The sequence below is a fragment of the Acomys russatus genome, chromosome 18 (genome assembly GCF_903995435.1).
Source record: "Acomys russatus chromosome 18, mAcoRus1.1, whole genome shotgun sequence".
Lineage (NCBI taxonomy): Eukaryota > Metazoa > Chordata > Mammalia > Rodentia > Muridae > Acomys > Acomys russatus.
The window spans coordinates 9445736-9589914 of NC_067154.1; the positions used below are offsets into that span (position 1 = coordinate 9445736).

At 44.7% G+C, this 144179-nt stretch overlaps 1 protein-coding gene and 1 pseudogene across 1 annotated transcript; both read left to right on the forward strand.

Annotated features, from left to right (window-relative positions):
* Positions 1–10029: 10029 nt before the first annotated feature.
* Positions 10030–92634, forward strand: Adra1a (adrenoceptor alpha 1A). Its single transcript, XM_051160747.1, has 2 exons — positions 10030–11868; positions 91556–92634. Exons 1-2 carry the CDS (start codon positions 10947–10949, stop codon positions 92071–92073), a joined length of 1440 nt encoding a protein of 479 aa, XP_051016704.1. The 5' UTR covers positions 10030–10946; the 3' UTR covers positions 92074–92634.
* A 47476-nt stretch (positions 92635–140110) lies between these two features.
* On the forward strand, positions 140111–140219 carry LOC127202417 (uncharacterized; annotated as a pseudogene).
* Positions 140220–144179: the final 3960 nt, after the last annotated feature.

The window sequence follows — 144179 nt, forward strand, 5'->3', positions numbered from 1 at the left end:
AACAAATAAATAAATGCAAACATTCAAAAATAAGTTAGAGGATCATGTTTTACTCATGAAGTATTGTTTATTAACTCCTGCAAGGTGTCAAGTTAGCAGCCAGGAGATGGTATTATTCTGTCCTTCGGATGATGCATGCAACACGGTATGACTTTAATTTTATTTTGTGCATTTTCATATTGAAAAGAGCTATTGGTTTAGTCTTGAAAAGCCTGTCTGTCCAGCTGTGTGATTCAACCCTCAGCTGACCTGCTTTCTCTAAGCTTAAGCTATCTTGTCTTAATCACTTTAAAATTTATTTTTATCTTATGCGTGAGTGTTTTGCCTGCATGTAGGTATGTGGGCCACCTGCATGCAATGCCCTAGAGATGAGGAGAAGGTGCTGGATCCTTCAGAACTGGAGTTGCAGCTGGTTGTGAGCTGCCATGTAAGTATTGGGAGTGGAACCCTGGTCCTCTGCAAGAGCAGCCAGTGCTCTTACCCACTGAGCTAGCTCTCCAGCTCCCAGTTACCTTGCCTTTAAAGTTTTTTTTTGAAACTTTATTATTTTTAAAACGCAAATAAATAAAATTAACCAGACCCGAAGTCTATAACACTCAGTGAATGTCTATATAGTTAGAATTATCTTAAAGCCCTGGTCCTTTGCCTTAAAGAAGGAATGTAAAAATTCCTTACAAACCCAAAGTTGTACTTAAACCCTTGCTGTGGGGCTCTGAATGTCATTGAACTCCAAGAAGACATTAATTCTCAGAAGACATCATGGATTAGTTTGTGTGGATATGGTTCCAGTGATAGAGTGTGGGAAAATCCTAGGGAAATATCAGTTTGAACATAAATTATTAAGAAGCTATGAGCTTTTCTTAGAAACTGCTATTTTGTTTACATGGGAAGCTACTTTTGTGGCGGGAAAAATTGTGGTTTCTTGACTTTCCACATTCATGTATTAAATACCACAAAAAATTATTTTTGCAAAAAATATTTTGAGAAGTCAATTATAAACGTCAAGGATTTTTCCCTCCTGAAATTAAAGTGACTGAGGACTCACTTCTAGAGAAAAATTTAGACTTTGCTGATAATTAGCACAACAAACCTCAGTAAAGAAAAAAAATTATATGCAAATGAATAATAATTATAACCATGGTGCTTCCTTGTCTAATACATTTATGAATTAAGCAGCATTAGATATCACTGAACTGTGGCCACCAACAAAAACTGACTCTACAGTCTTTTCACAACCCTCTAAAGGTGTACTGATGACAATATTAGACCATTTATAAAATATGTATTAGAATCCATTTCTAATTCTACACTTTGTCTTTTTTATCTTCAATACACTTTATCATTATTTATATGTAACATTTAACATCCATAGCTTTAGAGAAAACACTTGACATTTTAAAACTTGACTCTTCTCATTCCTTTACTCCCTGGGTCTTCTGTGTGCCACAAAGACATGAGAACTCTCCAGGCTGTTTTAATGTCCCCAAAAATTCTCCTCATTAAGAGTGAAAAACCACACATGCACTTCTGAGCGTACAAACACACACACACGCACACACACACACACACATACACCCAACAATCTAATGACCAGAGCTGCAGTAAGCAACCTGCCAGGCAAGATGCACCCACTGGTGTAATACTGGTGTGCCTTAAAAGGATATGAGAGAGAATAGAAAAGATAGTGGAGGAAGGGATTAGGTCCAGATACATTATACGTATACATACGGAATTGTGAAAGAATAAATAATAAAGGCAAACTAAACATACAGATGCAAGACGCTGAAAAAGAACCACTGCAAAACCGCAGGTGCATCCCAGCCAGGCAGATAAAGTTCAAAGAAATTGCTAATGCCAGACGAGAGGCGAAGTCATCTGCCTTCAAGAAGACAGCGATGGACATCGGTGTCACAAGACAGTCGTGTCCAGAAAGCAAGAGAATACACATGTTCCAAAAATAATCTTGTTTGTTAACTATTTCAAATATTTTCCTCTCCCAATTAAAACTGTAAATCAACACCACTGCTTTCTTCCTTTTGTTGTAATGAAATGTTGGATATTGGTGCAGCTCAGATCTCTGGTTTTTTTTTTTTTTAACAAGTTCTGGGTTTTTATGGTTATTTGTTGTGTGTGTGTCATGTGTGCCTGTGTGTGGAGATCAGAGGGCAAATTTCAGGAGTCGGTTTTCTCCTTCTTTGTTTGTTCCACGGATCAAACTCCGGTTATCAGGCTTGGCAGCAGGTTCCTTCACTGCTGAACCAGATCACAAGGTCTGGTTTTGATGTAGTGTTAAAAATCTATTTTCCTAATCCCAATTTTCCAAAACCTCAAGTGTGGCCAATAGGCCTTTCACCAACCTTGTCCAGTGAAGCCCTTCTGAGTCCAATCTACTCCCAGATGGTATCCGGACCCACACTGAAATGGCCAGCTGACTGAACTCACCATTTATATAATCAAGGTCAACGTCATTTTGGACACTTTAGAATCTCACATGCTGACTCATTATAATCAATAACTTGATTAGCCATCCATCTTGCCGCTCTCACTGTAGACCACTGCTAGCTGCAGAAATTTTGGAGATGGGACAAAGAGACAAATTTTATAGGAGAAGAGATTAGAATCTAACCTTGAAGCTGGCTTTTAAAGATAAATGGGTTATTTTAACTTAAGTTTTGCGTCTCTGACGTGGTCATCTCTACGATGAATATCAGCCCCAAACATGTTAGTCTGAAATACTGTTTAACTTACTTCGTTAGAAATCGACTCTTCTTAATAGTTTAGAAACACACGTGTCGCTGAAAACAGCAAATAGATACTGAGGGTTATCTGTTTTCAGGATGTCATTTTATTTTGTTTTTCTCGGCTGATTAGGTAACTCACTGCCTTGGTGATTTTTCTATCACTGTGATAAGATAGCAACAAAGGCAGCTACAGAAGAAAGAGTGCATTCAGGCTTACAGTAGCCATAGATTTGGGGGTGGGGGGCTTCCTCATTACAGTTTATGCAAAAATCAGATCAGCCTGACGTTTAAACTTCTCTGTCCTATTCTTCCTCCCTCTTAAGCTTATTAAAGTCCTCTCTCCGTTGAGGTCATTGACTGTTCTCACTGAGTGCAATATTGATAGAGACAGACAGTTTCAGAACTTTTTTTTTTTTAAGCAGCAAAATTTGTTGTCTTGATTTTTGCTGATATGAGGAACAAGACCATCCTACCAATTTATGCCTCAGGACTTCTAGAAGGTAAATGCGCTGCATCATTGGCAGTTAAATTAACAAGACTGGATAGAAGTCTGGGGTATTGATCCAGAGTGTGCGCTTAGCCTTCAATAAAAAGAATAAAAAGCCTCCCCCTGTTTCAAGTCTTCAAATGATGTCATGTTTTGTGCTGAAGTGAAGATAGAAGAAACTAAGGATCTGTCCCCACCCGCTGTCCCTGAGGCCCCTCATTTCAGAAAGACTTCCAAAAAGTTTTAAGACTTATGTGTGCTCTTATACCAATGTGTGTGCATGCTCTTATGTGACTATGTATATGCATGTGTTTGTGGAGGTCAGAGGTCAATGAACCTCACATGGCCCTCAGTCACTGTCCACCATGTTTGCTGAGAAGGGGTCTCTCACTGGCCTGGAGCTTGCTGGCTAACTGGCCACCTATCTCTGGGCAGAGGCTCCTGTCTCTGCCTCTCCTATGAAGGGATTACAAGTGCGAGCCACCATGCCCAGTTTCTCCACATAGGTCCTGGGAGTTAAACTCAAATCTTCATGCTTGCATAGAAAGCACTTTACTGACTGAACTCTCTCCCCTGTCTCTCAGAGACCCTTTAAAATCAGTGGCATTCCTCATCTGGCTCACATGACTTAATTTCAGTCCTGAAATAAATCCTAAACACGGAAGGGGACCTCAGCATCAAGAAGATGAGGTAGGTTCTTCCATGAGGTCACCCTTCCTCATCACAGAGGGAAAGTCTTATAAAGTCCTGTAACATGTGCACAAAATACAAGCAGATGCAGTTCTTTGTATGTCTAGTAACCTAGACATACATGTGACACTTCATGATGGTTATGAGATAACAAACATGTAAACAAATTATGACATGTTTCTTTAAATGTCTGTGACAAGAAGAAATGAGACATCTCACAGATGCCCAGTGAAGCAGACGAGAGCGCAGTATTAGGCATAGAGGTATCTTACTGAAGAAATATCTGCAGCAGGAAAAGAGAAATGAGAAGTTAGGAAGAGCCAAGCCACGAAGTGGAAGGGAGTGAAGCGAGGGCGGTTGATGGAGCATCAGACATGCTCAGTTTCAGCAGGTTTGAGGTACTGTTTGATCAAGGGACCAAGAGCACTTGATTGACACGACTCTAGTCAAATGTCCTGTACAAGGGCAAAGTTGCCTGAGCAGCTAAGGGCTGACTGGACTCCATCCTCCTACTGTGCCAGTCTATGGGGTGAGGATCTCAGGTGGACTCACATTGTTTGCAGTAGGTTATTTTCCCAGGTTGCTGTAGTTTGGGGCAATTGATGGCAAAGACAGAATTATGATCTTGAGAAGCTTCCTCCCGCAGTGTCGGTGCACTGTGCGGTTTTCATGGGTTATCAAAGGATTGGAACAGAATGCCCCTTTGGGGAATTGTGATTTGTTACTTCATCCACAGCCTTCTGAGCGATGGTTTTTCATTTTCCTCTTGCTTTAACTTCCTAAGCCTCAAGAGAACTGATGGATAATGCCAGGTCACTGTGGTGGGTGCTAACATTAAACCATCTGCTCTTCCACTCAAATCATAAATCCCAGAAAACAGTCCTAATTTCATTGTGCATTGTTTTAAGAAGCTGACTGATAGATGGCCTCTTTGTTTAATCTCCAAATCTTGCTCTCTAACTTTCTCACTAATCATTAGCTCAATCCTGAGGCAAAGGTCTCAGATGTGTGATGATTGGCCAGTCCTCCAATCAAACTGCCTCTTCCAATCTTATTGAAGGCTTGGACACACACACACACACACACACACACACACACACACACACACACACACCTCTTGTGACTCGGCTCTATCCAGCTGCTTTTCTCATTTCTATCTATCAACCGGAATCTGGTTTATCCTTCAATCATTGAGCCAAGAAGTGTTATGCATGAGCTTTCTCAGATCCTCACCATCCACTGCCTTTCTTCACGTCCCCCACACCTGGTCACACAACACTTTAGAATGAAGCAAAGGGGGCCTCTCCTCGGATATCTGGGTTTAGTTCATGCAGCTCTTGAGTCCCAGTAGCCACAGACTTCTCCTCAGTATAAAGGGTCCATGGGACTAAGGCCTCGTTTCTGATGGGAGCCTGAACCCTGAGTTTCTCCTTTCTCCATCCTCTCTGGACAAATATCATGGTTTTGTACTTGTAAAGGCATACTGCCAACAGGTGGCTCTCAAAATGCCTGGGCTAAGAGGCTCACACACATTTGCATGGCCCCTGCAGACATAGGGAGAAAAGAGCAGCCACTGTCCTGGGTCAGCTTTTCCCAGTGTGACCTGTTGGCTCCTTCTGCCATCACCATTTTCCCATGTAAAACTTCAAGTTCAGCATCCTTGGCCTATGTTAGGTTAGATGCATATTTCAACTTCAAGTAAACCAAAATGTGCAGGAAGGAAATAAACTCACAAGATTCATTCAGGGACTAGACAAGGCTGCCCACTCTCTGTATCCCTTCAATATCGTACTTGAGGTTCTAGCGAGAGCAATCAGGCAACTAAAGGAGATCAAGGGGACACAAATTGGAAAGGAAAAAGACAAAGTATCACTATTCACTGATGATATTATACATAAGTGACCCCAAGAATTCTAACAAGGAACTCCTACAGCTGATGAACACCTTCAGCAAAGTGGCTGGATACAAAATCAACTCAAGAGCAATCAGTAGCCCTCTTGTATAAAAAGACACAGGCTGAGAATGAAATTAGGGAAACAACACCCTTCACAATAGCCACAACAAAAACAAAATATCTTGGTGTAACTCTAACCAATCAAGTCAAAGACTTGTATGAAAAAAAGCTTCAAGATTCTGAAGAAAGAAATTGAAGAAGATATGAAAAGATGGAAAAATCCTCCCTACTAATGGATCAGTAGGATTAACATAGTAAAAATGGCGATCTTACCAAAAGCAATTCCCATCAAAATGCCAACACAATTCTTTACAGACTTTGAAAGAACAATTCTCAACTTCATATGAAAAAACACAAAAAACCCAGATAGCTAAGACAATCCTATAGAATAAAAGATCTTCTGGAGGTATCTTCATCCTTTATCTCAAACTATACCCTAGAGAAACATTAATAAAAACTGCTTAGTACTGGCATAGAAACAGACTGGTGTACCAATGGAATCAAATCAAAGACACAAAAATAAATCCACATACCTACGGACCCTTGATCTTTGACAAAGAAGCTAAAACCATACAATGGAAAAAAGACAGCATCTTCAACAAATGGTGCAGGACTAACTGGATGTCTACATGCAGAAAAGTGCAAATAGATCCATATTTATCACCCTGCACAAAACTCAGATCCAAGTGGATTAAAGACCTCAACATAAAACCAGACACACTAAATCAATTAGAAGAAAAAGTGGGGAAGAGCCTCGAGCTCACTGGCACAGGAGACAACTTCCTGAACAGAACACCAACAGCCCAGGTTCTAAGATCAACAATTAATAAATGGGACCTCATGGAACTGAAAAGCCTCTGTAAGGCAAAGGACACTGTCAACAGAACAAAACGACAGACAGCCTACAGACTGGGAAAAGAGAATGAATGTTCATGATGTAGGCCAAGAGAACACAAAACTAAGCAATGGCTTTCCCTCTAGGGGGCGAGATTCCCAAAGAAGAATCCTGAATAAGGGCGAAAGTCCTGGGGGTGTAGAGCAGCCTCTTCCAAATGGGGAGGGATCTCAGAGAGCATGTGACTTGGTCTCTAGGGGGCTAGGGTTAAAAGAGCCAAATTTCTTGTCTGTGCATCCAGTAGGCTTCTTCTAGACTCCAAGATTCAGTTTTTGAAGAAGCAAGCCATATATGCATATACTCTTGAAATGCTACTGAAGTCAAAACAAATCGAATGTGATAAATGTGAGCATTATATCTCTAAGCATATGGGTGGGGAGATATTATGTACAAAGGAGAAAGATATCCAAGTTCCAGTCTTCAGTGTTATTGGCCCCCTGATCTCACGTAGTTGCATCTCTGCACTCTGTGGCATACTGCTATTTTTTTTTTAAAGTCCCTAAATATCTTTTTGGGGGGAGGTGTGAATAATATTAACACAATTTTGCTTAGGAGAGGGAACAAAAATAGAGGGCTTGAGTGATCCAATCTGGGGTCTCAGGCATGCAAGCAAAGAGTGTACCTACCACATGCAGCTGCAGCGCTGCGCTGTGCTCCTAAAGTTACTTTGTATCACCAGTCTTAAGGGATTCTAGGAAGTGCTTTTAAAAAGTGCGAGTTCCGGGCCAGCTTGGTCTACAAAGAGAGTCCAGACCAACCAAGGCTACACAGAGAAGCCCTGTCTCAAAAACAAAACAAAACAAAACAAAAAAATCCAAAAAAAAAAAAAAAAAAAAGTGTGTTGTGTCTGAGTCAATAGCAATGAGAGGCATAGGAAATGAGAGCCGTGCCGGGAAAATTCTGGTTTGTTCTTAATATTCTGAAATGCTTTTGGCTTAGCTTAGTCTTAAGTTAAGCAGAGCATAAAATTTGTCAGGAAGAGATAAATAAATAAAATTGATTGTGTGAGCTCTCCACCAAACTATTAAAAAACAGAAGAGAGGAAACTCTCCTCCCCGAATACATTTTCTTTTGAGAACTGGAAACAAATGCTCTTGGAGACACTACATTGTGGGAGAGACTGCCTTAAGACTTTTTTTTTTTAAGACAGGGTTTCTCTGTGTAGCCTTAGTTGTCTTGGACTCCCTTTGCTCCCTTTGTAGACCAGGCTGGCCTCAAACTCACAAAGATCTGCCTGTCTCTGCCTCCCTGAGTACTAGGATTAAAAGCATGTGCCACCAGGTGAGACCATATAAAATTTAAAACTCTGTGTAACCAAAAGAAAAGTGGATCATATTTTAAAAGATTTTTTTCCCTGGAACTACTGCAATCAAATCTAAGGAATCTTATCGGGGTTTGTGTACTTCTTAAACATCTGTAAACAATGCCAGGCACCTCTTGCACATTTGCCACCACCAGACACACACACACACACACACACACACACACACACACACACACACACACACACATTCTAGACTTAAACAAACCCGGCCAGGAGTTGAACTAAATTTCTCAAAGTAACTTTTGGGAATTTTCTGAGAACACATTATCTATTCAGTAAAGACTTGGAAAGGCGTTAGTTTGTTTGTTTGTTTTTAAATGTATATGTTAGCCTATTGACAGGTGGAGACCTAGGGAAGGGAAAGAAAGAGGGGGAGGGATTGAGAGTGGAGGGAGGGAGGGAGGGGAGAAAGGGGGAAGGGAAAGAGACGGAGGAGAGCCAGAAGACAGACAGAGGGAGGGAGAGGGGGGAAATGAGCAGGCTTTCTAGGCAGGGAGATGGATAGCAACCCCGAGTTTTACGAGATTGTGCGAGTTGCTGCAGAGGAATACGGTAACAGCTGGAGATTACGGTACTGGCCGGGCTACTGCCTGTACTACGTCAATCCAAGCCGCAAAGTTCCTAGCCTCTCTTTTCTGGTGTCCAGGAACTGAATATCAAACCGATGATCTTGGAGTTATTGGCTCGCTGTATTTGTCTTTTTTTTTCCCTCTCTCTCTGTTTTCAATCGTTATTTTTAAAGATCCAGGAGAAGCAGACGCGAGCCCGGAGTTTAAGTTGCTCCGCAGTGGTGGGGTGAGTCAGCGGGTGCGAAGGACCGAGACTCGGTCTTTGGAAACTGCCCCTTCTCCCTGCAGAGAAGGAGCTAAGGCTGCAACGATCTTGGGTCCGCTTCTCCTGGTGCCGGGGCCTCCGCATCCGCGCAGCAGGTGAGTAGCGCTGCGGTGGCCAGTGCCGACATCACTCAGGGCCAGGTGGGGAGTGGGCCCGGTGCGTTGGACCTCCACTTAGCCCTGCCTCTCTTGCTTTGGGATCGGCTTTGATAGCGGCACCGCAAACACCTTTCCCTGATTTGCCATGGGGATCACCTTCTAGTTAACAAGTTACCTTCTAGTTAACAAGTGTCATTTTAATCCCTATCTAGACCCCCCAGGTGGGAGAAAGCTGGTTCCGCAGTGGTGGCGTGGTTTGGGTAACACCTGTGAGGGCTTGAACTTGTCATTTTCACAGCAACCTTCTTCCTGCCTTGGGGCTCAACCCAAAAGACAAAAGTGTGCACAGTCTCAAATCCCGTACCCCTGTCCCACAACTCCTGGTACTTTTGCAGTTGTAGAAATAGTATTATTTAGGTAGATCGTGACCTCTAACCCAGAAAATCCCAGGCATCTCGACTGCTGGCACGCGGCTTGATTTTTTTTTTTTTTTTAATTAAAGTCCCTTAGGCAAAGCCTGGTCCGAGGAGTGGCCGAGCTCCCACCCAGGTCCCCAGAAGCCCGGGTGTGGCTCAAGGCTAGAATCCCCAGGGCGGGCGCCCCTTGGAGATCCTGCTTGAATCCACCAGCGCCCTGTTTAGCCGTAGGGATCGGCTGTGCTGGGAACCTGGCTCTTTCTGGAGGGTGGCTTGGCTGATGGACAACGCGCGCTCTGCTCCCACGAGCGAGCGCCAATTCCGCGGGAGTGAGCGTGCGCGTGGCCCTGCGGTTCCGTGCTCTCTGAGGTTCGCTCTCTCAGGCCGCCCTCTCCAGGTGACTGTGGTGCAACCTGTTCAAAGGCGACCGGGTGGATTTTCCAGATTCCACCGGCTTGCCCCCGCGCTACAACCCACTGCCTCAGTGGAGCATGTGGAGCTAGTGTGGTGGTGCAGGAAAGGGGAGGTGTTTGGGGGGGGGCGTTGTGTTTCTCCATTCTGTCTCTGGAAATGCAGCTTCCAGCTACTGCAGCTTGGGGTTTGGGTGTCATTATTTGAGGAGGGGAGGTTGTTTTCATATTTTGCTTGGTTTTGCTTTGGATGTTGAGCTTAGCCAAGGCGAGGTGAAGCACGAAAAGGTAGCTTCCCAGGGGACTAGGGAGGACTGCGAAGGGGACAGAGCATAAGGTCCCCTCCCTTGTCCCGTGTTGCCTACGTCAGGGCCCGCACAAAGCCACTCTCGGACTGCAGAGCTGCGGGCTCCCAGTAGGAGTCTGGTTATTGGGCGAGCTCAGCAGGGCCTGGCTGCCTAAGGCGCCTGGCTCACGATCTGATCCGCCTTTTTCTTTGCGCTTTTTCTTTTCAGTTGGATTCGGATAAACGAAGCTCCGGGGGCCACTTCGGTCTCAGCAAATATTTCTGACTCATGTCACCTCGTCTGAACGCCTAGAAGCTGAAGCTAGCAGCGACCCATAGTTGGGTGGCCAAGCTGAGAGCAACTGCCAGCCAGCTGCAGCGCCCAGATATCCAGGGTCCCTGCCATGAGCTTCCACAGCTGAGCCACACTTAGCTACCATTTCAGCAAAGACTGACCATAGACTTGCGAATTTCGAATTTACATATGGATGCACAGGATGGATCAGACCGAACAGAAGAGCAGATTTTTGTAATTTCTGGTTGTTTTCCCAGCATGCCCCTTTGAACCTCGCTGCAAGCTCTGGTAGGGAAGGTGCCCTCAGAAGCCCAGAACGCCCCTGGCCATGTCACCTTCAATGCCCTGTGCCTTAGTGCAGCCCTCCGAGGGTTCCCAGGGCTGCCCAGGGTGGTTTCCAACAGGTGTGCTCACTCCCTCCCCCAGCCCAACCCAGCTGGCAGGATTCTCCCAAGCTGAAATTTTTTGACTTGGCTTCCTCACTCCTGCTTCCGCACCCCCCACCAAAGGGTAGCCATGCAAAGCCGGACCTTGGCCACCCCACTCCCTGAGACCATGGTGCTTCTCTCTGAAAATGCTTCCGAAGGCTCCAACTGCACCCACCCACCAGCACCAGTGAACATTTCTAAGGCCATTCTGCTTGGGGTGATCTTGGGGGGCCTCATCATTTTTGGAGTGCTGGGGAACATCTTAGTGATCCTTTCAGTGGCCTGTCATCGGCATCTGCACTCGGTGACTCACTACTACATTGTCAACCTGGCTGTAGCAGACCTCCTCCTAACTTCCACCGTGCTGCCCTTCTCTGCCATCTTTGAGATACTAGGCTACTGGGCTTTTGGCAGGGTTTTCTGCAACATCTGGGCAGCGGTGGACGTCCTATGCTGCACAGCGTCCATCATGGGCCTCTGCATCATCTCCATTGACCGATACATTGGTGTGAGCTACCCACTGCGCTACCCCACCATTGTCACCCAGAGGAGGGGCGTCAGGGCTCTGCTCTGTGTCTGGGCGCTTTCCTTGGTCATCTCCATCGGACCCTTGTTCGGCTGGAGGCAGCCGCCTCCTGAGGATGAGACCGTCTGCCAGATCAACGAGGAGCCGGGTTATGTGCTGTTCTCCGCGCTGGGCTCTTTCTACGTGCCACTGACCATCATCCTGGTTATGTACTGCCGAGTCTATGTGGTAGCCAAGAGGGAAAGCCGAGGCCTCAAGTCAGGCCTCAAGACCGACAAGTCAGACTCGGAGCAAGTGACGCTCCGTATCCACCGGAAAAACGTCCCAGCAGAAGGCAGCGGGGTGAGCAGTGCCAAGAATAAGACTCACTTCTCCGTTCGGCTGCTCAAGTTTTCCCGGGAGAAGAAAGCCGCCAAGACTCTAGGCATCGTGGTGGGTTGCTTTGTCCTTTGCTGGCTGCCCTTCTTCCTAGTGATGCCCATTGGTGAGTGTTCTCAGCACCACAGCTTAACATTTATGGAGTGGGGAGTCTTCACTGGGAGATCCTCCGTCTGGGGTGGAAGAGGGGTCTGCAATTCAAAGCGCACAGGAAAGACTCCCTGGTGGGAAGGAGAGCTTCCCCCTCTTTCTATCCCAGTTTCCTTTGCGTTGGGTCCTAGGGCACTTCTTTGTCAGCTGCAGTAAGGAAGGTTCCTGGCTGCTACAGATTAATTGGTGTCTTTAAGGAGAATGTCAACTTTTCTTAAATCCTTTAAGCCTGTTTAATTTAGATCCACTCACTCTCTTAAGAGTGAGCAGACTGCTGTTTGTGTTTTGCTGTGGGTGGTGAAGAAAGACCCTTTAGTTTGGCAATACCCACTATTATTATTCTGGGCAAAGGTGGGACAGTATAGGATTGCATTAGCCGGCTCACTCTGTTGTGTTATAGTGTCTGCTTTGGCTCTGTCTGTGCTCATTTCGTTTGTTGGATTCAATATGGAAGAGAATATGTTAAAACGCTCACAACAGGAGTAGTTATTTCTGTCCAAACCAAATAAAAACCTTAAAGAACCTACCATTAACAATCCCAGTAAGCAAATACTCTGTCCCTGTGGTGGTGTACAGTTTGAAAACAGCCACCACTCCTATCCAAAATCATCCTGGAAGTTGTGCGTGACAGCTTGAAAACAGCACAGTAAGGTCGCAAATGCAATTTCTTACAGATGCAGAATTAGCTGTTGTCAAAATTAATTAGCTCACTATAAGTATCAACAAGCCAGGCCACTGGGAGCAGTCCCTGGTCTCCGAGAGGCCTGCGATGTGATACTCAAGCACTGCTTTGCTATTTTTGGTTTGTAAACTAAAATATTGACTTGCATGCTGGTTGCCGCTAACATAAAATCATCGAAAACGATAATCACACAGTCTCTCTAAAGATCCTTTGACCCCAGTATCAATTATAACACCACACTTTGCAACTCTGTGTCAGAATACTAGGTCTAGTTCTTGAGTGCCAACTGGGCCCCAGATGCTGGCCAGACTTTCCAGCAACTGTCATCAAGTTCTAACGATATAGCCACTCACCACATGCAGATGTTTAAATGTGAATTAAAATTCAATTATACCCAAGTTCCATCTCTCAGTCCCACTAACCACTTTTCAAGTGCTCAGTGACCAGCTGTGACCAGGAGCTACATTTGGAGACAGTAGGCGGACAGATGATGGCTACTGGTGCAGAGTTTCTATGGAACAGGGCTGCTGGGGGTGCTGACCCACCACAGCATTCTTTGTGCCTGCCTGTCCCTGCTCTTAACTCTCTTCCTGGAAGGATGTTGGAGCTTTGAGTTTTCGGAAGCAGCCAACACTCTTTACCTTCTCTGCTTACTTCCCTTCCCACAATCCTCCTCTCTCTGCTTCCTGGAAGGTACACTGCTATAGCTGCACCTGCTCGCGCGCCCCACAAGTGCTTGCTGAACCCTTGTCTTAGCCACTAAGAATGAACAAGGCAGAAAAATCCTCCCCCATGAAATAAACATGTGCCAATACGCACCCTTTTAAAAGTTTAAGGATTAATAAGAGCTATTGAAAAAAATCAGCAGAGAGGACATTAAGGGCACAGAACTGATGGTCTGGGAGGTTCTGTGCAGTGTAGGGAGTATTAGAGCAAATGCCTGGCTGATCTAAGCTTGTAGAATCCTGAGGGAAGAACAGGTTGGCAGAGGGGAACAGTGGATGCAGAGGTGAGAGAGCCTGGCCTGCTTAAGCAAGGGCGAGAGGCAGAGGCAAAAGGAGGCTGAGGGCAGATGAGGTCATGTCATGTGAGGTCTTTTTGGTCTGAGTAAAATTTGCATACTTGGTATTGAAAGCCACTGGAGGAGTTTTAGCAATTGAGCGGCTCTTTAAATTTTGTAATGATTCTTGTGGGAGCTCAGTGGGGGAATGGCCTATGACAAGCAAGAGGGGAAACGGGGAGCCCTTCCTTCGAAGGCAGACCTGATAACTTAGGACATAGGGAAGAGAAATCAAGGATAATTTCTAGCTTCAGAACCTGAATAAATGGGTGATTCGTGACATATTTGAAAGAGACTGAAAAAAAAATAGAGAGTGAGACAGCTGGGAAGGGCTGAAGAAAGTGGGGTACTGGAGTGCTGTTTTCCCCTTTGCTGCGAATGTCTATGGACATGCGAGTGGCTGCCACGTGGGCAGAAGGTGTGTGAAGTTGGAGCTTTGAGAAGGCATGGGCTAAGAGTGATGCACCAATGTGTACAGGGAGAGGCACAGGAAGGTCTGCCAGAGAGAAGGCATCCAGAGAGAAGACAGAGAAGAACCAAGCCTCAGAGGTGTCAGGCAGGGAGAAAATCCGACAACAGAAGAGAGAAGGAATGTGACCCAGGAGGTAGGAGTAAAATTAGGAAACAATGGTGTCCCTTAGGCAGGAGGGGAAAAAAGGTTAACACAGAACAAAACGAAGAACAAAAACAAGAATAGTCAATTGTGTCACACACGGTTCCCAAGTACAGCAAGAGGAGGACTGGATACCAGCAGTGGCCTTGGTGACGAGGTAGTCCTTAGTGATGGACAGTGGTCAGGTGAGGCTGATAGCATCTGTGGAGTGCTGGGCACAAAAGCCCAACTGTGCACCTTCGAGGAAGAATGCAAGATGAAGTGGGATGAGGAATAGACAAGTTTTAGGAAGAGTCTTGCTGAGAGGGGCTGGGAAAGCATGCTGCTTGAGAGATCCAGAGGCAATTCTCAAAACTGGAAGATTGGCCATGATGTTTATATTCTGATGGGAAAGAGGAAATAGAGCAGGAACAGTTCATGTCATAGCAATGGTGGAGTGGCAGAGCCTCTTTCTGGTTTCCAGTGGAGACTTTTGAAAGTCAGGTTCTCTCATAGCCCAGGCTCTTCTCCAACTCACTGTGGTTTTAGTGGAGTGGAGTGGAGGGTGACCTTGAACTCTTTCTTGGTCTGCCTGCCACCACTTGTCAAGAGCTGAGATTTCAGGTGTGGTCAGAAACTTCTGGAGATGAAATGGAATCCTGTGGCATAGGAAAGAGCAGAGAGGTGTGTCCAAGGGGAGGAAAATGACAGGGAAGACATGGCATGTGAGTGCCATAGCAAGAAGGAGTGAAGGAGAGCATTAGAGCTCTCTTTGGAATACTTCAATGTCTCCAGAGGACTAAGAGGCTGAGAGGGGGAAGGAACAAGATATGTGTGCATTGAGAAACAAAGCAAAGATATGAGCTATCTTAGGAATGAGAGTCTGTATATTATGAAAATTTAGTCACTGCGGTGTCCCAAGGGACTACTTGGAATTTATGGTCATGAATATGAAACAGAACAGGAAAGGTGCCCTTCCAAAGCTAAGCGGCTGAGGGTCGCGGGGGGGGGGTGTGTGGCTGAGGATGGATGGATGGGAGCTCTAGAGAGCAGGCTAAGGAGTGAGCAACTGGGAGAATGGGATGGTCAGGGTCAGATCAGGGCCTCCAGAGCAGGGCCTCCAGAGCAGGGCCTCCAGAGCAGGCGGTGGAAAGAGTCAGAGATGTTGGATACCTGGGGCCTCAGGGTTATGATGGTGACTGGGGCTCTGAAAGAAATGGGGTGTGATTATCCAGGCCATGGTGTCCTGAAGGGCAGGTGGATACCCTACACTTGGTAGAGTCTTCTCCTGGGCTCTGCACTCTCAAGGAGTTGATAATGCCGGGGTAAAGATAGTATAACAGAGGAACTTGTGATTTTACAGACAGACAGACAGACACAGAGTCAAGAGGCAAAATGAAAACCTACAATTAACAGTGTTTCAGAAGGCTGCTTAGTGGGGCAGGGGACCCCTAAACTCACCAATGTGTGGTTGGCAATTTCTTCTGAACACCAAAGGAATTTGAAGGTATTTCTCCCAGGAGATTTGGACAGGTGATAAGTCCTAGATACCAAAGCAGAAAGAATGGAAAGATGTGCACAGTGAGCCTTTGCTTTCCAGGGCCTGACAAGCTAGTTAGAGACAAAGTGAGTAGTTGACGTGGGCCTGAAAGACTAATGCTCAAACAGTATTAGTACCATGTGCTGGGGAATAGAGCAGTTCTATTCACTGCGGAAGCTTCGCTGATGGAGCAGGTTAAGACAATCAGTGGCATGTTATTTGTTTTAATTAGCAACCTTAAGTGCTTTTTTTCACACAAGGCATGAAGAGAAAAATAAATATGCCATTATGTTATCAATCCCTCGAGAGAAAAGGCATAAAATCTGCACTAGGCGACTCAAGAGTGAAAAGATTAGAATTAAAAGAGGCTGGAAAGAAGAGGGTGTCCCAAGCTGGGAACTAAAGCACCCAAATGCAGGCTGTCTAAGGAAAATCAAATGAGCAGATTCCATTTTACCAGTAAAAGCTCCTCACCACTGAGGTGTGATGGCTCACACCGGTAATCTCAGCACTTGACAGGAGGTAGTAGGAAGATCAAGAGTTCAAGGTCACCCTCCACTATATAACACTCACCACAGTGAGTAGGAGAACAGCCTGGGCTATGAAAGACCCTGTCTTTCAAAAGCCCCCCACTGGAGACCAGGAGGAGGCTCTGTCACTCTGCCATTACCATGACATGCCCCTTTCTTTCAAGCTTTTCCCCCACTAAGCCTGGGGTGCATGCTGGGTTAAGCAGTGTGTCCAAGGTGAGACTCTAACTATGTCTTGCTTGTCCTGTTTCCCTTTTGCAAGTCAAATGCTTGGTTGAAAGTCAGAAGCCACTGAGCTGAGAGAGGTCACACTGGAGACTGCCATCAGACATTCTGATGGTGCAGAGACAGCTTGTAACTGTGAGTGTTGATGGCAGGGGATGAGTGGAGAGACTAGGAAAGCTCAGCCTTCAACTGAGGAAAGAAAAAAGAGTGGAGACTGTCCCCTAGGGACAGGCCAGCAGCTGCATGACATCATCTTTGGTACTTGACCCTTCGTCTGCTGCCTACTACTTCCTGAGGCCTGAGATTTAGACCTCAGCTCTGCTTTTCATACAACAGAGGAGAGCATACAAACCAGGCTTCCCTGTAGTGCCTAGCTCACAGCACATGGCAAGCACTGATCTATCAGAATTTATATGAGCTACAAATCATTACGGATGTGTTGACATATAGCTGTTGCCATGGGGGTATGGGCATTGCCATGGCACGGGTAGGGATGTCCCTGGGGGTATAAGAGAGAGAAAGCAGGGAAAAACAAGAAGTGAAGAAGACAACATTCGTCAAACATATAGTTATGTGTCTGAATTCTGCGTATGGTACCCTAGTTTGATACAATGCTTGGCATTACTGTTGGACCTACACCATTGGACTTCTGCACCAACAGAGGCAATAAATTAGGTTGGAATTTGACTTATAAGGGCAGAGAAAGAACACTAGAGAATTGTGCTTCCCAGAAGATGGGAGGCATGGACTGGCAGCGAGGGAGAATGCGTTCTAGGCTGGGAGGCTCAGGTGAAGGAAGAGCTGGCGAGATGCTTTCCAGATGGGAGCAGAGAAAATGACTTGTTTATTCAATAAAATTTCATAGACTACCTGTTATGCTTTAGGTGGTTAGAGAACCACTGGAGATAATGACAGCCCAAACCCTGGAAGTCGGAACAGTTAAATACGTGGCAAAGCTTCAGACAGGGATGAGTGAAAATACAGCAAGGAGAAAGCCCTGATGTGTGGAATGGCTTTTAAATGTCCTGTAATGACTGGTTCCTCCATAAGTGCCCAGATAGCAGGTGTCAATCATTACTTCCCAGCAGGTACCTTGGGACCAGGCCCCTGATTACTTCAGAAAGGGTTAAAGTCTTAGAGACAGCAGTGTAAAGGCAATCTAACAGTGAGTAGGGTTTAAGATAAAGGACCAATATTTCAGGTGCTCCTGCTACATCACAAACTACCGCCAAATAGCGGCAAAAGGCAGCATCCATTTTTACCCGCATGTGAGTCTGTGGACATAAGTCAGAACTCTGCTTGGCTAGTGATCAGAACTGGCTGGCCTTCATGGTGGCCTCTCCTCCTCCAATGCTCGAAATCGATTTTCTCATAGCAGGACTGTTGTCTCTACGAAAGAGCATTAGCTGCTAGGCCTCTGTGGATTGACCTGCATCCACCTCTGGCCCAGCATCACTGCTCTCTTTTTCTCCATCAAAGCAAGACCTGCCTGAGTCCACTGGAAAGAGAAGCAGACCGGTATCTTGGTACAGGAGGAATAAATACATACAGGCACGGGGGAACTGTTGACATCTACTTGCAAAGTACTGGTCCTGAATGTGTCAAAGAGGCTCTGTCTTTTATATATCACCTACATTGAGAATTTCCCACGAGCCGGCCTTTGCACAAAAGTCAAGGTCCTTTTTTTTCTCTTCCTTCAGCTTTTCAATTCCCAGAGTGAGACAGATGCACAAACAACCTCAAACTGTATAAAATGCTAGAAAGTAGGTCTAGATGGCATCTTTAAAACCCATAAGTGGATGAAGTTGGTCCTAGGTAGTAAGAGCTGAAATTCTCTCACAGAATGACCTAACCTTTGAGCCAAGGTCTCTATAACTGGTTGATTGTTTGCAGTTACAAGTGAATGGGGGATCTGGGTATGCAGCTGCATTCATAGAGTGCTTACCCAGCATGCACGAAGCCCTGGGTTCCATCCCTGGCACTGAGTAAACCAAGCATAGTTGTGCACACCTGGAACTGCAGCACTCTGAGGTAGAGGCTGGAGGTTCAGCAGTTCGAGATCATTACCCACTATATAGTGAGTTCAAGGGCCAGCCTTGGCTACATGACACCTTATCTCATTTAAAAAAAAAAAAAAAAGGAGCAGAATGCGCAAAGAATGCAGCAGGGATGTCACAGGGATTTTCCAGACGGTCATTGTAGCCAGAGTTAATCGGTGTGAGGTGAAGCTGCAGAGAGGTGCCAGATGAGGCAAGGTTTGAGAGCCATTTTACCAGTTGTTTTAAATCCAATGGCTACCAGGGCACAGAGATGACAAGTTCATATTTCAACATCTCAAAGACTTGATGAGCTTAAGGTTGTCGATAGACCAATTGGGAGACCTTTGTGTTGGACAGGCTGAGCTATCTTCTGCTAGGTAAGATCTGTATCACGTGTTCTTTCCCGGAAAAAAGAGGGGCGGTGGGCATCAGGGTTCTGTGCGCCTCTGGGGTTGCTCTTTGGTCAGCACCTTCTGAACTCTAATTTACAAGACAACCTGTCGCATCATCACAAATAATATATCCTCAGTTGGCTTTAAATTAACTTCGGTTCCCACCACAAGACTGGTTTGTCTTGAAGATATACAGTCTTATTCAGAAGGATGTACTGCGCCTTGGAAGCTATTGGCCTTGGCTCCTGCAGGGCTTTGAACAACAGCTGACTCTGTAGGCTGAGGAAGCCTGACTCTAAAGGCACCACATAAGGAACATACTGCCTTACCTCAGAGCTTCAAGGTGGGGAAGAGAACATCTTCCCACCCTACTATTTAGCTTGCCAGTCTGACACTTGTTTAGCAGCCTTCCATTTTTAATAGCAGATTTCTCCACCGTTTGAACATTTCCTTCTACATTTGTATTAGTCATTTTTTTCCTTTGATGAAATTGCTTGTCTGTGCTTTGAGGGCATTTTTCTGCTTCTTTTTTTGTCTTTCATCCACAGAAGACGATAATCACTCATAAATACTGGCTTGTCTGCCTTCTGCAGAACTCAGATGGGCTGAGAAGATGTAACTACGTTATTTTCCAAAGAAACAATTGATCTTTCAGATGTCCACAGCAACACACACACACACGCGCGCGCGCGCGCGCGCGCGCGCGCACACACGCACACACATGCAGAGAGAGAGAGAGAGAGAGAGAGAGAGAGAGAGAGAGAGAGAGAGAGAGCCACTCTCATACTTAATAGCATCTCGAATTAGCTCCCTCAGATCTGATCATTTCTCTATAATCCTACCTGCCTTGATTCTTTCACCTGACTCAGTGCCTTGCTTCACTATGCTGCCATTGTACACCAGGTTATTTCTAAACAACCGAAACCTATTAACCACAGCTCTGAAGCTGGTAGGTCCAATATCAAGGCACTAGCACACTGGGTTTGTAGTGAGGCCCTATGTTCTGGCTCATACATTGTTCTAGCTCTCACGGTGGAAGAATGGAGCTTTGGGGGCCTTTTTTTCTCATCCCATACCAAAGCCCTTACCTCCTGATCCCATTCCACTGAAGGTTGAGATGTCAACATATGCAGTTGGGAGGACATGAGCCCTCAGAGCAGAGCACTTGGCCTTCCAGAAATTTCCTCGAAAATACTTGCTACACCAGATTCTTGTGGAACTCCAGGGTTGTTGGAGACAGGAAATAAGAGATTGTGTTAGCCAGCTCTCCATCACTATAATAGAATGTCTGAGTCAATTAACTTATAAAGAGAAAAAAGGGTTTATTTGGTGCATGGGTCAGTGGGTTGCAGTCCAAGGTCTAGTGGCTTCATTGCTTTGGGCTTCAGATAAAGACAGAACACCATGATGGGCAGTGTGGCAGAGCATGTACTGGACTCTAGGAACCAGCAAATCAACCAGGAAATGAGAGAACAGGAATCCCCTAGATCCTTTGGAGCTCACCCTCAGTGATGTTAGGACCTTCCTTAAATCCGCACCTCTTGGAGGTCCCCAGTGTGCTGTCTAGGGAGCAAGCCTTTATGGACCCCATTACAGGATGTGTCAGTATACAGACTATGGCCCTAAATTTATTTGTCCTATTAGATTGTCGTTTTTTGTTTGGTGTGTGTGTGTGTGTGTCCTGTAAGGAGAGGTTGGTTAGTTATCCCAGTGCTTGGCCCTCATTTATCTAGTCTCTGATTCTCACACCCGAGGAACCTCAGGCTGTATACCCACAGAGCACTGCTCACCTAGTGACCCAGCCATATCGTGTCCTCACCACTGGCCCCTGGCTAGGGTCGACTTGCTCTATTACCATTGGGCAGGGGTCACTCTGTCCCAAGAGCCCCCTCACCCACCTTTGATAATCTCCCAGGTCAAATTCTCAGTAATGTTTTCTTCATTCCGGCCTCAGTAAAGAGAAGCCTACGGGTTCCTTACACACGCGTGCTACCCAAGGCTCACTTTCTGTCCCTGTTCAGCTGCGTGGCCTCAGCGATAGACCGCCTTCCCCACACACTGGGAATGAGAGTTCAAGAAACTTCCCCTGCCCTCTCTTGTCTTCAGACAATTTTAATGGTTGTTCCATCTGTGCTGAGGCTGGAGCTCGGGACAAGTGAGCACCGGCCTTTTCCCACCATCTCCTTCCCTTCTCTACATAGTAGACAGGGATGAGGCCTCTCCCTGTGGCAAATAAATGGAACTTAGCTTTGAATCTTGCCTCCTACTTCCTAGGGTGGCACCCAGATTCTGTAGAATAACCATGGCTACTGGCCTGCTGAAAGACAAAAGCAGGCTTAACAGAAGAATGGAGATGTATTTGTATAACCCTTATACTCAGCGACCATTTTTATTTGCATTTTATGGGGCTTGTATTTTTGTTTTGTTTTTTGTTTTTTTTTTCAATCATGTAGACATAGAACACAGTTATGCGGCCAAATATTTTAATCTGTTTCTTCATGGAACATGTCCTTCCGGGGATACTTAGAGACACTTCCCAGTGTGAGTCAGATAGCCTATTTCTTTTAAAGCATTGTGTATATTCTATCTGGAAGTTGTTTTGTTCATATTTTGGTAGATGACACATAACTGTATTAATTTTAAAATGGTTTGAGATCTGTCTCCACAGATTTATTGAATAATCCATCAGATCTTCTCATGCTTTGAAAATGCAGTTTGTCGTAGTAAAGGGGATCTTGAATCTATTTTATTTCTCTCTCATGCCTCTGTCTCTCCAGTGTTGATGACACATTAACTATGCCTCTGTGATACTTTCTTTTCATTTATTCCTTCACAGTCCCCTTACATATTTGTAAGGACTTAGATCAGTTTCAGACCTTTTGGCTTAAGATTCCAGGGTGTATATTCCTTTTCAAATTTATGCCACACACTTTTGGATGCCCAGTTTCCCCAGGAACCTCGAGGCTGTTAGCGTTGCTGGCTTCTGGGCTCACCTTTGACCTGTTGCTGTCACTCTAATTCCATCATACATCTCCCAAACCCCCTTTGTGACAGTGACATGAAAAGCTACTTTGATTAAAAAAAAAAAAAAAAACACAGACCTGTGATGCTGGCTATTGGTGGTGGATCAATACACTTCATCAAATCAAGGGAGGATCTTTCTGTAGTTTATAGAACTCTCAGGGCCCAGCTTTAAAATGCATTTTAATTTATTTCCATTTCTGAATGCTGACTCATCAGAGCTGGATCTATAGCTTCATCAAACATGGATTTTTAAATCTTTTTTTGGGGGGTGGGGAGCAGGACATTGACATAATCAATTTTATTTTATCCCAGTGTCCTATCTTACATCCTCGGATTAGGTGCTGTTTGACTAGGAAGCTGCGCCACTAAGTATCCACTTCTGATTTGTGTTTCTGCTTCCTCCTGGAGTCAGTCTATCATCTTTACCGCTTTTGGGTACCAGCTTTTTTAAAAATATAGTTATTAATTTATTCATAATACATCTCAATTGTTATCCCATCCCTTGTATTCTCCCATTCCTCCCTCCCTCCCATTTTCCCCTTACTCCCTTCCCCTATGACTGTGACTGAGGGGGACCTCTTCCCCCTGTATAGGCTCATAGGGTATCAAGTCTCTTCTTGGGTACCAGCTTTATAAAACAAATTGTGACACTTTGAATTTTTTTTGACCATCAGTAACAGTTGAACTGGTGTAAGAATTATGTGTACCCTGAAGCTTCGGAAGATTTGCCCTGTAAAACCCTTGGGCTCCACTCCTTTTATGGCTGTGACTCTTTGAGTCTCATTTCTGTTCCTTCCACGGGTCCTGATCTACTCTGATTGTCAGGTGTGATCATTTTTATTTTATTTCTCATTTTCCTTCCCCTTGCAGTTGAACACTTCAGCTGGGATGTATGTATGACAGTCTATAATATGTCCTCCTCTCAAGGACGTTGTTTAAGTCTCCCTCGCTAGACACTGCAACCTCTTCCTGTGTTTACTGTGACAAACTGGAAGATTGTTGATTTTTATCAAGGTCTTTTTTTGTTTGTTTGTTCCCTTTCAACAAACTCAGGTTCTGGGTTTATTATTTTCATCTGTTCTCCAATTAATTAATTTAGTCTCTAGAAATTTCTCTCATTTTTTTTTCTAGTCACAGCTTTGTTTTTCAGTATTAGCTAGGCCACAGTGCTTATGTAGTTTGGTTCTTTCTACTGAAGATTAGAAGTAATCAGAGCTATTCATCTTCCTCTAAGCAAATTCTCATTTCTTCCCCTAATGTCTTACTCTCTAGTTTTCTCATCTGCTTGGTCTGTATTTCTAATTTTTTTTTCTTTTGTTCTGTGTAGACATCAAAGGAGTCCTTGCGGTAGTGGTTAATTTGAAAATGATTGGTATTTTATTGCCTAGTTTCTTAAAATTAATCCCAATTTACTCCATTCTAGTCAGAAGATGTAAACTCAGTAATTTTTAGCTTTAGACATAATTGAGGCTTTTAGAATTAGTAGATGATCAATAAAGTCACATGCTAGATGGAGTTAGTGTGTAATAGGCGTATGCCGACGGTTCATTTCTCTCATTTTCACCTTTACCCATTATCTAGTTTGTCAAATGTTCCGAGGGCTGGTGACCTCCCTCTGCTTCTGAGTTGCTTGTGGGTACTTCTATGTAGTAGTACAGGAAGTTGTCTTTGTCAGCCTGGGGCTGCTATAACAGAGCGGCATGGATTAGTGGCTTAAATCGCTGTGAGGACTCCCGGTTTTGGCTCAGGCTGGCAGGGAGGGGGGAGGTGGAGGGGACGCTCAGGGGGGGCTGTAGAGATTGGGGGGATGGGAGTAAGGGGGGGGTTCTGATCAGCTTCCAGACTCACAGTCCCCTTCCCTGTGTCTTCACTTGGCAAAAGGAGACTTAGCCCCTTTTTTCCTTATAAGGACACCAGTGCCCTCATGAATCTCTGACCTCATCCGAATTCTAATTACTTCCCACTTGCCCAAACTCCACCACACTGAAGACTGGGGCTTCCACACACCAGTGGGGAACATGAGCACCGTGTGGTGTGTGCGTGTCACTTAACAGCATCAGTTCAGTTCTTAGACTGCAGGACAAAAGCTACAACACTGGGAGACAGCGCCTTCTTGTTGGCCCTATGTAGCTGCCTTCCCAGAGTTGGTGCCAAGGGCATCAGCTCCCAAGCCAAGCCCTAGGCTCTCACCCACAAGACACTGCCCATCTTCTGCATCCTGCATCCTGCTTTCTTATCCGAGGGAGGAAGGGTTTGTATTAGGCTGGTAGCTTTCAAATCATGTTTCAGAATTCTGTGCAACTCGTATCCAAGTTATAAACTGGATATAAGTGGTGCCTTGCTGGTGACAGAGGACTGGAAGCCAAAGTCCTGAGAACTAAGCAACACCCTACCCCCCCTTTCCTGCTGGCAGCCCCCTCAAGAGGACCACAACACAGCTTGCTCTTCTCCAAAGGTGTCGAATTTCAGACTCAGTCTGTGGCCCTGAGTGGAGGACTGCCACAGGGAAAGCAGGGGGAAGGAGGCAAAGCTGACCTGGGCTCACGGGCTGGGCTGCCCTTATTCTGGAATGCCCTCAGAGCAGAGCAGTAGCCTTTGCCCAAAAAGGGTTTGAGAAGGGAACAGTTTGCACACTCACTTTTTTTTTAATGTGTCATTCACATTTAGCTTACTGCCAGGCATCCAGTTGCAAGTTAGAAACCTGCTATTCACAAACTGGCCACGTAGATCTGTCCCTTGTCATGAGAACCGTTTTAGAAGTAACCCTGCGGTCCACAATGGCGTCGTCTTCTCTTTTCTTATCATTTCACTATCACTGACCAATTACTAAAAGGTGATCTTAGGAATAGAAAAACTGTGAACCGTACTTCATGCTCCCCCAGGCTGGCCGTCACCTCCTTGTGAGAAGAATCACCTTGAACTTCTGATCCTCCTGTTCCCATTTCCCAAATGTGAGGGTGATGGGCGTGTGCCACCATGGCCTAATGTGTATCCCACAACTCAAATGATGATTCCTGGAGGTTCTTAAAAAGTCTTTTCATCAAGCCGGGTGTGGTGGCACATGCCTGTAATCCCAATACTAAGGGAGGCAGAGGCAGGCGGATCTCTGTGAGTTTGAAACCAGCCTGGTCTACAGAGTGAGTCCAGGACAGCCAAGGTTATGCATGTCTCAAAAAGAAAACAACCAACCAAACAAACAAACAAAAATGCTTTTCATCATTGTGTGTGTGTGTGTGTGTGTGTTAAATTGTGGCCATTCACGTGGTGCAGCTGTTTTAACCATTTTAAAGTGTCAATTCAGCAGCTTTTGAGATATGCTGCCAGTGTTAGGCAGCCATCACCACTAAGTAGCTCTTCTCCACCTCCCCCACTAGCAGTGATTCCTCCCTTCCCCTCCGCAGTCATCCATCTTTCTTCATCTATAAGATGACCCTGTCATTAGTACTGCATCCATAAGGAATCACACAATGTGTGGCTTTTCATATGCCTCCCCCCCACCCCTGCCAGCCTGCTCTTCTGAAAGTCACCCATGTTGTGACACGTGTCATTTGTGACAGGCTAATAATATTCCAATGTGTGGATATGCTGCATTTGACTTATCTGCCCATCCACTGACAGGCAGTTGTATGGTTTCTACCTCTAGGCTAGTTTTGAATATTTGCCATGTGCCAGTCTTTGAATGTCTGTTGCAGTTTGCTTGGATATGTAACTGGAAGTGGAATTGCTGAGTCATCTGAGACTTCTATGTTTAGTTTACAGAGGGTCTGCCAACCCGGTTCCCACAGCAGCTGCCCCAGTTTCTGTAGCCACCAGAGGCGCAAGGGCCCCAGTTTCCCCAACACAGCCACCACTTCTTATTTCCTTGCCTGTAATCCTTACACCCGTTGACACTGAGTATACAGTAGTCCTCAGTTGCTCAGCATTTCCTAACAGCCCGCGATGTCTGGAGGCTTCTGGAGGCTTCTCCTGTGCTTAGAGTGCATTTGTTTATCTGCTCCGGAGTAACATCTGTATGTGCCACCCGCCGCTGAGGCTCAGGAGATACTTTGTGTCAGTTACTACAGTATTTTTCAGACCATAAGGCTCACTTCCCCCGCCCCCAAAGTGGGAAGGAATTAAGGTGCGCCTTGTGGTCCAATTGCTGTTTTACTGTTTTTCTTGTTTTAAGGCTCTGAAAACCGGGTGGGTCTTAAGGTCAGGTGCTTCTTATAGTCCGGAAAATACGGTAGAGCTTTATCAGTTTTGGGAGTTCTCAGATGCTTTTATTCTTTTTGTTTTGTCCTTCCTCTCCTTTCCTCCTTCATCTCTTTTTTCCTTCCTTCTTTCTTTCTTTCTTTCTTTCTTTCTTTTTTTTTTTTCTTTCTTTCTTTCTTTCTTTCTTTTTTTTTTTAGATAGTCTCTATACATAGCCTGTGCTGATATCAAACTCGCTATTGTTCTGCCTCAGCATGCCTATTGCTAGTGTTTCAGGCATGTACTGCTCAGTGCCATTTTCTTCATAATGTCCTTTGATGCATGTCTGTCTTTAGTTTTCATGCGATGCAATTCGTCTGCCTTTTCTTGTGTTGTTTGTGTTAGGTTGCCATATTTCGGAAGCACTGCCTACTCCAAGATGAGAAAGATGTATTTCTATGTTTACTTCTAAGAATTTCATAGCTTCAGCTCTCACAGTTAGGTCACTGATGGGCTGTGAAGTAATTTTTGTATTGGGTGTGAGGCAAGACTCCACCTCACTCTTCAGTATGGAGAAATCCAGTTGTTTCAGCACCATTGCCAAAGCGACTGCTCCCTCCCAACTGCACAGCGATGGTGTGTGAACAGACTATTAATATGCACACTGCTTTCCACCATACTCTCTCAGTCTCACTAACCTCACATCTCACCCCTTTGTTTAGGCCAGATGGCAGTGAGTGTCAGGGCTGTGTCTGCCTCAGCCCGCCAGCACTGTTTACAGACATGAGGCACCACTCCCAGCTTTCTTTTCCTTTTTGTTAACATCAGTGACTGAGACCAGAACTCAGGTCCTCAGGCTTGTTTGTCGGGCACTTTACTGACTGAGCCATCTCCTGGCTCCTATCCACTCTGTGGAACCCATTCTGTATCCCACAGTGTGCTATCTTTACACTAAGAACACACTGTTTTGACTCTTGTACTTTTGTGATAAGTTTTGAAATTGCTACCTTCGATTTTTTTAAGATTTTACATATTTATTGTATATGAGTGCTATATTTGCATGAACACCTCTATGTCAGAAGAGGGCATCGTATCATATTATAGATGATTGTGAGCCACCATGTGGTTGCCGGAATTGAACTCAGGACCTCTGTAAGAGCAGACAGTGTTCTTAACTGCTGACCCATCTCTCCAGCTTCCTAATTCTTTTTACATCTCTGGATGCTAAAGGGAGCTTTCAACATTACTCTTTATACAAAATTGTATAATGTAGTATGAAAAAACACTTTCTTTGGAATGTCTGATTTCAGAACCTACCAAGACAGAGAGTTCAATATTAATAAGTTGTAATGCTGAAAATTATTTTTAAATGTTCTAAGAGATGAAAATGTTAACTTTCCTGATATGATTACTTGGTGCCTATACATTCTAAGTTATTAAGAGGCACCTTCTATATAGATATAATTAAAATAATAATGAGGGCCGTAGCCTGATCTGATGAGAAATCACTTGGCAGAGAATCTAGTCTGAACTCATAGATCTGTTTGTAGGTTTTAAACTGATATTTTTCATGGGTGTTCATATTTTATTTGAGCATATATGCCACTAAAAATATTATATAATATATAGGATGTAACTCCTTACCTTTATAAAAATCTAAGTTCCAAAATTAATTTAACTCCAAAGATTTGGAGAAAGGAGTCATGGGTAGTTTCGCTCAGTGCTCAGAAAACTGATGGTTTCCAGGCTCCAACTGTAAAAACATCAAGAGAATTAATAGTCATGCTTGTTTTATGCAACTTAACATTGACAGCATCACAGAGCTCTGTGGGCCAAGGTGTCAGGCACATTTGTGCCACTCCGGGATCCACTGCGTTTCCAGACAGTTCTCCTGCTTAGCTTACAGTGTCCAAATTTCTTCCTTAACCAGTTTCTTTGACTGAGCTTTGCCCTTCCGGATTTTCCCTTCAGTTCAAAACTCCCAGGCCATCCCTGAGGTGAGTATGCACTGCCTCGGCCATAACTAGTCCATTATCATAGCTTATTTTGCTAGCTCTATAATTTACCAAGAAGACTTGAGGGCAGAATTTTTCATCATGTTTTCTGCTCCTATAAACAGAGGCTTGTAGAGGATAAATAATTTCCCTGATGTTACCATGCTATCACACTACAGCTCTGTCACTGTTTTTCTTCTATATCCTGTCCACTTTCTTTGGCAAATGAAGTATTTACTGTGACCGTCACTTGAAGAAAAAACATAAATCTACACTTTCTACTGCACCCTTGTCCTGAGTAGCTCCTATTGCCCCCTGCATGAAGTGAAGGACACAAATGAGTTTAAGCTGGAGAAAGCCATGAGGAGCAGGGCATTGGGGGAGCAGAGAGCAAATGATTAACTCTGTGGTCTAATGTCCACTGAGTTCTCCAATGTTTTCGTGACCAGCACTAACCCAGAACTCACTGATTAATCAGGAAGTGTTGATGAAGCACTGGGCATTTCCTGTGCCCTCGGGCCTGAGCTGAGTCTCGTGAGGGACTTGGAAGAAGACTTGCTGCCCACTTTGAAGGATGGATTGTACAAACCAAGCACCAGTCACCATGACAGAGTCACGTTTATTAGGAATGGTCTAGAAGTTCAGACATAAGATATATAGCAGGGAGGGAGGGCTACCCCGTGGAAGCAAGAAGTTTGCAATGGGGGCTTGGAAAAGGTGGCTGAAATGCCAAGGCAGGAGGAAGAAATGCGTGATCACGGCCTAGAGAGATAATCAGTGGTGTGCGCGCGCATGCACGTGTGTGTGTGTGTGTGTGTGTGTGAGAGAGAGAGAGAGTGAGAGAGAGTGAGAGAGAGAGAGAGAGACAGACAGACAGACAGACAGACAGACAGACAGACAGACAGAAAGACAGAGAAATTTCATAGACTGAAGAAATCAAGGTGTAAGATCTGATTTGGTGAGTCATTGTCCTTAATTTCTTTTTGAAAAACTGATGAGGATTTGAGTCTTGAACTAAGAAGAAGTGAAGAGCTTCTGGGAGTTCGGAGACAGCTAAGTAGCACAGTGAAACAGGGTTAGAGTGAGTTCAGAAGCATATGCAGAGCTGGGGGTGGTGGTGCACACCTGTTATCCCAGCACTCAGGAGGCAGAGGCAGGTGGATCTCTGTGACTTCAGGCCAGCCTAATATACATGGTGAGTCCAGGACAGCCAGGGCTACACAGAGCAATACTGTCTTAAAAAACCAAAGCCAGAACAAACAGAAAAGAAACAAAAACAAAACAAAAAGCAGAATCATGTGCGGAGATGAGAGGTTTGGGCTGGCTCATTAGATTTTAATGACGGGTGTGCGACAGGGAGACACAGAAGGTGGGGAGGAGGGTGGAGACACTTGAAGGCAGGTCAGTGGGAGCCAGAGGCCACACACATGGGAGAATTGGGGTGGAATTCATAAACAATTAAATGTGGAAGGCTCTGTGGAGCGCCATGTAGGTAGAGGTGATGGGCAAGCAGGTGGCCCCAGAAGGCCTTGAGTTTCGATAATATTCAACTTGATATTATGGTATAGAAGTGAAATTCTTTGCAATTGTGCTGCCCTATAAGATGGTCCCCAGACACAGGGTGCAAGTTAAATTAGAATTAGATAAAGTTAAAAGTCAGAGTCACCAGATTTCAAGTCTTCCATCTCTACACGGAGCTAGCGGCTCACGTATTGGACAACACAGAGAGAAAAGAGTCCACCTCCCACAAGTGTTCTCTTGAGTAAGACTGGTTTAGAGCTCAAGAGCCAGCATGGCGATGCTCTTGATGCAAGTGGGGAAACCATGAATATAAGATACTGGGCATTTCTCAAGGAGGGCTGAGAGGTGAATTTTAGGACATGGATGCAACTGGAAAGAAAACACATAAATTATCCGAGGTTGAAGGGAAATAGGACACTTAGGATAGCATAAAATCCTGACAAGAAAAAGAAGAGACAATAGTCAAATTTGGCAACAAAACCAGGAGAAAAAAGAAAACCATAGAAGCACTGTGTCAGTAACCTGAGGTTATTTGTAACCTACCGGACCCCGTGCAGAATGGGGGAAAAGTTCTGCCTGGCAGGAAAGCCCCACTTCTCAGGCAGTGTAGCATTCAGGGCCTGGAAAGAGTTTTGCTATTGGGAAAATGTCTCTGAAAGATTGGCCTATAGGCAAGACTGTTGGCTATTGTCTTGATTAATGATTGATGAAGGAGGGTCTAGCTCACTGTGGACAGTGCAGCTCCTGGAAGGGTCCTTGATTCTTTTAGAAAGTGGGCTGAACAAGCAATGAGGAGGAACCCAGGAACAGAGTTCCTCCATGGCTCTGCTTCTATCCCTGCCTCCATGTTCCTGCCCTGACTTCCTGCCCTGCTTCCATGTTCCTAACTTGACTTCTTGCCCTGCCTCTTCTCCATGGTGGCCGAAGACGTAGAAGATGAAACAAACCCTCTCTTCCCCAAAGTGCTTTTGGTTGTGCTGCTTTATCATAAGACAGCAGCTTAAGGAAAGAAGGGATTTCCTTTGGCTAACAGTTTGAGGTCACAGGCTATCATAATGGAGAAGCCATGGTGGCAGGAACACACCATACTGCTCCCAGGAAGCAGAGAGAGACCAACATTCATATTTGCTTTCTCCTTTTCATTCACTCCAGGACCCCAATTCCTTGGAATAGACACACACATACACACACACACACACACACACACACACACACACACACACACACACACACACAATGTGGATCTTTTGGCCTTGGTTATCCAAATCTAGAAACTCCCTCACAGATGCACATGTGCACTCCTAGGTAGTGTCAGGATGACATAATCAGTATGACACAGTAGCCACAGAAATGACTACCTTTACATTTGGATGGATGAGAGGGTGGGGGCCCGAGAAGAGGATGGAGCTTGGGATCGCAGATGAAGGGAGCCTCAGGTGGAATGGAAGATTAAAAAAAAAAAAATCTCAGCGCATCAGGTCACTCTTGCTGCCCTGGATTCTCCCTTTTGATCGGTGTGCTCTTATGCCTGAGTTAACTGCCGTGTGATGCACGATGCTCTGGGTGTATTCACTCGCGTAACCCTTGAAGACATTTAGAGCAATGGGCATCTCGATTCTCATTTCAAGAAAGAAAGTGTGGCACTGTGTGACGAAGTAACGCAGTCAGGGTCACGCAACAAGCGTGCGGCAGAGAAAGAACTGGAGTCTGGATCTCTCAGTGCCAAATTTCATGCCCTTAATGCACTCTGTGCCCTCCTGACCAGCATGCTGGAGAGGCCGGTCTGCTCCTGCCGCGGTGAGTGGCGTGTCCATAGCTGTGCCCATGCCCACATAAGGATCCTTTTGCTCTCTTCAGCCATAATTCTTCCTTGTTACTGAAAGGCAGAAAAAATGAGTGCGGGGGGAATAACACAAGTAACACCTCCCAGTGTCAACCCGGCCTCCACGGGGGACAAGAGTGCTTTAGCAACTCTTCCAAAATAACCAAAGCAAAGCTTGACCTTTGAGCAGTTTCTCCATTTAAAGTTAAATTTGTCTTCAAACAAATATAGTTTGAATAAATCAAGACCTCCTGTTTCAGCTATGTAACTGGGAAGGTGATATTCCTAATCTGATTTAAAAGTTTTCTTTTGCCAAATTCCTCAGGGCAGCATATTAAAAAGAAAGAGAGAGTGCCAATGTTCAGAATAAGAAAGAAATGCCCCCCGCCCCCGGGGCCCCTGATGCCAAGAAGTGCATTTTAGAAACCATCCCTGTGTTCATCGTAAATATTCAAACCCAAGTCCGGGTGTTCATGGTAACTGTCTTATCCAAGCCAATTTAAATCATGGTGTTTGTGTAGAAGCCATTGGCAAGAACTGAGTGTGGGTCAAAGGTCAAAGGTCAGGTGTCAATATCAAATGGGTCTTCTGGGACACACACCAGAAAGAACACATCGGTGCACAATACTTTCTCCCACCCAGTCACCACCTTCCCACACTTGGCCACTGTTCTTGGTGCTACGCATAATCACTGTCCTCTCAAGTCAGCCTAACATCTGCATCTGAGCTGGGAACATCTCTACAGTCCAACTGTGTCCCTTGGAAGGGAATTATAGCCAACGGGCTCTTAGTTTGCTAACGTTGACCCCCTCTGAGTGTTCTTGGGTAACAGTGTTTCACAAGGGTCAGGATGGAGATTGGACAGCACAAGCCAAACACAAACTTGAGAAACTTCATGTTGCCTTCCTGTGATTCACCGGGGGCCTCACAGACAGAAGTGAGGGCCAAGGTCAGCAGGCAGCTCCATGCAAAGCTGTCTCATATGGAGAACACATGGTATGAGGTCGTGCCAAGGGGGCCTGTTCTCTCTCTCTTGACCTTGGCCAGCTTAGCATACCTGAAGTCATGAGATCAGCTTGTGTTTTCTTCTCAACCCCATGACCTTCTATCCATCCCTAGGCCTTCCCTACTTTTAATTTCTAGTCTCTGGGAAGGACTGAGAAAAATGCATTGCCCCTTTTACCATACCAGGTCCATCTCTTAAAATGAACCCTAATGCACCTCTTTTGAGAAGCCACCCCAGACTGGACTAGGGGTCTTTAAGAAACACATTGAACCCCTGGAGAATGCCAGACTCTTAAAGACTCTGCCTTCACAGTTGACCTGTGTCCAAGCTCTGCAGAGGCCTCTCTCTGATGGTCACACAGGTATAGTAAAAAGAGGTCAGAATGTCACTCTAGGCTCACAACCTGTCACCTTCTAGGACAATTTAGCAGGGTGTGTGTGTGTGTGTGTGTGTGTGTGTGTGTGTGTGTGTGTGTGTGTGTGTGTGTAGTTGTTGAGAGAAGAGGTTGATGTTGGGTGTCTTGTCTGTGTTTATTTTTTAAGATTTATTTATTTATGCATTTATTTATTTATCATGTATACAGTGCTCTGTCTGCATGTACACCTGCAGGCCAGAAGAGGGCACCAGATCACATTATAGATGGTGTGAGCCACCAAGTGGTTGCTGGGAATTGAACTCAGGACCTCTGGAAGAGCAGTCAGTGCTCTTAACTGCTGAGCCATCTCTCTAGCCTCCTTTTAAAAAGTTTTTTGTTTGTGGCTTTTTTTGTTGTTGTTTGTTTTGTTTGTTTTGTTTTTTGGGGTTTTTTTTTATGTTGGGTGTTTTAATTGCTCTCCACCTTGTGTTTGTGAGACAGAGTCCCTCACTGGTCCTGGGACCCTCTGATTCAGCTAGACAAGCTGGCCAACAAGCCCCATGGAGCCTCTTGTCATTGCCTCTTTAGCACTTAGATTAAAAGCACAGGTCACCACATGAAGATCTCTAGGAGGGTCCTGGGAATCCAGACTCAGGTCTTATTGTTTGTGTGGTAACTGTTTTGTCAACTGAGCTGTCTCCCAGACCCATATGCTTATTTTATGTGCTTGGTGGGCGGTACAGACATGGCTGTGTGGGCCTATGGAAGCCAGAAGTCAACCTCCTGGTGTTTCTCAGGTGCTGGTCACCTTGTGTTTTGACACAGGGTCTTCTCTAGCCTGAAATTCACCAAGTAGGTTAAGCTGGCTGACCACTGAGTCCTTGGGATCTGCCTGGCTCTGCCTTCTGAACATTGGTACTATGCTTACCAACACATCTGGCTTTAAAAAAAAAAAAACATAGAAACATAGATTCTGAGAGTCAAACTCAGGTCCTTGTACATATGTGTCACATACTTTATTGACTGAGCCATCTCCCCAGCCTTATATCACATGCTTTAGATACCTGTGTTCATATGTGATTGGACTTGACCTGTCCTTTAATGATAACAGCTCTTTATTAGTTTGATTTTAATATCTAACTGACCCTGAGTAGAGCTACGAATCATAATGCTCTGAGGAGATCAGTTGGAGGATACATAGGCAGCTTAGGACAGAGAGGAGGTAGCCCTTTGATATGTGGAGATGTGTGTCCAGAGGGGGAGTCGATGGTTTCCTGAGCCCAAGGGCTATAGAAGAGCACCTTGTGCTAGTATTTTATCTGCCATTTTGTTTGTTTGTTTGTTTGTTTGTTTGTGGTTATGTAGTCCACAGTGGTCATGAGTTCAAACATTTAAACTACCTGGACTTTCTCATGCTCTACCCTTGGGAATCTTCCTGGTCTCCAGGCTTCCGTGCTACATCAGCAGAAACACTGGGCTGGCTTAGGCCCTCAGCACTTAAGCCCTGGAGGATATTCTACTGGCCTAACCTGGATTTTTCTTAATCATGTTTGAATTCTCAAGGCCTACTAGGCATCAGTAGTAAGTGCTGGATAAATATTTATTGAATTAAATCAAAGAGAATCAAAGTCTTGTTGTATTTCATCAGAGAGCACCTGGCCAGCTGTGGTTTATTTAATATGAGCAGCTTGAGTTTTCTGCCTGTCACCTAGACTCCAACGGTGGCCTTAGTAGTAGGTCTAAGTTGTTGTCTTAGGATGTAGATTCAGACAAGTCCTGCATTTGGCCCATATGTTGTTGAATATGTGAATACACACTGGAACAAGGAGCTGGTTTTCCAAGGTGCTTATGTGTGGTCCTTTAAACTTAAGAAGTATCCTAGCAGCTTTTTGATGTTTAAGGGAAGAAAACCAACCATGGTGTGCAGCATCTGTATGATTAACTGCCTGTCCTGATTTGTACTCAATTACTTGGCTTAACTATACACAGCTTGGAGAAGCAAGAGTCTTGTGATTGGTGTAGACAGCCAACTGGAACAACTCAAGCCAAAGGGTGTGTGGGGCCAATCTGAACAGTCCTGACTGTGTGTCCCACTCACAACAAATTGACGGAGCCTATTCCCTTGCCTTCTGCGGTACTTCAGTAAAAACTAAAGTAATGCAGAAAGGCAGATGTCAAGGTCACTAAAGGTCCCAGGGGAGAAGGCTCAGTTGGCAAAAATGTGTGCCCTTACGATTGTGAGGGCCTCAGTTAGTCATGTTAAAAAAAAAATCTCATCACTGAGGAGGCAAAGACCAATGTCCTTGGGGCTTCCTGGACAGACAGAAGAGACTATTTGGTGCCCCCTCCTGCTCTCCCAACACACAAAGTACAGTACTATACAGAGAGAGAGAGAGAGAGAGAGAGAGAGAGAGAGAGAGAGAGAGAGAGAGAGAGAGAGAGACCCATGCACAGTGTGGGAGGAGCCACTGAAGCTGCGAGCCTTCTGAATCACATGTCCAGCCACAGCGCCTGCTGCAAACATGCTAGCTTACCAGTGCAGGTCAACAGCCCGCACAAAGCAGTCTCCTCCATTCAAGCTGGTTTTGTTGGGTGGTACCACAGCTCCAGTAGACATCAGATCATCTCCTCCAATGCCTGTTAGAGCCCTTAATATTAACCTTCTTGCTTCTCCTTTCATCTCTTTGTGGGTGATGTTTTTACATATAAAATCTGTCCTCCTGAAGCTGTTTTCATCCCACATCGGACAAAGCTCATAGGGGCAAAAGTAACTTGGGGCCAAGGTATGTAAGCAGAGAAAGATGAAGTCGATGACATTAGTTTTATTATAATTTTCATGGCCAACTGTTTCTCAGTGCCTCTGTGTCAGTCAAATTCATTTTCTCATCCTTTACTAATAATATTTTTTTGGCACAGCAGGTACAGGCTCATGAGTTAGGAAGTTGTTGGGCCGGGATTCTAACCAGGACCTCCAGAGTCTAAAGTCAGAGCCCTTCCCAGCTGTGTGGCTCTCCCAGTATGCTATGGGCCTCTGTTTTCTCCTCTGCCCTTTGGAACTTCATCTAACTGTGCACGGCCCGGTGTGACTTTAACACTAACCCTGACTCACCACACACACAAACACTACTGCTGGCCTCTGATGCAGGACACATGGGGAGCACTCCTTCTGAAGAACCACTGGGGTTTTGCTTGAAAGCTCTGGGATCTATTTGTGGCTTGCAGCTTGGCATGGGAGAGCTGCTGGCTTGTTCTCACTTGCGCTCTTGTAAATACTAAATCTGCAAAACTTGCTTTGGTTATAGCTCTCTCTCTCTCTCTCTCTCTCTCTCTCTCTCTCTCTCTCTCTCTCTCTCTCTCTCTCTCTCTCTCTCTCTCTCTCCTCTCTCTCTCTCTCCCTCTCCCTCCCTCCCTCCCTCCCCCTCTGTGTGTGTGTGTGTCTGTCTGTCTGTCTCTGTGTGTGTGTGTCTGTCTGTCTGTCTCTCTCTGTGTGCCTCTGTCTGTCTCTCTGTATATGTGTGTGTGTGTCTGTCTGTCTCTGTGTGTCTCTGTCTCTGTCTCTCTCTGTGTCTGTGTCTGTGTCTCTGTCTCTCTCTCTCTCTCTCTCTCTCTCTCTCTCTGTGTGTGTGTGTGTGTGTGTGTGTGTGTGTGTGTGTGTGTGTCTGTCTCTCTCTCTCTCCTTGTTTTTATTGAAAAAAGGCCCTATTATAGCCCAGGCTACTCTTAAACTCTTGATCCATCTCTTTTAGCCTTCCAAGCCCTAGGATTGTCGGCATGCAACACCATACCCTGCCACCTCTGTATTCTTAGCATTCAATAAGTCTTTAGTGACTTAGCAATAATGTCATATATTCTGCTGTTTCTGAAACACACATACTTTCTGTCTGGTAGGTCATTTGTCACTTCCTCTTACACAGTGATGCCCTGTGGGACCCTCAGCATTGGCCCCAGAAAAGGGGCTTTGTAATACTGATGTCTATGACCATGTGCCCAGCATAGCAGCCAGTTCTGCTCACTGCTCTGAGGTCAGAGGACCCAGTCTGTCGCCACACACTTGACTCTATTAAGGAGCAGGTATAACATGGGGCCATGAAGGAGAGTATGACAGAACACATTCCAGTTTTGACACTGCCCATTCAGGGTACACCATGAAGTGTCTCACTAAGGACCCACAAGTGGGGTTTGTAACAAGTTCCTCATGGGGCTCAGAGTTGAATTATTGGGGACCCCCAAAAGAGAAGTCACTTGTATGCCATAAACGCGGGGGGGATTATGAAAGTTTAAGACAGTGTTGCATAGACCATGCGCACAAAGGTTCATCCACTCCAAAGGAAGCTAGGCTTTCTCTGATGGGCTACACAACAGTCAGCAAGGGCCGCCTAAGAAAGCTGTGTGTTTGCAGACATTGATAGCAACAGGAGACAAACGTTCTGTCAGCTGCTGAACATAATAAAACCAGCAGCTGCTTTTTTGTTGTTGTTGTTTCTCCTCTTTTTTTTTTTTTTTTTTTTTTTTTTTTTTTTTTTTTTTTCTCTTCACTTCATTTTTGCAATGATTTCTCTTACATTTACAATGAGCGCCTGATGGATTTGAAAATTCTGGCTTTCCACATAAAAGATGTGACCATTACCATCATGTGAGGCACCAAAAGTCTGGGAGACACATTAAAAATTAAAACTGGGGTCTGCGCCTTTCACCTATATAGCACGAAAGCCACAGGAAGTGGGAGACATCCAGCGTTCCATCTGGACGGGTTGCTCCTCTGCCAGATGTTTGTTGTCACGGAGACCCAGCCACAGGATGTACACTGAGCTCCAGACACTCTCAGTGTCATCCATAGACACTGGTCTAAATTGTAAGGTTGCACTGCTTTATCTAAGACAATGCCCAGGGAGTTCAGGCACGGAGCTTTCCTGGGCTGGTGCCCCTGTACAAAATAATGTCCATGTCAACCCACAGTTGCCTGAGGAGTGAGTGAGTGCTGATTCCTGTGCCCAGAAACGTTGGCTAGCCTGACCTGCATTTTATCACCAATGTTTATACATGTACACAACTTCATTTTATGTGTGTGTGTGTCTGTGTGTGTGTGTGTGTGTGTGTGTGTGTGTGTGTGTGTGTGTACAATGTGCAAATGGGCATGCATGCCATGGGGTGTATATGGAGGTCAGAGGCCATTTTTTTCTTGATCTTGTTTTCTTCTTTCACCTTGGGTGCTCTGGGATCAAACACATCTCGTCAGTGTCCGCAGCCAGCGTTTGTATCCACGGAACCATCTGGCATGCCCATATGCAACTTTAAGATACATTCTAAAATCTAACCAGGCAGCATTCATTCCCTGCTTCATCTCCCTTTGTCTTTTCACCCATACTCATCCCTCCAGGCGAAATTAAGAATGCTTTTGCCTGGTGTTCAATAAACTATAGTTTGGAATTCCATTCACTAATACGGTCAAACAGGTAAAACTGGTATATTCACAGTATAGCCATGTCCCTTTGAAGAATGGGATCATCTCCTGTGAGTCGGTCCATTTGTGTGGCTTTCCTTGTTACTCATTCTCTGTGTCTCTGCTAAGTGTATCCCTAGGTGTTTTATGTCTTTACTACTAAAGTGAATGGAATCTTGTCCTCTATTTGTATTACTAAATAAAGCCACAAGGTTTCAGGCATTTATTGTTTAGCCAGGTATGTGTGTTCCTGCTTTCTTACTACACTGTTAATTACTTCCAGCTAATCGTTGTAGGTCCTCCAAGTATATAAATGCTGTCCTAGTATATGAGCCGTCTCTCTCCTTTCCAGTACTCATAACTGGACTTTCTCTTGAGGGGCTGCATTGGCTGTTACTTCCAGAATAGCTCTGTCTTAATTTCTTTCCCTGTTGCTGTGATAAAATACTCTAACAAAGGCAGCTTAAGGGAGAAAGGACCTGTTTCTGGCTCATGGCTCTGGGTACAATCCATCATGATAGGGGAGTCAGGGCAGCAGGAGCTTAAAGCATGCTGGCCATGATACACCCACAGCCAGGAAACTGTGGAGTGCAATGAATGTTTGTTAGTGCTCAGCTTGCTTTCTCTATTTTATGCTGTCCAGCATCCCCTGCCAGGGAATGGTGCCACCCACGGTGGCTGGGTCTTACTACCTATTTAGACAACATCTCCCGGGCATGCGCTGAAGCTCCTCTCCTGTGTGGTTCTAGATTCTATCAAGGTGACACTACCACAACCACCAGACTAGATGAAAATACCCAGTGGGAATATGACAATCTTCTGAACTGTTTTCCTTCCATGTCAAAAGCAACAGGTTATTTTGAAGTTCTGAAAGAGCCTCCTCTTCACCTTCATCTTTCCCCCCAGCACTTGCTAATAAAAATAGAATTTTGCACTGAACAGAAATCTTGCTGGGGTGGGGGGGGGGGGGGGGGCGCGGGAAGACTCACAGGTTGAATGTATTGTTTCTATTTGCTTTGATGATACAGTTGGGAGAGAAAGTGTCTAGCGATGAGGCCCTTCCATTTTTATAGCATCTTAATTAGTCTCAAGAGGAAAGCCTGAGTCACACTGGGCTGCTTGTTTAGGGCAGAGGCAGAGCAAGTACCTTCATTTCTCAGTACTCTGAGTCACTCTCTGCCTAAGGCAGGCAATGGGGTGTCCGCCTAGGGTCTTTGCTTTGTGTTTTATTGTTGGTGCCAGGATGAATCCGTATTCAAGGTACTCCAGACAAGTCAAAAGGAGATCAAATTTATCCCTTGGTTCTATTTTCATTCCATTCAAAAATAGAAAGCAGTGAGTTCTCGGGAACTGGTATGCACTCAGGCAGGAGGCTGAGCACCTGCCTGACGCCACTGTGACAAGGTCAGAGGAAACCACTGGTCCTGAGATAGTACCTGAACAGTAGGAGGCAGTGGTGGATGCAGATGCCATGGAGTGATGCTTCTTACTGCCTTGCTCATCATGGCTTGCTCAGCCTTTCTTATAAAACCAGGGGCCACCAGCACAGCAGCAACGCTCACAATGGGCTGGGCCCTCCCCCATCAACCCCTAATTAAGAAAATGTCCTACAGCCAGATGTTGTGGATCCACTCTCTCAATTGAGTTCCCTCCTTTCAGACAACTATAGCTTGTGTCAAGTTGGCATAAAACTACCCAGTATGGATGCCCACTCTCCAGAGATGGACTAAGGCTTTTGTCTGGCTGTGTTGTACCTCAGCTCTTTCTTCTACCCCATTCTACTTGCCTTGCTTCCCACAGGTATAACACTGGGGACAAGACCAATACATTAATTAAAGGTGAATCTCCAACTCAGCCTCCTTCGCTAACCTACGCAGTCTGACGCCATTTTGTGTGTGCATGTATACATTCATGCACGTTCCTCTGTGTGTGTGTGTGTGTGTGTGTGTGTGTGTGTGTAAAGTGTGTAGATGCAGAGGCCAGAGGAAGATGTCAAGTGTCCTGCTCTCTATCACATTCTGTCTTATGCCCTTAAGACAAGATCTCTCACTAACACTCGAGCTGGGCTGGTAATCAACAAGTCGCAGTGATCGGTCCCTAACACACCACACACACACACACACACACACACACACACACACACACACACACACACACACACACACACACCAGTGCTGGAGTTATAAATGTACAGAATCACCGTTAGGTTTTTACAGGAGTTCAAACTCAGGTCCTCATGCCGGCCTTCACCGTAAGTGTGCTTACCTGCTAAAGGATAACCCGAGCCCCATCTAGACCTTTCATAAACTGGTCATCCTCAGTGAAGACATGTTGTCAGGGGCTGGCTCCCAGCCAGGCTCAGAAGGGCTCAGAACCAGCCCGTTTGAGGCCTGAGCATTGTGTTCCTGCCTTGGCCTTCCTGGCATCTTCTCTCCCCTCATCAGGGTGTAAAATGAAGCTGCCCCCGTAGGCTGATTTGTGGCAGTCATTATCCGTAACAAGCATTTCATAACTCCATCTCTTTTTGCCGGTTGTTTTAGATCTTCCTCATTAGCTGTGTCGGGCGTGCTGTTATCTTAATCTTCTCAGGGTCCATGGGAATTTGACAGATCTTCGGGGACTCTGTATGGCTGCCAAGGAAATGTGATTAGGTTATAACTCCACAATCTGGGGCTCCTGAACCTCCCCCGTTCCCTAGCATCTGCACCTCATATTCCTTTCTCAAGCATATTTCTTTAACCATGAGAAACTATGAAATCTGAGAGTGACCACGTGCCAGGGTGAACAAAGGCACTTATATGGAATGACATCTCATGCTTTCAACAAGTTATTCAATCTTATGTAAATCAGTAGACAAACAACAAAGGGTAAGAGAGAGACCCCCACCACCAACCTGGGTCCACTGGAGACCCTGCTGTGGCAATGCAGGCCTGCTCTGGTAGGTGGCAAAGGAGTTTGCACAGCATCCAGGAGTAGAGCTCTGTGAATTTGGATGGTTCCTCTAGGGTCGTCTAGGGTAGGAAAATCATCTGGGTCTCGGCCACAGAAATGACTGTGGACAGAATGGCTCGTTTCTTAGTTCATCCCTTAGATAAACCACTGTATCATTAAATACACACATACACACTTCACTCTTGTTGCAACAACTGGTGAGAAGGTCCAACTGTGCTCCCTCCAGCCAAATCCTCTTTGGTCTTCTTTTGTATTGATGCTTCTTTTTCTGTATTAAAGGACTATCTCCTGACTCCAGGATATCATCTGTGAGTGTGTGTGTGTGTGTGTGTGTGTGTGTGTGTGTGTGTGTGTGTGTGTGTGTGTGCGCGCGCGAGCGTGCATATGAGCACATGTGTTGAATGTAAGTATGTGTTTATAAGTGTGCATGAGTGTCTGTAGGCGTGTACATGGCTGTGAAGGCCCAAGAACAAGCTTAAGCGTTGCTTTTCGGGCACTATTTCCATCTTTTGAGGCAGTCTTTTACTAAACCTGACGCGAGGTAGGTTGGCTAGCAAGTCTCAGGCATCCACCATTTCTGTGTCCCCTGTGCTGTGATTGCAATCACACACCAGCACATTTTGTTTGTTTGTTTGTTTGTTAATGTGGGTTCCTGGGGTTCTACGTTTTGAACTCAGTTCGTCATGCTTTCACAGCAAGCACTTTTTCAACTAAGTCATCTCCCCCAGGTCCCATAGTAGCATCTTCTATGGTCTCTTCTCAAGGGTCCAAATTTGTGATAGCCTAACATGAAAAAGCTTCAGTGACTGTTTGGAGGTCTTGAGATGGCAAAGGAGAACTGTGTCTCAAGCCAGTTGTTCGGAAGAGTTTAAGGAACACTGTCATTTGCAGCCATGTCCTCACTTTTCCTTGAAACAAGGATGCCCAGGTCTACCACCAAGGCCAATGGCAGGTGTGAGAGGAATGTGCCCTCCAGGTCCACTATCTACTCAGCCTGTGCTTTCCCACAGAAACAGGCTGACAGAAGTTGACAGGGGACATGCAGGGCAGGAGGTGACAACATTTAAACTGTGATGAGGGCAAATAAGAATGACCTAGGAAGGGAACTGCCGTCACAGAGTCCCTGTTCTTTGCCTTCAGAAGCCTGAAAGTGTCCTCAGTGGATCTGCCACATGTCCCACACTTGACTGTAATAGAAACTCTAGGTATGGCCACCCTCACATACCATTCTAGCATTGGACATGCCTTCACCCTAAACCCCAATCTACTTCTAATACTCTCTCTCTCTCTCTCTCTCTCTCTCTCTCTCTCTCTCTCTCTCTCTCTCTCTCTCTCTCTCTCTCTCTGTGTGTGTGTGTGTGTGTGTGTGTGTGTCTGTCTGTCTGTCTGTCTGTCTCTCTCTCTCTCTCTCTCTCTCTCTCTCTCTCTCTCTCTCTCTCTCTCTCTCTCTCTCTCTCTCTCTCTCTCTCTCTCTCTCTCTCAACATTTACAAACAAGGAGCCATAATTCCCCAAATGAATTAGGTTCTGCTTGGTGTGTCTTCACCTTCCCTCAGGTCTTCCTTCACTTTTAGGCTGCTCTGAATTCCATCACTATTTCTCTACTCATCTTTATAATAATAAGAGGACCATGTTTTCAGATCTGTCTGGGATCAAAGATTATGTGATATCTGGCTGCACCTCTTTGATGTCTTTTTTGAGCATCTTATCACGTTCCTTGTTGGTCATTTGTTGCTGGCTCTCTCCTTTTCCCATTCGTGCCAAGGAATATTTGTTAGTGATAAGACGTGAGTGGAAACTATTGTGATATTGTGCGCAGATGCTGGTGTGTGGGTGTGTGGATGTGTGGGTATGTGAGTAGGGGTGTGTGGGTGTGGGTTGGTGGGTGTGGGTGTGTGGGTATGGGTGTGGGGATGTGGGAGGGTGGGTATGTGGGGATAGGGGTACAGGGGGTTGTGGGTATGGATGTCTATGGGTGTGTGTGGGTGTGTGGGTGTGTACGGGGGCAAAGGCCCTCATTGAATGTCTGTATCAGTCTGAACGGTGTTTTTTGAAACATGGTCTCTCACTGATTCCAGTACTCACGGATTCAGCTAAGCCAGCTGACTGGCCAGGGAATCCCAGTGATGCTCTGTCCCTGGCTCTGCCCTGACTCAACTCCCACCCTCACCCATGCCCAGTGCTGGAGTTGCACATAGGCCACCATGTCCAGGTTTTACATGAGTTCTAAAGATCCAGGCTCAGGTCTTTGTGTTTGTGCGGCGAGGGCTTGGCCCACTGCCTCGTCGCCCCATTTGCTATATTGTTTAAGGAATACATACATCTATATTTTCTTGCTTTTTAGAAAGACTGTCATTGAACTGGGGGCAGTTCTGTGTGATGGACGATGCTAGTTCACACTTGAATTTGCCTTGGCTGTGGTCATATTTTCGTCAACCCCGTCTCCACACCATCCTGCTGCGGAGCAGGATTTATCCAGACTCCGGTGTTACTAGTGGTCAAGACAGGCCAGCTGCCTATGCTGTGTTCGTCATTGTGGATATTGGCGCAACCCCAGCTCAGGTGACAGGTTGAAGCCACCATGTTAACATCTGAGATGCCAGAAATCACAATCTAGTGTGGCTTTGCAGGGCTGAGATGTCACACTGTTGCAAAGAGATAGATAGATAGGTAGATAGATAGATAGATAGATAGATAGATAGATAGATAGATAGATAGATGATAGATGACATAGAACATTTGTCAAGCACCACCTTGTACATGAAGCCCCCTAAGACAGGGACCGTCATTGTCCCCACTGTAAAGGAAGAGGCACAGAAAGAGAGTGTGTGCTGGCATCTGATAAAGACAGGACTTGAGCCAGGTCCTGGCCTCGCACGCATTGTGCCCTTGTGTTTGATCATCACTTGCCCTGGCAAGTGGTCATGGGCATTGCTTTGTTGTGTGTTTTCATTGTTCAGCTCAACTAAGGATCAGCTCAGGAAGCACAAGAACTTGAAAGAACTGGGACACCAAGCCATGGCTTTACAGAGAAGGGCTTTGCAGGCCCACTATAAACAAGTAGAGTTTTGTCATACTGTGGATATGCCAGTGTCACTGAAAAAAAAGTCAGCCCTAAGTTTCTTTTGTATCAAGCCTATATCTTCACATTCCTACTTGTCCTGAGCCTAGGTCCTCACATCTATACCAAATTCCCCACCAGTCCCCAGCCTATATCCTCAAATCATCCACCAGCCCCCAACTTGTTCTGGAAATGAGAAATACATATGGGCTAAAGCATTATTGCCTGACATAAGATATAGGCATGACCTCTTCCAGGAAGAGGATTAGTTTAGGTACCAGTATCCCATAATATGAGAGAATGAATGAATGAATGAATGAATGAATGAATATGAGTTGGGTATCTGGGACAGGTTTTTGATCCTTGTGTGAAGTGCTGTGTTGGTATCACACAGTTTCACAGATGAGAAGGAGGGGGTCTCAGTGCTATGGTCTGAATATTTGAACCCCCAAATCCATATGAGGAAACCTTGTCACCAGTGTGGTGGTAGCAAGGTCTGAGAACGTTAGGAGGTAATAAGGTCATGAAGACATGCCCCTGATGGTTTAGATTAAGGGTTCCCACTGAGCTGTTTCCTTCTCTCACCTGTGGGGACACAGCTATAAGGATCAGAAAATTGACTCTCATCAGACATTGACTCTCCCAGCATCTTGACCTTGGACTTCGCAGCCTCCGGGACCATGAACGTCTATTGTTTATAAGCCACACACTGTGAGCTGCTCTGTCATAGATGCCTAAATAACCTAGGAAGGAATGATATGGGGCCCACACATCCCCTTGCTGGTGTGTGACAGAGCTGAGATCTCAAACCATGCCTGTCTTATTCCAAAACACTTTTACAAAACCTCAACACTCTCTACCCAAAACTGTGAGCCACAGTGAGCCCCAGAAATTATAGCCTGCTGTCTGTTGGCCTGTGGCAGTTCTTAGAAAGGCTAAGTACCCCATAATTACAAGTTGCCTCTGTGCTGAATCATAGGGGTACAATGGCCCCAGCTAATGCTAGCATGAGAGGATTGTGTTCTTATGCCCCATTCTGTAGATGGAGACACTTGTTATTCAGGCTTCACTTCCCCACCTGTAGTAATTGGCCTGGGATCACAAGTGGTGGGTCCTGGAAGGGGAAATAAGGCAGGAACTGCCAAGAGTGAAGAGATCTCAGGCAGCAGTGAACACCTAGGAGAACAGACTCTTGGGTAGCAGCTTCAGTGAGACAGCATATTTTACTGGCGGAATGTGTGCTATTTGAACCTTTGGGGGGTTAGTATGGGCTATTGAGGTGAGTGTACATCATTGGCCAGGGCCAGGTTCTGGGAATGACTCATTTGCATAAGGAGGAATTCCAGGTGCTGCTGGGCATGACCTTATAAGGGCAAGGGAAGTTTTGCCTGGCTACCTGGCTAAGTGACCTCCTTCAGTGGGGCAAAGGTGGGAGCACAGGGCTACATGCACCAGGACATGCAAGCTTGGGGAACAGGGGAGGGACTGGTCCCCATTCCTGCCAATCCCAAGATGAGATTTCTGGGGTTTGGACATGTATAGACCCCACTCGTGCTCTAGGCTGGCTCCCCATGGCTCCATGGCTCCCTAACCCCACAGGCACTGAGTCACAAACTTGTTCAAACATGCATGGCTGTGTCGTCCATATCCCCAGCACCCTTGCTCTAGACAGAGCACAAGACAGTGTGCTTGGAAAGCAAGCCAAGACTCACGCCTTGTTATCTGTCTGGGGCAGGTAATGTCAATGAAGGCATCAAAGCGAGGCTGCGTGTGCTGATGCTAAGGATGTCAGTCTGGGTGAGACCAGGAGATGACAGGCATAAGTTAGATGCGCATGTATCAACAAAAGATAATGCTCTCTCTCTATGTCTGTCTCTCTGTGTCTTTGTCCCTCTCTATCTCTCTCGGTCTGTCTCTCTGTCTCTCTCTGTGTCTCTCTGTGTTTTTCTTTGTCTCTCTGTCTCTGTGTGTGTCTCTCTCTGTCTGTCTGTCTTTCTCACTCTCTTTCTCTCTCTCTCTCTCTGCCTCTCTCTCTGTCTCTCTCTGTCTCTCTGTCTCTGTCTCTCTGTCTCTCTCTGTCTCTCTCTGTCTCTGTCTCTGTCTCTCTCTGTCTCTCTCTGTGTCTCTCTGTGTTTTTCTTTGTCTCTCTGTCTCTGTGTGTGTCTCTCTCTGTCTGTCTGTCTTTCTCACTCTCTTTCTCTCTCTCTCTCTCTCTGTCTCTCTGTCTCTCTCTCTGTCTCTCTCTCTGTCTCTCTGTCTCTGTCTCTCTGTCTCTCTCTGTCTCTCTCTGTCTCTGTCTCTGTCTCTCTCTGTCTCTCTCTGTGTCTCTCTGTGTTTTTCTTTGTCTCTCTGTCTCTGTGTGTGTCTCTCTCTGTCTGTCTTTCTCTCTCTCTTTCTCTCTCTCTCTCTCTCTGTCTCTCTGTCTCTCTCTGTCTCTCTGTCTCTCTCTCTCTCTCTCTCTCTCTCTCTCTCTCTCTCTCTCTCTCTCTCTTTCTCTCTATTTCTCTCTGTCTCTGTCTTTCTCTGCCAGGAGATGATGTAAGGTGTCCTCCTCTATCACTGTCAGCCCTGTTCACTTGAGACAGTCTCTACTTGAACCTAGAGCTGAGCTGGCCGCCAGTAAGCTCCAGCAATCCTCCTGGCTCCATCCCCCAGAGAGTTGGTGTTGTAGGTGCATATGTGGCCATACTTGGCTTCTGACATGGGTGGCAAAATCCAAACTGAGGTCCTCACACCTGGACAGCAAGCACTCATACTCACTGAGCTCCCTCCCCCGCCCCCCTCCAGATCCATATCACAACATTTTCAAGCCCTCATAGAAATGCTCTATTTTGTGTTGTTAAAATCAGAGTAAAATCAAACCTTATGTCAAATAAGGTATACAGATGCACACTAAAGTCATCTTTGTACCAATAAGAGCTATAAAATAAAGTTCTTAGTATTCTACATGGCAGAAGGGTCCCATGAAGGTGAAAATAGCCAGAGCTGTAGCAGCCACAAAGTCACATGCCATCCTTGATGCTGATCAGTCAAAGCCAATTAGAGAGTGGTATAGCCGCAGATAGGAGGAGTCTGAGTCCCTCCTATGACACATGTACCTGTCAGTCATAAACATAGATTCAAGAGATTATTCATGACCTTCGTCAATTGCTTTAGCATTCCTTATGTCATTCTCCTTGAGAAAAATGAGAGTGGTAGAGTTACACGCACGTTCTGAGGAAAGCCACAGAAGGAAATTCAATCTGCTCTGAGACATGACAGGCAGAAAGTGGTAGCTTAGCTGGAGCTCAGCCCATGGTCACTGTCTCCACAAGGAGAAGGAGGTCAGCTTATGTGGGTGTTGGTCTCAGCCACAGGGAGAGCAAGGAAGCCCTCATGGATCAGAATGTGCTTCTGGAATGGCCAGAGCCCAGCGCAGTGTCTGCAACACTGGAAGAATTAAAAAATGGAGTTCACTCCCTCAGGCAAACACAGTGAGCACACTCAGAGGCCAGCTTTCTGCTGTAAGTAGCCATTCCGTAGGCAATCCACATCGCCCAGCACTGTGCTGTCACATCCTTTGCAGAACACCGGAGGGGTGGAAGGTATGGTGCCTAGATCTAGAATCAGCTAAGAAACAAATCATGCCTGGGGAAAAAATTCTTGATTAAGTTAAACGACTTAACTTTGCCTGACTGTGGGCAACACTACCCCATGCACTGGGGTCCCAGGCTACATAGAAAAAAGAAAGATGAGGATTCGTCTGTCTCCCTGCTTCTGCAAGTACAAAGTAGCCAGCTGCCTGAGCTCCTCCAGTCATGCCTTCCATGCCATGATGGACTGTGCACACTTGAACTGTGAGCCAAAACAGATCCTTCCTCCATTAAGACGATTTTGTTAGCTATTTGATTACAGCAGAAAGAGAAGTCACTACTGCAGAAGGCTGGGCCTTTCTCATAAGATTATTAAATAAGGATTGTCATGCACGATAAATAGAATCTGGATGAAGTTACGAGCTGACAGAAGCCTGAGGGGCATAAGGAGGAACTAGGATATTTCGACAACAGTGGTTGACAGATCAGTAAGGCTTTGGGGAACAGGGTCCCCCAGGATGCCCACGACCACTTCTGAAGGGAGGAAATGAAGTCCTCCTTTTCTACTCACCCTTCTCATTCCTTAAAACAGCCCCAGCCCTTGGTATTTGGTGAGAGAATAGCTACAGGTACCTTTCCATCATGGAATATTCATCACCAACAACTTAAAAATGAGGAGGGGAAAACCTCCTATTTTATCTTTCAGTTTCAGAGGTGTCAGGCCACTGGCCACATATCCCTGTTGCCTTTGGGGCTGTAGCAAAGCAATGCATCGTGGTTGACCTCTGGCCTCTACTTGTACTCACACGCACATATGTAGGTACCTGTGCACTTCTACTCACAGGTGTGTGGGGGCACATCACCACCTCTCCCCACAACCCCCCCTCTCTCTGAACACAGATGCATAGGCCAAGGCCTTGGGATTACAGCCAAGTGAAGGTGGGATGTGGAAGTTTCCATTGTCGTCATCACTGTTCTATCAAGTTCTTGAATTCAGAAAAACCAAAAGCAGACAGCATGGAGCACTCTCACTGCTACAATGGCAGATGTTTAAATCTATCCTTAAGACAAACTCCTGGTGCAACTGGGATCTAACATCTGATCAGAAATGGAAGCCACCCTCTTCTCTTTCTGCCCATGATTAAGAAGTAAGCATGCTCACGGATCAGGGAGCATCACTGATTTTTTCTTTCAGGACTAAAGATGGGCTCATTTAACATAATTTCTACCTGTTCTCCTGTGATTAGTGTTTAAGTGACTGTCTCTGGGTATTAGTCACTCCACGGAAATGAAGTGATGCCACAGTAATTGGCCATGTGGTTTTCTTTGCTTCCCTGGGGATTTCACTGGGCTTAGAAATCATTTTTTAACATAGGTCCTGTCTGCACTCTTTATTTAGCTAATTAGAGGGCTTAAGGGAGCAGTTGGCATGGGAGGGGGTGTGGGAGGCAAGAGGAGAGACAGCATGTTATAATGTCAAAAGAATTGCTTGAAATTGACTGGTTCTCATCCAAACTAATAAGCTTTCTCTCCTATTACATTCTTACCTCGAACGTCCGCATTGCAAACTCACTTAAGCCACACTCTGAGATGCTGGCATCATGCCCTCCTGTGCACTGATGAGCAAACCAAGTTCAGAGAGGCTGCCTTGGTCAAGGTTTCCCAGCTGGGAAGTAACCAGAGTGGGGCCAGTGTTCTCCTTGGCTTCAGTTCCTTGGTGTTCCCACCCACCGTTGTTTCATCTGTTAAATCCACCTGAGTTCCCTGGAACCTGACACTTTGCCTCTCCATCCTTGCTTGCTTTGTTTGTGGTTCTGTGCAGATGCTGCCTCTGCCAATCGTATGAGTGTTTCTCTTTCTGAGCAGTGGAAGATATTAAGCATCTTCTCTGACTTTTCCTCTTCCTGCTCCCTCCCTCCTTTATGCTACTCTTCTCTTTCCTTCCACATCCAAACCAGAGATGGTGTCACAGATGCAGAGGATAGAGATGGGATGGACTGGGAAAGAGAGAGAGAGAGACAGAGAGAGACAGAGGGACAGAGAGAGACAGAGAGACAGAGACAAAGACAGAGACAGAGAGAGACAGAGAGACAGAGAGACAGAGGCAGTTCTATTCATTCCAGCATCTTCTAGAGCTGGCCAACACTTGCTTCTAAGTGAGCTCAGAGCAGTATAAGACCAAGATGTGAACTTTCTCTTTCTGTTCCTCACCATCTTTTTTTTTAACTGAGGAGCATGCGCTGGACGTGTTATCATACCTCCAGCTCCTTGTCACCTCTCCAGCTATAACTATGATCAGCAGGAGGTATTATCCTGCTTAGATTTCTTTTGTCAACTTGACACAAGCCACCTAGAAAGAGGCAACTTCAATTGAGAGACTGCCCCCATCAGATTGGCCCATAAGCAAGTCTATGATGCATCCTCTTGACTCACGATGTGGGAGGGGGAAGACCACTGTGGACAGGGCCAAGGTGGGTGGCTCTGAGTTGTATAAGAGTCTGCGGAAATGGAAGCGAGCCAAGGAGACCCAACCAGTAAGGAACATCTTTCCATGGCTTCTGCTTTAGTTCTTGCCTCTACATTCCTCCCTTGAGTCCCTGCCTCAACTTCCCTTCACAATAGGCTATAAACTGTACAATAAAACAAATCTTTTTTTCCCCCACAAGTTGATTTTGGTCATAGTGTTTATCATAGCAATAGAAATCAAACAACAGCAGGGTTTGGTCCCTCAAAGTCACAAAGTCCTACCAACAGTGGGTGCAGATGATGGGCTCTCAGGCCTTCTAGTCCCAAGCTTCTATTGAAAGAAAAGCAGGAGTGAATTTCCGGGTGCTGCATAGATGTGGGTGGCCTCAGGCATGGAGAGATCAGACACACACACACACACACACACACACACACACACACACACACACACACACACACACATACACACACACACCCTGTTTATTCCCATTTTTAAGAGTGTAGAAAGGGTTTTCTTTTTTTCTTTTCATGGAAACCACACCTTCCTAAGGAGGGTCTGTGGACTCACCAACATAAAATTGTAACTTCTCTTGGCTCCTTTAGCATTCTGAAGGCATGGCTCACCAGGGGAGCCATGCCTGAGGACATTCTCTTTGGTCACCTGCCTCCAAAATCGATTCTCTGCCAAATGAGTAGAGCTCACTGCCAGTACCCAGCCACCTCACCCCACACCCCAACACCCATGCTACTGCATAAAGCAAAACTCAACATCTGACAAAATATGGGAAGCAGGCATGAACCTATGTGGCTCCTATGTGGCCTTGTGAGCATGCATCATGGCAAATGTTTCCATGCCTTGCCCTGTTTTGTTCTCCACTCACTTTTCTATCCATGCCTGTCAGAAGGAATCTCAGTACCATTGGGGGTAAGGTTTTCCTGTACCCAAAACATCCTTGAGTTGTTATCTGGACTGTAAAATCACTTTAGCTTGTATGTGGCAAACTTTACAAAGCACATTCCCATCTGGGTCTTTGCTTTGCATCAACCCTGCAGACTTTGTTGGAATCTTATTCTACAGCAATGTAAGTCTGTCTGCCCAATAAAAAAAAAAAGCCACTGGCTAATTTACTTAAAATGACTCCAAAACTGAGTAAGTGAAAAGCTTCACTTCCCCACATACTAGCCTTATTTCAAGCTCTCAGTAGCAGCATGAAATAGTAAATACATATGTGTAATGTGTAATGTCTATGTGTAATGTATGTAATGTGTATGTGTATCTGTATGTGTGATGTGTATGTGTGTAGGTGTATATGTAATGTGTATGCATAATGTGTATGTGTAATGTGTATATATATGTGTAATGCGTATGTGTGCATGTGCATGTATATGTGTATGCGTGTGTGTAATGTGTATGTGTATATGTAATCACATTTAGCCCTCACAAGACTTAGCAAAATGGTTCATGCAGCAAGTACAGCTTATGGATGAGGATTCTGGGTCTTAAGGGAAAGACCATACACAGGAGCACGATGGATATCAACTAGTGGGGCACCCGTGTCCCCTTCCTGAAGAGTCGTATCACACTGTGCTCAGGATGGAGAAACAGCCATGAGGTGCTTACTGAATGCTTTGGGCAAGTTCTGCTTCTGAGAGACGGGCACACGGCCTTTTACCTGCCCCTCTCACCAAAAGCACAATGGAAAACCCTAGGCACTATTGGTACTGTAACCATGGCAAGATTCTGAAAGGTAGTCTGGGTACAGACCTAGAGACTGGAGAAGTGGTCCCCTAAGCTTTCCTTTTTCCTTGTACATCAGTCATCTCATGTGGAGCTAAAGAAGCCAGCAATGCAGAAACTCGGGTTCAGTGAAAATAAAATACTGTGAGCCAAGGCTGCTTCCTTCAGCCAGGTGTCCTTGACAGGAGCAGATGGAGTATGATAGCATTTTATACAATAATTTCTCTGCTTCAGAGAAGCAGCAAAGAAAAAAAAAAACGTAGCCCCAATCACCACCAGTGTCAACAAAGGGTGAATACGCAGCCGAGACTTCCTGTCTTGCCAGGCTTGGATGAGGTACCTGACCCTGGTCTGGGGAGTAGGACTTCCATCCCCATCACCTGGTAAAAACATTCTCCACCCCCTTGCACCACGACCTTAGTGGAGACACCGGAGGAGCCTTGACTCCATGTCTGTCAGCGAGTCCTCTCCACTCCCAGCCAGGGAGGGTGGGTTGCTGCCACTGTGCCCTGGGTAGTTTAGACTAGGGTGTTTTATTCGCATCTTATAGAACACGAACCGGGTTTTGTCGTTACTATTTTTTTTTTCTTATGCTTACTTTTTAAGATTTGTTTTGTTTTTAAGTGTGTATGGGGGCAGGCGTGGTGCACACACATGTGAGTACGGGTACCTCAGGAGACCAGAGGCATCCAGTACCCTGGAGCTGATACTACAAGTGGCTGTGAGCTGCCCAACATGGCTGCTGGGGATTGAACTCAAGTCCTCTGCAAGAGTAGCACAAGGCTTAACCACGAAGCCATCTCTCCAGCCCCATTATTAATCTTTAAACAATATGGCATAACCACTCCTACTTTTAAAGATTTTTTTTTAATTTTATGTGTATGAACGTTTGTGTGCATGCATGTGTGTGCACCCCATGAGTGTCTGGTGCCTTAGAGGCCAGACACGGGCATTGAAGGCCCTGAAATTGGAGTTATAGATGGTTGTGAGCTGTCATATGGGTACTGGATAGTGCACCCAGTGTCTCTGTAAAAGCAACAAGTGCTCTGAACCACTAACCTATCTCTCCAGACCAGTTACAGCAACATTTACATCACGTATTATAAATCCTCTAGAAAGGCTGTGAAAGAGAAGAAAGTGTTCACAGAGTCTATACAAACGCTGTACCTTTTTATACAAGGAATTTCAGCATTCACAGACTTTGGTGTTCTTGTATCCAGTGGATTTAAGTCCTAGAACCAATCCCCCAATGGTACTATGGGAGGGGGAAGAAAGGGAGGGAGGGAGAGAGGAGAGGGAGGGAGGAGAGGGAGGGAGGGAGGAGAGGGAGGGAGGGAGGGAGGAGAGGGCAGCACTGGCTGGTTGTGCAGAGAACCCAGGTTCAGTTCCCAGTGCCCACCTGGAAGCTCATGGTCATCTCTGACTCCAGCTGTAGGTCTTGACGCTTGAACAGCAATCACTGTAACTATCCAGCTATCTCATCAGTTCCTCACCAAAGTTCTCAAATCTGTATGGTCCTTTCTTTTGTTAAATTTGAAGAAATTCTGCCGCTACTTCTCTGGACTGTTTTTTGTTTGTTTGTTTGTTTGTTTGTTTTTGGTTTGTGTGTTTTTTTTTGTTTTTTTTTGTTTGTTTTTTTTTTTTTTTTTTTGGCTTAGTTTGATTTCTCATCTCACTGCAGGGCTCTAGTGACACAGCATTAGACCTTTATCTGTGGTTGTGTTGGTCCCTGAAGCTAGGTTCTGCTCCTAAAAAGAAATCGAGTGTTTTCTCTGCTTCAGTTGGATCATTGATATTGCAGTCTTCCAATTCACTGATTTTTTTCCCATCTCCTCCATCTCTCCCCTGAGCTCATCACATCTGCTGCTTGTTCCAGTCCCAGGGGCTCCAATGCTCTCTTCTGACATTTATGAATATTTGCACACACATGGTGCACATGCTCATGGGGCAAACATGCACACACATGAAATTTTAAAAAGCAACCTTTTCAAAAAAAGAGTAGGAGAAGAAGAGCAAACTAGAATCAAGTTTAGAAAGAAAGAAAGAAGGAAAGAAGCAGAAATCACTGAAACTGAAAAGAGACAAATCAATGACAGAAAAGACAAAGTCTTTGAAAAGATAGATAAAACTGACAAACATCCAACAAGTCTAAGGAAGAAACTCACTAGTGACACGAGCTATTCTCCTGGGCTCTGCAGGTATTAAAGGCACAGAGCCAGTGCCGGCAACTCAGCTCATGTCAGCTCGGGAACTTACATGAAGCGGCTGGTGTCTTGAAAATACCATAACTCTCTTGAACACACGAGCTAAGCAGACCTGCAATTAGCCATTTGGGAACTTGAACTCAAGTTTAAAGTTGAACTTTAAAACTGCCAGAAAAGAAATAGCCAGCATCAAATGGCTTCACTAAAGAATTCAATCAATAGAAGAATTAAGAACAATCATAGACACTTTCTTCCAGAAATTAGAAGGTAGAATCCCTTACAAGTTCACATGAAGATTATATTTCCCTGATATTAAAGCGGGAGGCCATTCGAGAAAAAAAAAGTAGAAACAACAATCTGACAGTTCTTTGTGAATATAATGCAAAAGTCCTTAACAAAATAATAGGCATCAGGAGAGTGCTGGGAGCGGTGATAGGTGCCTGTCATCCCAGCACTTTAGGGCTTGAGGAAGGAAGATCTTGAGTTCAGAGCAGTCCTCAGCTACATATCAAGTTCAAATCCTGCTTTCTGCTTCAGCTACATGAGACCTGATCTCACAATGCCATAAAAGATGGCTCAAGCAGGTAAAGGCCCTTGCCCCCCAAGCCTAACGACCTGTGTTCAATACCCAGGCCTCACGTGGTAGAAGAGAGGAGAGAACCAACTTCTATAGGTTGTGCTCTGGCTTTCACTGTGCTGTGGCATAAACAGAGAGGGAGAGAGAGAGGGAGGGAGGAGGGAGGGAGAGAGGGAGAGAGAGAGAGAGAGCAAATAAATAAACATGTAAAAATAGACATAAAATGAACTCAACTGTATTTCAAAAGAATTTATGAGTTTGACTCGTGGCTCAGTTGGTGCAGGGCCTCACTGTGTGCCTGAGGCTGCCTAGAGCCCATGGCTTTCTGCTTCAGCCTTCCCAGCACTGGGAGGATAAAGCACTCACCACCACACCCAGGTTCACCTTAAGTTTTGATGGCTATAGCCATTTAAAAACATATGTCTTCCATCCAAGTCTGACCATGTCCCCTGGATGGGGAGACCTGGTGGCATTCAGAGGAAGGATAGCAAGTTACCAAGAAGAGACTTGATATTCTAAGAGCATATATAGGGGGAGGAGGTCTCCCTCAGTCACAGACATAGGGGAGGGGAGAAGGAGAGAAAAAGGAGGGAGGGAAGAATGGGAGGAAACAGGGGAAGGGCTAACAATCTAGATGTAATATGAATAAATTAATAAAATTAAAGAATGGGGAAAAAAACATGTCTTAGCTGAGTGTGGTAGGACATGCTTTTAATCTCTGCACTCAGGAGGCAGACAGATCTCTGTGAGTTCGAGGCCAGCCAAGGCTACACAGAGAGTCTAGGACAGCCAGGGCTCTGTAACATAGGAAAACCCTGTATCAGAGGGAAAAAAAAATGTGTTTTGAGCTTGTATACTAGAGGGAAGGTTGTTTACATGTTATTTTCACAATATAAGATTATTCTGAACTTCAACTCTCATTTATGTTTAAAAAGTTTGTCCTTTAAGCAATTTGTCCTGTTTTTCCTATCATCAATTAGTGTCCTTTCATTTCAACTTGAGGGGCTCCCTCAACATTTCCTGTAAGGCAGGTGTGGTGTGAAAAACACAACTTTTGCTCGTCTGAAAATGTTTCTATTTCTCAATTCTGAAGGAAAACTCGGTTTTCTTGCTTGGCAGGGTGTTTCCTTTCTTCTTCCTTCCTTCCTTTGTTCTTTCCTTCCTTCCTTCCTTCCTTTATTTATTTATTTATTTATTTCTGCACTTTGGCTCTATCATTACCACTCTTCTGTCTTTCACTGTCCTACTGACTGAGCCGTTAGTACCCTGCCACCATCTGCCTTCTGTGCAATGAGCAGCCCTCCCATTTCTTTTTGTCTTTGGCCTTTGAGCATTTGACTGTATGTGTTCCCATCACCATTTTTGACTGATCCTCTGGGAATATCTGAAACTCTCAGTGAACCTATTCTTTTCCCTGGGGCCAGTGCTCTGCTGCACTTCAGTCTGGCTGATTCTAGATGAGCCTCGTCGGGGTGAAGGACGGCACACATGGCTGCCAACTATGTGGGAAAGAAGCACTGAGTGCTGGGGGAGAACAGGACGGCGGGACAGGGAATTAGTTGAAGAGGACAGTGATGTGAGACTTGAAGTTTGTGGGTAGGCTTCATTGTGACCCTCACAGGCACTCCATAGAAAGTGAGGTGAGTTCTGCACCCCAGTTACTGTGAGTCCTTCCCTCGTCCTCGTTCCTTTCTGCTGCTAGATTATCCAACTGTGAAGACGCCCTCTGTGTTCAAGGTAAAGTGAGAAACAGGTCTCTTGCACAGTGTCCTACGGGGCTGTGGGCAGGGGCGGGGGGCGGCATGTCGTGCTTGTCTCTGTGGGGTGAAGGGCTCTCTCTCAGTTCTGTTGGAAAACCGTTCTTCCTCTCTCAGGTATGCCTATCCACAGATTGTCTTTGCTGCCGGGGAAATAGAGTCATGAAACCAACTTCCTGGGCTTCTGAGCTCTCACAAAACCCTTCTGTGGGTGTTGTTAAAGCAGGTAATTCTGTGAGGATGGAGTGAAACGCAGAGACGCCTATTCTATAACTCACTTCCTGATTCCATTTAAAAACTTTTTATACAGCCTAAGTAAACACAGAAAGAAACAAATAAGTGAATGAAATCTCTCTTCCAACCTTTCTCCCTTAAATAATAATTATACCCATTTCCCAGGACAATTACAAAAAATAAATGAATGAGAGGATACATGTAGAAATGCAAACTGGTGCTCATCATGTCAAAAGAGAGTAATAACACTTGGGGATTTTCATATAGCAAATTCCCACTATGCATTATTATATGGAGACATAATTTATAGCCAATATAATTTGTTATTTTATAAGTTCTATGGGTATTATGCTTTGTCACCCACGAGAGTTTCTTCACCCTCCTTTTCAGACAGCTACAGAGTACTTGGGTTCTCTCCTCCCTCCCTCCAGTCTTCCCTCCCTGCTCTGACTCTCTACCCCCCCCCCCCCCACCCCGACCCCCAGCCATCACTGACTTTCCTGTCTCTGCAATGCTATCTTTCTAAGAACGCCGCAGGAGTGCAGTCACGGAGGCGTCCATGTTCCGCATTTGGCTTTTCTTGCCGGGCATCCATATTTGAGATCCGTCAGGGTTGTATAGAGGAGCCTTCCCCTTGAAGCTGAGGCACATTCCACCGTGTGCATAGGCCACAGGGCTCATCATTCCCCACCAGAGAGACCATGTGATGCTCCCAGCTGTGGGTTCTTATTGATAAAGCTGCCGTTCTTTGAATGATCGTGAGTTCTCACTTCATTGGAGTGATGGCACCGTCCTGAGCTATAAGCAGTTCGGATAGCCTTGTCTGGAGGTTTGTGTTGGGAGGAGTGTGTTAGTCAGACACATCACACTGTAATGCCTGATGTACTTCACACTGAGGATGGGGGTTTGTGTTTTCTCACTGTCTCGGAGGTGTCGCCCTCCAGGCCTCAGTGGGCTCTCGGTGTGGCAACACATCATGGTGACACATGTGACAGCACTGGCTGTTCACTCCACAGTCAGAAAACAGAGACTTAGATGAGATACCAGTCCTCAAGGACACACCCATTGTAACCCACGTCCTCAAGCTATGCCCTATCTAAATGAAGTTTAAATGAACCTCCCAAATAGCATCATCCAGCTGTAGGCCAAGACCTCAACACCTGAACATTCACATTCAAACCACGGTGAAGAGAAGACTGTTTTGTTTTTAACTATTCTACCGCATGCATAATGGCATTTCATTGTTTTAATTTCCATTTTTCTAATGACCACTGATGGAGCCAGCTCTTTATTTGCTATCGTCATTTATTGGTGAGCTGTGAGTTTAAAAAGAAATCCTTTGCCCCTGTTTTTACTGAGTTGTTACCTTACTGTTGAGTTTTGAGGGTTCTTATAGTTTCTGAATACAAGCCGTTTATTAGACATATAATTTGCAAGTGTGTTTCTCCCGGTCTGTAGCTTGTCTTCCATTCTCCTAGTGGACACCAAAAGCGATCGGTTTTGTTTTTTCTTGAGTTGAGGGAAGAAGTTGTACTTGCATGAATACGCATATATGTACATTGCAGTCGCACATTGTGTGCTGGTGTATAAGTACTTTTGTGCGCTAGCCTTTGGAGGCCCAGTGTTGCTGTCAGGAATCATCCTCAATTCCTTTGTCTCAATTCATGGAGGCCGGGTCTCTCTATCAGCCCCAGAGCTCACTGGTATAGCTAGCCTGCTCTGAGAGCCCCTCCTGTGTCTGCTTCCAAGGCTGGGATCATAGGCTGTTGCTCCACCTACTTAGAATGCACAAGCCTTCCTGGGATCCTAACTCTAGTCTTCCTCACACTTTATCTCAATCTTTTTGACCCCTGAGCCATTGCTGAGCTTGTTAAGTGTGTGCTTATATCTTCAGCTTAGGTCTCTCCTCGGGTCCTCTTGTCTCATGCTTTCCTTTCCCCTAGCTGTAAACCAACACTGTGGCTTAATGTCTTCCTACAAAACGTATGGTGTAACAGTGTTGAGATGTAGGAGCTAACAGGAGGTGATCGGATCCTGAAGGGTCCACCCTTTTGAGTGTATTGATGTCACTATCAAAGCACTTGAGGCTGAGCACTGTCTCTTGCCCTCTCACCTTGCCATCCTGTCTTCAAGGCATCCAGAAGATGACGAAGCATAAAGAAGCCTTTAACAGCACACGGACATTTGACCTTGGACTTTGCAGCCCCAGAACTATTTTGTAAAAGTTTGCGATCTTAGTAGTTTAGTCTCCAGTATTGTGTTTGGGTAGCACAAAGCAGATTAAGAAAACAACTGTCACTTGCTGATCCGTGTTTGTGAGGCAGCAGCAGGAGAGCAGGGCATAGGGGTGGGTGTTCCCTGGTACTCGATTAGGTCTCTGTCTTTGGACTCAGTCTTTTCACTAATGCCGACTCGTTCCATCGTTTCAGTCTGAACTAGCAAGAATGCCCTTTCTCCAAAGGAAGGGAGGGGAGGGGAGGGGAGGGGAGGGGAGAGTGGATGACAGGTCTTATTCCTTAGTCAGGAGTCTCTTCTTTGTCAGTACACCACATCCTCCACAAGCCAGTTTGGTGCCCATGTTTCCTCTACTTCTTGTTCCCTCTTATCTCTTGGTCCTTGTACAATTATTTGTCCCTCTTTCCAATTTAACCACAGGCTCCAAAGGGAGCTTGTCAAAAATGTATCTCTTGATTAAATGCTCTGCCACAAGAGGATTTTCAAATGTCTAGACCATTCTCTTTTCAAAACTGGAAGTCTGAAATATGATCTTGAAGGGCCAGTGGAAGGTTTCCACTTCCTTGTCTTCTCCCATGTGATTTAATCTAGTATGTTTTGGTAAGAATTTTATAATGAAACTTTCTGTCATATTGGCTCGTGTGTCTAAACGATCTTGAGTGATAAGGGGAAGGATGAGTCATTCTGAAATAGCTAGTGATCCGACTGCAGAAGAGTTTATGTTAAGGAATGAAGCCTCCTAATCGCGAAATTCAGATTTTAAAACTCTTCTTAAATTCTGAAAAATCAACTTCATGAGCATTGTAATAATTTTTTAAAAAAGAATCATTCAACACCCTCTTCTTGTTAGGATAAGCATGTTTCAAAGTCTATGTGAAATGGACTAACTAAAATTTGACAAGTACAGGGCATGATAGTTCATGCCTTTAATCTCAGCACTCAGGAGGCAGAGGCAATCAGATCTCTGAATTCGAGGCCAGCCTGGTCTATAGATTTAGTTCCAGGACAGCCAGGGCTACCCAGAAAAACCTTGACTCAGAAAGAAAGAAAGAAAGAAAGAAAGAAAGAAAGAAAGAAAGAAAGAAAGAAAGAAAACTAAAACATTCAATTCATAAAATGTTTGTGCTGGCCAAACAAAACACATCTGTGGTACCCAAGGATCACAACATCAGTCTCTCAAGACCACGCTACTCGGATTCTTTCTCCATCCCCAAATGACTTGCTCTAAGTTACACCACAAACCTAAAGACCTGAAGCTGTGGCCCACATTTAAGGGAGAATGTTTGGCATCTGTCTTTCCAGATCTGGGTTATTTCACTTAGTGTAACTTTTCCAGTTCCACCTATTTCATACTTTCATTTTTTTTCTTCTTTACGGCTAAACAAATTCTCACTGTGTACATGTGTTATGCCTTCGTTATCTATCCATCAGTTTGTGCCAGCTAGCCTGTTTCCATTTCCTAGCTATTTGTCCATGATGCAGCAATGAGCACGCTCCCTCAAGTGTCTGTATGGTAGGGCTTTGCCTATATGTCTAAGGGTAGTATAGCTAGATCATGGTTATAGGTCTATGTCTAACTTTTTAAGGAACCTCGTTGTTGAACTCCAAGCACCAGACACTCTCACCAAAAGGCTGAGAAGCATTTTAAGGTGGACTCTGACTGAGTGAGTATTAGTGGATGGCCATAAACGAGTGCAGACTAGTGTCCAGAATGATTTGTCTTTCACATCCAGAGGGTGAGCTCACCGGGCAGCATCCAGACCTCACTGTCGTTGCTTCTTTCCTAAGAGCCCATAAAATGATAATAAACGCAACTAGCTTGTCAATCAACTCAGTGCCTGCTGTAGAATGGCCTGTGTGGATTCAAAACGTTCCTTTAAACCCATGATTGTGTATTAATTAGCCCTGAACACTGGCTGAATACATTGGTGAGAGAGGATGAAAAATTAAAATGCCATACCAAGCAAATTTTCTTTGGGGAGGGGGTGTTAGGGGTTTTTCAATGAATCGCTTGATGGCAGTTGAAATCAAAGCAATTCTCTTCTCTCACTTGAATAGGACACATGCTTGTTAAAATTAGTTGTAAAATCTGTCATTCAAGGAACAAAGTCAGGAGAGCATATGTGATTATATGGAGGTGGGCATGCCAGGGTAGAAGGACGGACCTCAAAAGGTGACTCCTGGGATCCTCTAGAGCAGTGTTCCCAACCTTCCTAATGTTGTGACCCTTTAATACAGTTCCGTATAATTGTGGTGACCCCCAACTCTGAGATTATATTTGTTTCAACTTCACCACTATTATGAATCATTATGTAAATATCTGTATTTTCTGATGGTCTTGAAAGGGTTCTTTAACCACCCCCCCCAAGGGATAATGATCCATAAGTTGAGAACGGCTGCCCTAGAATCTCTATAAACATTATTATGGATGGTCAATTTTCTACAAACAAAACCACAGGGCACGCTATAAACTGGAACATGCCAGAAGCTATCACCATACCACAACACATTAGCGTGCTATGAAGAACCACCTTATTTGTTTTAGCGTACCATGGTATACAAGTGTGGGTGAGTGAGAGAGCAACCTGTGGGGACTGGTGCTCTCCGTCCACCATTCAAGTCCCAGAGAACAACACAGGTTATCCAGCTAGGCAGAAGCGCCTTTACCCTCCGAGCCACCTAGCTGGCCCAGAGCATTCCTTCTGGTTTGCGTGTTTCGGAGGGTTCTGGAGCGTTCCGTGAAAGCGCTCCCCACCCTTTTGTCCCGTTGCCTATGGCTGGAAGACTCCAGCAGATGCCTCCGTTCAGAAAGCACGTGCTGCCTTTCTCCCTAGTGAGGCAGAGCAGCTGCTTTGGGCTTGTTTCCTGTCACCAAGTCTTCAGATGGAGCAAGGAAAACAAAAACCCTGGCTGTCTTGATTGACTCAGTGGGAATTTAGACATGCAGCATGAAATTAGTTTGAAGTAAAGTTTGCCTGAATTAATAGAGTTCTCACGGTGGCCCCTTTGCAAAATTGCTTTGGTGGCGACCACAATTGGTCAAGATCATGGTGTTATTGATATGACCTCTGAACATATTTAAGTATTAATAGTTGGCCATGCAAGAAGACGATACGAGCCAGTGGAAGTCTCTTCAGGGAACAGCAGGAAGTAACAGGACAGGCAGCTTTTGTCAGAGGACAGAACTTCCCACAGCTCTGACGAAAGTCAGGAGCTCCGTGCTGAACAAGGAGAAGTGATCTAAGGGAACTTCCATTAACCATCTACAACAGGTAGATTGGAGGCATAAGCTATGTCTAGGATTGTCACTTGGCTGTCACCCTCTGGGCAGGTGGCACTAGTCTAAATGTATTGAGACTAAACCAGTAGCCATAATTCATTCTCCCTCTTTCCCTCCCTCCCCCTCCCTGCTCTCCCCTCCCTGTTCTCTCCCTCCCTCATTCTCTCCCTCCCTCCCTCCATCCCCCCTTCTCCCTTCAATAGATCGCATTCCACTTGTAGCACATTTCTCAGTATAAAAATAAAAGTGAACATACTTTCATTTAATTGACTGCACGTGCGCTATATGCTTGGCAGAAGAATATAAGTCTTTGTGATTTTATAAACTTCCACTATAGCAATTGTTCCTCAGCCTCCCCACTGCCCAATAAGGTTGTAAAGCCCTTTTCTTTCAGCCCCCAAGGGCAAGATGACAGGCCTGCTGGGAAGCAGCACTGAGGTTCCCTGTCAGAGTGCAGGCTGGTGGGAGCTGAGACAGCAGGACTCTAACTCCTCCTCCACGGAAGAGGTTTTTTTGGGAGGAGCTGTGGTGAGTTTAGGACAATTAGGTGATACCTGCAGAGATGCTGGGCCTTGGAATCTGGTAGATCAGAATCCAGAAGCAAAGGCTTTTTTTCTAGGCAGAGAAAAATGACATAGTCAAAGCCATGGCAGGCAGGAGGCATCTTTTGGTAGCAGTTCGAATGGGTTGTGATGTAACATTCAGTCTTAGGTGTGGCAGGCGGTGAGACCAGAAGTGCCATTAAAGTTGCACGGTAGAGGCAAGCTGAGCAAATGTGTGCTGGGCAGGTGTGTATATTGTTCTGCCCCATGGCAGATGCTAAGGGGACAGTGGTGAGTGGGGCAGGTGCCAGTCAGAGCTCACTATTAGGGTAAAAACCTCAGCTGTTATTAAGTTGGTACACATTTTCTTTCTTTCTTTCTTTTTTTTTTTTTTTTTTTTTTTTTTTTTTTTTTCTTCAGAGCTGAGGACCAAACCCAGGGCCTTGCGCTTGCTAGGCAAGCGCTCTACCGCTGAGCTAAAGCCCCAACCCCGTACACATTTCCTTTATTCTCTCACTTTTAGAGATTTCTCGTGTCGCGTTATCTTCTGAGGATGCTCTCTGGCTTTTTTTTTTTTTTTTTTTTTTTAAGATTTATCATTATGTATACAGTGCTCTGCCTACATGGACACATGCAGGCCAGGAGAGGACCCGCTCTCCGGGTTTTTGTGGTCACTCTGCACCAATTCCTCGTGACAGGCTAAAACAGCTCAGCGTATACCATGTAGACTGTTCTAATTGTCAGTCAAGTTAGGTACTCAGGGTAGGAATTTAGGAAAAGAAGACAGTTCAAAATGCACAGCTCCGTGTCTGGTGTGAGCGTGGGGCCTGAGAGGAAGAGGCGATGGCAGAGAAAACTGTCCTTCCTGTAAGATACAGAGCCTGAAAAGGAAGAGGTGGAGCCAGAATCTACTGGTGAGGGCCAAGGGTGGATGTGTCTGTGCGCCTGTGGCACACCCACCTCTTCCTCAGTGCCCCATAGTATTCATTCTGCCCTTTCCCGACCCCCTGAGCCATTTTCACTTTAGGTTATGCTGCTGTCCTACCAAACTGAGTGTCCTTCCTGCCCACAGAAAACCAAGAGCTGAATCCCCAGTCCCTCCCTTAAAAGGTTAGGAGTGAAGGGCGGGAAGTGAATAAGGCAGAATGATGTTTCCTAAAACAGCTTTCCAGAGAGGCAACCTTTACTCTAGTTAGCATAAAATCACCAGGGAAGAATCTTCCTCCAGTCAAGCCAGAAGGAGTCAAGGGAGCAGAGTGGGACCGCTCTTCCGAGGCACAGAGTGGGACCGCTCTTCCGAGGCGCTAGTATCCTGTGTCAGTTTGCTTTCTTTAGCCATGTCTTCTCGCCCGTGTGCTGAGACGCCCTCCTTTACTCCTCAGCCTCTTTTGTTGCACAAACATCCTGAGAAGACCTGTAAATACAGATAGGCATGATTTTTATCACTGTGTGGCTAATGGAGAGGAAGAACATTCCAGAAGTCTTTGCCTCATCAAGGTTTTATCCCTAGCTAGAGGAACAATGTGGAGAGTTGACAGATGTGCCCCGCGCTAGACACCATTGGGGTATTTTTTTTTCTTTATTTTCTTTTTCTTTTTTAAGTTATCCAGGCAGGTCTTGAACTTCCTAAGCATCTGGGATTGCAGGCGTGCACCACCAGGCTCCTGAGCCCAGTCTTCAGGAAGCTCTGCTCAGTGAGTCGGCCAGCTTCTCGAGCCTTGCGGGGAGAACTGACGACTGTGAGAGTGTTGCTAGGTTCTCTCCTCGTGTGAATTCTACCTCGCAAAAGGGTCTTGATGAGCCAGAGGCTTTTAGAGTTTTCAGAAGCTCATTCTGTTGACATACATTTGTGTGGGGGTGGGGGAGTGTATGTGCAACTGTGTGGAAGCCAGAGAACAACATCAGCTGCCATTCCCAAGCACGGGTCCACCTCATATTTTGGAACAGGGTTGCTCTTTGGCCTGGAACTCACCATTTAGGCTAGCTGGGTGGCAGGTAAGACCCAGGGATCTGCATGTTTCCACCTTTCTCATGTCAAGATTACATGTCTATATATGAGTTCTGGGGAAGCAAGCTCAGGTCCTCAGATTCTGCATGCACACAGAGCCCATACATACATCATACATGCAGGCAAACACTCATATGCATAATACAAAGTAAATAGAGTCATGTAGTCCACTACATGACCAAGCTCCGCCCTCTTCCCAGAGCCTTCATTTCTCTCCTGTCTGTAGATGGCGCCCATCTGCACCCACTCTTTCAAGCTGAGGTAATGGACTCTCCAAAGCTGGATTTAGAAAGGCATCTGTCATGTTTGAAGATTCAACGCCAGTTCTTTTTCCCCAAGTTTCCCTACCCACCACTCCTCCCAGCCTCGTCCCTGTTTCATCCCGAGAGGGGGGGCCGGGCGAGTGGTACCTGACTTAAAGCATGAACTTAGATGCAACTGCAGTGAAACTGCTGAGCAAGCGATCCATAGTGTTGGAGGTTCTGCACCAAACTGTAGGCTGTGTCCCATCTTTCCTCTAGTGTGTGGTGACCATTTCAGCAGGAATTTCCTGTCTGGACAGGGTCCTTCCTGTATACTGGAGTTGTCGTTTGTCAGGTTCTGGCATCACACTCACATTCCACTAAGACTCAGCTGGAAGCCCCAGAAAGCTTGAGTTGAGTTCTTCTTCCCACCTAGAGGCACCATAAGGTGGATGAAGGGTCGCCTAGGCTCGTGGTGCTCATTATCCTACAAGGAAAAGCGAAAACAGAAGGTCAGCCTAGGTGTGAAAGCTTAGCTTCTAGAGTCAGGAAGTCTGTATGGAGAGAGAGGGTGTGATTCAAACACAGGAGGCTAAATGCATTTTTACCAAGTTAAAAGTGGGAAAGTGGTAATTTTCCATGGCAGGGTATTGCTTGGAGGGAGAAGAGGGCACAGATGGAGAGAAAGAGGACCAAGGAAGGGATTTTTCTTTCTTCCTTCAAAGGAGGAAAACCAAGGATGGACTTAGCACTTTGTTGTATGAACAGAACACAGGAAAGAATGCCAGGGTGCCAGAGTACATACTCACACCTGTCTACATGGTTTGGGGCAGGTAATTTAGCCCCACATACCTGTTTCTACTCTGAAATTCTAAGCTATTAGTATCCTTCTATGGGAGAGTTAATTAAGATGTTATAGGAACGTCATTTGAAATGTTCCTGGCACAGAATGGCCACGCAGTCACTACCAGGTCCTGTTTCACTTTGAGTCATGGTCTCCCTCTATTATAGCAATGTGATAGTCTAGCGCACAGCTGGTCGGCTTCGAAGTGGATGTAGGCTATATACCTTGTAGATCCTAACCAGTCAACAATCGTCATGGCAACCTACTATCCAGCTGTGATACCAACCGCAGGCAGAGAAAGAAATGAAGCACCGTTAGTGTTCTGTTGCTGTTATAAAATACCCTGACAAAGAACAACTTACAGGAGAATTTGTTTCAGCTCACAATTCTGGGTTCTATCCCACCATTGTGAGGAGGTTAAGCCGGGAACTTCAAACAGCCAGTCACATCGCATCCACGGTCAAGAGGAGAAAGAAATGAGTTGATCCTTCCTAACTTGCTCGCCTGCCTGTGATCAGCTTGGTTTCTCCTCTCTTAGGTAATTCAGGACTCCTCCCCCTTCGTAGGGAATTGTGACACTCACAGTGGACTGGGTCTTCCTTCCTACACCAATTAACTTAATTAAGACAATCCTCCAAGACCTGTCCACAGGCTAACCAAATGCTGGCAATCCCTCATTGAAATTCTCTTCCTCGCTGAGTCTAAGTTATGCCAAGTTGACAAAGCCAAGCGTGACAATTAGTTACCATGACAAGGTGACAGGAATATATTGAGACTGTCTAGGGGAAACTAGGAAGAGACAATGATGGCACACACTGGTTTAGACATGCCTGAGGTCTTGTCAGTGACCACACTGCACAGCCATCTACCCGATCTTTACTAACCTTCAGTGCTCAATGGAATCACCAGTGGCGTTAGAAAAAAATCTAGGCCTCGCCTCTTGATGTTAGAATCAGAATCTGTGGAACCTAAGAGAGAAAGAGAGAGTGAGTCTTCAAAGCCAATTTTAACACAAAGCTATGGCTGTGCTCACTGATGAGCTATGAAATTCCAATTTTGTGGCTCCTCCCGAGCCATTAATATCAAACAATAAGAATAAATTAAATTTCCATCAGGCCTTATCATTGCAATGATTTTCATAACTCATTTCACTTGGACGCCACCATAGCCACCCTCTGTTCTGCCAAGTAGATACACAGAGGCCATGTTGTCTTTCTGGGGCTGGACCCAAATTTCAGCGTAGAGATTTCTACTTTATATGGTCATTTGTTCATTAAGCAGCAATATGTGGCGAGGCAATTCCAAACAAAGCCAGATGCCCATGCAATCCATAGTGATGTGGATTCCAGTCACCAGGCAGATGCTGCTGCACTGTCTATGATTACACCAGCTTTCCATTTCTAGCATTGGACACAAGAGGAACCGTACAGTAAAAGCCTCTTTCTTCATTCACTCATGACAGTGATACTGAAACGCATCCACATGAGACATGCAGCTTATTCTTTTTTCACTTTGGAACTATCTATGTGTGTATAGAAAATAATCTTCAATGAGTGTGTGTGTGTGTGTGCATGTGTGTGTGTACACAGGTGCTTCCCATGTGATGCTTTTACAAATAATGTTTGAATATGCATTACAAACCCTTGTGTGGCTATATATTTTTATTTCCCTTAAGTATCGAGGAAAGAAACGGCTAGATCAGGGGAGAGACATGTGGCATGTGTTTTCCTTTTTATGAAATCATATTTTTACTCTCCTGATAAGCGATGGCAGTGTGTAGTGGTATCATATTGGATTTTAATCCCCATGTCCCTGGTGACTAAGGATGCCACCATTGTGTGGAACTGAGGGGTTTCCTGAAGCCTGTCAAAGGCACCCAATTCGGGGTGCTATAGGGATCTGGCAGAAACCTTTAAGAGTCGGGGCCTAATGAGAAGCTTTGGGTCATGGGGGATTGTGCCCTTAAAGTTACTTGTGGGACACTGGCTTCGTCTTCTTTCACCTTGCCTAGCATCTGCTATGAGGTAAACAGGCCCCCTCCACCACACATTCCCTCAGTGATATGTTTTGGTACTGTGAGCTAAAGCCATGAGGCCAGTTTGTCACATGCTGTTATCAGCTACTTTTCTGTTGACATGGTGGAATGCCATGACCAAGGCAAGCTAAGGAAGAAAGAGTTCGTTTAGGTTTACAGTTCTGGAGGGCTGAGAGTCCCTTGTGACAGGACAGTCTGGTGGCAAAAGCAAAAAGCCAAGAGCTCACATCTTGAGTCACAAGCATGGAGCAGAGGTGGCCAACTAGAAGTGGCGGGATTCTTTCAACTTTCAAAGTCCACTTCCAGTGACATGCTCCCTCCAACAAGGCCACGCCTCCTCAACCTTCCCCAACAGCACCACAAACAGGACCAAGTCAGTGATGCCTTTGGAGAGCACTCTTATTTAAGCCCTGATACATACCAAAACTTCCAAAAACCATGAGCCAAAATATATCTATCTTCCTTTTAAGTCGATTGGATGGCTTCTCGGGTATTCTGTTAAGAGTAACATAAAGCTGACTAGCAGGTGCGAACTGTATTTTCATGTATGTATAAACCTGCTGTGTGCCTTCCTATTCTGAGCATCTGTTCACATTACTTTTCTAGTCTTTGAATTGGCAGTCTTATTACTGATTAGTCCCCTCCATGCGTGCATTTTAGATGCAAGTACCCGTATGTGTTTGTAATGCCTGCCTTCTTTCCCACACATTACTTTATCTGTTCATTTTTAATGCTCTTTTATCAAGCCTGTTGGTTTACTTCTCTGTTCATTCGTCTCTGTGCCCTATGAAAAATTCTCCTAATCTAAGACTACAAAGAGATTTCCTTATTGTCTCATAAACAGCTGTGTAGTCAGGGGGCTAGAGAGGTGGTCCAGCAGTTATAAGCACTTGCTGCTCTTGCAGAGGACGGAAGTGAGGCTCCCAGAATCTACTTGATGGTTCACAACCATCTGCAACTCCAGTCCCAGGAAATCTAACACCCTTTCTGCCTCTGAGGACGTCAGACATGCACACGATGCACATATACACATGCACACAGTGCACACACACACAGGCACTTGGTGCACATACACACATGCACACAGTGCACATCCACACATGCACATGGTGCACATACACACATGCACATGGTGCACATACACACATGCACACGGTGCACATACACACATGCACATTCTAGTAAATGCTCAGATACATAAAATAAAAATAGATCTTTACAAAGAAAAAGCTGTACAGCCTAATCCTTTACATTCATAAACCCGTACCAAGTTAATGTATATTGTATAATATAAAGAACAAATAAATGGCCATCTTTTTATTGTGATTGTCTCTTATTGTCTTTCCCTCTCACTGAAAACTCTCTTCTCCCACTGAACTCCTTTTTTACTTTTGTTGCAAACCCAATCTGGCTGCACTTGTGCAGTTTGTGCAGTCTGCTTCTTGAGTCTGTTCTCTTCCATCCACCCATTTTCCTCTCCTCTCACTAACACAGTACAGCTCTCGTCACTACATCTTCTTCCTAAGGCATGAAGTTGGTTTAACTTTGCCAACATCATCCTCTTTGCCCTGGCAATCCTTGACCATTTGCACATCCACATAAATGCATCAGTTGGTGAGTTTTTATCTTCTTAAGTCTGTTTTGAAGACTTGCCTATTTCAAAGAATGTGCCCATATACATTACTGAATTTATTAGAAAATCATCCAAAGAATTCATTTACTGTCTGCGTCTTAAAGACTGACCCAAGAAGGCGTGCACATGTGGACACATTAAATGTGAAACACAGCAGAGTGGAAACATCACCCCATAATCTGAACTTAGGAGCCCAAGAGCAGTGAGAAGCCTTAAGGCGAGTCTCAACAAATTCCTTGGCTCTCTTGTAGTCACTGCCTCTTGCTTGCAAAGCCCAGTGTTTAGCCTGGTTTAGGAGAACTCATCCTTAGACTGCTGGGGACCCAGCATGGTCTTCTCCTCCCCAGACTTTGCCTTAAGCACTTCATTCATCCCTGACTAAAAGCTGAAACAACAGCAAGTCTATGCAGTGTCCAGTCTTATCCGTTATTTTTACACCAAGAAGGCATGTCACCACTCACTGTAGTAAGTACCATGTCTGGAGCCCAGCACTGAACTTTTGAGCAACTTCCTCCGTCATGAAGAGAACTCTTAGAAACTTCTGGCTAACTAATTTTGAACTCCATTATTGAAATTTGTACATAGAAGGCTTGGTGCAAGAAACAGTTGGAAAGCAATAGTCACAGCCTCTTCTGGGGATGCACTTTCTGGGCCTGGGGGGAGAACAAGGGGCCTCGGCAAACTTGTCATGTACTGGTACACGTGACACAGGAAGCTCAAAGGCCTCTGGAGTACAGACAGAGGCTGCAGTTTGGGCATGGGATTGATGGAGATATGTTTTAGAAAGTTGCTTTAAAATTTTTTCCCATATGAAGAATGGTAAGAAACATAATCCCACAAATATCCTTTTTGTGAACATTAATATGTCATATACGTTTTCTCCGAACACCACCGCAGCTCCATTTCTCATTAGGTTCCAGAGACACCTGCAAGCCCCTTTTCACTGCACATACATGGAATGGCATGCCAAGATGACAGAATCATTATCTCTGCCTGGGAAAATAATTTGGAGATTTAAAAAAACAATGTCCTCTCTTCCAGAGGTCCTGAGTTCAATTCCCAGCAACCACATGGTGGCTCACAACCATCTATAATGAGATCCCGTGCCCTCTTCTGGCCTGCAGGCTTATATGCAGGCAAAACACTGTATATTTAATAAATAAATCTTTAAAAAAAAAAAAAAAAACAATGTCCTGAGAATAAAGAGTAAATGAGAGTGAGCAGGAGGCGGTTAAGAGGAGCCACTGGTGGGAAGATGCACACATGCCAAGCTGCCGGCTGCGATCTCAGCCCTTTGCACACAGCGTTCTCTTCACCTTGGTGAAGAAAACTGCTTTTTCTGAGTGGGGGAAGTTCAAACATCCTCCAAAACTGACCCCAGGGCATAGCTCAGTGGGTAAAAGTGCTTGCCACCAAACCCGGAGACCTGACACATTCACACCAGATACATAAATATAAATAATAAACTTAGCTCATCCAGCTGGGGGAACACTTGAGGAAGGATTTCCACTATGTAGAGGGCTATCAGGGATGCTCAGCGGGAGAGGAGGGCAGACAGAAGAGGATGATCACAATGAATGGAAGCATTGTACAACAATACACATGCATGAAAAAGTCACGGTGAAACTCACTGCTCTGTACACTAGCTAGAAAATGTAATTCTGAGGAGAAGTTATTTAAGACTCATCTGCCTGTTGGTGTGAACGGCAGCAATCTGAATTTGAATCAAACAGTGAACTTGATAACATGAAGACATCTCTCTCTCTCTCTCTCTCTCTCTCTCTCTCTCTCTCTCTCTCTCTCTCTCTCTCTGCTTCAGCACCAGGACCCCCAGAGGTAGGGAGTGCTTATAGAACACAGAGAGACTTGTATGTTTATTTCTGTCTTGACTTCTTTTCTTTTGAAATTCCCCTGGAATTCTCCTCAACAAATGGACAGTGGTTTTCAGAGCCGTTGTTCATTACTAGGCTCTGCTGCCTCCCGAGGATCACACAGGACTTTAAGAAGGTTTGTCTCTGTAGATTATATCTTCCAGTATGTACAACACTGGTAATTAAAACTGAGAACAATTTTATTTACAAATCATTTAAAATAACAAAAACAAACCCAGTAGCTGCAATAACAATACTAATAATAAGCCTATGTGTGATAAGATGAAGAATTTGTTTTGTGAAAAGAAACTGTGTTTTCCAAATTAAAAAAAGAAAAGAAAACAAGGCTGGAGAAAAGTAGCTCAGAGGTTAAGAGAGCCTGCTGCTGCTCTTCCAGAGGACACAGCTTAGCTCCCAGCCCCGACATCTGGATGCTCACGACCTCCAGGTGCCTCTCTCTGTCTCTCTGTCTCTCTCTCTGTCTCTCTCTCTGTCTGTCTCTCTGTCTGTCTGTCTGTCTGTCTGTCTCTCTCTCTCTCTCTCTCTCTCTCTCTCTCTCTCTCTCTCTCTCTCCCACACACACACACACACATACACACACACACAAATAAAATCTTTTTAATGTTTTTAATTTAAATATATTAATAATGGTTATCAAAGGTGGTGACATTCTAGCTCTGTGTCATCTTTACTTGGCTGGGAGAGTCTCTAAGAAGCAGTGTTGTTCTTTAAGGAGTAGATAATGCACACAGGCAGGCTTAATGCTGAGCCTTTACCTGCTTATCTGATCCCCTCAGTAATCAGGTGGTTATTTATCTGCCTTCAAAGACAATCAATAAGAGTGTCTTTTCCCTTGGAATCATTAGGAGCTTACGGAATTAAGCACATTTTTTTCATCCTTATTGCTGATAGTCATCCTCTGTAAATCCTTATTGACTCTTGTATTACTTCACCTTTGGCCAATGGTGACATACAGGTGAGGTTTAAGGCCTTGTGGCATGGCCGTGCAGTCTCTCACAGCTGCCTTTCCTGAGGCAAGAAGTACGACCTCAGGTTCCTATACAGACCTGCTGTTTCTCCAAAATGTATTGGTTCCCCTCAGAAGGTGGAGCACCATCTGATGATGTGATTATTGCAACTACACTGAGAATCATTTCCAGGCATTTTTAGAAGCTGAACTTAGGAAATGAGATTCCTTTTTAAAAAATAAAAGATATTGTCAGGGTTAGGGGCAACAGGAAGGCTCAGGAGATAAAGGTAATTGCATGCTGACCTGATGCCCTGAGTTCAATCCTGGGTCCCACAAGGTGTCAGGAGAGAAGTGGTACTCAAGGGTTGTGCTCTGACCCCACCCCACCCCCACATACTTGCTTTGGCACACGTGGCCCTGCATGCACATGCACACACACACACAAGCACACACAATATTATTACATTTAAATGTAAATGCACCATGTTTCCATGCAACAAATCATCAGTAAATAGTTCAGAAAGAAAGCTTTTTAATTTGTTTCCATTTTCCTTCTCTCACTGTATTGGCTTAACTATTCAGGATATTATTAATTGGTTGCCATTTGAAAGATATCTTTTAAATTCTTCTGTCTGGTTGTAATAGTGGAGACAGAAGAATTCCCCTTACAATAAGAGAATTCCTGCTAAATTGTTAGTGAACTGGGTCAGTTCCAGACCAGCCCACCTCCCCTTGTAAGCACTCTCCTTGAGTTAAGAAGATTTTTGCATTTTTAAATGACTGGGGGGGGGGGGGAATCAACAGAATGCACTTCATGACAGACAGCTTGTCTAAAGTTCAAGTTTTAGTGTCCATACATAAAGTTTTATTGTGTCACAGCTGCGCACATTTGCATCCCCACAACTGCTTTCCACATGCAATGGCAAAGCTGACCAGTCACAGATCTGGGGATTGCAAACCAGGAATAGTCACTGTCTGGCTCCTCACACAGAAATGTTTGCCAGACTCTGCCACACTCGATCATGTTGTGTTTCAGTAAACAGGCAAATGCATTCAATGAATTTAACTTTATTATATAATTAAATATTATATTGTAGAACCTTGTCTTGTACCCAATGCCATTCCACAGGATCTCAGGGTGTCTGTATGTCTTTTGGTGGTTAACAACAGTTGGTACTTCTCATTTCCTCTGCTTTGACTTGGGAATAGAACCCTGCTATCTTTAGAAGCAATCATGTTTAATTTGCTTTACTCACTATAGCAAAGAGTTGGAACCAACCTAGTTGTTCGTCAACTAATGAATGGACCATAAATTTTGTGTGTCTGTCTGTCTATCTGTCTGTGTGCATGAATACAAAGAGACACACAAAATTCATGTGTGGGTGTGTGTGTGTGTGTGTGAATACTATTCAACTCTAAAGAAAAATGTAATCACAAAATTTGTAAGGAAATGAATGGACCTAGAATGTATAACATTAAATGATATTACACAATATCAGAAAGAAAAATATGCCACATATATCCCTCACATGCAGAATCTAGCTAACAATGTACATATATGTGCAGTATAGCATGTAGAAAAGAGACCAAGAAATATTAGATATTAGAGGATGAGGAAAGATGGAATGCAGGCAGTGAGCATGGACTATGAAGGAGGACATCAATTAATCGACTTCCAGTTCTAACTGCCTCACAGGCTTTTGGTTGCCGTGGTGGGTAGGTCATACAGATACGGTCAACAGCCAAGTGTAAAACCCAATGTGAAATCACAGAGCATCCTCTGCAAATGGCTATTCTAACTCTGCAGAAGCTCACTGAGTTGAACGGTCTATCAGTTTGGTTAATGTCGATGCGGACTGGTTGTTCTGTTTGTTTTTGCAACATTTTTAATAACAAAGTTTTTACATGTATAAAAATAAAAAGGTGAGCAGGGAAGCTCTGGACACACCTAAGGCCTTTGGAAATATTTACACAGCATTAGTATAGCTAAATAGTTTGGACCCAGAACTCACTGGGGTAAATTCTGGTCATCTCCATTATGCAAATGCTCTACATCTCCATGAGTGAAACTCTACAAATACCTACAAAATTACCCCAAATCTTAAGACCAAGTACAGGTTTTCCCCAAAGCTGCCTTTCATCCTCTAAGCATTTGAAAATTGAAATTTTTTCTCAATACTGGTGAGCAACTGTGCTTTCCCTCTTCTCTTCAGCCAGGCTTCTCGGGGAACTATCCAATTTGGGGGCTATGACAATAGGCTAATTGAGCCTAATCATTTTCTGCTTTCTAACCACATACTTTTTTTTAACTTGCTGTATTTTAAATTTTTTTGGTCCCTTCAAGGCTGCTTAGTCTAATGATCACTTTGTCTCTCTGTGGTGTCTTCCCTGGCTACCCACAGACCATATAAACTTCTTTGGAGTCCAACTGTGGCTTCTTGCATGAGTCTGTCATTGTCAATATCTACAAGTTGCTTGTCATTGCACATTTATTTTTTAAATGCATCACCAAAGGATTTTTAATTTGTGTGTGCATTGTATGTGTATTGTGTATATGTGTGGGTATGTGTGGGCATGTGTGCATGTGTGCATGTGTGTGTGTGAGTGTGTGGGTATGTGTGTGTGTATATATGTATGTTTGCGTGTGTTGGTGTGCACCTGCGACAGTATACCTGTAAAGGTCAAAGCACAACTTTCAAAAATCAGTTCTCTCCTTCAACCCAGTGGGGCCTGGGATTGAACTCAGGCTGTCAGGTTTGGTGGCAAGCACCTTTACCCACTGAGTCATCTTGCCTGGCCCATATCACTTTTATATGTCAACTGAAAAATATTAGTAGATACTTTGTTTTATGTATATTTTAAACAGTAAGTACAGATTTTGAGTACAGGTTTTAAATAATTTTCTAATAATTTTTACTATGCATACATTACTTGGTATCACTTAATGCATAAAATTTGACAACCATAGCTCCTGTTTGGTGAGTGTGCCATTTCCCAATTTGGAAAACCCAGCTGTTGCTGTGAAATCTTAGGAGCCTTGCACTGAGTGCACACTCATTATCCTTCACTGTGACTGCAAGTATTTTTCATTCCCGTGGCAGAAATATACATAGGTGTGCTCTCTCCAAAGGAAAATTTTGAAATGGGTTCAAACACTTAGAAAAAATATATCATATGACTCATAAGTCCCTTTCTAAGAATGTAGCTTGAGAAAATATTCAAAAAATGCCCCTCTAAATCCAGCCACAAAAATAAAAACCAAAAACCAAACAAACCAAAAAAAAAAAAAAGACATTTATTTCTTGGTTACTTATAATGTGCAGAATTTTGAAAGAACAAAACATTCATATTAGCAAGAGTAGGTCAATAAATTTCATCTCACTCATCCGATGAAACACTATGATGACATGAAAAAAAAATTGTTTTCTGAAACAAAAATAAAAGAGAAGAATGTTGGTGGCTTTTAAGTGAAGAAAGGCTTGTCACAAAAGCATGTGCTAGAAATACAATCCCAGCTGTTTACGATGTGTTCTTGTTACCAGAATTAAAGTTGGGGTGCCACGTGAGGCCAGTGCTCCAGGGGTGAGTGTTGAGAGGAAGGAATGGCGCTTGGGTCTTGAGAAGACAGATTTGCTGTCACCTCAAAGCTCCACCCCCAAAACTCAGAGGCCCAAAAAGAAAAGAGGAGGCTCATGGTCTTCCTCATACAGGCTGTGTGTGGTGGTGGGTGCGGGGAGGCGGCAGGCTCTTCCTCTCCTTCTTTTTGAAAGACTTTGTACTTTTTCTGTAACTTAAACCTTACGTCGCTTAGCAAAGTCAAAGCCTAGGAAGGCTATTTCAGAAGTCTTCAGATGTTCTGGGTAAAAAGAAGTCAAGACTGAGCTGCCCTTAACCCACTAAGGTGGGACTTCGCTTTAGAATTTCAAATTCTTGGCAAAGGGGACGGGGAGAGGCAACCGAGGTGTTGAAGGTCCAAAGGGAAGGGAAGGAGAGGACAGCTCTGGGGAAGAGCCCATCACACCCGTGTTTCTAGACTAGAGCATCTTGATTGGCTTTGGCTTTCTGTGTGCACATCTGCACACACACACACATGTAAATCCTATGCATAAAACAGGCTCACAGTGGGGGACATGTCAATCATGAATTAATTTAACTGCTGGCGCATATTTGTTGTTTACAATTCAAACACAACAATTTTTTACACATAAATACGATAAACTACATACAGCAAGAAGAACCACGAAACAATCAGGAATTATATAAATGTTACATTCATGGTGTTTTGGTTATTTGTATTTGGCAACCTTGAAGAAAACATCTTGGTCCCTACCTTGGTGAATCTAAAATTCTGACTGTAAATCAATATCTATCATATGTCATCTCTATCTACTTAAAACATCTACCTAGACCCTAAAAACATCTTACCCCCTAAACAACTGAGCTTAAGTGTAAAACTAAGCTAACTGGTCTTTGACCCCATCAGAGAGTTGAGAAGGAATAAAACTACAATTTTTAAGCCTATCTACAATAACCCCTTTCAGATGGTTTTGGTGCCTGGATACCGGCAACCTCATTCTCAAAAGGAATAAGACACCACACATTACTATATGAGAAGTTTATAGACGTTATCTTAATCCCATGCTTTGCTTTTGCTGCCTAAGTCAAGCCCTGAGATTGTCTCATGAAGAGTGACTCATAGGCACTCAGTAGCACGCAGCAGGGAGAAGGCGGGCAGCACCCATGCAAACCCTCAGCAAGTGGACTGCCAAGGCTACAAAGCAGGGCTGCAGCTGGACGGCATAGCCCTGAACTCAACTGATTCCTATTGGTTCTTTCCTCTTTGGGAAATTACAAAATACCTCTGCCTCGTTTTTCCCATCTGTAAAATGGGGATTAAACTGTGTGCAGAGCAAGCGCCTGGCACTAATGCAGGAAAATACCTGATCAATTGCACTGTTGTTATAGTCATTTTCAGTAGACATCACCACAACCTAAAATGCTAAAGAACTCCTAAAGGTATTTGAAAACTTTGTAAACCTAAAGTAAATTATGTATAGCTCTTAAAAACCTTTTCATCTAAAAAAAAAAAAAAAGCCAAAAATTCTGGGTGGCACAGTGGTACATGTCTGTAATGCTAGCATTCAGGAAACTGAAACAGAAAGATTGCAAGTTCAAGGCCAGCCTGAGCTACCTAGAGTGACCCTCAAAAATAGATACATTAATGGACAAATAAAAATAGGTACATAGATGATAGGTTGACAGAGCTAAATAGACAATAGACAATAGGATAAGATAGAGAGTCTTAATAGACAACAGACAGACGGATAGACAGATGGAAAAACGGGTACATAGATGATATATATTGATAAAGAGAGCCAGGTAAATGATAGACTAATAAACAGGTAGATAATAGATGATAGCTAGATAGATATAGAAATGATTAGACAGATGATAAATAGAAGTAGATGATTGATAGATGATGAATTTGGTAGATGATAAATAGAAATAAGTGATAGATGATAGATTAAATAGATAGACAGACAGAGATAGATAGAGCATAAATAGGTAGGTAGTCGACATATATAAGTAGCTAAATGGTGTTCTCTGTAGAATATAGTCTTGAGCTTCGTCCAATGTTGTATTTAAAATGACAGAACATACTTCCTGACCCAACATACTTCCTGCTTGTTTTTAAATATGTTGTTTTAGACAGAACATAAAGTGCACAGCTGAGCCAGGGTCCAAGTGTCTGCTCTGAACTCATAATTATTCACATTCAATGGCTTTATTTTAATTATCTAAATTGTATAAAATTCTGCTATCTGAAAAAAAAATAACAGCACAAAGGTGTGTATGGTGAATTTTCTTGTCCTCTTGGATGATTGTCTTGCTTTTGAACTCACACTGCTGTGATACTGTGTACCCGTTTCACCATAAAGCAGAAAAGCAGAGGCAGATGGCATGGGCTGCACAATCTAGAAAGCAAAGCACAGTGTAAACACTGAGTTGGATTTGCATCTTAGCCCAGCCAGATTCTATAGTTACGAATTAAACTCTCTAAGCTTCAGTGTCCTCACCTGTAAAATGGATTGCCTGGGATAAGGTGTGTAAATTATTTTGCATGTTGTCACATATCAAAAGTCCCAGGAAAGTCCTGGGAAGATGCCTCAGCCACTAAGGTACTATCCATAAAGCATGAGGACCTGGGTTCAGGCCCTACCACCTGCTTAAAGTTGGGTGTGATTGCACACATCTGTAATCCCAGCACTAGGAGGCAGAGATAGTTGGACCATTGGTTGCCCAGCCTAGCTGAATCAGAGAGGTCCAAGTTTTGTGCAAGACCCTAGCTCAAAAAACAATATAGAAAGTGGTAGAGAAAGGTGAGCAATGCCTACCTCTAACTTACACACCTATGCACACACAGAGGGCCACATATGTGTATATATATACACACACCTCAATACATGTTTTATTCATGAGTAAATATTTATTAAGCATCATCACACGTGTTGTCAGAGAAGAGCAAACATGCTAGATGCTGTAATGGAAAAGCATGGGTTGATTTTACAGTGTTTAACAGGACAATTCCGCCTAGACTGGAGTCAGGGGCATGTGGGTGGGTACAGGAGGACCAGAGAGCCTTTCTGTATGGAAGTGGAATTTAAGCTAAGACTTACACAGCAAATGGGTGCTTACATCACAAAGATGATGGAGATGCAGAGAATACTCCATGTAAAGGAGAGCAGGGGGTCCTAAGAAAGAAAAACATTCCATGAATCAGAATGGCCAGAGCACGGTCAGGGCAGCATGGGAAGGAGAGAGAAGCAACACGAGATCTTCTGTCCTCCTAGACCATGTTAAGGATTCTGGATTTCATCTCAGGGTCCAGGAAGATGCTTAACTCAGATTAGCAGAAATGTCACCAAACTGTAATGACAATTTTTAAGATGATCCTTAGGAAGGGGACAGTGACAGACAGGGAGAAGTCCTATGAGAAGGCTCTTGCAGGTAGCAACTGTTGGCACTTGGGTTGGATAATGACAATGGAGTCAGTTGGGCATTAAAAGCCAGGAATCTGATCCTGGTGTGGCGGCACACACCTGCAATCCCAGCACTCAAGGAGGCAGAGGCAAACGGATCTCTGTGAGTTCGAGCGAGGGCAGCCTGGTCTGCAAAGCGTGTCTGGGACAGCCAAAGTGACACAAAGAAACCCTGTCTCAAAAAACAAAAACCCAAAACAAAACAAAATAAAAAGCCGGGAATCTGAAATGCAGAGCATCTCACCTGGACCTTACTTTCCTAGATGGTCACATCCTTACCTATTTGAGCCTGATCAACTAAAGGGTTTATAGGAAGTGATAGTAAATAATTTCAATATTATTTCGGTCAAATTGTCATCTGTGATGAAAATTTGCAAATTCCTTAAAACATTTCTTCTATAACCACTCTCAAAGACAAATAAGTCAAGCTAGGTAATTTACCATAGCAAGCAATATATCCGTATTATTTTATACATATGTTTAAATTTTTTCCAGTAGACAATTTCCTTGTTACAATATTAAAAAGAAAGCAAGACGTTCAAAACAATCAACAGCCGGGTGCGGTGGCACACACCTTTAATCCCAGTGCTTCGGAAGCAGAAGCAGGAAGATTTCTGAGTTCCAGGCCAGCCTGGTCTACAGAGTGAAGTTCCAGGGCAGCCAGGGTCACACAGAGAAACCCTGTCTGGAAAACCCAAAACTTGCTTTCCCTCAGTGCCGTTTGCTTCTCAAGACACTCTAAGGCCTCAGGGTTAAAAAGGCATCATGAAGAGTATTTTTATTTCACTGATTTATTTTATTGGTTCCTTGAGAGCTTCATAAAACATGTTTTGACGATACTTACCACCTTCTTCCACCTTCTCAGATCTGCCCCCTTCCCTTCCCACCCAACTTTGTCTCCCCCATTTTTTTAATCCTTTAAGATCAGTCTGTGCTGCCAAAACATTCTTGGATTTGTGGTCTTCCACTGTAGAATAATCAACTTACATGGGCTCCACTCTTATGGCTTGTCAATTTATATTTTAATATTTTTATTTTTTCTTTGAAAATCCCATCTGCATTTGTACAATGTATTTTATCACATCCATTCACCATTACTGCCTTCCGGGTTCCAGCTCTCTCCAGCTCCCCCTGATGATGCCCCACCCCTACCAACTTCGTGGATCCCCCCTCCCCGCCTTTTTTCCCCAGTAAGATGATCTACAGTAAGACTTCAGTCATGTGATTTCAAGCAATCCCCTAGCAAGAAGAGGTATCAGGTGACATGTCAAGTGGGAATGAGAACACTGGAGAAGAACCTTCTCTGACAAACATGACTGCCCTTAATAACAGAAAAATGGCACTCTGCACCCAGGACTGGGTCTTTCTCCTTACATTTTTACCTACTTTTATTTACATGGTGAGTGTATGCCTGCTTATCTGTGTGCATACACACACACACACACACACACACACACACACACACACACACACACACACACGCACGCACTTGGGTTCACATGAAGGCTAAAAGGGAGTATTGGATCCCTAGGAACTGAAGTTACAGGTGTTTGTGAGCTGCTTGATATGGGTGAAGTAAAATCTCACACGTGTGCCCTCCATTTTGGGGTTGTAGTGAATTCCAGATGCAGTTAACCTGACAACCAAGAACAGCCACCATAGAAGGGGTAAGAGCAACAACAGGAAGCCAGTTAGAGGGTTGACATGGGATCCTAACCAAAGGAGATGGTGGCCTCAGTGGAGAAGGACAGTGGCAGGAGATTGAAAGTTCCGTGGCCAGGACCCATTGTTAGCTGTCATGAAGGAGTTAGGAGAATGAGTCGTTGAAGAGGCCAGCAGGCTTCTGGCCTGAGGAACTGAAGGGAAAAGTTGCCATTGGCTGCATGTGGAGCAAGAAGGTTCCATGGGAGACAATGGGTTGACTCTGGTTTGTTAAGGATGAAACCATTTGTGAGCATGGGGAGAAAGGTCTGATGATGTTTCTGCACTGCAGACTAGAGCTCAGGATTTAGATGGAGTATGGAGAAGAGGGTGTGAGAGTCGTGGGTCAAAGAAGGAAGCCAAGGTGCAGAAATCAGTGAGCTGACAAACTTAGTATTCTCCCTGGAAGGACCACACAGTTCACAGGAGAGACTACAAAAGACTCCATTAAATTTGAAGAGTATAAAAGTTGCCTCCTTCAAGGCAAAGCTGAACTCCCTAAATTCCTCATTTATGATGAAAGAGAGTGCTATGTCCAATTCTCATTTATGATGCCTATCATCAAGACAGTACCATACACTATTGCTGTTTTAAAATTTCATTGTTCCAACCCCTTATAGTATTTTTAAACTGGCTAGCCTCACTGTACTTAGAAGCCATATTATAGATTCCAAAAGACACCCTGCAATTTTTAGATGAGCTATTAAAACTCTTGGCTATATCTACTTTGACTATTAAAATACCCATATCTGGTAGAGGTCAGGAACTATGGTAGTCAGTATAACTTGAGCCCATGATAGTTCTCTCTATGGCTACAGAGAAGAGGCAGGGAGCTGCAACAACCCCATCCCTAGATCATCCTGAGCTATCGTGGGCAGGACGGGGAGGTTGGCATGCAGGAGCCATTAACAGAAAACAAGCACTTATCCAGATTCTTACATGCTTCTGGAGGGTGGCTCTAGAATCAGAGGGCACACCTATTGTTGACCCAGCAGCCATCAAACGTACTTGGTACAGAGTTTCCAAGTAGGGAAATTGTTCAGAAAGCATTGAACAGCAAGCAGACCCAAAGCCTTTTTGTGACTCTCCTATTCACCCTTCTCCACCCCAACATCAGCCCACTCACCCGTGACCTTGCTGGCAAAAACCAGGACTTAGTCTTCACTTGGCCTTTCAGCACAATGCAGAGGGACACAGTCCTGAAAAGGTCCCACACTTCCTCCTAGGAAGACCGATTTTGGTTATTTATGTCATGACTTTGAATTGATGATGTTTGGCTCCAGACTCGGGTCCACAAATACGGGTGGAGACGATGGTTATCACAGCTGGACTGCAGGCTTTAGCTCTTCCTTCAGGACCCTGTAAAATGTTTTTATAAGTACTGGAAGTAATAACTTTATGAAGTGCCTGCAGCTTAACCATCTAAAATTGCTTGGAGAATGTTCTCGTTTTCATGTAAATATGTGCATCCTGATCAGGAAGATACAGTTTTAGAACTTGAGTTAAGATTCTCTCCCCCCCCCCTCTCTCTCTCTCTCTCTCTTTCTGTGAATTTATAGTTGTGAGTCGATGAAACAGGAATTTTATTCAAAATACCATTTTCTTCCATCAACAGAGGCCTTTCATGGACTCCATAAACATTCACTGAGCACTGTGCCCATCACTAAGACATATAAAGGGTCACAAGTAACACGCATCTTCAAAAAGACTAGAGTCATATATGTAAAGGACCCCATTCCACAATATTGGCAGGAGCCTACATATGATAAAATTGCTGCCACTGTTAGGGATACAGCAACAAAGCTGAAGCCAAAATGCCCTGTCTTCTTAGGGATAGATGGATGGATGGGTGGGTAAGTGGATGAATAAATAAAGGAAAATAGAAGTGGATGCTAGAGAAAAAAAAACCTAACTTCCGTGAAATAGTAGGAAAGGCAAGAAAGAAGTTAGACTACAGGTGTAGATGGGGCTTATGGATGAGTGGAACTTTGACCAGAGTCTTGAAAACAAACAAAAGGAATTTGAACATATTCATGGTTAAGTATCTGTCAGAGGCAAATCACTGAGAAGAGAAGGGAAGTGGAGTGAAAAACTACAGCCACATCTCTGAGGCTGTAGTGATCTTGGTGGATCGACGAAGAGTCTACCCATGCCAAGAAGAAAGCCTTTGTGTTGGAAACTCATGACTCATTTGCACAAGCATTGACTGGGTATATGAATAGACTCTGGACTTCACAGACAAGACCTACGTGCCTGCTTCTGACCATGCCCTTTCCTGTCCCCCACCACACTGCCTGACCCAGAGAAGTATTTGTTAAGCAACTAAAATAAGAAAAGAGAAGATTGTATAGAGAGAGTTCAGGGTCTTGTTGAAGATTCTTGCATGACAGGACGTTATTTGATGATCTCGGACCCATTTTTATCAGTAACAAAAAGACACTGTGTGGTCCATGTTATCAGCAGATGCCTCCCATTTTGAAAGAGAAAAGTGATGCTCTGGGCATTGTTGGCTGGGGTGACAGGGCTTTTGAAAAGCTCTGGTTTGGGCAACTTGGATATATTTGGGGGGATTTCTAGGTCTCTGGAGCTGTCCTGGGACACCCAGAGCAGGCTGTGAAATGCACTTCATCTACCCCTTGTTGACTTCTTGCCTTTCCCAATCTAAGAGTAGGAGTGAATCTGTCTCTGAGAGGATAACTAGCCATTTTATCCCACATTGGGCAGGCACCCAGGGGACCCAAGCCTGCCCTTCCACTCACTTTGCATATTCCCCTTACTTACCATGTCCTCCCATGACTTCATTCTTGCTCACCTTTCAGCCAACATATTCAGAAAAGACCCAACATGCTGACTCTCAAATTAGGAACCACTCGGCTACACTCAAGCATACAATGAGAACCATGCAGTTTATAGTTAAATGGGGTGGGTGGGGGGTAGGGTGGGGAGGAAGGGTTAGGAGAGATCCTTTCAAGCACATCTTCTGGCCATGATTCTAAGTTGGACACTGTCATGGGATACAGGCTGAATGAGGTGTACCAGGCAAAGGCTTAGCTTCTCCAGCCGAGCCATGTTCTAAACCACAGACCACTTGAAGGTGCTATTACAAACTGAAGGCCTCTTTCCAAGAAAATATAGACTGTATATAAAAAGACTTGAAGTTCACAGGGAATTTGTCTATGGGTCTTGAATTGTGAGCCTAGGGTTTCTATACAGGTCAATTCAGGCAGCATTCCTAGTGGATTTCTGGCCACCACTCCACGTGGATATGCTGACGATTTCTGGTACTTGAGAACTGTTCAAATGTGACCTGGATGAACCCTGTGAGGTACTCAATCAGGTCACTATGACACAGCCAAACTAGGAGCCCAACATGGGTCATCTGGTAGACCCCAGGAGACTAAGATACTTGAGTTTGTTCTTACACTGTCATTCCTACAGCATTTCTCTGGGGTTTGATCAGATGAGGAAATTTTCTCCCTGATATTAAGGTGCCAACCAGTTTGGCCTGAATGTTACTTGGCACTGGAGCTCTTTGGCATGGAAAACTGGCCAATTGATTCTCTTCTGTGTCCATTGGATATGTACTAGGCCTGCTACTGAGACCACTAGCTCAACAATAACCAACAATTAAGGGTAATTTTCTCCCATGGTCACAAAAAATCAGATTCTCCTTCGGAGTCAGTTTTTTAAAATCTAGAGTCATTTAAGCTCTAATTTTCAAAATATGATAGTACGAATGCTCTGAAAGGCTTTCTGAACAGTACATTCTAACTTTTTAAGTAACATAGGTATTAATTATACCAGTTTGCTCTTCCTTATTGTATGTGCTGTACAGTGGAAGCTGCCTGCACTCCACTAACATTGCCCATGCCATTGTTGGATTGTTAAATGGTGCACGAAGATTGGGAGTGGGCATGGGTAAAGTGAAATAGGGTCTGGGTCTGGTGTTGACCCTTTAACAAAAGAGTCACCACTGCCTTGTTCAGCTTAACTGTCTTGATCTCTATAAAGCAGAGGGGGGCTCCTGGTCTCTTGAGTCCTGCCAATCCTTGAAACCTAGTCATTCTCTGGCTGTACTGACCTGAGACTCTCTACAACCTAGGGTCTCAAAGTTGTCATCAATACCTCACTCTTTCAGATAGGTGATGCAAAGCACTACTGGGAGGCCAAAAACTTTCTGGCTCCATACTCAGTCTCCTTGATTGAGGAAGAACCAGTAGAGCTAGAAAGGGGAGCCCTCTAAACACCAGTGTTGGGTTGAAACTGAAGCACTCTCTCTCAGCTCTCACTGACTTTGGGAGTAAACAGAAGTACTGTGGAATCCAATTCAGGTAAAGAAATCCACACTGGTTGATCTTCTCCTGAGAGCACTGAGGGAAGACAGTGCTTTCGCCTCACAGCTGAAGCATATCTAACTGTAATATCCAAGCCTTTTAGTGTCTCCTTACCAACACACCAAGGGAGCCCCAGGTCAAAAATGAGAAGCCATGCATTCCTGATGGTCGGGACTTTAAGTAAAAGGTCATACACAGCATATACAGGGGGAGGTAATCCCCCTCAGGAACAGTCATAGGGGAGGGGAATAAGGGGAAAATGGGAGGGAGGGAAGAATGGGAAGATAAAAGAGATGGGATAACCATTGAGATGTAACAAGAATAAAATAATAAAAAAGAAAAGAAAAAAAAGTAAAAGGTCATGAGGATTTACCTCAATTTGCCAGTGTCTGTTTCCTCTTTGGAGTCAAGAAGCTTCTACAATGGAAGAGAGGTTTCTAATTCTCTAAAGGTGAGAGGATTTGTTGCTGTTGGCATTCAGCCTTCAGCACCTGCTCTACCTGCCTCTAGCCAGTTGGGTTTAAGATAGCCACAGTGTTGAGGTTGGAAAAGAGTCCAAAAACCTGTAGCAACTAGTAGTGGATGGAAATTCAATTCACCCAAGCCAAGGAGGTGGCTCAGCCAGTAAAAGCACACAGGTCAAACCCTGACACACAAGTTCAACCCCTGGATCCCACCTTTAGCCAGTTGTGTGCGTGCGGTAGTACTCATCTACTAATCCTGGCACTCCTACAGTGAGATAGGAGTCAGATGCACACCTGCCAAAATGCAAAATCGATAGGCTAGCTGGCTTGAAATACATAGAACAGGAGCAGAACAAATTAATAATAATAATAATAATAATAATAATAATAATAATAATAATAATAATAATAATAATAGGAGTAGGAGTAAAATCCTGCCTCAACAAGGCAGAAGGAAAGACTCTACCATGGAAAATTTTTCCTGTGACCTTCACAAACATTGTGGTATGATTAGACACACACACATATATACCATGAACTCCAAGAATGAATGAATGAATGAATAATAAATATAATTTTTAAATAAGAAGCTCCAAAGGATTGAAATTTTTCTAAAGCCCAAGAATTAAATTAGGCAAATTCACATGTAAAAGATGACCTGACCTACAGGGCAAGATGTTCCAGGAACTGAGCTGATTACTGTCAGCTCCCTGGAAGCAAAGTCAGGACAGAGGTCACTGGGGCATGGAACACAGCTATGGCGATAAAAGAAACAGGTGCTTCTCACATACGGGTTTCAGAAAACATACCCTACCCGTGAAGTACGGCAAGACATATGCTGAGGTACTTGACAGCAAATGGTACAGAATGGGAGAGAGACAAAAGAGAAATACCAATGGAAAAAAATAACAAAAGACTATAAAGAAAGTGCACAAAAAAAAGTGAAGACAATAGGAAGAAAGTAGGCTCAAGGAGAGAAGTCAAGTGCTGTGGTGGTTACAGAAGAAAGCTGCATGCTACAGGGTGGTCACAAGCATAGAGAAAACAAGGACACTCATCCATTCGGTCAGCTACAGTCATCCTCAGCCAGGTCATCCACTCAATAGAAGTGGTTGTTGGTCCTCAAGGTCATTGTGCCAAGTTGTAGAGCTCTGTGAGTAAACAAAAACAAGGTTGTGATCAAGTGGAGTTCACACCCTACTGTCTGGGTCACGAAACAAATTTTGTATTAGTTACTATTCTGTTGCTGTAAATATATATATATATATATGAATGACAAGAGCAATTTAAAGAAGGAAGGGTTTGTTTTAGCTCCTGGTCTAAGAAGATAGAGTCATGGTGGGTATGTCATGGCGACAGGAATGGGAGACAGCTAGTTACATTGCATCCACAGCCAGAAAACAGAGACGGATGAATACTGGGGCTCAGCTCCCATTATCCTTTTTATCCAAGACCCCAGCCCATGAAACGATGCCACCCACAGGGTCTTCCCACCTCAGTTATATTAATGTATAAAATCTCTCACAGACATGACTAGAGATTTCTCTTCTAGGAGATTCTAGGTCCTGTCGTGTTGACAGTCAACACAAACCATCCCACACCCTTAGCATGACTGGTTCCACGCCGGTGCTCCTGATGCATAGAGGACCAGGAACAACCTTCTTCAGTGGTGCTCACACTCTCAAAAAGCATCACAGTAACCTGGGATAAAGGTATCTGAGAAAAAACTGAGTTTGGGGAAATAAGTTTGGGGAATTTAAAGGAGACTGGGTCTGTGTGGTAAGGTTTGGGCAAAGAAGGAGAGACAGTGTGATGTAAAACTTTGCTGGGAACTGGGTGGTAGTAACTCTTTTTGAAGCCTAAGGCCCACTCCCTTTGCAATTGTTTCTTACCCACTGGGAAATTGCTGGTGGAAGTACCAATCTGCATCCCTCCTTCCCCAAAGCACAGCCCATCAGCAGCTCCCTGGACAGAATCACAAGCATCCGCCCTAAAGTCAGAACAATGTCCTATGGTAGGAAAGAGATGTAGCCACCTTCCACCAGGGAAGTCCTCAGATGGGAGTGGGCAGGGACGTACTAGGCTTAGACACATCCAGATACCGTCAGACCCTTCATGAAATAAGCCAAATGGTGCTGTTTATGAAAAGGTCTTTGGCCTGTTTGATCAGCCAGTATTCAGAAATGTTCTTGGGTTCAAGAGAAAATGTTCCTGAAGAATTGAGGCTGGAGACTATCTTACATCCAAATCTTAATATGTTGCCTAAATCCTTTTCTTGCCTTGTACCTTAGCTACGGGGGTGGGGGGGGACCAATGGAATGTTTTGAATAGTGGGTATAGAAACAGAAGACCTGTATCTCCTACTGACAGTGTGGGTCTATCATGGAGGCCCCGGGAAGGGAGCACAGGAGCTTAGTCATGGCTCAGGTAGATCCAAGGAGAGCACAGGAGCTTAGCCATGGGTCAGCTAGATCCAAGGAGAGCACAGGAGCTTAGTCATGGGTCAGCTAGATCCAAGGAGAGCACAGGAGCTTAGTCATGGGTCAGCTAGATCCAAGGAGAGCACAGGAGCTTAGCCATGGGTCAGCTAGACCCAAGGAGAGCACAGGAGCTTAGCCATGGGTCAGCTAGACCCAAGGAGAGCACAGGAGCTTAGCCATGGGTCAGCTAGACCCAAGGCTAAGGAAGTGAGGTCTGGGAGGGGAGAGGGCCTCAGAAGTTGAGGAGTGAAGGGGAGAGGTGAGATTTATGCATGCAAACCTGGACTCTAAGCAGAAATAGCATCCTTGAAGGAGCTGGGGGCTCTTGAATCACTTTAATAGCTTCATGTTCAATGGGCATATGGGCTGTGCTGTTACTGTTGTTAGCTGAAAATTCTTCAAATAAGGAAAATACCTCCCCGGGTTTAGCTGATTTGTTTGTAATGAAGTCTCCAGATGAGGTAAGTTTTGCTATGCCCACTTCATCTCTGCCTGGCCATCTGTCATTAAGCCCAAGCAAAGGCAGAGGCTTGTAAAAATGGGTTGCCTTAATCACATGGCTATCGCCATGAGAGAGAAATATTGGACAATATATAGACATCGGAATGCAAAATGAATTTTTCCCCTGAGAATTGACCATATTTGCATGAAGCCAGTCATCAGGTTAACATAGAATACTTCCTCTGCTCCTGGATGAAGTTGGAAAAGCTTGATTCTAATTCAGCCTTCTCTGTCTCCTGACTACTCACTTCACTCTTCGTGTACACCCTTCTCTGTACCACTCTCTTTCCAGGAAATGTGTTAGTCTAGGATATTCTGATGGAATTAGACTACCTAGTGTCAAGCCTCAGCCCTGCCAGAGACTACCTGAATGACTGTGGTTGAATTACTCAACTTTATAGAGTGGCAGAGGATTTTTTTAATGAAATAGAAATATTGATATTAAGCATTTAATTCTTTATGTGAGCACATGCTTATGTGAAGGTTTATATGTGTGTGTGGATGCATATACATGTGTTTATGCTTGCATATGTGTGTGTGCGCATGAGTGTAAAGGTCAGAGGACAACTTCAGGTCTTATTCCTTAGGCAATTCCATTTTGGGTGTGAAGGAGTGGAAAACAAGTTCTCTAGTGGCCTACAACTCACCAAGTAGGCTAAGCTGGTTGACCAGAAAGCTACAAGGAGCCACTCATCTTCACATCCTCAGTCTTGGATGAGCATGTACCGCCACGCCTATGTTTTTTTAATGTGAGTTCTGGGAACCAACGTCAGGTCTTCATGCTTGTAAGGCAAGCATTTACTGGTTGAGCCATCTCTCCCCAGCCCAGAAGTCATATAAGTCAACAATATTACTAATGATCATTAGTAATGATCATTAAGCAAAAAGTTAGTCATGCGCCAGCAGGGCTCAAGATATAATCAGTGACTCTAAACTTTTTAAAAAATGATTAGACAACACTGAAAACTTGGAACCTAAAGAATAAAACTTCCTCAGCTACATGGTTTTCCATAGAAAACACCCATCAACTCTGTGTGTGTGTGTGTGTGTGTGCGCACGTGCGTGTGCGTGTGTGTGTGTGTGTGTGTGTGTGTGTTTGTGTGTGTGTGTGTGTGTGATTTCTCTGAGACACATTGGACTTTGCAAGATTTGTGTTTGGTGTTAAATGTCCCTACCAACTGCCCCAGCAGTCTGTGTGTTTTGATTTCCATGGCATCTAAGTTTTTATTCTGAGTGAACTCAGGATACTGTTGGTTGGAGTCATCTGTAAGAGCATCCAGCATGCATGTCCTGTGTCCTGACTCTGATGGGTGGGTCCGCAGCTCAGTGAGGAGGAGAAAGAATGCGAATCGAGACTGGAGTCTTGCCATGCCATGAAACCCCACCCTCAGCTAAGGATCTTTGTGCGGCTGGTGGCTGCCAGAAGAGACAGAGCGTCGTCTTCTTCAGGAATGCAGGCCCTGGCAGGCTGCCCCTCTCCAGCGCACATACACCACTAAGTGTTCTCCATGCATTAGAGGAAGAACGCATGAAGTTGGGAAGGAAAGGTGATGAGGATATGGGAGGAGCTGAAGGGGAGAAAGTATGGGCAGATTTTATCAAAGTACATTATATGTATAGTACGCACTTTTAAAACAATAAATTGAAATAATAACACTGAAAGACCATAGACTGAAAGAAAGAAAAATGTTATGTGAGGCCATGAGGAAAACATTCATTCAACCTTCCTTTTGTGAAGACCACAGGTGTAATAAAACTTCCCAAAGCCACTCAGCTGAGTGGACATAGAACTGTTACAGGTAGCAAAGGAAGAGAGGAGGCCAGCTCAGGAGTCAAAGGGGAGAAGAAGGTGAAAGTATGGTGAATCTGTGCTTACAAACCTGTCTGAAAGGGATGAAGAGGACCACTTCCGGTGTGTATAATTCACACAATGCCTTTTCGGGGAGCTAGTAAGTGTTGAGTGGAAAAATAAGGAGCAGTGGGCTGGGCGTCCTAGATCCCACTGCTCACAGAGGATATGATCGGGCAATCATAGGTTTTTTTTTTTTTTCCACCTCAAGACAGGGCTGGTCTGTGTAGCCCTGGCTGTCTAGACTCACTCTGTAGACCAGGCTGGCCTCGAACGCGCAGAGATCCACCTGCCTCTGCCTCCGTAGTGCTAGGATTAAAGGCGTGCGCCACCACACCCGGCTAGGATAATCACATTTTAATACAGGTGTGCAAGTGTCTAGGCTCTACCCAAGTGTGATGCTGCACTCTGCAAAGCTTCAAGGAAGCCAACAGATGGTTCCCTACCACTAAGAGAGGGGGCTGGTACAATCCTATCTGTGTGACACCATCTTAGAAAACGCGACAAAGGGTTACCAGCTGATGTGAGACACTCATGTGCATCTGGAGGCTTTTGAAACTCTTTTGAAGATATGAAAGGACGTATGTTAGTTTGTGGTTCTAGCCAATTGGCCTCTTGACTTGCCAGTCAGACGTGTAACCCTTTGTGTTCTCTTTCAGGGTCCTTCTTCCCGGACTTCAAGCCTCCGGAAACCGTTTTCAAAATAGTATTTTGGCTGGGGTACCTAAACAGCTGCATCAACCCCATCATATACCCATGCTCCAGTCAGGAGTTCAAGAAAGCCTTTCAGAACGTCCTGCGAATCCAGTGTCTCCGCAGAAGGCAGTCTTCCAAGCATGCTCTGGGCTACACCCTGCACGCGCCCAGCCAGGCTCTAGAGGGACAGCATAGAGACATGGTGCGTATCCCCGTGGGCTCGGGAGAGACGTTCTATAAGATCTCCAAAACAGACGGAGTCTGTGAATGGAAGTTTTTCTCTTCCATGCCCCAGGGATCGGCTAGGATTACGGTGCCGAAGGACCAATCTGCCTGTACCACAGCTCGAGTGAGGAGTAAAAGCTTTCTGCAGGTCTGCTGCTGTGTGGGGTCCTCGACCCCCAGCCTTGAAGAAAATCACCAAGTCCCAACCATTAAGATCCACACCATCTCCCTTGGTGAAAATGGGGAGGAAGTCTAGGGGATGGGAAAGGTCACAGGACGAGGGATGACACTGACTCCCACTCGGAAGGCCAGTGAATGCTTCTTAAAGGACAAGCAGGGACCGTTCATGGAGGGGATCCTCTGGGAAAGAGGAGAGGGAGGGTACCAGTTTGTCCGGTAAGTGGGTAGGATGCAGAGGAAGAGGCAGGGCATCTGGCAACTAACTAACTGGTTCTGAATGATGGTGGGAGGCCCGTTGCCCTTCAGCTCAAAGACCTCAGTCATTCTCTGGTCCTGCTTCCCACTACAGACCCTTTCGACAAGAAACACCATGGGAAAGAAAGAAAATCTCATCCACAATCCAAAAAGACTATAAATACAGGATGATGATTTCATTGTGAATATTTTGAGCACACACTCTAAGTTTGGAGTTATTTCTCGATGGAAGGGAGGGGATTTTATTTTCAGGCTGAACCTACTGGCGACTATATTAGACATTTATGGAAAGGGGACCTAGAAAGGAGTGTGGGGTAGTGGCCAGCGTGTTTTTAAAGTGAGTTTGGAAGGACCACCAGATTCTCAGCTTGGGTAAACCTAGACAGGGGGCTTTCCATTGGTTGCTCTTTGATTGGTTCCTTATCCCCATTTGAAACTGGGGTGCATTCTCCACCCTCGGATCTGAGGAGTCTAGCGGGGACTGATGAGGGAAAGCATGCTTTTATCAATGGAGTAAGATATGCCTGGGCAGCAGTTGCAAGAACTGGTGAGGGACAGAACCTTCTTTTGCCTCCATTAAGAGCAAGAGGCTGGAATGGGATGGATACTAACATCAGGCAGGTGCCCTATTACCCTGCAGCCTCTTGGATGTGATAAGCGACCTGTATTTTCCAAAACTCCATAATGGAAATCCAGGAATGGCGGGATACTGGCTTCCTTCGCCCTCCATTCACTTTACTGCTGCGTAGTGAACGGAGTTCGCCTATGGGATGTAGGATGAGTCTTGAGGTCCAGGTACACTCCTCCTGAGTTTCCAAACATATTGACCCTTAACCTTCAGACATTTTAATTGATTGCCAAACAAGTTCACAAACTAATTTCTACCTTTTGCAAGACCTTGGAAGACTACACACACACACACACACACACACACACACACACACACACACACACACACACACACACATATATATATACCAAAGTCTTGCATCCTTAATCAGATTATTATGGATGGTGACCCTGGTAATCACACATAAAAATCATGCCTATCACTCTACCTTAAGAATTATAAAATAAGGTTTATGATTGTGACTCCAACCCTAATAAGAATCACAACTACCAGCATTTTATAACTTCTTCTCCCATCCACCTAACGGGATGCCTTTGCATCTTCCCTTCCTCCCTTACAATAAATTGAACTTGGCCCATCAGCCTTTGTAAAGGGAAATCTCTATCCATGTTGCATGTGGCACTGGGTTTTTGTGGTTGCTTGTCTTGAGACTTTGAATCTGACCCACTTCCTCCACCTTTTCCTGGGCTGTGGCTTCTTATTGGCCAGCAAGGTCATTACTTGCCTTGTGATCTGAACTTGGCTTCTGACACTGAGAAGTTGGCTGAGATTCTAGGCTCCTGGGCTCTCCACATAGCTCATAACAGCTCTACCAGATGTGGGTGTCCAAGCATCACAGGAGAACTCCAGAATGCTAGCCTGCCTCTTCTTCTCTACAGGCTTTGTTGTTCAGATTAGTTTCCTTCTAAATCCCAATTCTAAAACCCACCCTTGGCCATGCTGTCCCCTCCTAGATGAGCATCCTTCTGGGAAGAAGGATCATAGCTTTTTGTCATCGGGGTACCATTCCGTGTTACTAATGATCTTTAAATCCCTTGATGAATAAAACACAAATGTTAAAAGTGAGAAAGCTTAGGCACACTAAAAAGCTGCCATTGATGCCACTTCTAATCACACACACACACACAAAAGAACCTAGAAAGTGAGTTATCAGATAAAACCTTGACAATCATATCCCTGTAAAGTTATCCATAAACAATTGCCTGCACAGTCCACTGGCATCTCTCCCTCTAAAAAAAACAAGTATCTAACAGCTTTTTCCATTCCCACAGTAGGACCCTGGATAGAAACATATCAACTTTTATAAGAAATTGACAATGTCACAAAAACATTAGTGACAAAAGTTGGGTAAACAACGTAAAAGTGGAGTTGAGTTTTAATCATCCATCAAAAATGTCTGTACCGTTAAGTGAGCCAAAAACTATCTGAAATGGCTGCAGCCAAACAAATGATTGTCATATTTATATTCGCATGTTTACTGATTCTATTTGGAGTTTGAGGAATTTGCCCAGAGTAACCCTAGTTAAAATGTCTTCTCCTGTGTCTTCTAAAAAAAAAAATGATTTCTTTGGGATTGTCTCTATGTCTTAAAATCAAGGGAACATTACGGTAGCAAATTTGAGACTAATCTGAGATTCAGACTGTGTGTATGAAGAGGGAACATGGATCTCTTCACTCAAATATTTTCTCCAGGGCATCGGAGATGTAGCTCAGTTGGTGAAGTACTTGCCTGACATACACATCCCCAGGAGCACTAAAACCAAGAGTGATGGCTCAGGACGATAAACTCAGCATTCAGTAAGTGCAAACAAGAGGATCAAGACTTCAAGGTTATCCTTGAGTACTTAGCCTAGACCACTTGAGACTCGGTCTCAAAAAAACAAACAAACCAAAAACAACAACAAAACAAGATTCCAGGCTATACCACTTCGAGAAAAGCATTTTCCTTGTCATAGCCTCACCCAATACTGCTTCCGCATGGGATCACTCTGTATTCAACCCACTTCACAAAACAAGGCGACCTCTGATTCTCGTTGCTGACTTGCATCGATCCATTCAAGATAGACAGTGGTGTCTAAGTAAATAAACGCTCCCTGAACGCACTGCATTTTGCTCTGCTGCATGTCAGGGAGCGGTGACTCTAACCCTCTGAGATGCCTCTGTTACCATCGCTGAAATGAAACTCTAATGGTTAAGACAGGCTATGGACTTGCACATGGTCAAGAAGGAACTGTGGCTCGAACCTGGGGACCCCCTGCCCCCCCGCTGCAGGTGTTCTCGTTCTCTGGAGCATCTCTGCTTCACACTATGGGACAGGAGAGTTTGAATTGAGTATTCTCAGGAGACCAATCCACACCCAAAACTTTAATGTAATTTATTCCCTTGGGACTTTTCCCCAGGTTGGGCTTAGAAAACATACAAACACACCTTGTGCCTACCAGTGCAGCTATTAGAGTGTGTGGTCTCTGCAGGACGTAACGCTCCCAGATACGGATGAAGCCATACAAAGAGGGTAGGATGTGCCAAACCAGGACAAGATGAGCAAACAACAGACCATGGAGAAGTTGGCCAGGAATGGAAAATCTCAATGATAGGTGGAACACATGTTGGGTGGCTTGTGGGAGTCTTGAATTGCCAATCATGGTTTGCAGGAACACTTAGGAAGTATGCCTCTTCCGGAATATATACAAACAATTAAGACACTTGTCTTGACTCGCATGCATGCCAACTTTTATTTTACAAGTTAGCAAAAAGGGAAGAGGCTAGAGGAACCCTACCAGGAATTGCACATCATGTACCGGGCATGTGATTTTCATGGATGCCACTCAGAGAGAAGGGCTCAGAATGCTGGTCTTCAGGTAGCCAGAGACCGGGGCAGCTTTTGAAGATGGGCCATTGGTAGGCAGCTGTGCATCTTTGCTTGCTTGCTTGCTTGCTTGCTTTTCTATTTGGACCATCATGAAGGCCTTCCAGACCGGCAGGCTTTGTGCTAAAAGCCTGGGAATGAAACTATTTTAGGAGCTATTTTCTTGAGCAGGTAATTGTTCGTGTGTTAATCGACATTCCTTAATCACTGCTAACAAACATTCCTAATTGCTTGTGCGGATAGTTCTGTTCCCGTCCTCTTGCCAAAATATGATGCTGTTTCTTCCATGAATGCCTGCTGACTTAATTAAGGGAAGAGATTGGCTCATCAGCAAAGGGAAAAGCAAACAGGTGGAAGGCAAGCAGATGAAAAGCAAGCAAAAGCCAGAGAGACAAGAGAAGACAGAGGTAGGACATGTACAGGCATCAGAGATATGCTCGCTGGTCGCTCTGGTTGCTTTTTCACACTACCAGGGCTTTTAACCATGAAACCACCTGTGAGGACACAGCTCCAACAGAGCCCAGTTGGAACCTGCCCTAGGCCTCCAAACTAATGCTGAGGAGTTGGGTTGAGGCCATGTCTTCCAGAAGCCGTGGCAACAGTGGCCTCTGGCCATCCACGTTCCCTGTAAGATGAAGGTGTGGACATGACTGTTGTAGGGCTGGGCCAGGAAGCCAGCTAGGATTTTGGCATATGATGCCAGCCCACGGACGAAGGTGCCACAGATAGGTTCTCGTTCATGTTTCTCAGACCCTGCGGCACACGAAAGTGAGCCAAGAAAGAGCCTTACCTGATCTCTGCAGGAGAGTGTCAGGTTTTAAAGAGCCCCTGCTGAACCTGCGAAGGCTGTAGGAGTGGCAGGGAGCATTGAGGGAGAAGACTGACTGTGGCTGTGGCTCTAAGCAGGGAGGTTTAGTCACGCTTGGCTGCATCTGATAAGTAAGGAGCTGCCCTCAAGCTGGAGGCTTATTCATTTCAAAGGGCAAACTAGTGACCTTTTCTTTCATGTGGTTTCAGAGTTATTGCCACACTGTCCCTGTCACACACTCAGTGCAGTCACACTATAATCTGGAGGTGATGACTGTTAAGCCATGAAAATGCAGACTTAATTAGGTGAGAAAGAATCTTAGCAAAACTTAGCACTGCATTTAGGGGAGAAATGTGATGAATATCCTGGTCTATGAAACAGACTGAATAAAATAAATATATTTGAATGTCATAGAGAAGCAGCTAAGACAGAAATTTCAACATGAATTTAATTTAATGTGTCATCAAATCTTTCTCAGTTCATTCCTGCATGGGAGAAGAAGGAAGGGGGTTTTTATCTACATTTGACACGTGAAGAAATAGAAGTCATGAGTTAAGGGCGTGTTCGGCCACCCCCATATTCCATCTTTATCTGCAATACTTCCATGTCCCCAGTGTCCGCTGTGTATTTTGACCCTCTGACTTTCACATCCATCTCTTCAGCTCCAGTTCATAACTCCAGCTCTGTCTGCGCCTTCTTCCCTCCTGTCCCGGCCAACAATTGGAAAGAACTTGTAGTGCATGGTCACCCGTTCTCATTTTCTTGGCTGTGGCTAACAGACAGACAGGCATGTGTCAATCTGTTCTTTCTCCATAGATAAGCTGCTGCAGAGCCAGGGAAATAGGGCCAGAAGGCTGCCGCTCTGCTCAATAGGGTGATGTGTAATGGCAGAGCCAGCTGTGGCTGTCACTCCAAGGTCCTCAGGAACACAAAGATCCCAGGGAGAACCTGTGGGTCACTGGGCATACTCTGAGCAGCAGCCCCAGATGGCCTTTCTCCACTTGCACCACCCTGGCATGACACCAAAGGGAGCTGCAGACTGTCCCCAGTGTACGAGCTGGCAGGGTTCTGAGTTCATCTCTTTAGAAGTCAAGAATGTGTTTTTCAAAGAGGCATTGTTACAAATGGGGAGGTGTTCTTAGAGGAATCAAAAATAAATAAATAAACATCTGTCAAATGTATGCCAGGAGTTGAGCAACTGTTTCCCCAAATGGCAAAGAGGGACAGTATGGTCTCTGTTTTGACTTTTGGCAGGAAGCTATAGACCCATCATTAGCTCAAAAGACTGCAAGGTGTGTTTCAGGGTTAGCCCATGGGCCACAATTTTCTATTCCTGACCCAAATCACTACCCATTTATGTTATAAAACCAATGCTACTGAACTACAGCTGTGGGTGATCAGCACGCTTTTAACAGTAGGTCACTAATGAATCCACTGGACTAAATCAACATTCCCAACGTGTGTGAGTTATTATATAATGCAGCAGACTCAGCTTCATGATTCCCAAGCAAGTCGTGGGAATAGAGGAAAACACTTGCCTCTTCCCATTGTGCCCTATGGGGTAGGCAGGTCAGCAGAAGTCACTGTGAGTGCAGGAGTCTTCCAGGCTTAGGAGACAGTTCCCTCCAAGACATCCATACAAACAACCCTAACCCCAACCCTGACCCCAACCCTGACCCTCACCCTGATTCTACCCTGAACCTGACCCTGACTCCAACCTTAACCCTAACCCTGACTCTGACCCTGACCCCAACCCTGACCCTGACCCCGACCCTGACCCTGACCCTGATCCAACCCTGACCCTCACCCAGACCCCTACCCTGACCACCACCCTAACCCTAAACCCAACCCCGACCCTGATCCCAACCCTAACCTTGACCCCGACCCTAACCCTGACCCCAACCCTGACCCTGATCCTAACCCTGAGCTGCCACTAGGAATGGTTTTCAGAGAACTTCCAATCAACCCTGTGGGCAGCTTTCCCGTGCTCTCTAAGTCAACTTTGGTTCTCCATCATCATCTTTTGTCTCTTGTTTCTGACCTTTCTTTTTTTCCTTACAAACTTTGCCTCTTAAGAGTTCCTTAAGACCTTTCAAGGCCTTGATGAACCCACAAATTAAGCACAGTTCCACCTTCCCCTTGAGCAATGACTAATCCATCAGGAGGCATACGCTGAGCTGGACTGTCAACAGGGATTCTGTTTGATCGGAGGCTCTGTTCCTTGCTCCTCCCCAGCACACACCATTCTGTGTGCTCCTGGAACCTAGGATCCCTCTTTCAATGTGCCCTGCCCTTGAACTAGGGAAACTTTGGCTCTGAAGAGTCTTCTCCCACATCTGTGTTCCAGTTTGTGCTGGGACCTTCAGCATTTGCATCCACACATTCATTTCTCAGGCGCATTTTTACCCAATGCTTCAGGCTTGCGTGGCTTCAACGGCATTCGCCGGTTTCTTTACAGCCCTGCATGCTGGAAATCCAAAATCAGTGTGTTGGCTGGTTAGTTTTTCTTCAGTGAATCTTGACTTGTCCCCTGAATTTCTTTGTAGTCTTTTCTCTGTGTGTGCACAAGTCCCTGTGGGAACTTCTACTTCCTACAATGACACTGGTTGTATTGCATTAAGATCTGTCCCCATGACCTCGTGGCATCTTAATTACCTCTTTAGAGACTATTTCCAAATACAGTCACATTATGAGAAGACATGAGATCAAATGGAAATGGAAATTTAGGGAGCACTTAGTTCAACTCATAATCCTATTCGTCCCTCCTTTATTCCCATACCAAAAAATAAAGTCCATAATCCTTTAACTGGATAGAAAGTTCAAATTCAGCTCTTTCTGTTTACTCTTCCCCCAAGTATTCATACCAATTATCTAAAAACTCTATTTAGCACCTAATTGTGATCTTCCTGAGGCTTCTTAAAATCTTAATGCTTAAAGAATTTTGTAAGGTGCCTGGTATACATTGACCTTATGTGGTTTATGACTTTTCAATGAGAAAGAAAGCTCTGGAGGGCAGGGATGGCTGTGTCACTCAGTACAACCAAAGCAACACTCCACCCGTGAGGGAGGAAGGGCCCTCAGTGCCCCAACCAGACAAGGAGAGGGAGGAGAAGGAGAGGCTGGGAGGACAAGTCAACAAGAAGTTGGAAGGAGCAGGGTATAATGGTTGGAGACCTGACTCATGTGGCCTGAGTCAGGTGGGCATTTGATCTCCCCAAGAAACATCAGCACCCAGGAAAGTAGAACCCCAGCACTTAGCAGACCAGACCCTTGACTACATGGTAAGAGTGAGGCAGACAGTGGCCTTAAAGTCCAGCAGGAGCCTACATCCTGAGAACTGGGTCAGCAGGGCCCCTTGGCAACACTGTGATCACCCCAGGTCCCATCTACTGAAATAACCTGACTAAAAGCCGTGACGGCCACACTTGGTGAGAGGAATTTCAATCAGGGCTTTTGGGGATCCTTTCCCTTCATTACTCCCTGGGCCTCCCAGGATCACAGTGATGGGCTTTGCCCTTCTGCAGAGCCATTGAGCACCTCGCCCTGGCTACATCACTTCTCATGAAACTCTACTTCTGCTTCATAACCCATCCCAGCCCTTACCATCCCCATTGTCTCACTGTGACAAGCACAGAGCGATGTCTCTCCTCTGCCCTGCTTCCTGTCAAGAAGTGTAGAGCATCCATCCTCATTAGGAAGCCTCGGCTGCTCCACAGTGCTGGTCCTCCACTGTGCTTCCCTTACCCTGAGCCACTCAGCATTGGTTTCCTGTCCTTGCCCCTACCCCAGAACCTCTCAGGTGGAAAGTGTCTCTGGTCCATCACAGTGCAGTGATTTTGTCTAGAGTAACAAGGCATATTTACCATTAGTCCAGTCTAGAAATGAGGAAGAAGAAAATTCTATTGAGAAATCAAAGCCTACAGAAGCTTCCAGAGCCAAAAGCCATCACAAAACAGGTCAAGATGCATATGGCTCTGTCTTGATGATGAATCCACAGAAGTATCTGTCCTTTTTTCTTCTTCTTCTTCTTCTTCTTCTTCTTCTTCTTCTTCTTCTTCTTCTTCTTCTTCTTCTTCTTCCTTACTGATCAAACTCTGAGATGGGATAATGGCTTCTTACCATGCAATTGTCTCTCCTTCCCAGTGCCTATGTCATACCAGAAGCGACAGTGGTTGTAAAAAGCAAAGGTATAGGGGACATGGTGGATGCTAGGTCAGTGTGCAGCTTTCTTCTACAAAAAGAAGTGCCCAAATTCAAGCTGACAAATGAGAAGGATGTTTTTAAAAAGAAAAACATCCAAGAACCTCAGATACTTGAGTAATGATTTATCATCAGTTTTCTACAAACTTGTTTTTGTTTTTTAAGTGTAAAACACTTATTGGGGTGTAACTGAACTAAAAAGTAAAGTCTCGTGCTTGCTCTCTCACCACCATTTCTGGCAGCCAGCTTGGCTACTGCCTGCCTATGCTAAGTATCGTATCCCCCCCCTCACCCCTAACTTCAAGGGAGAGAGCAGGCAGTCAGCTATAGCCATCCTGTCCTGTCTCAGCTTCAAAGGCCCAAATCAAAATGTATGCTTTCCTCATCAGATATGAAGGGAAAGGCATTTTATTCTCTGGATCTCATAAGTTACAAACAACATCCTTCTAGTTACTTCCATAGTGACTTAACCCAAGATTTCAGATAGGAAGAGCATTTTACTCCTCCCTGTGTCTCGATGGACAGTGTAGAAGCAAGGCTTAAGTCATAAAACATAGAGTTTAGGTCTATAGGGATAACTCAGCTGGTTATGTGTTTGCCTTGCAAATACCAAAAAATTCCCAGAACCCACGAAAGAAAGAAGAAAGAAAAGAAGAAATGGAAGAAAATAGGGAAGGAAAGGAAAGGAAAGGAAAGGAAAACATGCCACCTTTGTGATCACAGCACTGGGGAGCAAAGAGGTGGATCCCTGAAGCTCACTGACCAGCCAGCATAATTAAATCAGTGAGTTCCAGGTAATAGTGAAAGACTGTACTCAAAAGACAAGGTGGTCAGCTCCTAAGGGACAATTCCTGAGGTGGTTCTCTTGCGTGCACGCGCGCGCGCGCGCACGCACACACACACACACACACACACACACACACACACACACACACATGCACACACCTGCTCCAAGATAAGCCCTGTAACAAACTTTGAAATGATAAAGGACATATTATAGATGAAAGCTTTTTTTTGTAGAAAGCTGCCATGAAAATTTGGGCATGAAAGCGGAGAGAGGAGGTCTGCAGGGAGTTTGGGAAACAGAAGCCTGACACTTGAGCCCACCCTTTGCTCTGAAACTCTCTTGCATGAAGCTGAACCAGACTCAGCATGCTGAACCTTGACCTGCTCAGCTCGCCCCCACCCCAGACCCAAGCACAGGAGGAAAGCTGAAGTGATCCTCAGATCGGTATGAAAAGAGGCCTAGGCAGGACCATCACAGTCCTGGGCTTCAGTACGCCCTCTATCTCACAGTGACTCTAAGCAAGCTCCTTGACCTCTCTGGGGCTAGGTCTTCATCTGTGGAATGGGGAGCAGGTGAGATGTGAGTTCAGAAAGATGTCTCATGAGATGATAAAACCGGTACATGCCACTGTCTTCTCATCTTCACCAATTTTCCCCCTAGCTGTTCCCTGCATGAGACGAGTGTTGTAAAGAACCTGCAAGGCATCTGAAAGCCCTGAGCATTCCACATATAATAACTTAGTAAGTTTTCCTTTACCCTTTAACCTGCCTCAGGCTTACCCTCAGATTTTGCCAGCATCCACGGATGACACTCATTTCTGTAGTATTAGAAAGGAAATCAGAAACGAGCTGTGCCATGCCAGGGCACTGCCACTCCAAAACTCAGATGTGAGTTCTCAGTTATCTGAACTCTTCCCCATTGTGCCATTTTCTTTGGGTTAGAGATGCCTTTACCTGGAAATTCCACTTTAATATTTTTAAGTCAAACTCCCAGAACTTCTGTAAAGATTTCCACCAGACTCAGAACTGTCTAGGCAAGGCTACTAACGTGGTGCTGGACGTGTTTGACAGTATAGCAGCTGTCCTGTGAAAGTCACTACACGCAAAGTGCGTGTCTGTGTGTGTGTGTGTGTGTGTGTGTGTGTGTGTGTGTGTGTGTGTGTGTAACACTGATGCCATGAGAACGAAAAGTCAACCTAAGTGTGGGACAAGGGATGGGATTCGACACAGGGCTTCCGGTTCAATTTGTCTAGGAAAACAGGGCTAAGCAGTGCCTGGCAACTGTCAGAAGTAAATGTTTACAAGGCGAACAGCCATTCCCAATCACCAGCAAGGGCAGTTTGAGTTGGGGGGAGGGGAGGGCGGAACCGAGTGCCTGACATGTGAACTGGACGTCACAACATGTTCTCTTAGGAGATTACCACAGGCCCTTGAAAGGACCTCTGGGAACTTCTAAGCAGGTGACTGAATGGGGAAGGCCCACAGCACAGCTCACCCAGGCTTGGTTGGACAGGGATATAAGCACACTCAGAGCCTGTCTCTGGCAGATGTTGGCCACCATCTCCCTGCCAACAGTCTCTCGTGACTCAAAATCTCAAATTTGCTCTAAGCAGAGCGGGAAAGTCAAGTTTCTGAACTGAGGTTCTTGGCCCAAATGTGCTTCAGATAAACACAGTCTATGGCTATTTCGGTTCTTGATTTTTAGGGAGCAGCTGTGAGGTTACAGCCAGAGCCAAGGGAAGTTCCTTGACCTGAATGACTGGTTCTCTGAGTGCTGGGAGAGAGAATGCTGGATCATGACCCTCAGAAGACAGGAGGGCAGCACAGGGCTGTCCCACTGACAGGGGGCATGTGTCTCAATTCTAGGAACCCTCCCTGCCAAGCTTCTCACTCTCTAAAAATGGAAATTTGGGGTTTAGAATAAAAAATTACCACTCTATGAAAAGATAAGGTTTTATTGCCTTGATGCCTCGTGTTCTAGGATCCATCAAGATGACTAAACACTTGCCACTAAGTTGCCACCTGAAGATTTGAGTTCAGTCCCTGAGATCCACGCGGTGGTAGGAGAGAACCAGCCTCTGAGAGTTGTCCTGTAACCTCCACATTTATGCCACGGTGTACACATGAAATAAATAACTATAAAACCGACAAACAATGCTCATTTTCAAAAATTATAATATGGCTCCATGAAGGTCCACATGAAGGATCCTGTGTGGGCCTTTGGAGGGGAGTTCCCACTAAACCACAAAATTAGGAATCTCAAACATATTAACTTTTTCTGGATCGTGAGAGACAAGGACAGTGGGAATGAAGGCAGTTGCTCCTAGAAAGGAAAGGAAGGGGCACATGTACCTGTGGCGGGTACATCCCAAGTGTCGGCTGGGGTTGCCCCTCCTTCAGTTTGACAGGCACAGGGAGGGACAGCCTTATTAATTATGGTGGCCCCTGGGCTCAGCAAACCCCATTCCCCTAGTCCTGCAGATAAACCATACCTATTTCCTATCCATTCTTTTTCCTTTTTAAACACAATGGAAAACTCACCAGGAAAACCAGAACACAGTGGATGCAGGGGCTCTTTCTCAGTAGGGTCACCAGTTTCGGCCTGGCTGAAAACCTGAGAAGCCCCAGTTACTCAGTAGCCTGCATTGGTTCTCAGAGCATTCTACAACATTACAGTGAGATGCCTGAACAGAAAAAAAAAATAAATAAATCTAATTTTCTTCTCATCATACATGTGTTTAATCCAAAAGAAAAGCCAAAGGCTTCAGAAGGCTTAGCAAGGAAATTGTAGGGAAGGCATTTAGAACTACTAAAAGTAGAGAAACTGTGAGAGCAGGAAAATATTCCACACTATGTTTGAAAAGACCAAGTTTTATCCTGCAAAGAAAGCACAGCAGTGAACTGCATCACTGTAATACCCACACTGGTGGCCTCCCATGCCAGCCAGGAATGGGCAGTAGCTGGTCCCACCAGGACAAGTGTTCTGCCATGGTGTTGGGTGAGCATTACAAACTAAACACAGCCCAGGAGGTGGAGGAGAGAGGAGAATTGGTGAAGAACTCGGGCTTCTCTTTTTACAGTCCGCCGGCGCATGTAGACTTGACTTGCTCCAGCTCAGGAAAAGTGTGCTTTCATAAATCAAAGAAGGCTGCTGCTGCTTGGACGTGAACCCTGACATCTGCTGGCCTGGTGCAGCTTTTCTGCCTGTCTCTTCCTCAAAGCTACTGAGAATACAAACGCACCATTTCTGTGCTGCCAGAGAGGTAGATGTGGGCTGCCTGGCTGGTTTTCGCTACCATTACTCTCCCAGAACCTTGGAGACTGTGATATGTGCAATTCCCAGAAGGTACAGTTCCTAAGTGCCCAGTGCTTGAGAACTGTGCCCACCAGGTCTAGGTTTGGTCTTCGGTCAGTGGAGTTGATGACCACGTTCCCTTCAGTTAGTGGTAATCCTGCTGAGAGCCTGGGATGTGCACTACGCTCTATACAGGAGAAATTCTTTCCCATGTGAAAATAATATAACCATGTGTGTGCATTGTTGTACTTGAATTGTTTGCACATTGTGTATTGATGCAAATAGGCCACACACCCCGACATCTACAATGGCTTCGAAGCATTTAATTCCATTTAAATGGCCTCCATACCCATGGAATGTGCTGCTTAAGTGTTTGTGAATTTTTTACACACCATTTTTACAGGTCCACTTCTTTATGATGTGACATGATAAACAATCATGTTGGTTTTATGTTCTTTCTGTTTTTTCAAGAAAATCAATGTACATACTATTAAGAAAATGAATAAATTATTAAAATATAGAATTTATGGATCATGCCAACTGTTAAAAATAAATTTATTTTATTTGTTTCATAATGTGACTGTCCCAGTGATAAAAAATTTATATGGCCCTTATACATATTGATGCCATGTATTTAAGCTATGTTCAATATTGATGAGTGTTCCCTAATAAAGTATTTTAAACCTCTTTCTCTAAACACACAATGCCCTCATTATTCAGTTGTGATGTGCTGTTATATGGCTGGCGATGAATGTAGTGGATGGTTGAGACAGCGGAAGGTTGGTGCCTGTGCTACATATGGGAGACTAGGCATGCCGTACGCACAACGGCTGCATTCAAGACACAGGCCTTGTGACTAGGTCATCAAGGGAGAGGCAAGTAGTAAGTGAAAGATGGAAGAGAAGTCAGACATGGAGATATTAAAAGTGTTCTCGACAGATTGTGACAAGTGGCCCAAACCCAAGATAAAGATCAGCAGGGCCGGTGGTCAGTCCAAGGAGAAACCCCCACAGAGGCTATTTTCAGATCACTACGCCAGAACTGCGGAACCTCAGGGTTACACTTGAGCCCTTTCCCTCTAAAAGGCCTTTCCTGCCATGGCCAAGCGAGCTGTAGTCCACAGGTGCGGGGATGGTTGACCATGCACAAAGCAAAACATGTACTACTTCAGAGCAGTAGATACAAGGACAGAAATCACATGATCATCTCAACAGATGCAGAAAGGCTTTGGATGAAGACTAAAATCCCTTCATGATAAAAACTCCAAAGAACCAGAAACAAACAAAAGACAAAATTTAAAGGGCTTAATAATAAAGGCATTATATGCCAAACCTACAACCAACAGTATATACTAACTGGGGAAAACACAAAACATTTCTATTAAAATCAGAAATAAGAGCAGGGGGTACTATCACTCAGTACAGTATTTGAAGTCTTAGAGAATAAGAGAAAGAAATAAAAGGACCACAAATAGGAAAGAAAGAAGTAAATACTACTGTAAGCAGATGATATGACCCCATACATAAGAAAACTAAAGATCCCACTGGAAAACCTTTAGATACGATAAACACTGTTAGTAAAATATCAGGGTATAAATTCAGCATACAAAAGCCAGCAGCTTTCATGTATGATAACTGTAAATAATTCCACTCATAATAATATCCAAAATATAAAGTATCTAGGGAAAAGCCTTACCAAGGAATAAAAGACCTCCATAGTAGAAAACTTAGAATACTAAAGAAAATGGAGAAGGCACTTAAAAAGACTTCTCACACTCAAGGATAGTCCGAATTACTATAGTGAAAATGGTTACAGTACCAAAAGGCGATCTATTTATTCAATGTAACCCCTGCCAAAATTCTAATGACAATATTCATACATATGAATATATCATATCTGTGATACATACACATGTACATGAATATGTCATATATAGTATACACACATGTATATATATACACACATGTATATACTATACTAAGACTCAGATTAAAAACACAAAAGTCCCTGGAGAAACAACGCAATCTTGAGAAGAAAACAAAGCCAGGCCCAGATTTCCACTGTTATACTTTCAGAGCCATGTTTACAGAGGCAGTGCGGTGCTGGGACAAATGCAGACACATAAATCAGCAAAACAGAGGCTCCCCCACACTGAACCCTCCCAACTCTATAAAGTCAGAACAAACACACATGGAGTAAAAGACAGTCTCTTCGACCAGTAGCTCTCAGGAAACTGGAAGTCCACATGAAGAAAGATAAGCTTACCTTGCACAAAATAGATTGCAAACCTATCTAAGGCCTGGACTTCTCAAGTTCCTAGAAAACAATTCCACATATAGATGTAGGGAAGGGCTTTCTGAAACGGACTCCAGTAGCCTAGATAGGAGAGTTTATAAAGATGCAAAAGCCCATTTACATGTGTGTGTGTGTGTGTGTGTGTGTGTGTGTGTGTGTGTGTGTGTGTGTAATATATACATATATGACATGAAAGCAGAAAGGAGGCTGGGGTGAAAAACAGAATGTCAGGACATGAGGAAGGGGAAGAATACGGGGTTACATAGGGTCAAAGTGCCTATCGTGTTTGAAAGGATTCTTTATGAAGCCCTGTGCTATATAAAATAAACATTTGCCAATAAAAAAAAAATCCTAAAGAATAGTGAGTCTTTTTTTTCCCTCTCAGTTCCTAAGGGGTGCCTCCTCTGGGTGTATGTTTCAGGCATTATATAGCACGGGCTCCTTACTCCCACCTACACTGAATTTGTTAGTCTCTGCTTCAGACCCAAATGACTGAGTGATAATTTTATCCCTCTCCATTTTGATGTTAACCAAGGTATTTAATGACTCTATGAATCAGTGTTCCCAGACAGAGACCAAATGCTAAGTCATTCTGCCAGCCAATTATCATCACTCCTGCTTATAAATGTAAATTGCTTCTAAAAGGATTTAAAGAGAGAGAATGACTGTTGTGTAGATGCGGGTGGAAACCCGCTCTGTCCTTACTCCTCACTTGTTATTCTGGCGCTTATTTAAAGCAGGATGCATGCAGGTGGGAAGCTAACCGATTAAACACATTATCATGTCGAGGCTGAGGTGAGTGCTGGACTCCGAACTGCTCCCTTCTGCAAGAATCAAACACAAACGTGACTCAAGTTGGAAGTGGCATCTGGTTCTTATTAACCCCCAGGAGAGCTGCACCCTGCACCCCCAATGTCACTGTTCAGTCCTTCTGAAGTCTCTAGGCCTTCCACACCTGACTTGCGTGCATCTGAAGTTCCCAGGGACGAAGACTGCTGCGGGCTGAGTGATCCGACTCTTCCAAAATCCAAATGTGGAAATCTAATTTCCAGTGTGAATGTGTTTGAGGGTGAAGCCTTTAGAAGGCCTCATTAAGTGGGGGAGGGGAGAGGCCTCTTTCGTAGGACCTGTGGCCTAGGGAAGACCAAAGACAGTTAGAAGGCATAGAATAGTGGGCATAGAAGTGTGGTGTGTGTGCGTGTGGAAATGCCCCAGGGAAGTCTAATAACTTCTGCAAGATATTGGTTGTCAACTTGATAAGGTGTAGGATCACTATAAACACAAGCCTCCATCTTATCTACATCAATATGATTGGGGTGAATGAGATAGGAAGAGCTACGCTAAACGTGGAGAGTACCATTCCATGGGCTGCAGTTCATCTTGCTCTACTCCTTCACTGCGGATACAATGTGACCACCTGTCTCCTCCCCCTGTCCCATGAGGGACTGTACTCTTGAGCTGTGAAACAGAATAAACCCTCCCTCCTTAAGTGGCACACATCGGGTATTTTGTCCCATCAACATGTAAAGTAACTAATACAATTAGTATGTCCAAATAACTATAATAAAGAAGAAAGAAATAGCAAGACTACGCCCCCAAATAGTGACCTCAGAAAAATGCCTCACCCCTTCTGCCTTATGAAATTACATTCAGAAAAGCATCTTGGAATCAGGGAACAGGCCCTGATACTGGGCTTCTAGGCAGCTCAGCCCCCACAAATTTCTGTTGAGTCGAAGCCCCAAGTTTATGGATAATATATATATTCCAAACTAAGACAAGAGAGCACCCAGTGTCCTCAGCCAGCCAGCTCTACAAACACAACAGAGGCAGAAACACCGCAGTGTGTAGGAAAATCTTAGCCACGCCTACTCTACAAGCAAGGCCCTGACCACAGAGTAACCAAGAGGGAAAGTGAACAAGGAAGGGTTGCATTCTTATGCTAATAATGTATCAGACTACACCACCCTCCTTGGTACATGAGATGGGGGAGGATGAAAGGGCCAAGAGCTGTTGTAGCAAAGTCAGAAACACAATGTCCTTCCTCTCTCTGCTTGAAAGTGTAGCTACACAGCACAAAGAAGCATCCTTCACACTCTGTCGGTATAACCGCTGTATGAGGGTTTAAACTGAGAAGCCCCCATTTTGGCAGCCATCAACCCTGTTCCCAGGAGGCAACCATCATTCCTTATTAACTGGTTCATCCAACACATTCCTACTAAGCATCTCCTATACACAAGACTGATGTCGTCGCAGCATGCATTAAAGAACAGTATAGTGGGGGAAAGATGTCGGCCATGAGCTTGCATGCTAGACATCTTCCAGAAACAGTCTAAGCACACTCAAATCTGCAGCTTTTTTAAAATTTTATTTTATTAATTTATTCTTGTGACATCTCAACGGTTATCCCATCCCTTGTATCCTCCCATTCCTCCCTTCCTCCCCTGAGACTGAGGGGGACTTCCTCCCCCTTTATATGCTCATAGGGTATCAAGTCTCAGAGGAAGGATAGCAGGCTACCAAGAAGAGACTTGCAGCTCTTTTCTAATTGCCTTCTGAAAGCAGAGTGAGCTGGATCTCCTCACTGGTTGCCCTCAGGTGCGCTTTATAGGCCTGAGACTGAGTCAATGGAGGTACCTGTTTATCTTAGATCTTGTGTTTCTGTCTTAATAAACACACCTCAGAGTTAAAGCCAAGCCCAGCCTCCCTCCCTTCGGAAAATAGCAGTTTAATATCAAGAGTCTTACAAAACGACCCTGAGAGCTTATTTTAGAGTGTCTAGCATTTCGAAGGGCCATAAACTTGTTTCAGCGGCGTTGTCACTGCCCAAAATATTCCTGGAACTCTTCAGAGATTGCCTTTGGAGTCAATTCATGTGTGGCACTGTCCCCCAACCGTCAGTTATTTACTTATGATCACAGATAATACTAACCTTGACTACTAGAGTCCTTCCTTTCTCAAATGAGAAGTGTGAGCCTTCTAGGCTGAGGGGAAGTTTCCGGGGCCCCTGCTGTTGGAGTCCACAAGTGACCATTGCCAATGCGTTGGCCAGATGACTCTCTCATCCTGTTAGCCAGAGGCAAGTCACAGAGGTCAAACCACTATAAAAAGCAGTTCTGAATAAATTCACTGGGAAAAATTAGGTCAATGCTTTCTACAGATTTTTCTCTTCTTTTCCTTGGTTTTCTGATTGTTTTGTTCGGTTGTTGGTTGGTTTTGGTTTTGTTTTTGTTTTTGTTTTTAAATAAGTGATGGCAACCCCTTTACTAATTGAGCCATCTCTCCAGGCCCCAAACACAGCTAATCAGTGTCATTGTTTTACTGGATAAAACCATATACTCTGATGCCCACTGTGCAAAATAAAGAAAAATGGAGGAGGCATTGAGTGCCGTGAGAAAAAGCACAAACCCCAACAGTCAGCTGCTCACATACCTCTGCTTCCTTTATGAGAGGCCCTGCAGCGGGCCTGGAGCTGAGAGGAAGCGCACACTCTTCCGGAGCGGCAGCCATCTTGCTTTCCCATAGACTCGCCGCACACAGCTGTAAAATAACCACAGAGCGTGTGCCTGACTCCTGATGTTGGAGCATGGCCACTGAAGGACTTGGCTTTTTAGAAGTCTACTACGAATAAAAGGAGAGACAAAGACCAAAGTCTGTTACCAAACACCGCCAGCATCGGCGAGAATTCTTCCTAGGAGACTGAAATCAAGAGCAACCTGGAGTTCAGGAAGACCCAAAGGAAGCACAGGGATGGCTCAGAGCCACAGGACACACAAGGATTAAAAGCTGGTGACAGGGCAAGAACTATTGAGGACTTGTTTACCCTGACTTGGCAGAGTGCTGCCGTCCACTCTGCCTGCATCTAAGTAGTCTATTTTTAGGCAGATTCTGTTTGTGGCAGGAATGAGGACATTTTGCCCAGTGGCTATTTTGCCACCTGTAAAGCCATGTCTATAAGGAGGCTCTTTGATGCTCATCATCTTTTTTGAGGTCGGCTGGGTGTTGTCAGGAGTTAACTTGTCTTGTCAAAGAAATTTAGGGTTGTAAGAACAGCTTTAAATGCCATATTCTGTGTGTCTCTGAGGCTTTTGAAGACCTTATTCAACTATTTTACCTCATAATATTGATAGAGTCATAGCTATCCGTTAGACTTAGGCTATAAGTCTGGCAGAGATATTAGGCCAGAAAGCTGAAGATGAGGCTCCAATGTTATAAAGTGTTTTGGGTGACTGGTCAGGCAGTAAACTGTCTTAAGTCAATTTGTACATTTTGGAAGCTGCTAACCCACACTGCTGGTTCACTCAGGAATTTAAGTTTTATTCCTTCTCAAGTCTCTGAGGGGCACTGAAGACAAGATAGTCTAGTTTTACAACCAAGCTTAGTTGGTTAGGGGACAAGATCATTTTAGATCAAGATAAAGAAGTTAAGCTATTAGAGTTGAGATAGGATAAATATTGAATATCATTCAGAAATGTAGACCCAACAAGACAGGAAAAACACTTACTTCAAACAAGACGAATGCAGATGGCCAAGTCACTATGAATGTAACATGTATAGAACTCACTATTCTCATGATTGTCACATGGTTCTCCCTGCTGTATGTAGTTTGTTTTATACATGTGTAATAAAATAAAAGTACTTTTTTTTTTTTTTTAAAAACTGTTGACAAAGAAAGTGACAGGCACTTGGGATTTACCTTGTTCCCTTTTTCTTCAGCAAAGAAAATGTTATGTTTTGAAAGCAGCCCAAGGGCCAGGGAGCTAAGTCCGCGGTTGGGGTACAATATCGCTCTTGCACAGACCAGAGCTCAGTCCCTAACACCACGCTGGGCTGTAACTGCGGGCTTTTCCACCCACGCCCCAGTTCCAGAAACAATGACTCTGAGATTTCATTACTTATGAATAAATGCCTAAGCCATAACTTCGGCTCATTCCCTGACTAGCTCGTTGCTTATTCCACCCATTTATTCTGTTCTATGTGTGCCACACGGCTGGTTATCTCTCCTCAGTTTCATATATCTGTCTTCCTCAGAGTCCAGGGGCAATTTCCCCCTCTGACGCTATCCCAGAGTTCATCTCTCTCTAGCAGAACTCTGCCTCCTATCCCTGCCTCTGCCAATAGGTCATCAGCTTTTTTATTGACAGGTATGTTTCCATACAGTACACAAGAGATTCTCTCTACATTGGGTAGCTCATAACCACCATAACTCCAGCTAACACCCTCTTCTGGCTTCCACAAGCAGCTGCACATATGTGAACATACAAACACATACATGAATTAACAAAAACTATTTCAAACTAGCCAAGTAACACATACCTACTGAGCAAATGTTCATGGAAGTACACCCAAGGCAGGCACAATAGTCCAAGGAATTCCATGGACAAAGTGACCAGAGCAGGAAGAGAGCCTAGAATGGCTTGTGAACAGCCCAGGCTCCATCATGCACCTAACCTTGGCACTGACTAAATCAATGATAAGTAGAGAGAGTTGACCTCTCTTTGCAGCTTGGGAGCATGTGCTTTTTGAAATGCTTTTTTTTTTAATTATTCATCCATCGAATCCTCTCAACATATTTATGAAGCAGGTTCTGTTATTTCCCCTTTTTAAAGAAGAGAAACTGAGATTCAGCAAGAATTGGGAGTTTAGAAAATTGACACACCAACTTGTGGGAAATCTGAGATCTGAATCCAGTCATTTTGATTTCAGGGATTTTGTGTGTGTGTGTGTGTGTGTGTGTGTGTGTGTGTGTGTGTGTGTGTGTGTGTTGTGTGTTATGAGTGTGTACACATATTTGTATAGGTATGCTGGCCTGTATGGAAGGCCAGAGATTAAAGTCTACATGTCCTCCTCAACCATTTCTCTATTTTTTTTTTTTTTTTTGGTACAGAGTTCCTCTGTGTAGCCTTGGCTGTCCTGGACTGGCAAACCAGGCTGCTCTCAAACTCACAGAGATCTGCCTGCCTCTACCTCCCAAGTTCTGGGATTAAAGGCGTGCACCACCACTACTCGGCTCTAATTTATTTTTTGAGACAGGGTCTCTCCTTAGACATAGAACTCTGTTTTGCCTAGACTGGCTGCCCAGCACAGTCCTATCTCCTGGAATTAGATAAGCACACACTCTCTTACTCACTTTTACTTGAACTCAGGTCCTTGTGGCTTTCAGCATGCACTTGACCCACTAACCCCACCCCCTACTCAACACCTCAGGAAACCAAATTTTTGACCATAACTTCTGAGACCTAGACTTAGTGTTACTTCAATAAAGACACATTGATAGTCTGCACCCCCTTCCTCTATCCTGATGAGACCTGATAGGCTGTGGTCTGACGGGGGTGGGGGGGAAGGGGCATCTAGGGGAGGGAAAAAGGGAGGGAGGGCAGGAACAGGAAGATACAAGGTGATAACAATCAAGATATAATGTGAATAAATTATAATAGATTTTAAACTATTTGCTGATATTATAGAATGTCAATTAATAATGTCCTAAACATATATTTCTTGGGGAAACATTTCATCAACATTATGGAGTATATTTTGAAGAAAATGTTCGGTAAAATTTGGAAATAATGCTTAAACCTTTGTATGCAATTTAATTTATTGTAAAATCAAATACCACTTATTCTACTTACAGATAATTTCTTCTTTTTCTGTTTTCTAATATTGAACATAGATATACTGAGAAGATTCCTATACATAGTTTGGTGTAGCCAGGTACTCTTTTGGTTATATGACAAGAAGAATATATATTGCTTTAATATTATTATATAGCATAGTCATTTGTTTATGCTACTAAATGTTTTACAAAATAATAAATGATCAAATATGTGATTTCAAAAAAAACAAATAAATAAATTTTAAAAATGGAAAAAAAGACTCACGTTGAAAGATGTGGCTTACATCTGTGGGCAAATGAGCTTTTGGAGGGCCTTCTCTATAAACGGTGCAAATCTAAGGGACATGAAGTAGGCGAGGCTAGGGCTCTGTTAGAGGGCTACTCGGGGAGGGCCTGAGTCTCGGAACTGAGTCTGCCCATTTATTGTTTTTCCAGATTCACCAATCAGATCAAACTATTCCTAAACAAGAGAGATTGGAGGAAAATATAAAGAGTAGGGAGGGCCACTCCTTTAACACAGACCCACAGGAGAGGAGAACGAGGCAAAGCAGCGAAGGAGCCAACAGAAACTCAACGTGGAGCAGAGAACCTGCTATAGCACAGTAAGAGGCTGAATGGCCACACTCTAAAGCCAAGAGACAGCTGAGACGGAGGAGGGGGCCGAGGAAAGTCAAGGCCTCGCAGCGTCAGCAACAGGGCGTTTGTGAAGTGGCCGTAACCACCTTTCCAGCCTTTAAACCTCACCGTCTGTGTGCATCAGACATCTCTGGCTGTGACAAAAGACTCAAGGCAACCAACAGGAAGGAAAATTGTATTTGGGCTTGAGGTTGCAGTACCATGTTGCTTTGGACTTGTCACAGTGAAAAGATCACAGCGGAAGTGTTTCTGAGGCCACTCGCTGTATAGAAAACAGAAATCAAAAGAGAAACCAGGGACTGACGTCCTGTCCAATTCAAAAACATGTCCCCAGTGACTTCATTTCCCCAACTAGTCCCATTCCGTTTTAAATCATATTATATTTTTTATTTCTTTACTTTGTGTATATACGCTGGGAGGAGCACATAGCTACAACACATGGGTGAAGGGCAGAGGAAAATTTGTGGGAGTCAGTTCTCTCTTTCTACCATGTGAGCCTCGGGGATCAAACTCAGGTCCTCCGACTTGGAGATGGGTGTCTGCGAGCGGCACCGTCTCACTCACCCCTCCTCGCCTCTTTTAATTTCCACCTCTTTCACTCTGGATCAAGGCCTGAGACCTACCTTTGATGGACATGCCTCAGGAGGACATTTCAGACCCAAACTACCATCCATCTGATCTCTCCACAGCCAACTTTTAAAGTCTATATTGTGCTCTTAGCACTCAGATTCGGAGGAGAGAAGGGAAAGAGCTACAACAGGGATGTAAAGTAAATAAATAAATTAATTAATTAATGAAAAACAAGCACCCAAAAATACTTCCAAAAATCATATTTGATGGTGTTCTCAAAAAAATTAAGAAAAAAATAAAGTCTATATTGTGCTCCTTTCACAGATGAGGAGGCCGAGGCACGTTCCGGCAACTGTCATTTGTCAGTGGCAACTCTCTCCTCTCCCTGTCACGAAGCAAAGAAGAAAAGAAACTTGCTGAGCTGAGAAGGATGGCCCACAGCTTTTCAAATGCTCCGCTCTGTATAACAAGGTTCTTAATAAAATGTTCAGTGTGGTTTCTCTCTGAACTACTGTCATTCCCATGCACACATTTGATGATCATCGAAATTGGGGTGCATGGTCTTAGAACATGACCTCATATTTAGAGCTGGGGCATCCCCAGCCACACAGTTACCACCACTGTGCTAGTCCCCAGTTCCCGAGCTAGCAACATCAGCAAAATGCTCTCAGATAGTCTATTCCCAAAATACACTCTGGCTACATTAAGGAGGCTCCAAACTAAGGCCTGGGTCCCAGGAGTGAGTTGACTTCATCTGACTTTCTGACTCTCTGATGAGAAAGCCAAGGAGACACCCAGCCCAGCGTCCAGGCTTCTGCAGCTCCCTCAAGACCTCCAGGCCGAAGACTCTTTGGCGACTCAGTACTCAAACCCCAATAGTAAATATTGGTTCCAGAAGAAAAAAATCTCTTCCCAGAACTAGGCTAAGTAACACTCTTCACTGCAATGTGAACGCCAGAATTAATGACGCTGTTTGCTGCCACTGGCTGCTATCTAGAGGGCCTTTTTTTTTTTAATTAATTTATTCAGATTACAACTCAATTGTTATCCCATCCTTTGTATCCTCCCATTCCTCCCTCCCTCCTGCTTTCATCCCATTCCCCTCCCCTAGGTCTATGACCAAGGGGGACCTCCTCTCCCACTGTATGGTCATAGGCTATCAAGTCTCATCTTGGTAGCTTGCTTATCCTTTCTTTGAGTGCCTCTAGAGGGCTTTTTAATCCTCACTTGTTCCCTTCACGAAAGGTTCGGGGGATTCTGTCATGTTGTAATAAATATTTACTGTGAGAAGAGAAGGGACCGTTCATCCCAGCCGTGGTGCTCTGTGGTCAGTCGGGAGCATGGAAGTGTAGGAGAGACTCCCATCTGTACCTAGAACACAGGTCCTCATATCTTGACTGTGTGCCTACAACTATGAGGCAGAAGAGAGGGTACTAGGATGAAGCAAGGCAAACGAGAGCTTCGTGTCTCAGGGCCAAGATGCCAGTGCTCATCTCTGTATTGAGATGGTCTGAGAAACACTCAGTTCTCCAGGGAAGGAAATTATCCTGATGGACAAGCCATGGCTCATGTTGGCTTGGGATTAAGCTCACTAGGAGATGACTCATTTCCTCTCTAGCCTGAGGAACTGAGCTTGATCCCCAACACTGGTGTAAGAATTCCCGTGTGGAAGCACATGTTTGCAATCCCAGCACTGGGGGTGAAGAGAAAGGAGGATTCTTGGGGTTCGTTAGCTGGCCACTCTAGCCAAGTCAGTGAGTTCCAGGCCAGTGAGAGACCCTGCCTCGAAGGAAGTGCACAGCATTTATGAGGATGGTACTTGATGTTGTCTTCTGGCCTCTACATCTTCACATACACACACACACACACACACACACACACACACACACACACACACACACACACACACACATGCACGCACACACACACACATCAGCATGCACACATACACATTGAAAATCATGATGATGATGATGATGACAATGACGATGACTTAATATGATGAAGGAGAAAGTTACCTGAACAGCACCTTTCATGACTCTTTGCTTTTGACTGTGGCCAGTGTGACCAGCCAACCTCAAGCCCCTGCTACCATTACTTCCCCGCCAGGACAGACCGTATCTTTGAACTGTGAGCCAAAATAAACCCCTTCTCCACTAAGCTGCTTTTGTCAAGAAAGTTCATCACAGCATCAGACAAGCAACTGATACATAAAATGCAAGACACATTGCTAATGCTTAACTTGGGCCGGACATGTGTGCCTGAGTGGAACTGGTTGCTTTACTCTTTTTTTTTTTTTTTTATTCTTGTACATCTCAATATTATCCCATCCCTTGTATCCTCCCATTCTTCCCTCCCTCCCATTTTCCCCTTACTCCCCTCCCCTATGACTGTGACTGAGGGGGATTTCCTCTCCCTTTATGGGCTCATAGGGTATCAAGTCTCTTCTTGGTAGCCTGCTATCCTTCCTCTGAGTGCCACCAGGTCTCCCCCTCCAGGGGACATGGTCAAATATGAGGCACCAGAGTACGTGAGAAAGTCGTATCCCACTCTCCACTCAACTGTGGAGAATGTCCTGTCCATTGGCTAGATCTGGGTAGGGGTTTGAAGTTTACGGCCTGTATTGTCCTTGGCTGGTGCTTTAGTTTGAGCGGGACCCCTGGGCCCAAATCTGCCTATCATAATGTTCTTCTTGTAGGTTTCTAGGACCCTCTGGATCCTTCTACTTTCCTATTCTCCCATGCTTCTCTCATCTAGAGTCCCAATAGGATGTCCTCCCCTCTGGTAAGTGAAGACTTTCATGGGACATGCCCCTTGGGCTAGTATGCAGATATAAGTGAGTATATACCATTTGAGTCTTTCTGCTTCTGGGTTAACTCACTTATTATGATCATTTCTAGCTCAATCCATTTGTCCACAAATTTCGGGAATTCCTTGTTTTTAATAGCTGAGTAGTATTCCATAGTGTATATGTACCACAGTTTCTTTATCCATTCTTCTACTGACGGACACTTAGGCTGCTTCCATGATCTGGCTATTATGAATAAGGCTGCTATGAACATGGTTGAGTAAATTTTCTTGTGTGCTGGAGCATCTTCTGGGTATATTCCAAGGAGTGGAATAGCTGGGTCTTGAGGAAGCCCTATTCCCAGTTTTCTGAGATAGCACCAAATAGATTTCCAAAGTGGCTGTACTAGTTTGCATTCCCACCAGCAATGAAGGAGTGTTCCTCTCTCTCCACATCCTCGCCAGCATGTGCTGTCGCTTGATTTTTTTATCTTAGCCATTCTGATGGGTGTAAGATGGAATCTCAGAGTTGTTTTGATTTGCATTTCCCTGATGACTAAGGAGGTTGAGCGTTTCTTTAAGTGTTTCTCAGCCATTTGATATTCCTCTGTTGAGAATTCTGTTTAGTTCCAAGCCCCATTTCTCAATTGGGTTATTTGGTTTGGTGGTGTTTAATTTCTTGAGTTCTTTATATATTTTGGATATTAGACCTTTGTCAGATGTAGGGTTGGTGAAGATCTTTTCCCAGTCTGTAGGCTGTTGCTTTGTTCTCTTGACAGTGTCTCCTGCCTTACAGAAGCTTCTCAGCCTCATGAGGTCCCATTTATTAATGGTTGACATTAAGGCCTGGGCCATTGGTGTTCTGTTCAGGAAGATGTCTCCTGTGCCAATATGTTCCAGGCTCTTCCCCACTTTTTCTTCTAAGTGACTTAGTGTCTCTGGTTTTATGTTGAGGTCTTTGATCCACTTGGATTTGAGTTTTGTGCAAGGTGACAAATATGAGTCCAGTTGCATTTTTTTACACATAGACCTCCAGTTAGACCAGCACCATTTGCTGAAGATGCTATCCTTTTTCCATTGAATGGATTTGGCTTCTTTGTCAAAAATCAAGTGACCATATGTGTGTGGATTCATATCTGGGTCTTCGATTCGATTCCACTGATCAACCAGCTTGTTGCTGTGCCAGTACCATGCTGTTTTAATTACTATTGCTTTATAGTACAGTTTGAGATCAGGTATGGAGATTCCTCCGGAGCACCTTTTATTGTACAAGATTGTTTTAGCTATTCTGAGTTTTTTGTTTTTCCATATGAAGTTCAGAATTGAACTTTCAATGTTTTTTTTTAAATTGTGTAGGTATTTTGATAGGGATTGCATTGAATCTGTAGATTGCTTTCGGTAAGATAGCCATTTCTACTATGTTAATTCTCCTGATTCATGAGCAAGGAAGATCATTCCATCTTCTCATGTCATCTTCAATCTCTTTCTTCGGAGTTTTGAAATTTTTTTCAAACAAGTCCTTCACTTGCTTGGTTAGAGTAACTCCTAAATATTTTATATTGCTTGTGACTAATGTGAAGGGTGTGGTTTTCCTAATTTCTTCCTCTGCAAGCTTGTCATTTGTGTATAGGAAGGCTACAGACTTTTTTGAGTTAATTTTGTATCCACCCAATTTGCTGAAGGTGTTTATCAGCTGTAGGAGTTCTCTATGGAATTTTGAGGGTCACTTATGTACTCTATCATATCATCTGCAAATAGGGATAATTTGACTTCCTCCTTTCCCATTTGGATACCCTTGATCTCCTTTTGTTGTCTTATTGCTCTGGCTAGAACTTCGAGTACTATATTAAAGAGATATGGAGAGAGTGGGCAGCCTTGCCTTGTTCTCGATTTTAGAAGAATTTCCTTGAGTATCTCACCATTTAATTTGATTTTGGCTATTGGCTTGCTGTATATAGCCTTTATTATGTTGAGGAAAGTGCCTTATATCCCCAATCTCTCTAAAACTTTAAACATGAATGGGTGTTGGATTTTATCAAATGCTTTCTCTGCATCTAAGGAGATGATCATGATCATGTGGTTTTTTATTTTCAGTTTGTTTATATGGTAGATTACATTGATGGATTTCCGTATATTAAACCATCCCTGCATGCCTGGAATGAAGCCTACCTGGTCATGGTGAATGATATCTTTGATGTGTTCTTGTATTCGTTTTGCAAGTATTTTATTTAATATTCTTGCATCGATGTTCATAAGAGAAATTGGTCTGAAATTCTCTTTCTTTGTTGAGTCTTTGTGAGGTTTAGGTATCAATGTGACTACGGCCTCATAGAAAGAATTTGGTAATTTTCCATCATCGCTTTACTCTTCCTTCACCTCTCCTTTTACTTTCAATCTGGATCCCTGGGGTTTTTTTTTTGTTTTTTTTTGTTTTTTTTTTTTTTGTTTTTTTTTGCCATCTGATTATTTCAGCAAATAACTTCCTTGTCCCAGCTTCTATAAATCCACATGGAGTAAATGAGGCAGGCGTTCAGTCTTCACAGCCCTTGCAGATGCCTTTTCCATTACCCACAGAGAGCCTTAAATTAAATCCATCTCGATGTCACCATAAATACCAAGCGAAGGAGCCTCGTTTATTTCCCATTTCTGATTATACTCAGTTGACTCATCCATCTACACTCAACAGATAAACGAGCTCAGTGCATCCCAAATAGAATACAGCTCCTTGTCACATGAGATTTCATGATTTTTTTTTTTTTTTTTTTTTTTTTGCAGAAAGATAGCTATATGTATGTGTGTAGGGATGCTCCCAATCTGTGCACATGTAGAGGCTAGAGGTGGACGTTGGGTATCTCCTCTACCCTTTTTCACTTTATTTTTCAAGACAGAGTCCCTCAGTGGTCCTGGAGCTCACCATCTGAGCAAGGCTGAGTGACAAGAAAGCCTCGGGGATCTTCCTGTCTCCCCCATGTAGTTCTAGGGTTCAGGTATGCATCACCATGCCAACATTTCCACAGAGGCTGAGGTTCCAAACCCAGGTCACCATGCTTGCACAGCAGGCACTCAATCCATGCAGCCATCTCTGCTCTGCCCCAACAGTGCAGTGCTCTGGTCTCAGGGGGAAGGAGAGCTCTGTAAAATTAGTCTCCAGACAACCGAGTACAAGCTATACTGTGTGGGGGTTTGAAGGAGGTGTTACACACCCCATCCATCCACCCACCCTTATGCTCAGGCATTTAGAAACATGGTTTCCAGTTGATGGCGCTGTCTGGTGAGGCTTAAGAATTGTGCTCTTGCTAGAGGAAGTACAAAACTGGGGACAGGTTTCGATGCTTCAAAACTCCTGTGGCATTCCCAGGTCTGTCTTAGTTTACCTCTGTCTGTCTCTCTCTCTGTGTCTCTGTGTCTCTGCATATGTGTCTCTGTGTATGTGTCACTGTGTCGCTGTGTCTGTCTCTCTCTGTCTCTCTAACTGTCTCTCTGTCTGTCTGTCTATCTGTCTCTCTGTCTCCATCTCTGTCTCTCTGTCTCTCTCTCTCTCTGTCTCTCTCTGTCTATCTTTCTCTGTCTCTCTTTATCTATCTATCTATCTATCTATCTATCTATCTATCTATCTATCTATCTATCTATCTCCTGGCTGCTATGGTCTGAGATGTGAGCTCTCTGCTAGTCCTACTGCCACGCCTACATGCTGCCAACCTCCCCCACAGCCACCACGGCCAGCAGAGAAAGGATGGCAACTTACCATCTTGAATTAGTCAAGTTGAATTAGTCAAGTTCAACACAACCAATTAGCAAGTGTTGGTTCAAACTTTGAGAGTCTGACTCTAAGTAGTTTATTTTATGCATCTGTAAACACAGCACAGTTTGGTGAAAACTTTTCTGATGCTAAATAACTCAATCCTGTGTGCACAATAAAGCACAGATAAATCTCCTTGAGCAGTGTACATTAAATAAGGATCAGACAGCGACTGCATCAAAACTCTGTAAAGTACGTGAGACATGCTCTATAGCAATAGGCTCGGTAGTCAAGCTCATGGCAAGGGTCTGGGGAGGATCTGGTGTCATCTAGGCCACACAGATATCGCAAAGGTCACCAGGCTTTTAACCACATCTCCTCCCAGCCTTCTGGGTAGAATACAGGTTAAGTATCCCCTCATTTGAAGGAGCAACTCTGTGTGTCTAACAGTCTAGGTTCCCAGAGCTTATCTGTGACCACAAGGACCTTTCCTACTAAAGTAGTGATGGGCTCTGATCTTTCTGGAACCATACCCCCAAAACAAGCCTTTCTTTGTATAACTTACCTTGGTCATGGGGCTTTATCACAACAATAGAAAACTAACTAATACGTGGGTCTCAGTGTCTCCAAATCCAACGATAGATATGCTAACGCTCCTCCCTACAGAGAACACCAACTGCCTGGGTCTGAAGCCGGAGCTCCAACAATGTACCTCTAAAATAAGACCCCACAAGCTCTAGCTGACCATGCTCACACTTTCCCAAACTTGCACGCTCCCTCTGGTCTCAGAGTTTTTGCAAAGGCAACTTCAGGGGTAAAGAAAGGACAGACACATGTACGGAATATCTGGTGTGAGGTGGGCTGCGCACACTCTTGATGGAGTAGTGCCGACAGTGTACAGCCTGGAACCTTAGAGCATTTATTTTGTGTGGAGGAGGGTAGCTAGTCCTGCTAAGAGAGCTAGGAAGGTCTCTGTAGGAGAGGCGTATCTGGCTTATACATCCTGAGGAGGAAGCTGCAGTGGCTAGTTTTCATGCACACTAGTCAATCGTTTGTAAACAGTCGCATTTGGACCAAAGGGAGGTTTTGCCTTTCCAAGCCTGGCCTGAAAAAAAGGTTCTGCCTATTTCCAATGCATCTGAAGCCTTAGTCTTCAACATGGCCAGTGACGGTTAAACAGAACACACTCATTCTGAATTTCCCTCTCTCCCTAGCAGAAGCTATCACAGAAAGAAACTAATGTGACTCTCATAGAGAAGATGTGAAAAAAAAGTCACAGTTACTTCTGACTTGTAGTGATGCCATTTGTGAAGATGCCTTATTTTAGCTCTTGCAAATAACAAAAGACATTAAAACATCAATTTCAATCTTTGTCTTCCTCTTGACCCCCATGTCACTGGTACTCCAAAGCCACCTCTAGAATATGTATTAATGACACAAACTCCATGGACCAATCCTCAGAAGCAGTCTCCAGGGCTAGTGAAATGGCGTGGTGGGTCATGGCACTTGCTGCACCCGCAGATAATCTGAGTTCTATCACAGAACCGGTGAGAGGATGGAACACACTCCTGACATTTGTTCTCTACCTCCACAAATGCAGTGGAAACAGGAAACATCTCTAGGGTCATTTTCATTCCCTTATCACAGCAATACCAGCCCGTGGTAGCCTTGTCACCATTGTGATAAATACCTGAGATTGTAAATTACAGAGAAGAAGGACTTATTTTGGCTCATGGCTTCAGTCCATGCTCAGCTGGATCAGTTGCTTCCAGCCTGGGGTGAGGCAGAATATCCTGGTGGTAGGAGGGTGTGGCAGAGCCTGCTTGCATCATGGCAACCAATAAGCAGAAAGAAATAGCAGGAAGGAGTTAGAACCAAGATTCACCCTTTAAACACACACACACATAAACACACACACACATACACACATATTTTACCAGTTACCAATAGTTCGTTCGAATTTTTTAGCCATCTATGGATTAAAACACAAGCTCTGTGAGCACCTCCGTGATCAAATCATCTTTAGAAAGCCCTCACAGGCACGCCCAGGAGTGTGCTTTATAAGTCTCCTAAGGCATCTCTCAATCCAATCAAGTTGACATTCAAGAGGAACCATCAAGCCACTTAAACCTATTCTTCCGCAGCACCATCTGTCAGCTGGGTTAAGGAGTGGGATTAAAAGGGAATAAAGAGACAGTGATAAATGTTACTGGGCTCTTTATTTGAGCCATGTCTGGTGGAGCTCTTGAATTGGATTTCTCTTCCATTTGGATCTGTCTCTGCCTGCTTCTCTGGGGAGAGTGCATACAGACAAGCCATTTGCCTGACTGACACTGATTAGGTCCTCAAATGGATGGCTCATCTCCAGTGGCACCTGATCTTTCCTTAAGAACATCTTCTACCACAAGCACCTAGTATCTTCTGATGGGAATTTAACAAACATTAAAGCATTTGGTGACTGGCTGGGGGAAGGGGGAAAACCCATCTCAGACCCCTAGGTAGGGATTTCCCACATCCAGAAGTATGGGTTTCATCTGTGCTTCATGAAAAGGGGCTGGCCAACGTCTAGCAACCCCATGCTCTATGTTGTCCACAGATGTTCCTTGGGGCTTCTCTAAGCCTTTAAACAAAAAGGACAAAATCAAGAAAGTGACAAATAATCCTGACAAAGGAGGACTGGGCTGAAATGCTCCCTGATCTTCTCTGGAGTCAATCATGTTCCTCTCTGCAATGACGTCATGCTCTCTGCACACAACCCCTTCCTCACTAAGCCCTCGGCTGGTGGACTCCCTGTACCCTCTCCAACCACTGCCTTCTGCTTCTTGAACTGTACCTCCTGCCTGCTGGGTAAGTTTCTCCATCGCTCCAATCTCTTTCTAGTCATCCTTGGGTCCACTCATCCTTGGTGTGAAACATCACCTGCCCCTCCCAGACGCCAAGGCTAGGTTAGTTCTTCTGTGTGAGCATTCTGATAGCATGTAGCACTCCCTGTAGCACTCAAAAGATAGTAAGGAAAGGAGTACATTGTAAATACGTCTGTGTCTGTGACCCTAGGACTTTCTCATGCAGGATGTACCACAATCCATGGGTGGTTAAGTCCTTTCTGTAAAATAGCATGGTAATGGTGTATTAGCTATGCGCATGTTCTCATATTCATCAAGTCATCTCTGCATGTATTGCAACACCAAGCACAATGCAATATAACATAAATCATTGTCATGCTCTATTGCAATGGTTTTTATTGCAACCTTCCTGATGCTGTGATCCTTCAATACAGTTCCTCATGTTGTGGTGACCCCCAACTATAAAATTGCTACTTCATAACTGTAATTTTGTTACTGTTATGAGTCATAATGTAAATATGTGTTGTGTGAGATATCTGATACGTGACCCCTGTAAAACTGTCGCTCAATCACCAAAGGGTTTGCAACCCACAGGATAAGAATAACTGATCTATTGTGTAAATCCTAGCAACAAAAAAAATCTATATATTTTCAGTACTAATTGTACTGATAAATGTTTTCCCATTTGTGTGTGTGTGTGTGTGTGTGTGTGTGTGTGTGTGTGTGTGTGTGTACATGCATGTGATATGTACAAGGGGCCGGGAGGTTACTAACCCATGTGTGTGTGCCTATAGAGACCAGAAGTACATACACAGTGCCTTCTTTTATCACTCTATACCTTATTTGTTTAGGCAAGATCCCAGACTGACCTTGTAGTTCACCATTTTAGTTAGATAGGCATGCCATCAAGCTCCTAGGATTGGCCTGTCCCTGCCCTACCGGTGCCAAGGTCACAGACACGTACTACAGCATCTGGATTTTAGATAGTTACTGGGGGACTGAACTTGGGTCCTTATGCCTGTACAGCAAAGTGCTTTACCTACCCAGCCATCCCCCACCTCCCAGACCCTCTCCAGATATGTCTGATGCACGGGTTGGTCAGAACCACATGTGTAGAGCCCATGGATTGTGCGGGCTGGCTGAATTTAGCCCGTGTGTCTGGATAGAGTATGAACTCTGTTTGGTCCAGTGGGAAGCGTATCCATTAGAATGTGTGTCTGTCTTCTTCTCTAATACAAAGCCTAGTGCACAGCAAGAGCTCAAAAACTATCTTTTGAATGTGTGATGAGTTGAGCGGGATTTAATACTAAGGAAGGATTCACAATCCCTTGCCCATCCCGGCTTGGTGTTTTTCTGTTCTTCTTGCAAATGTCAGTCTCATTCTTCCTCCATGACTTAGCAAAGCTCTTCAGCCATGCCAGGGCTCACACAAACAAGCACTGAGTGCAGCCACACAGGCCTGGTTGCTTCACACCCTCATTGTCATTCAGATAGCACATGTTCTATGCCTTTCCCCATAAATCAAGCTCCCCCTCTCTTCCCGGGAGCCATCAGCCTCAACCTTTGAAACGCTGGGTTTTTTTTTTTTCCTAGAAAAGTCTTTGCTCTGAAAAGAAAAATGAAAGCCATTATACACTCCCTGTACTGACCCATATTTTCCTTTGCAAAAACTAATCTGTTAGAGAGAAGAATCTTTATTGGCATACCCTGGATCTTGGTCTCAGTTATGAGACCACATTGTGTGGGCTTGTGTGCAATCAAAGCTCACCCAAAGTGATGGTAGCAGTGCTGACACTAAACTCCACAATTTCCACTACACGGTCGTCCATGGTGAGGAGACAGGATGAGGCATCTCAGAAGATTTAGCTAAGTCAAACTTCAATTCCTATTCTGTAAGTCCCTTTACCAACCGTGGGACCCCTCACGGTTTCTTTTTTTTTTTTAAGGATGTATTTATTTATTTATTTATTGAATATATATGAGTACTCTATCTGTATGTACACTTGCATGCCAGAAGAGGTCATCAGATTACATTATATAGAGATAGTTGTGAGCCACCATGTGGTTGCTGGGAATTGAACTCAGGACCTCTGGAAGAGCAGACAGTGCTCTTAACTGCTGAGCCATCTCTCCAGCCCCAAAACCACACAGTTTCTTAATCTCCCAAAGCTTAGGTATTTCTCTTTGTACTAGGCACACATGGGTGACGGTACACCTTACAAGGTTATTGGGGATAAGATAAAGTGATGTTTATGAGTATTCAAAATCCCTAGGCCTCCAAAACTCAGTTGTTGTAGATGTAGATGGCCTGGGGCCCCTTCAATTGTAGGGCTCAATTCCCTGTCCCACTCTACAAAGTATCTTCCCAGCTCACCAGGAGCCCAGCCAGTTCTTCCAGAATGATCAAGGGGGCCAGGCCACACGAAAAATAAGGAGGAAACAAAACACCCAGTGTATAGAACAGGTCCTTAAGGACTAATCCAAGAAGAAAGTAGCTTCACTAAACTTGATTTTTTTAATGGTTAAACTTTTCCCATTGAGATTTAGAATTCAGTATGCCTACGATTCTGACCTATCTGAAATTTCTCCCTCAGCCAGTAACGTTCATCACAAGACATTTTCTGTTGCTATACCCCAATACCACAGACTGAGTGGTTTATAAAGAATAAAGGTATAGTTGGCTCGTGGCTGAACAGATTGGGACATTCACAGTCCAGAGCCTGCCCCCAGGCTTTTTGCTGGTGATAGAGGATAAGGTGGTGAGAGGGGTAAATACAAGGGACAGACTCACACTGGCTTTTATAATGGACGTACTACCCAGACAATGTATTAACTCATTAATCCATCAGTCTATGAAGCGATTAGCTCATTAATAAGGGCTCTGTCTCATGACTTAATCACCTCTAAAGATCTCACTTCTTTTCTTAAATAATGTTTCCTTTATTCTTTGATAATTGCACAGAGATACATGGTATATACATGTATATGGTGTACTTGGACCATACTGACCCCCGTTCCCTGCCCCCACTCCCTCGGAACACTCTTCATCCCAGCACACTCTCCCCTTCCTTGTTCTCGTGTCTTTTTTATGGTCCACTGAGTTTAATTCGGATTTCTTGCAAGCCATGGGTCGGGTGCTCTTTCCTTGTCCATGGGCAGCTCGCCAGTAGCTACAGGGCTGAGGAAAGGGACTTCTTTACCGAGAAGGTAATCTCTTTTTCCAGCTAGGAGTGGGGCCCTATGAGCCCCTCCCGACCCATGCTGGCACGGTGATGGGCCAGGTCTTGTGCAGGGAGTCACTGCCGGTGTGAGATCGTGAGTGCAATGGCCATGTCATGGCTAGAAGGCAGTGTTTCACAGCACCCCTCCTAGGCCCTCACTCTCCCATCTGCTCTACCCCCTCTCCTTCGATTTGCCTTGAGCTTGGAAGGAGGAGGGGGTGATACATATATCCCATTGACGGCTGCTTTCCCTTCTTAATGTCTCACAATGGGAATTAAACTTCAGCATAAACCTTGATGGGTGTTGAAGCAACAACAGCATTCATATCTTGTCAATGGGGCTCATGAGAAATCAACACAGGGAAATGTCACAGTCCTTGCTTGACAAAGTAGAACTCGTAGAATTCAGAAAACTAACGGGGGATAAAATAAATAACTTAGATTGTCAAAAACATCCCACAATACATGCCCCATCTCTAGACTTCTTGACCTAAATAATCTACCTCCATTCCCCAGTATGTTAGCTTCCTAAAGCTTCTCTGAGAAAATACTACAAATTTGACAGCTTAAAGCAATGGACATATATGCTGTCATGAGGTGTGAGCAGAGTGGCACTTGTGAACTCCCAGGAGCTATAGTGTCCTGAGTAGCACCTGTGCAAGACTGAGCTGTCGGCAGTTCATGGCTGGATGGGGGAGGCGCCCTGAGGAAAAGTCCTTCTGTGCCCCCTGCTATATTCTGACTTGTGCCAGCAGTCCTTGCCTTCCTTGGCGTGTGGCCGCATTGTGCTAATGTTGTTTCTGTCTCTGTAAAGCTCTCCTCTCTGTTTCTGTTTGTGCCTTGTTTGACTTACAAGGATACGTGTTATTAGACTTGGGGACCATCCTAATTTAGGATAAGCTCCATTCAAGATCTTAGCAACCACAGAGTCTCTTCTAAATACCGCCATATTCTGAAGTCCTGAGTGGGGACACATTTCTGAGGGGGAAATATTCATGAGCTCATTCTGTCAGGCAAACCCTGACACACATCTAATTAAGTTTTCCAGTATTTGGAAAGCAAGTCTCAGGTACCGACACAGCACAACATCTAAGAATTGTTGCAGGCTCTTTAACCTTTTGTGTGTGTTTGTGTGACCCCCATAATCTGACCTCAGCCACCTTACTTCATTTTCCCCTACAGTGAGCCCTGCTAGAATGTTCCACAACCTGCCCATGTGGCATGGACAGCTTCTCCCTCATGTCTTCCATTAGAATATTTTCTCTATGGTTTCTTCATCTTTCACGCTATCAATTAAATCCTAGCTTCTCACAAACAGCTTCTTTGATAATACTTGGATGAAGAATAAACACCTTGTACGTTCTACTTGAGAGGAACTTTTCCTATTTATTACCCACTCCAATACCGCAATCCATGGCCCAGTGACACATGAGTTTGGAGTGGGTCCTCCCACTCAACCCAACCTGAAAAAACATTCACCTGGACGTGCCCAGGAGGTTGCTTCTGCAGCTGCTTCTAAAGCTCATCAAGAGTACTTCACACAAAGCCCTGACTACAAACGAATGCAAATAAGTTGAAGTTCCTGCAGAATGCATTTATGGGAATTTTCCAAGTTAGCAAATTAACTTACGATGTGCACAGCTTCATGTTGATTTCACATAAACGAAGTAATTCATCACTGAAGTATGTACAAAGTATCAGAGAAACATTTGTTCTGCTTTAGCTTCGTTTCTGTGGATGTGATTAAAAAAAAAAAAAAAAGTCACTGACCAAAAGCATGAGAGGGTAGGAGAGAGTTTGTTCAGCTTAGCATTCCAGGTTGTAGTCCGCACTGAGAGACATCAGGACAGGATGTGAGACAGGGATTGATGGCAGCCCCACTTGCCTTCCCATACATTAGTACATCCAACCAAGGAGCTCAATTCACAGCCGAGAAGTACATCAGCGGCCATAGAGGATGCTGCTCTGGCTGACTTTTAGACTCTCTTGTATTCAGCTACCTGTCTCATGTCCTTCAGGGCCACCTACCTGCCTAGGGATGACACAGCCCACGGTAGGCTGGGTTCTCCTAGAGCAATTGACAATCAATATCATCCCTCGCAGACGCGCGTGCCCACAGGTCAATTTGACTTGGACAATTCCTCTCTCAGATGACTTGAGGTGGGGTGGAGTTAATAGACATACTGATTAGGACAGTCTCTAGCTTAGGGTTCCTGTTTTCTGGCAAATTCCATGAGATGTGCACATGCCACAAAACGTCTCAGGCTAGGTTCCATGAAACAGTAGCAGACCAAGTTCTTAGCTTACAGAGAAAGGTATAAATCTTTTTTTTTTATTTAAACACATTTTTATTGAAAAATAAAATAATTCATATTACATCTCATTTGCTGTCCCATCCCATGCATCCTCCCATCCCTCCCTCCCTCCCCCTTTCACCCCATTCCCCTTCCCTATGACTGTGACTGAGGGGGACCTCCTCCCCCTGAGTATGATGCTAGGGTATCAAGTTTCTTCTTGGTAGCCTGCTATCCTTCTTCCAAGTGCCATCGGACCTCCCCGTCAAGGGGACATGGCCAAATATGGGGCACCAGAGTTCATGTGAAAGTCAGTCCCCAGTCTCCACTTAACTGTGGAGAATGTTCTGTCCCTTGGCTAGATCTGGGTAGGGGTTTATGATGACTGCATGTCTTGTCCTTGGTTGGTGCCTTAGATCGAGCAGAACCCCTGGGCCCAGATCCACCCATCACAGTGTTTGAGAAGGGCATAAGTCTAACCCCACACTTGACCCCAGACAACCCAAAGCTCCAAACCACCCCTGCCCTCCAAATTTGACCTGGATAGATAAAACAAGCAGCCAAAACTTCCAAAGCTAAGCATTCAGCAAGCTCCCAGTCCCCCATCTTGTAGTTCACTTGTAATGAGGAGCCTGGCAGGGAAGCTCCCACACAGCACACACCTGAGCAGGTCCAGACTCATCATCAGCCTCAGGAGAGCAACATCTCCACCATATAGAAGCCTTGAGTGTGTCCACTGGTTTGGTCTTCGCTGTTGATACAATCACTGTGTCTCAGTTCAGACCAGTTAGTCTGGCTGCTCACTCGAGATCACAGTCATGGGCTCACCATTTACTGTGGGTCCAAGGACGGTCGATATGTCTTAATTGAGCTCAGCAAGTGCTAGACAGAGTGAAAGGCAGCTGGCAAGGTTTTTTGTTTGAAGCGACAGAAGCCACACCTTGCTAACTGGAAATGGATGAAGAGTCTTATCAGTAAGCTCAGGGAACTGGCAAGAAAGTGAAGGATGGTTTCTACCATCTGTCGGATAGACCCGGGAAGGAACACAACTGAAACCATACCACATCCATCAAGTGAGGACACCATTTCCAGACCTGATTCCTCTGCTGCCATCACGGCAATTGAACAACCGTCGCCCTGGGCAGTGTGCTGGCTCACTCTGCAGGTGCGGTGTTCCGGGATGACTAAGCTTTGATTCTGACCACATCTCTCTGTCAGGATTGAAGGTGGCTGGGTCCTGAATCTTTCTCTTCCTTTAGTGAGACCTTGTCCTCTGCCAACACTCATAGAATGGAATTGTCTCCCAAATGAGAAAGGAATTGATCCAGTTCCTGGATCCAGTTGCTGAATAGTAAAATAGAATAAATACTCACTGTAAAGAGAAATTTTTAGAAAGTATGATGTGAGCAATTCTTTAAGTGCCTCTTGGTGATTTGATATTCCTCTGTTGAGAATTCTGTTTATATGTTACATATTATATATTATATATATTTATATTATATTACATATATGTATTATATCTTTATATATTTTGGATATTAGCCCTCAGTCAAATGTAGAGTTGGTGAAGATCTTTTCCCAGTCTGTAGGCTGTCCTTTTGTTCTGTTGACAGTGTCTTTTGCCTTACAGAAGCTTTCCAGTTTCATGAGGTCCCATTTATTACTTCTTGATCTTAGAGCCTGGGCTGTTGGTGTTCTGTTCAGGAAGTTGTCTCCTGTGCCAATGGGTTCAAGGCTCGTCCCCACTTTTTCTTCTAACAGATTTAGTGTGTCAGGGTTTATGTTGAAGTCACTAATTCAACTTGAACTTTAATTTTGTGCAGGGTGATAAATATGGATCTATTTTCACTTTTCTACATGTAGACATCCAGTTAGACCAGCACATTTGTTGAGGATGCTGTCTTTTTCCCATTGTATGGTTTTGGCTTCTTTGTCAGAGATCAAGTGTCTGTAGGTGTGTGGGTTTATTCTTGGTCTTCAATTTGATTACATTGATCCACCAGTCTATTTCTATGCAAGTACTGTGCAATTTGTATTACTGTTGCTCCATAGTACAGCTTGAGATCAGGCTTGGTCATCCTTGGTCATCAGGGAAATATGAATCAAAACGACTCTGAGATTCCATCTTACACCTGTCAGAGTGGCTAAGATCAAACACTCAAGTGACAGCACATGTTGGCAAGGATGTGGAGAGAGGGGAGCCCTCCTCCATCGCTGGTGGGAGTGCACACTTGTACAACCACTTTGGAGCTCAATCTTGTGCTTTCTCAGAAAATTTGGAATACTGCTACCTCAAGACCTAGCTATACCACTCCTTGGCATCTACCCGAAAGATGCCCCAACCATTCAACAAGGACATTTGCTCAACTATGTTCATAGGAGCCTTATTCATAACAACCAGAGTCTGAAAACAACCTAGATATCCTTCAACCAAAGAATGGATAAAGAAATTGTGGTTCTTTTACACAATAGAATACTACTCCGCTATTAAAAACAAAGAAATCTTGAAATTTGCAGGCAAATGGCTGGCCTAGAAAAGATCATCCTGAGTGAGGTAACTCAGACCCAGAAAGACATGCTTGGTATATACTCATTTATAAAGTGGACATTAGCCGTATAATACAGGATAACCACACTATAATCCACAAAACCTAAAGAAGATAAGTAACAAGAAGGACCCAAGGGAGGATGCTTCATTCTCATTCAGAAGGGCAAATAAAACAGACACTGGAAGTGCTTGAAGAGAGGGAAAAGGACAGGAGTCTACCATAGGGGTCCTCTGAAAGACTCCACCCAGCAGGGGGTCCAAGCAGATGCTAAGACTTTGGGGCAGAGTGCAAGGAGTCGTATGGAAGAGTTGTGGGATGGAAAGACCTGAAGGGTCTACAAGGAGAACAACAAAGCCACATATCTGGGCCCAGAGGGGGGCCTGCAGAGACTAATGCATTAACCAAGGACCATGCACGGAGAAGACCTAGACCCCCCTGCTCAGATGCAGTCAATAGACAGCACAGTCTCCATGTGAGTCCCATAACATGGGGAGCAGGGGCTGCCTCTGACATGGGTCTTGTTGCCCACTCATTGATCACTTTCCCCTGATGGGGCAGCCTTGCCAGGCCACAGAGGAAGAGGATGCAGGAGAGTTCTCCTTTTCTGAAGACAGGTACATCTGTGTACGGGGCCTTAGGTCCAGTCCATCCCTGGTCCTTGGTTGGTGCTTCAGTCTCCACTAGCCTCTCTGGGCCCTGGTTAGTTGCCTCTGTTGGTCTTCTTGTGAAGCTTCTGTCCCCTCCAAATCCTTCTAACCTTCCCCCCACCTTTTCCACAAAACTCCCTATGCTTTGCCCAATGTTGGTTGTAAGTCTCAGCATCTCTTTCGATCTGTTGTTGGGTGGAGCCTCTCAGAGTTGAGTTCCATTCTTAGCACCCACATTGGTCAGTTTCACAACTGCTTTTAGCTCTAGCTTTCCTGGAAGAGGGTTTCTGATGCTCTCTGCTGCCCTCTGTGGGCACTTCGCACACACATGCAGGACATTTAAAATTTTTTTTCTCTGAGAGGCTCCACTCGGCAGTATCTCGAAACAGATGCTGAGACTCACAGCCAAACATTGGGCAATCTGCAGGGAGTCTTGTGGAAAAGTGAAGGGAGGGAGAAAAGGACCTGAAAGGGCCTGCTGAGACTGAAGCACCAGCCAAGGATGGTGCATGGACTAGACATAGGCCCTCCACACAGATGTAGCCAATGGGCAACTCAGGCTTCATGTGGGTCCTCTAGTAAAGAGAGCAGGGGCCCTCTCTGACATGGACTCTGTTGTCAGCTTCTTGATTATATCTCCCTGGCGGGACTGCTTCGACAGGCCACAGAGGAAGAGGATGCAACTTGATAAGCTAGGGTGGGTGGGAAGGGGGGGTTCCCTTTTTTTGAGGAATAGGGGAGAAGAGAGAGAGGAGAGGAAGAGACAGGGACTGAGAGGTAAGGAGGAATTAGGCTATGACAAGGATAAAAGGTGAATAAATAAATACATTTTAAAAAAAGAAAACTTACAACCTATTCCTTATAAAATTAGGTAAAAAAAAAAATATTAAACAAATTACGAAATAAGGTAACCATTAGTCTGAGATGGGCATTAAGAAGGAGCTCTTGCTAGCCACTAACCAAGGCAGGCAACTTCAAAGTTTCTTTTCCTTTATCTTCAGGGAAACCTTCAGGTGCAGGCTGAGTATGCCCAGAGGTGTTCCTGTTCATCACTTTAAAGTTTCAAGCATATATCTTATGACCCTAAACTGCGCGTGCATGGGAATGCATTCATTAACTGAGCATGATCGAGTTGTGGGGACCTGAGTTCAATCTCCAGCACCTACATGGGAAAGCGAAAGAACAAAAATGGTGGTGCATGTTTGTAACTGCAGCACGGGGGAGGGGCAGCCAGACTAGACTACTCAGCAAACTCCAAAGGATCATGCCAGAGGTTGTCCTTTGGGCTCCATACAATGGACACACATGGGTGCAAATGGGCCTGCATGCAATGAGACAGAGACAGGGAGAGAGACAGAGAGACAGAGAGAGAGAGAGAGAGAGAGAGAGAGAGAGAGAGAGAGAGAGAGAGAGAGAGAACTATTAAGTTCCAGATCCTGTTCAGAACACCAGATCTATTCCTTCCTGCTCTAGTGTTTCCTCAGTCCTAAGCCACTGCCACCATGGTCATGCAGGACTACAACAGCGCCCACTTCTTTCTACACATGAGCTCAGACCTCAGAGAACACGTGCAACACCAAAGTGCAGGATGCTGAACCGAGCAGCCGCTGACCAGGGCCTGCACTGGTACAGTCAGAAGCTGAGCCACAGAGAAGGCCTCTGGCTTGGCTGGAGCGTATGCCTGGCCCCTGAGAAACCAAACCACTTGGTTCCAGGTTCTGGTTATCGATCTAGTGTCCAGTGCTTCTCTGTGATGAAAACTGGAAAGTAAATGGTTCAAACATCATGGCATCTGAGCTCCTGTTCAGAAAGAGAGAGAGAGAAAGAGAGAGAGAGAGAGAGAGAGAGAGAGAGAGAGAGAGAGAGAGAGAGAGAAAAGAAGAAGAAGAAGAAGAAGAAGAAGAAGAAGAAGAAGAAGAAGAAGAAGAAGAAGAGAAAGGACGGAAGGAAGGAAGGAAGGAATGAGAAAAGAAATTTGGTTTCTTAGTGAAGTAAGCCACTTTGATCCCAAATAAAAAATTTCAGGACAGGAAGTCAGGACCATTCTAGAGCCCTGGAAATGAAACATTACTTCCAAATTTTCAGTGGGACAGTGTCCTCTCCCTACTACAAACTAGCACCCCTGGGGCATGACACTTCTGTAGCCTCAGGTCTACAGTCAGGCTATTTTTAAATGAGCCCAGAACTGTAACATAACTAAATTTCCAGATGTATTCAATAAACTGGAAAGAAACCATTAAATTATATGCTAGAGTTTAGCTTTCCCATTTCTGGCCTCCCGGCATTACCTGTGAAGTCTCTTGCTTTCTGCTTCCTGCTTCCTGCTTCCTGTTTCCTGCTTCCTGCTTCCATCAGAAAGCACAACTGTGCGGCTCAGCCCCTCAACCTGTTCATGGCCTGTGGGCAGGGATGCATTCTGGGGCCTGCAGCAAATTATTCTCCACTAGCCTCCAAGTTTCAGGTTCCTGGTAGAAGGGTCCCAGACAGCAAGAGCGGGGAGCCCATTAAGAAGATGGCTCAGAGGTTAAGAGCAAAGGTCTGTCAATTCCCAGCAACCACGTGGTAGCTCACAACCATCTAAAATGTGATCTGGTGTCCTTTCTGGCATGTGGGCAGAACACTGTAAATAAATATAAATAAATAAATCTTTTTTTAAAGATGAAAATGGAACATATGAGAACAGAAAGACAATCCTGCCTTCAAAGGATGCTCATAAAAAGGGATAAGGCTGTCCCCTCCCAGGGAAATCTTCCCAAATGCACCCCCATGCATACAAAGGAATGCTGTATGCACCGTGGGGCTTTCTGAGGTCCCCTCTTGGTGGCCTAGCTCCTAGCACCTTCTCAGAGCCTCAGTGTTGAGATAGACCCAGTTCGGCAATGGCCCGGCGATAGTAGAGCCTTCTCCTCTGCCTGCAATCCTGTCTCTGCCTGGGGACATCTGGCAATAATCATTTCACTCGTTTGCACTGAATGAATGGTGTCTTATTTCCTCCCTGTGCACAAAGCCTCAAGTATGGCCATTAGAGGCTCTCATGTGTCATCGGATGTTGTGTTTTGCCAAGAAAGCCTTGTTCCCTGTTTTTAAGCTCTTAGAACAATCCCATTTTAGGATATCTTCTATCTGGACTGGCTTTTCAACAGTTTGCAGCACGTGCCTTTTTAAAAGATGACTTACCCTCGTTCCACATTGGGCGCCTCTCTGGGTCTCCTTCTGCAATGTCCTTGTGTCACTACGCAATGTCCCTTGTCCTTCAGTGAAAAGTGCGGCAGTCCTCATGCCTCCTGAGGCACAAACTACAGCAACTCTGCTGGTCAACTCCAAGAAAATCTTTGGGGTGTTGAAATTAGTCTGTGTATTGTCTGTGATGAGTATTGCAAGAGTCTAGGGGAAGGAAGAAATGAGAGAGAGAGAGAGAGAGAGAGAGAGAGAGAGAGAGAGAGAGAGAGAGAGGACAATGGTGAAGAAGAAAAACAAATCTTGCATGGTTTCCCTCATGTAGAATCCGAGTGTGTGTGTGTGTGTGTGTGTGTGTGTGTGTGTGTGCAGTGTGGTGTGTGTGTGTGTGTGCAGTGTGGTGTGTGTGTGTGTGTGTGTGTGGTATGTGTGTGTGCAGTGTGGTGTGGTGTGTGTGTGTGTGGTGTGTGTGTGTGTGTGTGTGTGCAGTGTGGTGTGTGTGTGTGTGCAGTGTGGTGTGGTGTGTGTGTGTGCAGTGTGGTGTGTGTGTGTGTGGTGTGTGCAGTGTGGTGTGGTATGTGTGTGTGTGTGTGTGCAGTGTGGTGTGGTGTGTGTGTGTGTGTGCAGTGTGGTGTGTGTGTGTGTGCAGTGTGGTGTGGTGTGTGTGTGCAGTGTGGTGTGTGTGTGTGTGCAGTGTGGTGTGGTGTGTGTGTGTGCAGTGTGGTGTGTGTGTGTGTGGTGTGTGCAGTGTGGTGGGGTGTGGTGTGTGTGTGTGTGGTGTGTGCAGTGTGTGTGTGTGTGTGTGTGTGTGGTGTGTGCAGTGTGGTGTGGTGTGTGTGTGTGTGTTATACATGGTTAACATGGTATAATATTGGCATGGAGTGGAATAGCATGGGATGGCAAAGAATGGCATAAAAGTAGAAGGTAGATTAATTGTGGGAGAGAAAAAGACCAACAAGAAAAGGGAGCAGGGAGAGTAACATGGAAAGGCAAAGATGAGCCAAGTACAATGACACACATGTCAAAATAGAAGGAGCAATGCATGGGGGTGTGTTCTACTTTAAATCCCAGAGCCCAAGTCAGATCCAAACTAGCCCATTCACAATGTATGGGTCACAAGGTGTCTGTATTTTTTCCAAGTTACACACACACATACACACACGGTTTCCAGAGTGTAGTCAAGGTCAAGAGCACAGCTGTGAGTCATGTTTGCTTTACATAAGAAGCTGTTTTGTCAGCAGCTCAGTGTCCATTTCCCAGAGGCAAAGTCTGTCAGTCAGGTCACACCTGCCCCCACTTGAGCAAGGGATTGACCTCTGTCACTGTCTTCTCGAAATGGCTTCCTTAGAGACTGTGGCTTCTGTCACTGAGGCCCCAGTGGGGAACCCAGAAGTAGTCCTGGAAGGTACAGCATAGACAAGGACCTTATGTTTCCAAATCCACTGTGGGTCCCTCCACTTGCACAGTCACTACCAAGATTAAAAAACAAAGAAACGCCCATTGTTTTAAAGACATGGGAAGCCTTCCTGGTCTGGTGTCTTCTGCTTTTAATCATAGCACTTGGGATGCCGAGGGAGGAACACTGCCGTGAGTTTGGAGACAGGCTGAGTTGAGAGGATCAGACTTGCTAAAAGGCCATCTTGAGTTCTTTGGTTTCAACTGCCCAGGAAAATAAGCTGGGCTTCTCAGGGACCATAGAAGATGGCAACCAGCCAATCCCAGTTGGAATCACATAGCCTCCATGGGCACTGACCAATGCCAATTAGAGTCACATAGCCTCCATGGGCACTGACCAATCCCAATCAAAGTCACATAGCCACAGCTGAAATTCCCCTAGAAGCCTTTAAAAGAGCCTGCAAGCTCTCTTAGTTGTCACCATTTTGTATGAATGGCATGCTGTTTCTGCAGAATAAAAGCTCTTTGCCTTTGCATATTATTTGAGTCTGGGGTCTTCCCTCAGTGATTCTCTGACCCTTACAGAATGAACTATTTAACAAGCCTATCCTTAAAAATAGAGAAGAAAAGCCACAGATGCAAGGGTCAATGCTATAATGCAATTTGACTTGCCCACACCGTGACACAGTGCCCTAGCATCTCTTTGGATGAAGGTGTTTGGGGGAAGGGGGAATCACAAGAATGGGCCTCACTCTACCAGCAGAAGATCTAAAAAGACAGAGCAGCCACTGACAGACAAGAAGCCTCTGATGCCTGTGTGACTTCAGGCGGAAACCTTGGCTTCTTCCTGTCTGCACCCTCAAACCACCATCCACTTTGTGGGTCTAAGGCCTGGGGCCTCCAGCTAGAAATTGTGTGAACAGATCTACAAGGGCTTGCACACTTAGCATGCAGATCTTGGGGTCCTCAGCCTACAGAGGGTTGGTTGAACTAAGTCCCTGAAGAAAATATATGTCTTTCTTTTTTCGGAAAAAACTTTTGATCGTGTGTGTGTGTGTGTGTGTGTGTGTGTGTGTGTGTGTGTGTGTGTGTGTATCTGGGGTTGAGTATTCATGCACAAGGCATTCATGTAGTAACTCACAGGACCTGGGTCAGGTCGTCAGGCTTGGTGGCAGGTCCCTCCACCTGCTGAGCCATCTAGGCCTCCTATGTTCTTCAAGCCGACTCAGGAAAGTCTTGAGAAACTAATACAATGTTACAGGCAGAATGTTAATACTGAGCCCATCAAGGTACAGAAAAACCTCAACGTGTTCACATCCCTCTGTCTCTTTTCCTTAACTCCTGCCTGCGTTTTCTCCATTTCTATAATTTTTGTCATTTCAAAATTGCATAAATGACATCACACAAAAAGCTACTTTTCACTACTGAGATACAGCAAATAAAGAAAAGCCACTTTCCTGAGCCAAGGCTGTGGTTAGGCTGGCATGTACTTCAGCTCCAAGACACGCTTTTCTTCATAGCAGCCATCTCACACACACACACACACACACACACACACACACACACACACACACACACACGCACGCACGCACGCACGCACGCACGCACATATGCACAGGTGCACAGTCAGGAGAAGGAGGGAAGTAGTTTCCTGGCATTTTCCCAGAACTCAGTGATCACATCTACCTTAGAACAAACTTTGGGGGCTGGAGAGATGGCTCAGAGGTTAAGAACACTGTCTACCCTTACTGAGGTCCTGAGTTCAATTACCAGCAACCACATGGTGGCTCACAACCACCTATATGAGATCTAATGCCCTCTTGAGTACTGTATACATAATAAATAAATAATCTTTTTTAAAAAAAAAAAACTTTGAAGGCCCGTTCAATCAGGGATTCACCATGGCTCCTTTTCAGTTGTTCCAGTTCTGCTCGAGTCCATGGGAAAACCCCCCCGGGCTCTCCCCCTCACCAGGACTGGGTTTATCCTCCACAACCCCTGTGGGAAGAGCAGGAGTTCCAGTCCTGCATGCCCGTTGCTCTTCAGTCTACCCATCAGATCACTGCCTGCAGGCTCCACAGCATTTCTTTTTTTATTTTAATTTTATTAATTTATTCAGATTACAACTCAATTGTTATCACATCCCTTGCATCCTCCTGTTCCTCCCTCTCTCCTGCTTTCACCCCATTCCCCTCCCCTAGGTCTAAGACTGAGGGAGACCTCCTCCCCCACTGTATGGTCGTAGGCTATCAAGTCTCATCTTGGTAGCCTGCTTATTCTTTCTTTGAGTGCCACCAGGCCTCCCCACCAAGGTGAGGTAGTCAAATATGGGGCACCAGAGCTCATGTCAGAGTCAGACCCTGCTCTCCACATAACTGTGGAGAATGTCCTGTCCATTGGGTAGATCAGAGTAGGGGTTCAATGTTTACTACTTGCATTGTCCTTGGTTAGTGCAATAGTTTGAGCAGACACCCCTGGGCCCCAATCCACCCATCACAATGTTCTTCTTATAGGTTTCTAGGACCGTTTTGGCTAAGATCAAGTGTAGTATCTGTTCTTATCAGTTTAATATCTGATACGTCCTCTATCCACAGCATTTCTTTAACATTAAACGTCAAGGCCATCCTGGTCTATGGAGCAAGTTCCAGGACAGCTATAGCGAGAAACCTTGTCTCGGAAAAAAATTATAAGGATGAGTCTGTTTTATACATATGTATCCATATATTTTGTTTCTCTTTACCTTCTCCCATTATCCTACCCCCTTTGTCGCTGCCCCATCCCCAGAAGTCCCCTTTTTTGCTTTCCTGTCTACTCTCCTCTCTCTTAGGCTCTGGTCCTCCCTCGCTCTCATGGTCCCCTCCCTTTTCACACTGCTGCCTCTGTAACTGTTTTTGCTATAATGCTTCCTTAATTTGACCCCCATCCTCTCGCTTTATTGCAGGGCGTTCTCTCCTTGTAGTTTTCTAAACCCCTGTCCCTGAAACAGGCAAATGACCCCATCAGTGTCCTTCTGCCTCCACCTGGGCTGGTGTGTCCTCCAGATGAACCTACAAGGGTTACCTGTCACCGCTGCTGCACTGGGACTTCATAAGCCCCGGAGTGAAACGTTTTCTGTTGACTGATTCAATAAAGAGAAGATAGCTATCTGGCCTTCTTGCTTACTACAATTCAAGGTGTGTGGACCGTCCTTGGCCCTGAATGCTCTCAGCTCCAGTGCCAGTTGAATTTCTTTTCCTAACTTGCAGCTGGAGAGGAGGTGGCAGATTCAGCAACAGGATCAATTTCCGTGTCTAGAAAACGTTTGTCTGATGTGATTCTGTGAAGCTAAAATGAAATCAATTTTTTTTCCAGGACCTGGCTCTCTGCTACTTGGAATAGATAAGACACACACAGAAAACATCCAATCCACAAAATGTGCTGCCACTGGGTCACTCTGTGACCCTCCTCAGAGAGTGCACAATTTAGGAAGTCAGTGGCAGAGATGGGTTAAATGGCTCCCCGTGAAAACAGGAGAACCCTGATCAGCTCCTTCCTTTTTCTTTATTGACCCATAGACAGAGACTTAACCCAGGAACAGGTGACAAGAGGGACCAGATCATCCCTTGCCACAGCACAGAACCTGGCTGCCTTGGCTGCTCAGTGCGGCATGCTCTTCCGTTTAGTATTTCTGAAACACCTGTTCTCTGTGTGTCTTCTGTGGATAAATCTGTAATAAGGTTGCCCTTGGGGACCTTCATGCTGCCAGGAAGAAAGTTCCTGAGAAGCTGTGAAAAGGAAGCGTTAATGTGTAAAAACTAAGAGGAGGCATTGAGAAAGCAGAGAAGACGGAACGTGCCCAGGGGGCTGAATGATCTAAGGGAAACATCTTACAAATTGATTTTAGTAACTGTTTCCTACAAAATGAATATGACCTACAAGCTCAATGTGTGCTCAGGAGGTGTAGCTTCAATGGGGTACTCTGCTCCTCCCTGGGGACCCTCAGCTGCCTCGGAACCTAGAGCTGGGTAGGACACAGGAAAGAGCTTGCAGGAGCCCGTGGCTCTTATTGCTTTCAGCACGTTAGTGCTGGCAAACACTCAGCCTTTGAGAGTGGGTTCGGTTTCTGGAAACATGCTGCTATCTCTCAGGATACGTCTGATTTCTAAACTGCGTGAACAATCCGGAACTTGAATTCAGAACCCGGAAAACAAAGTGAGAAAGTTGAATATGATTATTTTGTTGTTGTTGTCTAAGAATGAGACCTGCAAACTGTGATGGACATCTGCAATTTGACCAAAACTGACCTCAGTTTTGGAAGAAAGAAATATTCCAAAATGAACTCTTGCAAAGAAGTACATGTTCCAGTCAGTGATTCCTAGTGTGTTTAGTTTTCTTTAAGGCTCAAGTCCCAAGGAAGTAAGGTCCTGTGGTAGAGAGAAGACAAATATTTTATGTTCAAACAGGCCTGAGAAGGAAACCCAGGATGCCACGTGATGTTCACATGACCCCCCAGACAAGGTAACTGACCTCTCTGGATATGTGTCCTCTTCTGTAGAGAGATGAGCACACCGAGAACCTGTGAGCAGGGAGAGGATGCTCAGCATCTTCATGTTCAGGAAAATGTAAAGCCAGATAGCCATAGCCTGTCATTTTCTACCAGGCAGGAAGAAAGCCTAGAAAAGTCAGGTGACTGAGTGCTGGGGAACACTGACTGTCTTACAGATTGCTCGTGGGGACATGTGTGAAACTAGACTGAAAAGCAATAAGACCCTTAACATACACCCCAGGAGTCAGATTCCATTCCTCGAGAGAGACATAGGCATCTATTTGTACCCATTTCCTTTTAAGCCACGGTAGCCAAGGACTTTTCTGCCTCCGACAAAGCAGTTAAACATAAGTTGCTCATCAGATGCATTGGTACAAGTCAAAGTTCACAGACAATAAGCCACAAAATGAACTAAAGATGAGCCATTACAGGGGACCATGGTGGCTTGGGTACCATTGTGTAAAGAGGGAATGGAATGCCCCCCTCCTCTCCTCTCCTTTCCTCTTCTCTCCTCCTCCCTCCCTCCCTCTCTCTCTCTCTCTCTCTCTCTCTCTCTCTCTCTCTCTCTCTCTCTCCTTTCCACCCTTCCTCCTTTACTCTCAGATGTGGATGGCAGAGTCTGTCCTATAGACTGTCATTCTACGGAGTACACTCACACAATCTAGAATCGCACTTGAGTCACTGGTCAGTTGTTCGTCCTCAATGGTAGTTGCATGGATATTCACATAAGTAATTTCATTCAGCTCAATTTAGGTTGTATTCACTAATCTCTATGTGTACTATAGTCATCACAAAATGACTATTTTCTAAATAGCCTTAAGGCATTCCCAAGTAAAATTCAAATGAGATATCTCCAACTGACCCCTGGAAAGACTCAGAAAAATATCCAAGGGTCAAAATGTCATTCTGTAACGTCTCTCTCCAGTGATTTGTCACAGGCTCCCCACACTCTCCAGAAGCGGAGCTCCTGTGAACATCCTCATCGATGACTAGCTTTTACTTTCTCACAAGCCTCAGGAGGGACCCTAAGCTCCCTGCAGGGGAAGGATTTGCCTCTTTCATCTGTGCATCTACCTCTGGACACACAACATACAGTTGGAGCTCAGGGGGGATTTCTTAGTAACAAGCAAATTAAGTAAGGAAAAATACATTTCTGAAGAACGGTCCTCCAGCTGCGATTTAAAAAGAGGAGTGTGGTAGAGATTAGATCAATTAGATCACAGTGACTGAGCAAAGAGTCGAGAGGAAGGTGAGCCATGTCCTGGACTCGGAAGGAGAGGAGAAATTTGGTAGGAAGAGACCTATAGACAAACATTCTCAACACAGCTTAGAAATTGTGGAGGGTGTGAAGAGAAAAGGCTCACAGAACCGCTGACACAGCGCTGTGGGCTCCAGCTCTTCAGGGCAGGACTCCCCATGCCTGCAAATCAAGTTTCACAGAGAACTATTCCCAAGATGCCAACTGCGGAACGGGCTCGGACTTTCACTGTCTTTGGTGTTTTAGCCAGAAAGAAATTCAGCTGTCCCAGAGGCCTTCACTATCTGCCGTAACGTGGGGATGATCTTCTTAGGAAAATGCCTTTAATTCCCATCCAGAAGGCACAGGAGGCAAGCTCTGGCACAGAATTCCGAAACATGGGATATAAAGGGCCGACACCCCAGCAATGATTAGATTCAGTTTGGTCCACAGAGCTGGGTGACGTCACCCAAGGATTTACATCCTTATCTTTGACAACTAATGAGTAAGACTGTCACTTTCTGCGCTGAGTTCATATGCTTCAGTGTCTAGGGAAATCTATGCCAATGCCAGTCACACCACAGAGATCACCAGCCCACGGAGAATATGTAGACCCCCTAGCCCGGCCATCGTTCTGTGCTGCTCCACGTAAATTCCCCCATGGCTTCTCTTTCTCTTTAGGCTCCTGTAGACTTCAACACAACTTCCCTAGCTCAGTAGAACTTTCTTTAACTTCTGCCTTTGTAGACAGAATCATACCAATACCCAGGCTGTAACTGAATGCACAGCATTGCCCAGGCTTGCCTTAAGCTCACA

What these genes read in the sequence shown, in the direction of transcription:
- Adra1a (XM_051160747.1), top strand. Translation starts at nt 10,947, where the DNA reads ATGCAAAGCCGGACCTTGGCCACCCCACTCCCTGAGACCATGGTGCTT. An exon ending in CTTCCTAGTGATGCCCATTG is followed by an intron (nt 11,869 to 91,555) that starts GTGAGTGTTCTC and finishes GTTCTCTTTCAG; the next exon opens with GGTCCTTCTTCCCGGACTTC.